Raw genomic sequence first — 144,179 nt, 5'->3', positions numbered from 1 at the left:
AGACCAAGTCTCAAAAATTCAGTTGCAAACCTTCCTTTCAGTCCCTGAAAGAGCCAAGATGGTTCTCATCCCAAGGTGTTTGCATGCAGTTCCCTCCTCCTGGAACATCCGTCACTGCAAAGCCATCCTTCCTGCACCAAATTCTCTGCTCTTAGGGTGGCTGGCAGCTTCTCATCCAAATTCAATGTCATTCCTCAGAAAGAACTTCTCTATCACCCCGAGCAACCAATCTCTCATTATTTTCTATCAGAACAATCTGGATTTTTTTTCCTTTTCATGTAACATTATATTAGTTTCAGGTGCACAACATAATGATTGGATATATGCACATACTGTGAAAGGATCACCACAATAAGTCTAGTTAACACTCATCATAGTTACAATTTTTTCTAACAAAAGGGACACACTTTCAGTTATAAATACATCCTGGGGATGTGATGTACAGCATGGTGACTATAGTCAATAATATTGTATTGTATATTTGAAAGTTGCTAAGAGTGCAGATCTTAAAAGTTCTCATTGCAAGAAAAAACTGGATTTCTTTTGTTTGTTTTTCTTTCTCAGTTCAGTTATTTATTTGTTTCTTATTTATCTCCCCCACTAGATTCTAAGTTTCATTAGGGCAAAGACTGTAAATATTCTATTTTGTATCACATGCTTAGGATATGGCACAATGCCTAGAACAGAGTGGGTTCTAAATGAATTATTAGATGATGGATGGATGGATGGATGGATGGATGGATGGATGGATGGATGGATGGATGGATGGGCGAATCAACGGTCTAAGTCAATCTGTCCACATTTGGATTAGGAGGCAAATCTTACTTCCAAGTTTATTAGTAGCTATAACTCATCTCTTTTAATTTCTAGATAGACTATCCCTCTGCTCAAGGACAAGTTAAAATTCTCCTTTGTCCATGAGGCTTCTCTAAACACTCCAGCCACAGTCACCATTGTCATGGTCAGGCTCATTCATTTAACTCACAAACTGGTGCCAAGTGCTGTGAGGGATAGAAAGACACATCTGATAGAGTAACTGACCTGGAAGAGGTCTGAGTGTTTATCACATACTTCTGGACTGGAGTGTAATGTACGTGTGTCAAGTGAACCAATGAGTGAGCTTAATCAGAGCTTTGTGACCTCTCAACTCCTCATTTTTCATGATATCAACCGTAACACGTAGCTTCTTCCCATAACCTTCCTGGGAAGGCTCAAGAAAGATCATTTTTCCAGAAGAATCCAGAGAGTGATCCCTTCCCAGAACAGAATCAATGCTGGGAAGTGAAGTAGCTGGATTTGCCCTCTGTTAATTCATTATACTTAAATAAATTTCCCTTTCATGGAAACATAAACACATTTCCTAAGACAAAGGTAGAGGTTTTTAATTGGCCACCATGTGCGATGACATCCTTTCCCTGGCTCAAGTAACTATGTTAGTCTGTTTCCTTTTTCTCTCCTGGTTAGGGTCTCCGGGTCATACGTGGCCACATTGCATTGGTGTCCCCAGTAATTTGAAACCAACTTTGAAATCATATCCAGATTCTTCCCCCCTTGCTTCAGCCATTGCATCCAATCCTTGAAAAATACTTTTGTGTCTGTTGTATAAAAACAAAGAGCTAAAATGTGGGAAATGCAGCTGACGTGTTGGTGCTTTTATCTCTGTGACGCTCCAGCCAGGTTTGCACCACTTTTCTCTGCGTTAGAGACAGGCAGCAGCTGTTTTGGGCTGGGTTTTGGCACAACTGGTACTCTACCAACTTTCTGTAACGCCTCCCAGCGGTTTTCTTTCCAGCGCTATTTTTATCACCTGTTTTAGGCTCCTGGGTCCAGCTTCTCCTGCTCCTCTCTGCCCTGCCCACCCGGACACAACGACCAAGTCCCAGCGCCGTCTTCTGTGGAGGTTCCCCATGGGTCCACGTCACCAGCTCAGCAAGTCACACCTGCAAAGAGCAGGCCTTCGGGAGGTCCCCATCGGTCCGCATCTCTTGTGAGGCGCTGCTAGATTTCCCAGTGAACTGAAACCAGCCTGTTTGTCACCCCCGGCTGCCCACCCTCACTCTGGCGTTGGGTCTCCCCCTGAATCCTCGTCGAGGCCTATGAGTCCCACCTCCTTCACCTGTCCCAGCCCCTTCCTGCGACAGCCAGTCAAGCTGCACTTACTTGCATGAAGACAGCACCCCGCTTCCTAGACAGGCAAAAGCAGGCGTCTTTCTGATTCAGTGCTTCTGGCGCATTTCAATACAGGAGCAATCAAAGGCTTCGAGCCCTGTTTTATTTTTAAAGAACTGGTTCCCGGGTTGCATCTTTGATACGGCTAAGGAAACGATAATAAAGGAAATCATGAAATCTGACTCTATATTCATAGGAGGGATATTAAAGGAAAGTTAAGTTTTTCTCAAAGAATCTGAATGTCCAAAAGACACGTCAGGGGGGCCCGCACTTCAGTCCGTTTCACTGCAAAGCTGCGTCGTGTAGCCCCTGAAAGAGAGGAAAGACAGACGGCCCATTTCTCTAGTAAAAGAACAGAACGACTATAGTTACGGGATGGGGAGGAGGAGGGATGGTTTGGTTGCACGTCAGACCGGATTTCAAAGCACATGTGGTTTCCTGCTAGAAACTTAATTTCTAGCCTCGTCTCAGAACAGCTTAGGTTGGGCTGCCCTAGGTTTCCTGTGTCCCTCTCTATCGCATGCATGTGAAAACAGAAAGCAGGACACGCCTCTCAGCTGAAATACATTTTGTTGTGTTTCAAGCGTCCAGTAAGAGAAAAAGAGCAGGCACCTTTAGTGAGATTCCTACGACACATTCAGTTGTTGTGCTTCGCAGAGTGGCTCCCTAACAGCTACTGGTGGGGGTGCCGGAGATGCGTTGAATTGAGCACCCATTTGGCAAGTGTGGTCCCAGCGTCAGGAGAAGGCCCGTGTCTTACAAATGGCCAGGAAAGCAATCAACAATCTGTATGGAAAGTGGGGCGGGATCCTTTGTGCTTTGGGCAGTTTCAGGTCTACCATTCTCTAGTCCTGGAAGAGGGGATCTTCCACACCAGCCTGCCCCTGGTGCGGGAACCATGGGTGGGTCCAATGAATCATGTTCTCTCTGGCTCAGAGACAGGCTCCTTCAGAATGCTCAGCAAACAGAGCTCCCGTTATCCATCCATCCTGGACCAGCCATTGTACACCGTCCACACCTGTGTGCTCTGCTTATGAAAAGGAGTCCTTAAGGCTGGACACGATTGTCAAGAATTTTCCGTTGGCTTGGAGTTTTAGTTATTGCAGGTGTTTGGAGAAAGGGCTCAGAGGTGGTCAATTATTTCTTCTATTCTGTAGGTTACAAAGAGGTGCACATGTGTTGAATAAAATTTCTCCAATTTGAATGGCAATGTTCTGACAGCAAGACACAGCCACAGGTCATGCTGGTATTACAAAGGAGAGCACAGCAAGCGATTTACGACGGCAGAGGAGACACGACCTTGAATTACAGTGAATAGAGCTGGTTGGCTATTAACAGTGTAGAGCGGTTAATAAAACTGCATTTGATTAGACGAAGTTTTGGGGGATCATTTCTTTTTTTTCTTTTTTTTCTTTTTTTTAAAAATATATCTTTATTGATTTCAGAGAGAGGAAGGGAGAGGCAGAGAGAGAGATAGAAACATCAATGATGAGAGAGTCATTGATCAAATCCGCAACCCGGGCATGTGCCCTGACTGGGAGTCGAACCCTGGTCGCCTGGATCCTAGGTCAACGCTCAACCGCTGAGCCGCGCCCGGCCTGGCGGGATCATTTCTAATGGATCATGGATAATGATTCTAATCCCACCAAGTGTGTTTTTAAAATTTGATTTATAATATCTACTTTTTGACGGACCCACCGGGCATCTGGAAAGTAGCCCAACAGACTTGAAATAGGCCAGATTGTCAAGGGAACCCGTGTCGATGTTTATCGGGAAAACCCTAATTTAATGGAAGGGCTTTGTGTCATGTCCCAAAGGACAACAGGTTTAGATTTTTCTGAATCAAGAGGGAGCAAAATTCCAGGGCCTTACATTTCTTTATAAGCCTCTTCTACTCTCGGTCCTTAGCTAGCAGACAGCTCAGCTAAGTCTCAGCCTTGACTTTAGAGTAAGACATCCTTCCGTAAGCCTGAGAGACAATGAACGGCAATCCAAGGGAACGGAAAAGATGTTATTGTCTCTATTTAAAAAAGTGTTTTGATAAGAAGGATAGGGAAGGAGTGTGTGGGTGGATTTGAAATGGGTTACATCAGATCTGAGAGATGTCATGGATAAAACAAAAGAAAATAAAAGTAATTATGCTGAGGAGTAATGATCTTTTCAAAGTGTCTTCACATCTTTTTTTTAATGTTCAAGATATTCTTTTAAAAGAAAAGGAAATTTTATCCCCATTTTAAACATTAGAAATCAGATATGTAGATGTGGGAAAAAGCTTCATAATAAGAGAGTATAAATGAGCAGAGGTTAAACATGGGGCTTTGAAACAGTCTTCTGTTACCATTTCAACATTAGCACTTCTTTCCAATGGCCTTGATCATGAATTATTTAAGGGACAGCTCTATAAAATAGTCAAATACAGTCCCTATGTCCCCGTCTCATGACACCAACACCTACCCCCACTATGTTCATTCTTTCCCCAACACTGTCCACCCCTGCTTCCCTCATTACATATTAGACACATGTCTCAACTACAGGTACACAGAAAGCACCACAGTGGTTAAGAGAAAAAAATATATTTATGCTGACATATTTAAGAAACATTTATGCTAAGGCCATTAAATATGCAAGAAATGCTTGTCAATAATAACCAAAAAATGCAAACAAATGAGATAGCTCCCCACTATCAGAATCACAAAATGGTTTAAAATTAATAACTAGTTTTCGCAAAAAGTTGTGAGTAAATGGGAGATCTTATATCATACACTGGTAAAAATATAAATAGGTACAACTCCCTATTGGCAGTATGTATTTAAAAATGTAAATATGCTGTGTGTATGTGTGTCCATATATATGCATATATCATATATACACATTTATACATATACATGTATTTACACAAAATACATACATGTTTTGTAGCACTGTTTTCCTCAGGGGGAAAAGATGCGCAAATATGGGAAGGTATTGCTTTCTTAAAGGATTTGCTGTAATATATTTTTAATAGAAAAAGTTGCAGAACACTATTTATAAGATGATCTACATTAAGAAAAGAGATGTGTAGGCTAAACTAAGAACTGCACATATACAGGCCCTGTACAAACTACAGTGCTAACAGCAGTTACCTTTAGAAACGGCAGTTATCTGAAGGATTATGTCACGTTACTTTACATGGTAAAATTAAGGTTAATTTTAACTTCTTTCTATGTGCTTCTATGTTTCTCAAATTGAATACATATCACAAACCATATTGTGGCTTTGAGAAATACGTATATAATGAGTGTTGGAGTCAAGCAGGGGTGTTTGGGTCCTGGACCCATCGCTTGACCATCTTTAGATTTCCTAAACCTTTGTTTTTGCAGCTGTAAGATAATAAGCTTGGTTCTTATGTCGTGAAGGTGTAAGGATTAATGAGATAATGCCAAATAACTCATGAAAATGCTTAGCATAGTAACCGTTGCATAGGAAGCTCATGAGAGATTAGCTGTGATTATTATGTTGCCTTCAACATCTAGGTTTAGCTGGCCTATCGGATACATTTTAAGCGCTGTCTGTTCTTAAACCAGGTATCAGCCTGGCTCCCTTGTTCTCATAGAAGTTTGCATTTGTTCCTTTGTCTTTCTCTTTCACTGAAAAACTCTTGTCTGGGTCCCTATTCAGATGGAGCCACCCTCCACCCCAGACAAACATGCTTGCTTTTTTTTTTTTTTTTTTTTAAATTTATCTTTATTTTTGAGAGTATTACAGGTGACCCATTTTTCCCAATTGACCGCTTCCACTTCTCTCCCACCCCCTCCCCAGGCCTTCACCCTGTTATTGACTGTGTCCATGGGTTATGCATACATGCACATAACTTCTTTGGTTAATCTCTTCCCACCCTCCACTCTCCTTCCCTCTTTCCTCTGAAATATGATTGTCTGTTGCATGCGTCAAAGTCTCTGGATCTATTTAGATACTCAGATTCTTTTGTTCATTAGGTTCTTCTTAAAGAAGACCCTTCATTCAACTTTTCCTGTAGTGCTGGTCTGGTGGTGATGAACTCCTTTAGCTTTTTCTTATCTGTGAAGCTCCTTATCTGACCTTCAGTTCTAAATTATAGCTTTGCTGGGTAGAGCAATCTTGGTTGTAGCTCCATGTTTTTCATCACTTTGAATATTTCTTGCCACTCCCTTCTGGCCTGCAAAGTTTCTGTTGAGAAATCAGCTGACAGTCGTATGGGTGCGTCCTTGTAGGTAACTAACTGCTTTCCTCTTGGTGCTTTTAAGATTCTTTCTTTGTCTTTAACCTTTGGCATTTTAATTATGATGTGTCTTGCTGTGGGCCTCTTTGGATTCCTCTTGTTTGGGACCCTCTGTGCTTCCTGGACTTGTAAGTCTATTTCTTTCCCCAGGTAGGGGAAGTTTTCTGTAATTATTTTTTCAAATAGGTTTTCAATTTCTAGGTCTCTTTCTTGCCCTTCTGGCACCCCAATAATATGAATGTTGGGCCTCTTGAAGATGTCCCAGAGACTTCTTATACTATCTTCATATTTCTGAATTCTTTTTTCTTTTTGCTCTTCTGGTTGGGTGTTTTTTGTTTCCTCATGTTCCAAATTGCTGATTTGATTCTCAGTGTCCTCTACTCTACTGTTGATTCCCTGTAAATTATTCTTCATTTCAGTTCGTGTAGCCTTCATTTCAAATTGGTACTTTATTATGTTATCGATTTTCTCAGTTATTTCCCTAATAGTCTGTTTAAACATCCTTATAAACAAAATTCTGAACTCTGTATCTGTTAGCTTGCTTGGATCTATTTCATTTAGTTCCTCTTCTAGAGATTTCTTTTGTTCTTTCTTTTGTGACACGTTTCTTTGCCTCCACATTTTGGCTGCTTCCAGGGGTTTGTTTCTATTAAGTAGAGCTGCTATGTCTCCTGGAATTTGTAGAGTGGCTTTGTGTAGTAGGTGTCCTGTAGGATCCAGTGGCTCAGCCTCCGCAGTCACCTGAGCTGGGCCACATGCTTGCTTCTTGACTGTAGCAGGAAATAATCTCTGGTATAATAAAGTAGTGCATCTTATTGCAATAAAAAGCAAGCAAACCTGGGCTGTGGGGCCGGGTGCTTCCAGCAGCTCAAGTCCCTTAAGAGCTTTAGAGGTAATCATCATTCCACCCTCCGTTTCGGGGGCACTTGATGGTTTGCAAAGTACTTTCCTGTATATTATTTCATTCAAGGAAAAGAAATGCATAGTCCATGAGGGCCTTTCCTGAGAGAAATAAAATGTCCCATAAATGAAAAATGATTCCTAGATGAAATCACTTAGGGAGGTGCTCTATCAAAACAGTGAACCACTCATGAGAAACAGGAGCCCAAAATAAAATAAAATCGCCATTGCCAGTGTAAATATGAACTCTGCGGGGCTCACTAAATTTTTTTCATTATGTGCATGATTCAGAGACTGTAATTCTTTCCCCATTTGTTGAAATTGAAATAAGATGATAAATAGGCATCCTGGCTCTCAGGTGCCCTGTGCAATTTCATTTCTTTGCCACCTGAGGCAAAATGCTTATTACTATTTGGTCGTGTAATGACTTTCTTTACCTCCAATTCCATTCATTCCACTGCCAGACATAGTACCTGCCCCATCTTCACTTCTGTCCCTTCTGCGCCAGCCAGGACAGGGTCCTGCCTGGGACACATTCCTGCCCCTAAGCCCACTCCCCACTCTTTTCTTCACCGCTAAACAATTGTCTTCCTCTAAGAACTTAACCCAACTACTCTGAGCTACAGTCTTCTTTGTTTATTTTCCAGTAGCTCAGTTTTCATTCATTCATTCATTCATTCAACAACTATTTAATGAGCATTGACTACACACAGGCATTGTGCTGGGCACTGGAAGTAGAGTCATGAGAAAATGAGCACAATCTCTGCTCTCAAGGAGCTTCCATATTCTAGGGGAAGGGCAGACAATAAACTCCTGCACAGTGAAGTATTATTTTAGATGCTGCTAAGTGCTATGAAGATCTATAAAGGGGTCACATGAGAAAGTGGGTGGGCCAAGGAGGGATTGACAGCTTTGATTGCAGGTCTGAGGGGTTCCAGTGAAGGGATAACATCTGAGCTGAGGCCTGAATGAAGAGAAGGAGCCATCCATGCAAACACAGGCTGCAAAGTGTTCCAGGCGGAAGGGACATCTGTAAAGGTCTAAGGAGGGAGCACACAGGGCAGTTTCCAGGGACAGAAAGGTGTGTGGTGTGGCCGAAGGGTGGTGGGCAGGGGGCACTTGGGAGAGAAGGAGCTGAGAGGTGGGCTGGTGCTCCATCACGGGTGGACTTCAGTTCCTACCCCAGGTGCCTACAGAAGCCGTGGAGGGTTTTAGGCAAGAGGAGACCAGATATAATTTGTGTTTTTTTGGACCATGAACCATGAGGGTACCAAATGAGAGTGAGAAGGACCAGTTAGGAGGTTGCAATAGGTTCAGGGAGGAGAAGTGAGGTTTGGGCTAAGATTGTGCAGTAAAGATGGGGAGAAGTTGACAGATTTGGAGTATATTTTGCTAGTTAAGCCATCAGGAGCCATAGGAAAATTCAATGCAAAGTGAAAGGAAACTCCAATGTATATTCAGTTTACCATGTAATCATTAAGCTATTTAATGTGTGTTTGCACATGCACCCTCAAGTAGATTATGATTACTTTTATTTTTAAATATATTTTTATTGATTTCAGAGAGAGGAAAGGAGAGAGAGAGAGAAAGAGAGAGAGAGAGAAACATGGATGATGAATCATGGATCGTCTGCCTCCTGCACGCCCCTAACTGGGGATCCAGGCTGCAACCCGGGCACGTGCCCTGACCGGGAATCGAACCGCGATCTCCTGGATCCTAGGTCGATGCTCAACCTCTGAGCCACTCCAGCCAGGCAGATTATGATTACTCTGCAGCCAGAAATTAGTTATATCCTTTATTTTGTCTCAGCTACAGAAATGGGCATTGCCCTTTGAAAAATGAGCGAGCAAGAAAGACTTGTTAACTTGAATCCAGTTAGGATTTTTACTTTTATTGTTGGGCCGCCAAGAGTTCAACCCAACTGACTGTTGCAAAGCCAGGAGTCTCTCTCTGGTTGTTTTCCTGCAGGCTGCCGTCTGTCCCTTCAGCTCCTACTCGGTTTCTGGTCTCTGTAATCCTCTCTGGGGCTTCTTGGCAAAGACCCTCTGCTGTCGAGGCCTCTGCTTCTGTGAGAGTGCCCGCTTCCTTGCCCTCTGTGCCCGTCCTCTCTCTCTCCCCGGCCCTCTGCTGGGTGACGGGGCCCAAAGATAAACAGGGGGAGGCAGGAGAAGCCTTGGCATCTAGTCCTCACCTAGGAAGAGGGTGGGAGCATCTTGGACACACTTAAGAGAGGGAAGAATTAATCACGCAGGGAAACCTGATTTTGCCCACTCTTTGAGCTGAGCTCTCTAAGGAATGTGTAAACAGGAAGCTGCAGCTGCTTCTTCTCATATTATTACCTCGCAACTTTCGTAGACACAACATGCTTCAGGTCCCAGCCAAAGGGGTCGTTAACCTCTCCAGGACAGGCACAGAGGACTCCGTGGACATGCGTGCAGACCTGTGTTTGAGGCTGTTTAGACGATTCCACCTTTGTCCCCCAGGTCACTCCCCTGACAGACAATGTCTTTGCCTGCATTTGGGATTGTTTCTTTTCAATTAAATGTTTATCCAAAGATGACAACTAGGCACAAGAGCCTGGAAAGATCCTAGAGATAGAGCTCCTGTCCTCTAGATCTTGGAAGGAAAGACACAAAACAAAGTCAAGTGAAATCCAGGCCAGATGGCCGAGTGCACCACGTCAGGTTTGAGCTCGCAGGGAAGGCCACGGCGTGCTGAACAGATGTCCTGAGAAAGGTGATTTGAGGAGTCTGCCCGGAGGCGGGAAGGTGAGCAGCATCTGGAGAGGCAGCGAGGGAGAGGATGGTGGTGCGGGCCCGGCGGGGGCAGACCCTCGGGGGCACACCTGCCCCGAACTCCGGGGACAGTGTGAGTTCTCTGGCTGGACGGCAGGAACCAGGGGGAGGTCCATAAAAGCAGACGGTGTAAGTAAATCCATGTCAAGGTTCCAGAAGCCCAGAGCATGCTGCGAATTATTCTGTAGCCAACAAGGAGCGGTGGCCGACTTGGAGATGCGGGAGCGACATGTGGGGACAGAATAAGGCAGGCCGTGCTGGAGTGGTGGCCACAGGACGGGTCTCCTAGGGAGCAGAGACTATCGACAGCCTCCAGCAGTCACGCCTTGGGGTTCGCCCCGATGGTGAGCACCCCCAGGCTGTTCTTCCTGCCCATCAGGGAAGCTCTTCAATGGGGAACCTTGTCCTGGGTGTTTCCCACCAGCCTGGCTGGGACTGTCTCTTCCTTCCGCTCTCCTTCCCGGGGTCAGGCCTGCCAGCAGCGTGAAGGCTCCCCCGGCCCCCCTGCTCCCTCCTGTGTTCTCCATAGACAAGGCCCCAAGTCAGCCATGTGCACGCCTCTGCTTCCCGGGGACTGGAAGGATGAGCAGCCTGACCCATTTTAGGGGCAATGTCCAGGTTGACAGACTGGGACCTACCGTCCAGGCAGAAGGGGAAGGGAAAGGGGAGGGAAGACTTTTTAAGATAAAAAAAGGAATAGAATGTGCTTCACCTCCTTGCAGGAGAAAGAGTTGTGCTTAGGATTTGAAATCACTCATGAGTGTATTTTCCTCTATGGCAGGGGGATAAATATCGGTGTTGTCACTGTGTAGCTTTGCCTGTGGTTTTTTTTCCCTTTGTGTCCCTGTGGTCACGTTTACAGTAATTTAGTGTGGGATTGACCTAGTAACTCAGGTCGAGTATATCTTTGTTATTGAAAGTTGGAAACATCTATGCCCTTTTATTGATATCAGTAGCAACAGGAAATAACATTTCATGTGATGAGCATTTTCTAATTGAAGAATTCTAAAACCATTCACTCATATGCTATGGGGCATAACCCTGAAGAGTGTCTACAGAGAATGCACTTAGACTTGCAATCATTCTGCTAATATTCACGTAAGAAATTATAGCTTAAAAAAAAAATCACCGCCCTGGCCAGTGTGGCTAAGCGGTTAGAGCGTTGGCCCAGGCACCAAAGGGTTGCACGTTCAATTCCCAGTCAAGGGCACATACCAGGGTTGCAGGTTCGATCCCCTGCCTGGTCGGTGCATGTTTGGGAGGCAACCAGTTGACGATATATCTCTCTCATATGGATGTTTCTCTCTCTCTCTTTCTCCCTCCCTTCGCCCCTCCCTTCCACTCTCTCTAAAAAATCAATGGAAAAAATATCCTTGGGTGAGGATTTTAAAATAATAATAATAATAATAGTTTTATAATAGTGTTTAGTTAAAAAAGCAATAGTTTATTTAAGAAATAATCCTTGTCTCTTATCCTAGAGTACTGTTGATGTTTAACAAGAGAATTGTAATTATAATACATAAGGCCAGTTCAGTAATTTCCAAACATTCTCTTTAAGTTTTTAACAGGTTGTTTAAAATCTGACTAATGTAGGGTTTAGTGGGCTTCCTCTTCTGATTGTCTATGTTCCCATTTGCTTCCCTACTAAATACAAACATATCAACAATCAGAGTGAAATAATACGAATTTATAGACAAACAGCATGGAGTGTTGAGCAAATCTCAGCTGCTCTGATTTGATAACAAAAATAATTTCATTTTTAAGGAAACCTATGGCACATTTGAGCTGACTATATGACAGCCTAACAAATGTTCTGAAATCCATAATAACTTGATAGTAATCACACATTTCTGCATAAATAAGGCTTTTTTAAAACTAAAGAAGGGGAATTTTTGTTTATCCCTGAAGATTCTTCTTAAACTGTGGCGTACAGATTGGTTTCCTAGTATGTTTTCATCTCCACATCCTGTGAAGTGCTTTTGTTTATAATCTTCCTTTTGAAGTGAGGGGCGGCTTTGCAGATGAAAGAGATGGCGTGATCTTGTCCTTTCCTACTGTAACATAAATAAGGGGAGATGCTCATCCGATCAGCAGCTGTCACTGAAATAATTTCCCACTAAGTCCGGAATCTCGGGATTCTCTGGGAAAGAACAGTCGCTCCCAGCAGCCTTTATAAACAATACGGAAAGTTGAATGGTCGGCTATCAACAGGTCCCCACTCCAGCAGAGTGCGAGGCCCTTCACAGCCTAACCACGAGGGTCGATTTTGTTATCTCCTGATGTCTATTCCCTCTGCTTGGTTGTGAGAGGTCTGGTTTTTTGGGGGGTCTGTTTGCCCATTTCCCAGCAGTGTTCATCCTCACTGGGCCGAGCCAATGAAGACATTCTGTCCTGCACGCTTTCAGCTTCTCTGGCAGCAAGAGACAGATTTTGTTTTCCTGAAGCAGGGGGCAGATGTGCTGATGTGCCCCCCCCCCCCCGGTGGCTTGAACGCAGATGTGGGATCAGAGTCGGAGACAGCTGTTTTGCCACCATGAGACAAAGGCTGGGAGAATTACAAAGCCACTGGCCATGACACCATTTAGCCTCTGAACTCATTCTTCAGCCTCCTGCGTTTAGTGAGAAAAAAATGAATTTCTATTTTTTCAAGCCATTGCTACCTTTTCCTGTCACTCTCAGTAAAAAGCATTCCTCCCTGGAGCAGACTGAGGGCACTTGCTTCCCCAGCCTCATTTCCTGTACCTTATACCTCAAGTTACAAAATCCACTTACGGACCATCTGCAAACCCACTGCACTGCGCTGTTTCATGATGGATTCAAAACCCCTCCCTCCCAAATCCTGCTCATCAGAATGACTCAGCTTATATGAGAAACTTTCCCCAAACTTACCCCTCTACTCCCAAGTTCCCTTAATGCTTTGCACCAGCTCATCTTTCCAACTGGGCCAAGAGATTCTTGAGAAATTGGCTCAGTTCCTATTCTCTGAATTGCCCCATGACTGTGACACTGCTCCAGAGCCTAGCGGGATCCAGAAGCATGGGGCACAGGCTTCATTTTCCAGGCCTCTCTAAGGGACAGCCTTGGTCTCTTTTTATCCAGAGGGTTTCCTCTGGTTGTCAGTGAAGCCATACCCTCCTTCTACCTGGCAATCCCTGGTCAGGTCAGAGACACACTGCAATAGTGATTCTGAAGGAGAGTTTTATAATAACAATCACAATTTTGAATGTATGTAATTTTTGACCTGGCAATTCCACTTGTGGAAAGTTGTCCCAGAGACAGCATTCAAGTGGATTAGAGCAGTGCTTGTAACAGCAAAAACTAAAAACAGCTATATAACCACTAATAAGGGGTTAAATTAATCATGGCACACCAATTTAAAAAGAGAATATTGTGCCACTGTTAAAAGAACCCAAAAAAATCTATGTATGGTGACATGTAAAAAAAAATAAAAATAAACTCTTAACTTATGAACATTGATCAGTTCTGAAGTTGGGACTATTACTCTCAGGTTTAGGTAACAGTATTGTATGGATTTCTATAATCCATACATATGAAATATTTATGATCAGAAACAAAGTGCTGAAGAAACAGATCTTCGCATTTCCAGTAATGGTGGGAAGCCAGGCTCCTCTGCAGGGGGACAGCCTCCCTGCAGAAACCGAGAGGCAGGGTCAGTGGGAAATGCAGGACAGAGGCTGGAAATGGGGCCACAAGACTGGAGGTTCAGGGAAAAAGACATGATGAGAACTGTCCAAAAATGGAACAAGCTGCCTTGTGAGATAGCGAGCTCCCCATTCCTCCAACTGTGCAAGCAAGAGACCTCAGAGCATCCTTTGATACGTTTCTCTCCCTCATTCCCCAAGATTCCTTATCGCATGACATTTTCTCCGTGTCTTCCAACACCACTCTGGCCCAGGCAACCAACCTGTCCTGCTTGAACTAGTAGAATGGCTTTCTAATTGGCATCTGTCACCTGGCAGGCAGAATTTTGACCCCCTTGACCTTTGCCCCGATAGCACACTTGTGAATAACTTATGTTACACAGCCAAAGATTACTGAAGGTTATTTAATGAGTTTGGCTTTAAAACAGGGAGATTATCCTGGGCCATCCAGGGAAGCCTGTGGTCATCACATGAACCCTCTGAAGCAGAGCTGTCTGCTCCCTGAAGGCAGAAGAGGGGTAAGTGAAAGGCGACAGAGATTAGAAGTCCGAGAGGACTTGACCCGGTGGCATTGAAGATGGGAAAGGCCACTGCAAAGCAAAACCTCAGCACCACTGATGCCATGAGTTCTGCCTTGTGAGATCCAAACAGAGAGCCCAGGGGGCCACGCTGGGCTGGACCTCTCAGCTATGGGAACTGTGATATCGTTTTAACTGCTAAGTTTATGGTCATTTGTTTCAGCAACAATAGAAAACTAGTACATCAACCCTGGCCCACCTCTGGTCTCTTCTTCCAAACACAATGAACATTATTATCTTTTTTCCCGTAATACAGATCTGCTCAAGATATACCCATTAATTAGTGTCCTACTGCTCGCTGGAAACACTGCACACTCCTCACCGTAGCCTTCAAATCTCCCATGGTTTTCAGCTCCCATGAACCTTTCCAGCCTCAGCCCCTAACCCTGCGATTCAGCCACATGGCCTTCTGTCATTTACTCCTACTGCCAAGCTCCCTCTTGCCTCAGGGCCTTTGCACAAGCTGTCCCCTCTGCCTAGAATGTTTTCTGTCTCCTCTTCATGTTCTGGCCACTAGCAGAAGTCTTTCCTGACTTCTCCAAATCAAACATAGAAATTATAGCTTCCTGTGGAATTACATGTCTCTCTTTCTAAGCAATTGTCATGGTTACAATGCTTTGTGTGATTGCCCGGCCATTGTCTGTCTCCTACACTATGCTGTAACCTCCCTAACGTCAGCAGGTGCGTATGTATTTCTCACTATGGTATCAGCGGCTCTTACAGTGTGTCTGAAACAGAAATCAGTTCTCAATCATTGTTCTCATAATCAGTTCTGAATGACTGAACCAGTGAGTCACACTAATGGATGAATTGGTGCTCCAGGAAAGAACAGGTGAGAAAACACCAGCCACCAGTAGAAAGTTCAGTTGTGTGACCACACGGCATTCTGTGAGCTACAGGACTGCGTGATGTTAAATAGTCTGTGCCTATGCAGAGTGTGAAAACTGTCTTTTAATTTTATATTACCCAGGGGACCTTGGTGTTTCCAATGAAAATAACTGCCAAAACTAATACATCACTTCATCATAAATATACGTCCGGTCTCCCAAATAAATTTAATAAATATTTAAGGGGTGATAACCAAGTGGAAGTCACTGCCGTATGTGTCCCAAAGGATGTAAACATGTCCTTGATTATTAATATATCCAATCTATGCATCAAGCCTCACACTTTATAAAATATACTTTCGCATACATTACCTCCTCTAATCCTCACAATAACTTTGTAAAGCACTTGCGTATTTTTTTATAGCGTTTTTCAGTTCAGCACAAATCAAATCAGAGATTCATGCTCAGAGGCTAACTGCCATGTTCAAGTCTGAGAAAGTGAAAGGGCCATCCCTCCATCTCAGGTCCTCTGCTGCACGTCGGGTGTCTAACCGCCCAGATTTCCCAGGCAGAACCAAGGCCTGCACCGGCCTGCGCATGGCCCCCGTCCACCCCTGTCCCTGGGCGCCCTGTGCCTCGGGGGGCCCCGCAGCCACCCACCCGCCGGGTGTAGTTTCTGTTTATGTCCCCCACTGCCCATCCCAGAGATGGGACCACCAACCACGGCGGGCAATCAGCAGCGTTTGTCACATAGATTGTCTACGTTACTCTCACCCCCTGTAAGCAATTATTTAAGCTCCTCAGGCTCAAGATTATAAATTTCTACATAAGAAGTCTTCTATTTATTATTTTTGGATTGGCTTTAGAGTATGTCTCTTTTTAAATAGTTAATAGGTAGAGGGGAGGGTCTTGAGAAATTCTGAGCGATTTTATTTTTTTTCTACGAATTCCACATCATGATACCACAGATGAGCACGGGGTGGGTTTTACGCAGAAGGACTAGGATGCGGTTAGCACACCACGATGAGCCGAAAGAGAAACTTTGTTTAATTGGAGGGGGTATAATATTCTAAGGATTCTGAATGCACTGGAAAATCCCATAGACGTTCCAAAAGCTGTTTTAAATAATTGTTTCTAGAATAAGAACATAGCCCTGCCTTATAATTACTTCAAAATAATTTCATTTGGATTCTTCTGGTATGCTCTACTTTTAAAAAGAAACTTAAGAGTGGAATTAATAAGTCAAAGGGCACAAACCTCTTCTTTATAGGTTTCATTTTTTTCCTGATTGTAAATTGATGCATATTTCTGTAGAAACAGAAAGTACATAACAGTGTCCAGAGGGAGAGAAAAAAAATCACTTATAATGATCATTACTCTACCCGGAGGCAACTATTGTTAACATCCTGACACGTTCACCTCCATAATACTCTTCTTTATTTTTCTTAGTTAAGATGAAGCTTAGATTTTTCTACTTAACAGTGTGCATTTTTTCACCAGCCTTTGTTGCAATGTTTTTAATCAAAGGTACTACTTCTCTGCATTACAACTGAAAAGCTTGCCCAACGGTTGTAGCCTCTGTTCAAAATTTGTATGACCTTCTTTACTTGGCCCTTTGATAAACCAACAGATACAAAATACACAGAAATACCGTTGCTACTATTGTTGTTTTTACAAAAACAGAATCCTACACATAACTATTTTTTAAAACAATATATCATTACATTTTCCCAATTCCGTTCATATAGATCTACCTCATGCTATCAAATAACTGCATGATATTTCATAGAATGGAAGTAATCACTTATGAAACCATCTCCTATTGATGGATATTCAGGATTTTTTTCCTGTTATAAGAAACAAAACAATAAAAATAAGAATATATATATGTATTTAAATAATGGGACATTTATTTTTAGAAATACTTATTTGCTAACAATTACAAATATAATTGGGTCCTTCCCACTGTTCTACACAAGAGCAGGTCCATAATTTCCAGTTTTTTACCCTTTTTCCCAAACAGAACACAGAATATGGCCAATAGAAAGTTTGAGTCAAATAAACACATGCTGAGTGGATCTGAGCAGAGGTCGTCACTGTGGGAGCCCTGACTTGAAAAGTGGTCCATGCGTAAGCTGTGACCTGTGATGTTCAGGTAGGACACCAGAGTCCGGGCGTAACTAGGACATTCAGGAACCTGCCACCTGCACGAGACGTGACCAGCAATGGGCAGTGTGTGTGTGTGGATTCAATCCCCTTTGGCTTCATTTTTTCTTTATTTATAAATGGATTAAATGGCACACTTCTCATGTTGCCTAGACGTGTGTTTTCTTTTAATATGCATTTTATTCTTATCAGATGTCTGATAGAAATGTAATATAGTAAGTGCCTTTAGCATCAAAGCAATTTATTAAAATTACATGTTTGTAATTATGAGTGTTCATTGACATCTCTTTACAGCTCATTTCACATGCAGAGGATGGAAAAATTACTAAATTAAATTCTTCCCACTCCTTGACTGAGCTCTAGAGTATTCACAGTCCGTGTGAAAATCAGTTGAGTTAGTTCACGGTCACCCTGAAAAACGCAGGCACCGCCAGAGGGGTAATGAACGAAGGCGACCCCAGTGAGTCAGCAGAAAGCAATCCATGAGCAGAAGGCCCGAGGCCCCTGGGGTAGGGTCGACAGCTTCTCAAAAGTCGGAGATCAAGGGTACCCTGTAACTCACGCCTCTTTTCCCTCACTTGAATTCCAAATAAATTAAGGCACAGAGAATTAGGTAGACGGAGGCCACAGGAGATCAGTCCTTACCCATAAAGATGTTACTGTAGGACGTGACTTAACACACCCATGGGCAAGTAGGCATCTCAGAACAGCAGCCCCCCTGGAATTAGGGTCCCTCTCTCTGCTGCCGTGGGTGCTGGGCCCCCGAGCAACCCCCTCTTTGGGAGCAGATCAGTCTCTGTAACCCAAACACCAGAGGACAAGCCCTCCCTGCTACCGTCAGCGCCCCTGAAGAGAAGAGCAGGGTGGCCTGTCCCCCCGTTTCTGCTCCCAACCTCGCCAGGCGGGGAGGGCGCCCTCCCTCCCTGGAGGGAACCAGCCAGGGGCAGAAGGGACCCAGACCGGCCGTGCTGGGGGAGCCCCGTCTACCTGGAGGAAAATGTCAGGAATGGGACAGGTTCCCACCCCCACCCCCAGCCTGCTCGTTACAGAAACACGTGTTTTTTGCTCACCCACATGTTGCCGCTTTTTACAGGGATTTGGGTCTGGAGAGAGCAGACAACCCACGTGCCCACCAGCCACTCCACAAGGGACACGCACCCACCCACGGGAGCGCAAACACCCTCCAAAGAGCAGGCTGAGGGCCTCCCCGGACATAGGACGTAGACCCCGCACTGTAAAACTGGGTTTGGGTCTAGACTTTAAATTCTTAACCAGTTTGCAGTGCATTTTGGAATATAACCTCTTGGATGGTTGATTTTGAAGACAGAGCATGGACATTAAATTAGTCCATGGTTTCACATACGGTTTTTAAGTTTTCATCGTATATTTTTCCTGCTGGCATCCCTGTGTTCTTCCTTTTTAGTAATGTATTTATTCAAAGCACTTGTTGAAGACTTTTAATGACTTTTATGAGTATCAGCAATGATCCAAATCTCATAAGGAAAGTGTTCTCAAGCCCATTTGACAAACGAGGAAATTAAAGTTCTTGTAGATAATTTGTTTAAGGGTCTACGCAGATAGGGAAGGAAAATTGTACTTAAACCCAGGTCTTCCCAGCTCACACAGGCTCTTCTCCATCCTGGTTCCTTACGCAGGTGTCAGTCACACTAGATGAAAGTTACTCGTGGCTGGAATCATAGCTTCTGTATAGTCGATTCTTTTCTTAACCACAGCAAAGAACACATAGTAGGTATTCAGTAAATATTTAAGTTGGGGTAAATAGGCTGCTGCAAAATTCTAGATAGGGAAATGCATAGAAACATTCCAGCTTGAATGTGTCATTTTACAATTAAGGAAATGATGGCCCCAAGAAGATCTTCAAGGTTATAAGCAAGGAGAGTGCCGGAATCCAAACAAAAATATAACCCCTTGGACTCGGCCTTTCAGCTCTTCCTGCCGCCGTTTCCTATCACCGAGGGAACCCCGAGTGACAAGTGGCTGGTCACGGATGACAGCGCTTAGCAGGAGGAGCCAGCTGCCACTTTTCTTGGGACACACAACCTGAGGGAACAGAGGTCATGTCTGTGTCATGGAGTCGGAAAGACTTACAGGAAAGAGAGCAACAATAATAAGACCTCTCGTTGATTTATGAGGCAGCAGCAGCAAACAGTAGCTAAATGCGTGCCCTCGCTCCGGAGCCACGCGGCCTGGGATACGGCGTGCGGGGGCAATCTGCTACTTACTAGCTCTGTGATCTTAGACAGCTCGGCCTGTATGTGCCTCGGTTTTTTCATCTGTAAAATAGATCTCACACTGTGTTTGTGAAAACTAAAGGAGTTACCGACATAAAACACATAGAGCAACACTATTTATATCGGCTGTTATTTCAACACTAAATTCCCAAGACTGTGCCAAATGTTAAAAACCATGAGCTTTATTCACCTTATTGTTAGATATTAACTAAGGTAAGCTGTTGCTACATTTTACAAACGAGACAGAGAGAAAACACCTAACTTGACCAATTCCTAGCACCTGGCAGGGGAGGAACGGGAATTTAAAGCTCTCAGTGGGCATCACTGCATGTTGGCAAATAGGATGTTTCAGCGATGACTGTTCCCTGACTCCCTTTGCTGTCGTTTCCACATATTCTGTTAGTGATCACGTAAAAGTTTGGTGTGTTAGAAAAGCAAGTGGTTACTTCTGCAGAGTAACATTAAATCAGATCAAATGAAACGAAATTTCTCTCTCTGATCTCCTGTCTGAAAGAAGTTATAGGCTGGTATCCCCCATCGTCCTTAGAAAGTCCTCGTCTGCGAAGTTACTGTTGCAATTCTGATTTATAGCATGAAGACTCCAAGAGTGAGTCCAGCTACAACCCAAGAAGGATGATTACATTTTGACCTGCTGCAATATAGTTATTTTCATACTCTTGAGATTTATTTTTTTAATGTTTCTTGTTTCCATTTTTGCCGATACTTGAAGTCCATTTCTTATCCTTTTTAGGAGCATGTATCATAAGTTGTTAAATTCCTAACCTTCCCTATCAGTATAAATAATTGACTGACTTCATTCGTCAAGAAGACACTGGGTTTAATTGTTAGTATAAACATAAAGCTAAAGGAACACTTCTAGGATGTTGACAAACAGGCCATGCACGGTAGAACCTGACTCTGAACCCCAGTGACAACAGCACTATCGTCGTCCATATAATGGTTGGAACTGGAAAGGACCAGCAGCTCGTAATACTTCAGGAGGGTGTGACAAGTTAAGTGACAGGCTTGGAAACCCAGGGGAGGTGGACTCCTAATTTGGTCTGATCTTCACTTGCTCAGAGGCCCTAGGAAAGATACTTACCCATGACTTAGCTTTTCCTATCTATGAAATAAGGAGACAACAAGGAGTATTAAAGGAATGTTCAGGGAGATGAGGCTGTTAAGTAGGCATGAAATGCAAAGCGAGCGTTATCATCAATAAGTAGTTATTTGTACATTAGCAAATTAACCGTAAAGCAGGCCATTAGTACTTAAGATTTTTAAGGCCATTCACTAGGCATGGTTTGAAATGAAATGTGGACTTGACACCGGAGGGCTTACAGTCCACCTGGACAGATGGGATGCACACCCTAAAACCTGTGGATTACTTCACTGACTGTCAATCAACACTGCAGGCTGACTGATACGCATGTGATCACCTGATACAATTGCTCTCTTCTTCATCTTGAGATGGTGATGTCATTTCTGCTCTATGTTAACAACACAATAAATAAGACAAAAAGGTGTGTGCTCCTAAATTCACTACTCTATTGTGTTCTTGACACCAATTTGCTGAGATCAACTGGGTATCCTACAATTCGATTCAATTCTGATACTAACTGGAGTTAGGGTCAGGTCCCACAAGTTAAAGGGTGAGGTCCCCAAAGACTGCCCTGACCTCAGATGCCAGGTGCAATGGGTCCTCAGGCTTCCCGCATTTCTGTCTGACTTGGCTACAAATTCAGAGGTTCCCAGCACTGTCCTTCAGATACAATAAATTGCTGGAATGACTCCCAGAACTCAAGAAAGCATTGTATTTATGGTTACTGTTTTTGATGCAAAGGATACAAAGGAGCCACATGAGGATGTCCCCAGGGTGAGGTCTGGAAGAGTGCTGAGTGCAGGAGCTTCTGTGCCTGTGGATCAGGTGCACACCTGTCCCGTACACTGACATGTTCACCAACCAGGGAGCTCCCCAAGCCTCGGTGTCCTGGGTTGCTGGGTTTCATTACATAGGCACGATTGATTGAATCACTGTCCCCATGATTGAACTCAATCTTCAGCCCCACTTCCCCACCCTAGAGGTTGGGGTGGGGGTTGAAAGCTCCAACCTTCTCCTCACATGGCTGGTTCCTCTCCACATCTCATCAGCATGAACTCGCATGTGATCCAAAGCCATTTGTTATGAATATCTTAAGACACTGCTATCACTTGAGAAATCCCAAGGGTGTTGAAAGGTCTGTGCCAGGACCAGGGACAGTTTAGAAGCAGTGTCATGGGGATGATATAAACTGTAGGCGTCACGGAAGCTCACAGAGGAGAGACACCTCCAGCAGGGGAGCTGGGACCATCCAGGTCAGCTTCGTGAATGTGGTGAGGTGTGAATTAGGCGTTAGAGTATGGCTGGTATTTGTAGGGCAGCGATGAGAGAGGAGAACTTGAGTAAAAAAACAAAGACAGTGAAATGCAAAATTAAGACAGTATAGAGGGAAGTGGAGCAATGAAGGGCAAACCATTCTGACCAAAGTAGGAGATTCAGGGTGGGGCATAGTGAGAGACCCAGCAGAAATAATCACTCCTGGTCACCCAAGTTTCCTTTAATCAAAAGTCCCATCATGCATTGTCAGAAAAAAATTTGAATTAATATAGACAAAGAAAACTACTATCAAATTAACCACAAGTGGTTTTGCAATGTTACAGTCTAGTATTTTGTTAAATAAAAACACACACACAAAAAACCCCTTTAGAATGGTACTGGGTAGTTGGTTGGATACCAAACATTCTTTGAATATGTGATTTGGACAAAGTATGTCAAAGGAATATAAATAATATTTTAAATTGTTGTTACTGTCTCTACAAACCAAAATAATGTCCCTCGGGCTCAGCTGTCCCCTCACATATATAAACAACACAGCCTCTACACTTTCTTTCTTTTCTAGCCAAGAGAAATTAGGCTCCCACGGCTTCAGACAGCTGTCCCACATGTCCCCGACCGCCGCCACAGGAGCTCGAGGCTCTGGGGGTCATTACCAGAGCCAACATCTGGCTCTGCTTGCTTTCTTTCAAACAGAGCTTAATTTCCCTCCGACTTTCCAGAAACAGGAAATACCATGTGCGCTTGGGTGGAATTCGGGATTAAATATTTCTAAAACCAACTGCTGTTTTTACAAGGCATCTTGGAGTGATGGTTTATTCTATGGCTTTTGCCTCTGGGAATTCTTCTCTTACGTGAGCTGGGTTGCTGTGAAATCACCAAGGTCCCTGTTTTTCCAAGATTGTGCTTTTATCCCTCCTCTGAAGACTGAGACCCACAGAGGGCCTGGCCACCAACCGCACCAGTAGCCTCTCAAATGGCAGGAGTCTGCGTTGCCTGCTCTGAACAGGAGGTCTGGCCGCCGCCAAGTGTGTGCAAACTTTCGCTGGTGTTGGCCACTGTCCCTCTCTAAAGAGTGCCCTCGTTTTGGGGAGTAGGGACGGGAAGAGAGTAGAGCAGAAGGCAGATGCTGCTCCTTGGCGGGGAAGCAGGGACACTTAATGGCTGACTCTCTGAGAATATAACAGTTCCTAGCGTGACCCTGTCCCCCAGGTGAGGGAGCTTCTGCAGACTGCCGAGGGCGGCCCTGAGAACAGGGCCTGTCATCTTTTCTTCCTCTACAGCAAGAGAGGGCTTCCCCTCCAGGGAGGGGACAGGACTGACAGCAGGAAAGTCTCATTTGCCTAAAAAGTGCTGAGAGGGTGGGGATGGAGGAAGAAGATGAACATGCCAAGGGCAAAAATAAAAGGCAGAAATGCTTTAGCCACTGGAACCGTTCAGCCCTTTCTGACTCCGGAGGCCGGGCGATCGGCTTCTCTGGGAAGTGAAACGCTCGTTAACACGACACAGCTTCCTTTCTCCATCCTGAATTCTGGCTTGTGAGCTGGTAAATGATTTATGACGGATGAAACACACAGTTTCCTCAGATGCTTACTTAAAATTTAAGTTTGTAAGAATCGTCTCACATGGAAATGATAAAGGCAGAAGAATTAAAAAGTGGACCCGCGGAGTCTCCATCCACAGTGCGAGCGTCCACAGGCCGTGAGCGGTGACGTCTGGTGCAAGTGTAAGGAATGTGACGGTCAGGGTGACAAAGGATGGGCAGACCTGTTCTTTAGCCTGCACTGTAAGGACATTTCCCGAAGGCACTCTCTGTTTTCACTTTTGTAAGCCCAGTCTTTTCTCTCTTCCCACCAGAATCTCTGTCTCCCAGGAGAAAGATCTGGAAGTGTCGTGTCATAAGCCCTGACTTTTCCACATAGTACGTGTGAGGCCAAGGGGTGACATTAGCAGGCTTTGTCTTGATCTCCCCTGAAAGCTTCTTCTATGAGATGCCCATTCCCAGAGGAGCCCCAGAAGTCATCCTTAAGTCTTCTGTCGGGAAAGGGAAACACTTTCTTAAAAACTACAATGAATCACTGCTTCCATGACAATGATCGAATGAAGGTCAGGAGCCATCTAGCTGCAGATTTTAACTCTAGGAGAGAAAAAGAAAGCTGCCCCAACAACTAGCATTTATTAGGAAACTACTATGTGCTCGAAGCTACTGTCACTCCATGTTAGGTCGTCAAAACGGCAGCCCTGTGATTCCAGCGGCAGATGGAGATGCTGGGAGCCGAGCCAGACGATGCTGCGTGGTTCCCACTTTGCACGTGGCCTCTCCACCAGCCGCCGCCTTCTGCCAGTGGGCAACTTGGTTGCGGGGGGAGGGTGTAGGTCATCAGTAGAGATTAACAGTGAATGCACAGTTTCTGTAGCAGTTTTTTAAAGCATGCATCTATTTATAAGGGATTTATAATCTAGTCTCTATCATTTTTTCCCCTATATATTAAGTCAGACATGGGACCCTCAACACTTTAAATATAGACAAGTGCTAAACCACAGACACAGTTTCAACTGCTATTTCTCGTCTGGGTCACAGGTCCCTATTTCTCCCACCTTTGTCTCAGAGGCTACTGAGACCCAGTCTCCCAGCCTCTGCTCCTTAACCAGCAAAGGCCCTGGCCTGCCTGCCTCTTCAGTTCTTAAATTCCGTCTTTTCCAGGCCCAACCTACTCTTGCCATTAGGTCAGAATCCTCCTCAGCACCTCTTTGCTTTCAGGCTTGGAGTGACAATGAAGGCTAGATTAATTTACCTGTGGGTTTCTAAACATATTTCAGAGCTAGCCTGAAAATCCAGGTCATTTATGATATTGACGGCTCTAAGTTCTAAACAAATTATTTAGAACAAATAATTTAGAAGCAAACACTTGAAATTCAGGCACTTTGTAAGTGTCCTGTGTTAGGACAAGAGGAACTGGGCTTTCTAATAGTGTTCAAAAGTTTCCCAGGAGAAAAAGACAAAATGTCAGTCTTCTTATTCCCCCTCCCAGCCCCACTCCACATCTCACTATGGATTTGGTTATGGGTCCAGTGAAGTTACTGGCAGCTGCAAGTGTTTAAACAGGGCAATCTTTGTAATGAGCCGTGTCCAAAACCAAGCACAACTTGTATTAATTTTTATAGCAACCTTATTTTTCCCTAGTGAAACTGAATTCTACGTTCCCACTTTTGTCTAGGGTTTGCCAGTCACCTTGGACTCCCCACAGCTCTCTTGTCTGGTTTATAACCATAAAACAGGCAGAGGGTAGAGGATTTTCATGTCAAAGAACCACTTTGAGTGAAATGGATGAAAAAATGTAATTAACAAGAGGTAGAATTTTGGGGCCAAAACTTCTCTGCTCATTGATAAGCCTGTGACTTTTAGCAGAAAGCGTTTAATAAAAATCTCTTCTAGGTACAGCTTCCTGAATGAGCAGATAATGGGTTCAATGGAGTTGCCAGCATCTGTATTATTGAAATTATATAAAGAAATTATCAGTCAAAGAGCAGGCTTTGCTGACCCATAAGCAATACAGGCCTCAGAGGGGAAAATGTATCTGTTGTTCCTGCCAGACAGTATAGTGGCTAATGAGAAACAAATTCAAAATCAGACACAGTCAATATTGACACAGTCAACATGAACCCAACAGTACACATTTCATGTGCTTAATGCAAATAAATGTGGCTCAAAATATAATGGCAGTGGGACATAATAATCCACTTTTTATGTAATTCAATCCTGGACCTCTTAAAGTCAATATGCAAATGAATTCATATCCTGCGCAGATAAATATTCTCGTTGGAGTTTTTAACACCTAAGCCAACAGGCTTAATTCTTATCCCAAAGTCCTGGCAGGTCTATTACACTACCTTTGTTTTTTTCAATGTTTTTCTTATTAATAACTAACGAAATTCCACAACCAGCTTCCTCGTCTACAGAGATTCTTCTTAAGTAGGCATTTGTTCATTTGTTTTTAATTTCATAATCACATGGAAGAGCAGCTATAATGGAAGAGTTACACTGGACATAGAGATAAAAGTGGGTAGGGCGTAGTTCACAGCACAGCATTCCCGGGCGAACCTCTGGTCGGGAGACTGCATGAAAGCAGCACACGCTTTCTTCTGAAACTTTACTCGGATGGGGGACAGAGTCCAGAGCATTTACCACAAGCACAAGAATTGTTCCTGCATCAGGAATCTGCTTCTGCATCAAGGGAGGCTTTGAAGTGCATTTGTTTCTCATTTACTAATGGCAACTCTTGTTATGAAAAACTCAGAAATGTGAAACAGTCTCCAGTAGGTCACTTGGGGAAAGGAGAACAGAGGAAAAGAACAGAGGCCTGCGATTTTTGTCTGGGTTTTTGTCCCAGATTTTTGTCTAAACCACTTGGCTTCTCTGGGCAGGGATCAAAGGAGGGTGGCAATTACACCTGACACCAGGAATTGCGAGTGCCACCCTCGGAACTTCTCGGAGAAGCCTGCACGACAAGGAAGCTGCGGTGTCCTAGGACTGGGATGCTCTTAGAATGACATTTTGCCTCCCAATTTGTGCAGCTGCAAAACTGGAGAGAAGGCACAAATGCATCTCATACCTCCAAAAAGGAAAGCCTTTCTCACTTAAAATATAGGCACAGCCTTGAAGGATGTGAACAGTAAACACAGAAAGCATTTTCTTTGTAAGATCTGAGTCACCATTTTCCTTAGTTACAGAAGCCACGCCCAACACCCAGATGTGTACTCTTGCTCAAGTTCCACTGCCTGTGTGAGCCAACTAATGTGCAGAGCGATCTTTTTAAACCTGTAAAATGGGCATAATATATTTTTTATCCAATTTACAGGACCATTGTGAGATTTCAGTGAGATAATGTATGTGATGGGCCATACATTCATAAGCTCTTGCACACCCGAGTTTCACCCTGTGCTATAGGGAGAAGGCCCAGCCTGGTCCCTGGATCTTCTCTCAGGCACCTTTTTAGGCTCCAGGTTGAGTCCAAGCTTTGTTTCCTCCTACATTCCCTTCCCTCTGCAATGCACACTGTCCAACAGGCCATCAGACAGCTCTACTCCATCCCTCCCCTCCTAATCAGCTCCCTTCCCCAGCCAACTTGCAGTTTCCTTTAATGATATGTGTAACAAATAGAGGTGTGCTTAATATAACATATATTTTCCTGTAAGTAATGCATAATAATTGTAGACATTTTTGACTAGCTAGATAAAGCACCCATTGGACTTAGACCTGGTTAAATTTCTTGAGTTCTACACCTGGCTTGGCTCTTCTCACTGCAAAAGTCTATTCCCAAGTTCAGGTGTCTGGTCTCATATCCTGAAGTTTGGTTCAAACAACATCCATATCAGAGTCATCTACAATGGAATTCCAGAGTCCCACCTTTTTCCATAGTCTGAACCAAAACCGTTGTGGGTAGGGCCTGGGCACATGCTCCGCATTTTTGAAAAGCTACTCAGGTGATTTTCTGCAGACCAGTGTTTCCGAGGCTCTTCTTGGGATTCCAGACCACACTTCACAAGCAAGGATGTGACCTGCCTTGCTGACATCATCTGAGAGCGTGTTAGAGATGAAGATTCTCCCCTTACACCCAGACCTACTGGGAAGCTTTACAACCCACTGACACCTGGCCCCACCCAAAGATTCTAGGGGTGCAGCCAAGGCAAAGGGCTCTTACAAGCTTCCCAAGTTATTTTCATGTACAGCCAGAATAGAGGACCATTGTCCTCTAAATACCTGCTTTTTTTTTTTTTTCCGACTTTAAATAACTTTTATTTTTCAATTGGAGTTGACATACAAATTACTTTAGTTTTGGGTGTACAACCCAGTAATCAGACATTATATAACTTACTAAGTGATAACTCGGATAGATCCAGCACCCACCTGGCGCCGCACATAGCTATTACAATATTATTGACTATATTCCCTGTGCTGTACTTGACACCCCTGTGACAATTTTGTAACTACTTAATCCCCTCACCTTTTTCACCCATACCTAATCCCCTCACCTTTTTCACCCATACCTAAATTCCAGCTTCTTAAGGTTAATCTATAACCTGAGTTAAATTGACTTTTGTGGGCTTGCCCGGGCCCCAAGGACCACTTGGAGAAAACAGTGCTTCTCTGGAGACAAACAAGTTCAACCGCACAGTTCCAAGCTCACCAGGCCCGAGGCGGGAAACTTTCGGTGCCCAGTGGCAAGCAGGCAGCGCCCACACTTGGTGCGCCCCGGCCCCTACCCTCCCCCACCCCGGATCGCCCCTCCCCTCTCCTCCCGGCGGCCCCTCCCCCACCCCGGATCGCCCCTCCCCTCCCGGTGGCCCCTCCCCTCCCGGTGGCCCCGCCCCGTATCGCCCCGCCCCCCGGTGACGCGCCGCCTCGGTCCGGCTCATGCGCACTCGCCCCGCGCCTCCCGGCCGCTCCTCCTCGGCGCTGTCATTCTCCGCGGCGCCGCGGCCGGTGCGGACTGCGGTGCCATCCCGCCCCGTGCCCGCCCCCCGCCGGCCGGCGAGCCCGCGAGGTGACGGAGCCTGCGAGCGGGCTGGCGGCTCGGCGGACGGCAGCGCCTCGGTTCTGTCTGGCCGCGTTCCATGCGGAGCCCCGATTCCCTCGCATCGGGAGACGCGCGCCAGGGGCTCGGAGCGCGCCCCCCGGGCCCGGTGCAGCCGCCGCCGCCGCCGCCGCCGCCGCCGCCGCCGGGCACCACGGCTCCGAGGAGGCTGGTGCAGAGCGGGGCCCCCGGCCGCGTGCAGCCGAGCGCGGTCCCCAAGCAGGCGCCCTGCCTGCTGCGTCCCAGCGAGTTGACTGCAGTTTCCGAAGTTGGAGGGAGCCGTGCGGACGGGAGGTTGGTTTTTATCGTCTTCGTGTTCTGGGAACCTGGGGTGGCACCTCTTGCTGGCTGGACGCCTGCTCGGGGAGGTGAGGGTGCCGGACGCACGCGTGAGAGGCCGCGGTCCCGCGGGCTGGCTCAGCCCCGGCGGATGCCAGCTGGGAACGTGCAGAGCGAGACAGGTGTTCCCGGGGCACGGCGCCCGCCGCCGGGGCACATTCCGAGCTTCTGGGCTGTGTGTGCGGGGTTGGAGGAACGCAGGGTCCGGTCCCCTCTGTCCTAAGCATGGGGGAGGGCCCCCTGTAATATTCCTGGGCGCCATAGGTCCCTGGGGATGGGAGCTAAGCCTCCAGGCTTCCCGCGCGCCCCAGTTCACTCTTCCCCTGGTCCGAAGTTGCCAGCGTCTCCATAACTGAGCCCGGTTCTTTAGGGTTAAAAACCACTTCTATGCCAACCCAGCGTTTTGTGCTATAAGGCGAATAACGTGGGAAATCTGCTGTGCATGTGATTTCATGCACTTTAAGAATGTGGGCAAACCTCAGAGGACTGGGGTACAGATGACACTTGAGGTTCACCCTGACGTCCTGCGCCCCTTATGTAAGCCTCCTATGGGGTGCGGCGGCAGCAGCTGTGACTCTCAGTTCCATTTGTTTTAAGGTCCAGCTCGAATAGTATTTAATGAAAATGCTGACATGATCTAGCGGCCTGGAGTCGGAAACGCAGCGCACACTTTAGATTGGAGTGTCTTCTCCTAATAGGGAGCATGGGAGCAAAACCCCAGCATATTCTTCAAGGCAGCTCCAGGAATTAGATCCATAAGTCATGTTTTAAAACGGCATGCATTGTGCGGAGAGCTTGCCGAGGACCTCTTTGAACACATCCCCTTTGTTTCAGAAAAAGTGGAAATTGGTCATGCCAGACGAGTGTGGAGTCTGAAAGTTAAGTGCACGGATGGGCTTAACTATCCTAATAAACAAAGAGCATGATTTATAGGTAGCTCCCTTGTCTACTCTGACGGATAGCACTTTTTAACCTTCCTTTCTCATCTCTCCCCTAGAGATTCCTTCTAAGCAGATCAGTAGATCATCATCGTTGATATTTAATATTTGAGTTGATTAAATTTGTAAAAGTATACTTTGAAGTACCTTATAGTACTGTGGTGACTAAGACAATGAATATTAGAAATGAGATTATTCAGATTATTTAATATAGAAGTCATTAGTTTAACCAAAGAGGTAACATTAAGACTGTGTGTGTGTATGTATATATATATGTGTGTGTGTGTGTATATATATATCTATATATATAAATTTGGACTTGTAATAATTGTTGAAATCAAAACTCATGGGTACGTTTTAATGTAAGATTTATTTTGGTCATCTTTAGAAAAACATTTATTTATGCTATTCCAGCATAGAGAACAAAATGAACTAGTTATAGGTACCTCATTTAAAAACAAAGATTTTTTTAAGAGTTCTATGAAAATATACAAAATATTATTTCAAAGGTTGAAAAGTTGGTCTAGTCAACACATTGCGATTCATGAGAGTATCCATGACTTATCTCTGAAAGAGATTATATCCAGGCTTGGATCCCAAGCAGGTCAACCCCCCCAAGGCCCTGTTGCCTTGTTATTAGGAGAGCAGACTAGGGAGCCGGGCTGGTGGCCCTGGTACATGTGTTTGAATCTGGGCAAGTTACCTAAAATCTGTGCCTCAGTGTCATCATCTGTGAAATGGGGATGACAACATTTCCTCACTGACTTGGGTGAGGATTAGATGAGTTCATGGACGTGAAGCTGTTGAACCAGCTCCTGGCACGTGAAACTGGGTAAAATGATCCCCGTGAGGAGAGAAAATGGACACTACAGACGATATTGAATGACTGCTGATGCAGGAGAACAAAATCAGTTCACGCATATAATAGGGGAGAGGGTATAAGCATTTCCGAGGCACCTCCCAGGGATGCAGACCAGGCTGGTGTCTGACGTCCCGTCTCCCACATTTCCTCACTGAGGTAGGTGACTCCATGTCCACTTTGGAGATGGGGAAACTGAAGCTCAGTGAGATCAAAAAGTAGAAATCAGAGTTGGGATCTTAGCCCATGTCTGTTGTTTCAAACCCTGTTCTTTGAAACCCTGCTGCCTCAACTTGCCCAGTGCTGCCTCCGTCTCTCCTCCTCTCATCCTCATAAGAACATAATGAAATAAGTGCGATATTATCTTCAATTTACAGATGAGGACATTGAGGTTACACGTTAAAGTATGCAAAGTGCTAAACAGCACTCACCACCTCGATCTCCACCACGGGGAGCTGTGGCTATTATCATAATTAGTGTTGAATAACACGCCCACCTTCGTGGGTGGGTGAGGTGCCAGCAGGTGCGGGAGTGCTCGCCTTCAGTTTGAAGTGACCCTGTGGCTTTTTACTTCCTTATTGGTCTATTCAGCAAGTCAAGAAAATAAAATTGGTATGAGGTTGCAACTCACAGTGGAGGATGGGGCTCCCCGGTTGGTTTCCTGCCTGCAGATGGGGCTGCAGTGGTCCAGACAGCCTAAACCGCTATGACAGCAACGATGCACAACCATGTCATCTCCGAGCGAGACTTCAGTTCCAGCGGCAGGCAGAGCCCTGGCACTTTGCCGCACATTGTGCTGTCTGTTCAGACCTGGAGGTAGTTTGCACCTCACCTTAAATAAGCATGCTTCGTCTCGGCCTTTGCACCTGTCGTGGGGCGCAGTGTCCGGGGCCCGGTGAGCAGCACTGTGTCAAAGCTGGGTCCACAGCCTGTGGGCCGTCTCACCTGACTGCCAGAGGCTGGGAATGACTGACAGGCTGGTGCTTTTGTGGCTTTCTTCAGTTACCATCCAGATACTACTTGATGTTCTGGCTCTTGGTAAATAGTGACTCTTTTCTAGATACTAAAATCATATTGCTGTATAAGGCACAGAGACAACTGAGCGCTCACAGACTGATTTAATATTTAATTACACCTCTGAGTTAATGCATCCTGCCACTGGGAGTCCTTCAAGACAGATGTTCCAAGGGGACTTTCTTTGTCAAAAATCAAAACTCTCTGTATGGGGACTGTAAATGATATTCTGTGGCATATTGGAAAGTTGCTAAGAGAGTAGACCTGACAAGTTTTCATCATAGGAAAAAAGACTGTAAATGTGTGGATGTTAACTAGACTTATTGTGATGGTGATTTCTATATATATATATACAGATATTGATTCATTAGGTTTTATGTCTGAAATTAATATAATGTTATATGGCAAATTATATCTCCATTTAAAATAAAATAAAATCTCTCTGGGAGGGAGCTTCCAGGAGGATGCCTCGTGTGCTGGGCACACCACCCCAGGTAGTGTGCCAAAAAGAGCACTCGCCTGATCTTAATGGAGGCTCTCCACGTCTCTCTGAATTATCTCCCACTCCATGTGTGGTTCTCCTTTTCAGGGTTAAGAGATCCCCTTTTACTCAATCAACACCTAGGTTTCAAATGCTCCTCTGCTCTACGTTATTCTGTAGTAAAATCTGCCCCGATCCCCTTTGTGATTTTAGCTGGGTCGATAATATACTTTTAACTAACTCTTCAGAATGTACACATAGTTCTGTTTTATTTCTTGTCTGGGCCGTATGCTTATTGGCTTATCTGTGGTTCCCTCCAAATTTCCATCTCGCTTTCCTCTGACATCGGCTTTCTCTTGCCATCAACATGGACAAGAGCGCCAGCTACTTTTAATGTGGACATAAACGCATGACAAGAGTTGATTCTCCACAGTCACCTACGATTTTGAATTATTTCGGCTTTGGGTTTGAGGAGTCAGGAGCTGATTATGTTTCTGGAGCTCTTGCCTCATACATCGCCCAGCTATGTGTTGGGGTTGGGGAGAGGGTTATACAAGTTTCTGATTATACGGGCAAGCAGTTCAGAGGCAGCATGGCTGAGAGATTCCCTCAAGGCTGGGGCATTGCTGAGTTTGAGAGCACGGGGTGGGTGTGGGGGGCAGACAGCTCCGAGTGTGATTTATCTGCCACGTTTCCAGTCCTCACTGGCTGTGCCTTTGGATGAGAAGTGGAATGGCACAAGACTAGCACAGGACTTACCCCATGCTCGCTGCCATGCTAAGAACTCTACATACAGTATTTACTTTAATTCTCAGGGTGACCTTAGAGAGTAGTGACTTTATTATCCTCTGTTGCAAAAGTGGAAACTGAGACCCGGAAAGGTCAGCATGCGTGTCCAAGGTCACACTAGTGAGTTTTGGAGCCAAGAGTGGAGTCAGGGCTGTCTGATGAGACCCGGGCTCCTTACACAGCATCTACTGCCACCAACTTTGGAGCCTCCCTGGTAGTTAAGCTGTTGTATAGGTGTCCTAAATTGTGCTTCTCAAAATAATCCTCCACTGTGTCCTGCTCCGGACAGTGACCCTGGGATCGGGCTGTGTCCCCGGTCCTGCCCAAGGCCAGCAGCTGGCATTGACTATGATCTGCTTATCTCTGTGGAGGAAGAGCTTAAGCTTAGTCCCTTCAGTGAGCTCAGGAAGGAAACCCACATGCTCGCATGGTGAAATAGGAAGCCCAAAGCCCTCAACTGATAATGGGACCTACTAGAGCGGCCTGTTAACGTTATCTGTTTGGAGTCATACGTTTGCATGATTCTCAATAAAGAAGGAAGTGTAGAGACCTGAGATTTTCTCATTGATTTAAAAAAAGGTTATTTAAATGAAAAAAGAGATGAGTAATGAACATGCTACCCACAGTGTTAGGTGTCATTTACAATGAGGCTAAGGTTTTTAAAGTAAATGAATGCAAATGTCTAACAAGTAAGTTCCAGGCGTGCTGTCTCGGAAGGGAGGCATCAGACCTGTGCAGTGATATAACCGCTCTAACTGCAGCCCAAACACAGAACTTAGCACCAACGGTAATATTTTCAAAACCCTTGTCCTGATTTCCACCTCCCTAGTTTTTTCTTGATTTGACTCAGGAGCCAATATTCATTTGGTAAGTTCTTCACATCCCGGGGTTTGAGTTATTGCTATTTTATTGTTATAATATTTTAGCATGTCTTGTGGATGTCTCGTCCACTCCCCGTCCTTGATTTTTTTAGGACTGAACAGTTTTCAAACCTGTGAGTGACTAAAAATTTATGAAAAGTTCAGTTTCCTGAACGTAGACTTTATTCAGAGGACAGGGAAGTTTGGCTTGACTGGGAGCCTGTACATTAAATACAGAGCACTTGAAACCTTATGGAGCAGGCAAGTAAAAGCGAAATTGGTTTTTAATTGATCAGCAGCAGCTTTGGACCTTCCCCTCCAGTTTCAAAGGACCCAGTCCCTGTGTGCCATGTCATGCATTCATTTGCAACTGATCAACTTCAGTTGATTTTCTGAAAGTACCAGAAGGTGTGACTCAGTCAACGTGGCCCTCATCTGCCATTTTACTCTTTCCAGAGCCCCAGGGTTGCATATGGAAGCTTCCTGTGATTTTATTCTCTTATTTATTAATTTTAGAATTTATTCTCTAAGACTTGCCTGGTCAGATGAGTCCTAGGGCGTCTGGTCTTGCTGAATTGTGACGTGACCATTACTGTTCACATCTCTTCTGCTCCTTCCAGCCCTTCTCCCCCAGCTGTGCTCATCCCTGCACCACCCCCACTGTGGCTGACACTGTTGGGAGACGTTGATGTTGAGGCAGTTCATGTTATAAGCAGAAGCAATAAAGCCACACAAGACTGATTTTTTTTTAATTAACAAAAAATCCAGTCGTTAACGTCGCTACCCGTGGCACGCCTCCACCTCCGCATTCTGCACGTGGGGGTAGGAGCCAAGGGCCTTACTGTTCTCCCCGCCACCTTCCGACGAGGGCTGGGAGCCTCTGCTTCCCACCCTCGGCCACTAGCAGCCTCGCCGTGCCGGAGTCAAATGCAGTGGGAGTGATGTGTGTCATTTCTACCCTCACTAGGTACCTATGGATGTGACACCAGGCATGTTGTTGGCAAAGCAGCCTCAGACCTAAGAAGGTTCCCACCCTTGCCCTCGAGAGTCTCAGTCTCACGAGGGCAAAAGACCAGAGCAGCAGTCGGAGCCCGGGCATGAAAGTGCTGGCTCTGCAGGGGTCCCTGGCTCCAGGGGGCTCTCCCTGAGGAGGTGGGGCTGGGGCTGAGTCTGGAAAGCGAGTTGGGGGGACCGGGCAGCTGAGGATGGAGCAGGCTGGCAGAAACTGTTTGACAGAGGGAGCAGAGTTCCAGTGAAGGGACCGGAGAGGGCGGCCGACTGCAGAAGAGCCTGTCCCTGTGACTGGTGCACGTGGCAGGTGGTGGGCGACGCTGGAGGTGGAGAGCGAGGGGCAGCCGCTTTAGGAAGGGGCCACATTGGGTGCCGATGAATTTGATTGCTTTAGGTTGTTCTTTAAGAATGATCACTCTGGGTGTTTCTTAGAGAATGGATGGGGGTGGCGCAGAAAGAAAAGCCTGTGAAAAAGCTGTTGAATCCTAGTGCGGGTTTAAGGTCTGAACTCAGACTGAGAGGCATGGGGATGGGAGGAGGGAGGGTGACTTTAAGGGTGACTCCCAGGTCCCTGGCTTGAGTAGTCAGATGGACAGAGGGGCCATTGGTCATGACAGCTAATACAGAGGATGGCAGAAATGCAGGGGAAGGTGGTAAATTCATTTGTGAGCGTGTGTGACGCGAGGCCCCAGGGCTGAGACTCAGGCGATGGCACCGGCCTGCGGTTCTGGATTCAGGACGCAGGCTGAGCTGGGAACAGGGGCTCGCAGCTGGAAGTGGTGGTTGAGACTGTGCCCTGCCTGGGAGAATGCACGAACGAAAGGAGATGGAGCAGTAATAATAGAGAAGTTTCTGACAACTGCTGGGACACAAAGTGGCAGAAGGCAGAGGCAAAGCGGAATGAGCTGTTCGATGGGATGGAAGCCGCACGGAAGGAGGGAAACGGAAAGAACAGCAGGGAGCAAAGGACAGGTCTGACTGTTTGCTTGCTTTGTCCCCATATGAGGTGGCCGTTTCTCATGTGGCTTTTACTGCCTGACAATGAGCATGTAGACCTACTATGTGGACGGAGGATGGGGATGGGGTAAAGGAAAGAGCAGTAAAATCCTGACCAAAGTGTGAGCCTGGATATCAAGCTGCTTAGAGGACAGAGTTGTCATTTCTTATTTTCCTCTTTCACTCGTTTTCCTCTCTTGTGGAGAAACACAGGCCCTTGGGAAACTGGGAAGAAAGAAAGAGTCACCTCCTTGGTGCCCAAATGCTTGGTTCTGCAAAGCCAGCCCATCTCATTGTATGCATGAATGAGCACCCGGAAAGGGAACATGATAAATGACATTGTTTGACAGTTTACAGAAACTAAGCTTTTATCACGGTCATAGCTTCTTTAGAGGGTTTGGACCTTTGAACCAATCCTTTTATAGTTATTAATGAGCTTTTTGGCTCATTGGTTTATTTGAGATATATTGAGTGCCATTTCCTATAATTTTCACTTGTCTTCTAAAAAGAGGCCTTATTATGTTACAGACAGACCGGAGCGTTTGGAGATCATGGAAATAGTCGCTGTGTGTTTTAGTTACCGCCAGGCATTTCAGTCCCTGCCCTTTTAGTCCTTTAATTTCCACCCTCGGAAATTGAGATATAGGACTCAGATGACTGCGTAGAGATAACACAGCTAAGTGGTAGAGCTCCTAGGACCCAAAACAAGGTGTTCTGACCTCAAACCCTGGGTTCTTGCCACTCCATCATGATGATGCCTGTGTCTTTCTGAACAGCTACTCAAGAAAAATTGGGGGGCGGAATATTTAAGAGACTTTTTTATTAGTCTGCTCGAAGCACCAGCATCTACCTTTGATGGGCCACAGGTTATTTATGCAAATGTATGTGATTAAGTCGCACTGCCGGAACGTCTTCTTTCACAAATGAACATCTTACTTTTTTTCGTTATCTTAAAAGCTTTCAAAAAGCATCCGAGTTATGAGATAAAAGGATTCAGCGTTCTTAACAGCAGAATTATCATAGCTAAACTTTCTGTTTGTGCTACAAGGGAAATTGATTTTTTAGTTGCTGCGATGGGTGTTGTCCCGGAGAAGAGTGCTGTGTCCACATGTGTGTGTGGATATGAAATGAAAATCAGCCAAATCAAGTTTAATCTATCAGCTCTCCTTTTATGATATTATTCTCAAATTCTCCAAATACATTAAGTGAGGTAGCTTGCTTTATCTTGCCAAAGCAGCTATCGTGTTACCCACTTAATGCCAAGGAATTAAAGCATTGTAAAGCACTGCTTTTTCTTAAGCGGTGTAAAGTGATGCAGGGGAAATCTAAAGGGCTGATTTTAGTTTTACAGCTGATATTTGGCTCCTGATATTCTATAATTATGATTTAGGTAATAATGTTCCTTATGTTGAAGCTGCTCATACACAGTACTTTTAGAATCATGAAATATAACTAGAATTTTATGACTGAAAAGTTCATGATGCTACATTTTATTTACTTATTTTAAATTTATCTTCTGCTTCTTTATTTTTATATTTTATTTATTTTATACCAAAAATAAAAATCTGTAAGCCTTGCTAAATGGCAGTTTCTGGATGAAAGCAATTTCTAGCAAGTAGCAGCATGCTGGTACCAGCCCTTATCTTTAATTCTCAATTTCTATCTTTGTGGTACCAGTTTGGCATTTTAGCTTTAGGAGGAAAAATTGAATCCAAACGGGCTTATGCGTTTGTGACATTTGGTGGTCTGACCTTTTGTTAGTAGTGCTGACTTTTAAAAATTACCATACATTTGTAAATTTTTTAAAGTTTGATAAAAATGTTAGGCGACTATCAGAGTTCTAGTAATGATCATTACACATGGCGGATCATGGTAGCCTCTCCCAGGGTGGTTAAGAGATCACCATATAGGCATATGAACATTTAAATAACAATATAAAGTAATATGGTATTTTATCTTTGATTTTATATTTATAATAATATGTGAAGAAATGCAAATGAAGTAAAATGAAAATTAATTTGGTCACTTCATGCATCATGTGTCCCAATTTCACCCAAATGCAAATACGAGAATCCACGGCTCGGTTAGTGTCCTGTTGAGACAGTTTGACGTTACTGGACTTACATTACTCCCGAGATGAACACTTAAGCTGCATTTCCTACTAATCTTTCCATGAGTAAGAATTTTAATATTGTGTCGTAGGAGTTCTCATTTTCTAAAAAGAATAATTAAATTGCCATTTTTTCTTCCTTTTGAAGTTTATTCAGACATTTTTGTGTTGTGTATACTTGACGTGGTAGAACATGTCTAAATGAGTCATCTAATCTGAATACCGTAATTATGCTCGCAGCAAGGGCTTGATTGAATAGAGAGCTTTTGCATTTTAGCTTAGTGGATTTAGAAATTACATGCTTAATATTTCTGAGTCTTAAGCCTGCTTCTGTCTACCAATAGGCACACATTTTTACAAACAGAATTTAAAAAGATATGCTTCCTTTTCAAATGTTAGGAATTGGCAAGTACCTTTCTACTGTAGCTTTCTCTTATATGTAACAAATGATAAGAAACATAGAAATGGTTGGAAACTAGTATGGTATTGCTTGTAGTGCCCAAATGGTTGGTGCTGAGGTTAGAAATATACCCCTTTGTTTTCCTAAATAAAAAATAAAGATGCTTTGGAGTAAACTATTATGAATCTTGATAGATATTTAGACATATTGGGATAGTGCCAAGAATATCTTCTTTTTGCTTTGCTATATAACAGTTACTCTGCCCAAAATATACATCTTGAACTTTAATATCAGTGTGAAATGCTCAATGTGGCCAAAGCAAGATTGAAACTAAAAATGTGGAGTCTGGTGTAGAGCATACAATACTGACAACAGCTTTTCAGGCCCTGTGCTGGGATGCTTGGAACAGGATTGCTCAAGGCTACGGCTGCTGAGAAAAATAAAACACTGAAGTATTAAACCTACACTTAATTTAATGGTTTCTGCCACCACAGTTCTTAACCTTTCCAATGGGCTGAACAATTTGCTAATAGTAAATTCAAGTCAGGAACTGAATTATTGGAGAGCTTTTCTTTTAACAAATAGTCAATAGCATTTTCAGAGTTGTTCTAGATACAACTCTTAACAAACGGCCCAGTGTTTCTCTCTGCTGTTTGATAGCTACAGGCTGTTTGGCATGGGGCCCTTTCTTTTATGTATTTTCCCAGCTCCTCGTATCCTGAAAATTGTCAGCCGTGGATGGGAACGAGCCTTTTGCAGCTTCACAGTTACAAGGAGAGTAAAAACAATTTCTACCCTAAAGGGGGCATTTGTAATACTTTCAATAATAAAGATAAATTTTAAAAAACACAACAATTTCTCCCCTTTACCTCTCCCCGCAATGTGCCAAGGCCTGTGGTCACAGGATCGTCCATTGCTAGTCATGTGCTTTTTCTTTCTTGGTGTTCTTGCCCACTTCAGGAAGTGATAACAAGGCATTGCTGAAATATGAACATATCAGTTTGGTTAGATCTTACACTCTGTTTAGAAGTGTGGTTCTCACAGGGCGATTTTGCCCCCCAGGGACACTAGGCCCTGTCTGAAGACATTTTTGGTTGTCACAGCTGGGGAGGGAGTGCAACTGGCATCCGGTGGGTAGAGGCCAGCAGTGCTGCTGTTCATTCTTCAGGGCATGAAACAGCCCCCAGGGAAGAATCTGGCCCCATAGTGCTAAGGCTAAGAAGCTGTGACCTGGAAGGTAGGGAATGCAGGTTAAATTTGCTTTATGTTGTTTAAGCAAATGGAAATATAATAGATGGTTCTGATGCAGAAATCATTGCACTCGATACGATTATTTATTGAACACCTACTAGATCCTGAAAATAGTGAAGACTGTGACATAACCCCAGAGCCCAGGAGTTTATACTCTCTTTGCAAGATAACAGGTAAAGAAAATACTACTGTTTGATATGATAAACCCTGTAATTAGAGGTGTCCATGTGGCATGTTAAAATAGAAATAATTGAGATTTCATTTGCTAGATATAGGGGAATACCTGAAAGAAAATCATGTTCTCTGTCTAGACCTAATATTTGTCATTTGTGGGTGAAATTGCTCATTTGCTCTTAATAATCATTAATACGTCCCATTTCTTACCCACCTCCTCGTTTCCACTGGTGTTAATTTGAAATGTCAGGAAAACACCAGGAGGCGTTGACAAAAAGGTGTTTTGTTAGAAATTTAGGATATTCATGTATTTTCTTGACACCTTCATTGAGGTGTAATTTACATGCCATGAAGTCTCCTGTTTTAAGTGTATAATTCACTGATTTTTAATAAACTTACAGAATTATGGAACTGTCGTCACAATCTAGTCTCAGGGTCTTTTCATCATCCCCAAAAGGTCCCCTGTGCCCATGTGCGGTCACCCTGATTCCCACGGCCAGCCCCAGGCAATTGCTAACATTCCTCTGTTACGTCTCCCTTTCTAGGGCTATAGATTTGCCTTTTAGAAAACCTGTGGACATTTCACTTGGAATATTAATTTTTACAATAAAATTTAGTTGGATATCTTCTTTTTGAAGATCAGCACCATGTTTATATTTTTCACGTTACCTGTGCCGTAGGCGAGCTACAGTGAGGCGTGGGCACACTTGGTTTTGGGAACTGTAGGACGAAGCAACTGAAAATGTGGGAAGGAGAAGAAAGGCAGGTGTTTACTGCAGCATCGGGGCTACATTACATGTACGTGGCATAAAAAAGCCCGTTCTTCATCTTTGTCCTGTTTTGTACCTGGCGAATCTGTCTGCTAAGATAAAGTTACAGAAATCGCTGAAAAGCTGAGGTCAGGCGAATACCTGCAGGATGTGGGGAAAGTATAGAAGGATTAAATCCAGGGAACTGACCTGTCTGGGGAGTTGTGTTCGAGTCAACAATCTCTTAGCCAAAAGCAAACCCTTTGGGGCCAGATGTCTGAGAATTCAGCTTTTAGAAAGGTCGTTTACTGGGCATCGGGTAATACTCCCATGGCATTCAGGAAACTAATTTCTGTAGCAAAGTGAACAAATGCATTTTGTTGGACAGAAAAAGACCAGATAACTTTATGTCCAGGTGAGTTTTGGGGAACAAATTTATTTGGTAGCAGAGGAACAAAGAAACTCTGTTTTCAGAAAATCTTGCCTTTCAAAATTGCGGATAAAGGTTTGTGAACCTGTCCCAATTTATCCCAAGATATTTAATTTCCAATAATTGTCCCATCTTCTTCCCAACTCCTCTGCCCCCCACATATTTCATACAACTTAGCCATGGGTGGACTTGTCTTTCTTTCACATCATTAAGACTTCACAAAATACCAAGTTAGCTGTTCAGTTTCAGTGGATGAAGTCCAGGCGTGGATGTGATGGCCGCCAGACCTACATGCCCTTGTGGTTTGTGGTTTCACCTCCCTGCTGTAGGTCCAGTCTATAGCCATGTTCATCTACTCCAGCTCCCCAGGCACAGGGCCCCAGAAGATGAAGATAATTTTGTTGGGTCAAGAAGATGCCCTTGAAGAAAATTCCTAAGGTAACAATGGCAGCTGTCATTCCAGGTAGCCCCAGACTCATGCTTGGTAACCTTCACACCCATCACAAAACTTTGGGCAGTGAGACTAAACAGCTATAGGAAGAGATAAAAACCAAAGTAGAGAATCCATGAGAGTAAATTCTCTTGAGATGAAGATATTTAGAATTCAGAAAAGATAAAGGCATGTAGAAAATGGCATGGGCTCACAAATTAGAACCAGGACACCATCCCAAACAAGACATTTCAGACTTGTTCCAAATTGTTAAAAAATCGGCATGGTCCCATTCTATATCTTTCCTGATGGTAATCACTAAGCCTTGCTAGTATTCGCCATAAATTTCACATCTCTGTTAATGTTCACGTTCCTTTGGAGGTACTCAGCAAACTGTGACTGTGGCCGTGGGTTTTGACTGGTTTCCGTGCATCCTCAGTAGCTACACACCCATCAAGAATGGGAATAAGTATGTCAACCAATGTGTGCAATTTGCTTTTGTTTGTATGTAGCATTCGCGCTCTTAGGCAGTGTTCCTTAGGCAGAACATATTACAGGTTGTGGGACCCATTTACAAGCAAGGAGACGCAATTTCTGCACATTGGGGGAAATTGCAGAGCATGGTGTTGCGCCAGGGTCAGAGAAAAATGGTGCCTTTACAGGGACACCCAAGAATTTGGCCTTCAGAGGCCTAGAGCGCCGTCAAGGCTGTCAGAAGATCTTAAAGGGCCTGTGAACTGAAATCAACCAAGTGCAGGGGAAGGCGGTTCAGGTGCTTTAACGGACACTCAGGGGCAGGTTCTAGGGACGACACTGAATGGTCTTAATTGCTTCAAGAGTGACACCAACATGTCTATCTAAGGATGCTGACTTGTTGCCATGGCCGTGGAAGTCCGTGCCCGCCTCTCCTACCACAGACTTCATCCTGAGTGTCTCAGTTGACAGTCATCCCCTACTCCAGCTGCGTCCGACACTGTCCTCTGGGCTCTCACAGCCTCTTCGCAAGCATCGTTTTCTCTCCCGTCTCCCGTCCTGAAGGAGCGACCCTTGCCCTGCCTTGGCTTTGCACCTGTCTTCCCTTGTGCAGTGTCTTCCTGAGTTTGCAGACATTTCTTCTTGTTACCACATTTCCTGTTGTTAAAGGGCTGACAGCCCCAGGGGCCTCCTGCGGTCATGGTGGCCCTTTCCTTCTCTTCACAGAGCCCCCTACCCTTTCTGTGCCCCGCCGGTGCTTTCCCTCTGTTGGGGTTGGGGGTCCCCTCATCGCTGTCCCCTCTGTCTCTCCCCTTCTTTCTGTACAGCTGCCCTTCAGCCCTGGTTCTCCACCCTGGCCCATGAGCCCGTAGCCAGGCAGTGTTGATCCATAGAGATGCCCGGGACTCACCCCCTGTCATTGTGATCAGTGTGCCCCAGGGCCTCCACCTTGGTGGATTTTGAAAACTTCCCGGGGGATGCAGAACCAGCAGTTTAGAGAATGTGACTCCTGTCCACCGTCTGTTGTGTAGACAGTCACTGGGGAAGGAGACACGGGGAAGTCAGAAAAGGGAAGGGAAGAGACCGAACAAAGACGCTACCTCATTGCTCTCCTTACTTCTGTAAGTGACACCCACACCCCCCCTTTGGTGTGGCACCGTCTCCCCCTCAGACTGTGTTCCCAGCAGTAAATCCCTGTGCCCCCAGCAGGCAGCACTCATGTCGGGAGGCCGGCCACCAGGGGCCGGCCCTTCCCTTTCACAACCTCAACTTCGGCCTCTTGACTTGCGACCAGCTATTCCTGCCTTTCCTTCTTTGTAACTCTCTGTACACCGAAGCCACACGGCCTCCTCCCTCACAGGCTCCTAGTTCACCTGACACGCACTGACCGCCACACGCAGGAGCCACGGCCCCAGGTGCAGGTGTTCACGTGGCTTTTCCCAGAGGAAAGGGAACCTATTGTGTAGAAGAGAATTTTTCTGAATGAGTGGGACCAGGGAGGCCACTACTGAGACGGAACTGTCATCTCTTCTAGCTTCCTTCATTCTCAGCACACCTCTGGGTCTCTGACATCCTTCCTTACACCTGAGTCCAGGAGCTGGAGGCCAGCGCGATTGAGTGGCCCCTTTATCAACCTTTTCTCTCGACTTTCTGAGGGCAGAACACATGTCCCTTTTCCAGATCCACCCAGGAGCCTGGGGGGGCGGTGCCCGCTATCCCACAGTTTCTAACCAGACCCAGAAGGCCAGGACATGAAAGACTTCCCAGTTCTCTCTGGCCTCTACTGTTGCACTATCAAGGGAAGTTTTGTTCCAGAGACAACACCTGTATTTTATCAGTGGGCAGGAAGGTTTAATTGAGGGGGTTTTGGTATTGATAACAAGCATGCACAGCTGATTGTTTGCACAACATCTCGTGTGAACTTTATGGAAAATACAGTTGTGCAAAAAAAGCAATAATAAAATGAAGCTTCACTTTTCAAACTACCGTGAAGATATAGGAGTGATTGAAATGCTGCTCCTTTATTGGGGTCCGTTCATAGTAATTGGATTTCTGTAACACTTTCCCCTGAGCACACACGCTGCCCAAAGCAAATTCTGTCCCCAGTCGTCCTGTTCCACGTAAGAAATGCACCTTTTCTACCTGTTGGCCTGGTGTGCAGGCCAGTAACGCATCAGTGTGTTCACCCATCAGCATGCTTTCATTGAGTCCCTACAGTGTGCCAGGCACCCAGTGGGAGGGGACAACCATGCGAACAGGGAATGCCGGCAGGTGTTAGGTTCTAGGCAGAGAAGTGAGCCACGTTTACGTTATTGGGAGTGACCAGGCGGTTAGGAGAGTTCCTCTGAGGAGGTGACATTTAAGGTGACATGTGAATGAAACAACCAGGGCTGGCTAGAATCGAGAGACCAGCCTGGACACCAGGAGAGCAGAGTTGTGGTTGGGGACTCAGGAACAGAGGGTGGTATTTTAGGACAGTCGTTTTGGACCAGGACACAAGGTGAACTGGAGCCAGGGACGGGGACCCTGGGGCCTCGAGCTGGACTCAGGTCCTAGAACCAGGGAGCCTCTGGAGGGCAGGAGAGGCAGCACCAGCTGGATGCGGACGTGCTGACCTCAGGCTTGGCATCTGTCCTCCGTCTAGACCCAGATTAGGCCTCACGGCCTGTTGAGGGAGCCAGCCTTAATTTACTTTTGAGACAATACTTATTAAAGGCCATTTTCTGGACCCCATCCTGACCCAAGGACGTGGAGTGGGACCCCAGGTTCTGGAAGCCTCCAGTGTCTGAGCACAGAGTCCATGGGCCAGTTTTGGAGAAGCATCATGTCTAAGGATGGGGCTGTGACTTTAGTATCCAGTTTCACTCTCACAGCCTCCCAGGGAGAGAAGTGTGTTCTCCGAAGATCTCAGACTGGGAAATGGGACAAGTGTGATGGGCACCTGGCCAGGGTCACACCGCTGGCGCATGTTACTGCTGGCGAAGCCACTTCCCTTTTTGTGGGTCACCCAGCCTGTGTGGAAATGGGAAGATCACCTGCAAATCCAGGAAACCTCTGTGGGTCCACGTGCCTTATGAGTGGACATGGCCCTTCTCTCAAACCCAGGGTCAGGGCACCCCACCTTAGGATTGCACCACAGATGCTTTTCAGTTCCAAACAAAGTTTAATTTTGTTCCTTAAAGGTGGAGTTTAAGTTCGGGGCAATGGGGGGAATTTATAGGCAAAGGACAGGTTTGATCTTAGAGGTCTTCCTGAGTCTCTTTTTGCCTTTTTTCCATAAAGAAGTTGAGTGTTACAGGGTAGCTTTTTTTTTTTTTTTCAGTCACCCATAGACCTAGAAACTGAAGCACTGGGCCTCTCAGAAAATTAGGATGCTTTCCATTGCCACGAATCATTTATTTCTTGTGAGCCTCTTGAACCAAAAATTGGGAAATGATGTCGAGAAGGTGGCAAGGGTTGCAGAGTGAAACGCACATGGATAAATCGGAATTTTACTTAAAAGCAGCTTGCGGACACATTTGCTTCAATCGGTCACCTGCTGGCCCTCGTCCGAAAGTGCGCGGAAGGCTTGGCTTTATTTTCTTCTGTTGACAGGGTCTTGGATGGGTTTATCTGGAAGATTTAACTCCATCGTAAAGGTGGCATTGGCCTTACTTCTAGGAAGCATTCTGTGTTTGTTTGTTAGGGCTCTGGTTACAAAATACGGCAACTTGTGTGGCTTTAATGGCAGACAGTGATTTCCCACGGTTCTGGAGGCGGGAAGGCCACGGCCAGCGTGGCCGCAGACGGGGTCCTCTGGGGCCTCTGTCCTTGGTACCAGGATGGCTGTCCTGCTCTTCGCATCGCAGGCCCCTGGTGTCTCTGTATCCTAGTCTCCTTCTCATATAAGGACACCTGTCACATTGAATTAGGGTCCTCCCTAATGACCTCATTCTATCCTAATTACCTCTTTAAAGAGCCGGTCTCCAAATACAGTCCCATTCTGAAATGCTGGGGGTTAGGACTTTAATATTTGCATTTTGGCAAAACACGATTCAGCTCATAACACCCCGCTTCCCTCCCCTCCGCATCCCCTAGGGAATATGTAGATGGGAAGAGCATGAAAAAAGGGCAAGGAAAAATCCTCCCAGAGCGGGGTGTTCCCTGTCCTGCACCGGCACACCTCCTCTGTTGGTCCCTGCAGCAGGCCACGGGGAGGCCGGTGGGAGCCACAGGGTGGCATTGCCTAGACCTCAGCCCAACCCACACTGGACTCCAGTTATGACTTAACTGACTCAGACATGAGCCCAGTTTGGATGAGTTTCCTGGGAAGGCAAAGTGGCTCTGTCCCCTCTGACCGCGATGTGCGGAAGTGGTGGGCGTTTCTGTCTGCAGACCCCACCGTGACGGTCACAGCACAGGTCGCTGCCATGGTGACCTCAGAGCATTGGATGAACACCCCCTCCTGAGGTTATTTTCCCGAGTAGCTTCCATTGCCGCTGCGAGGGCCGACCGAGTGTCCAGAGAGCCTAGTTTCTGTGTACGGTTTTCCCAGGCTGATGTTTTAGGACCTGGGGTTGGCAGTCAGTTTCATTTCCACCGTTAAGGGAGTGAGCAGGGCTCAGGGCCACCTGTAGGGTACAGTGTACCAGACAAAGGCTACGTATTGTGAAAGCAAAACGGCCCCCCTGCCCCGTCCGTGCCTGAATTTGCACGTAAGTGAAAGAAGAACTTCAGGGACAATCTTGAAAGGAAAAGAAAACTGAAGGTTTAACTATAGTTTTGAGAGCACTGGATCTGTGGTTGTAGTGATAGCATTCACTTGATGATTCTGTTCATTGTAAAGTCTGGGACACAGACATATATGTCCCAGAACATACTGTAAGTTAATATCCATATACCATTTGTTATGTATAGTCACTGATTTCTAGACTTTGTGATCACCCTCGGGTCTTTTATAAATGAATTGTACCAGGTTATCTCCCCAAGCTTTATCTGCCTCCTTGGTTCCTGGCTCAGCACTGAAGTCAGGATAAAAAGAGAAGTGACAGAAACCCCCAGTGAATAATGGTTATGGAATGTTTATTTTAGTAGCAGGAGCCGTTCTTTGGGAGAGAAATGGACTTTGGGGAATTCAAGATCATTAACATTGATATCTAGTTGCGATTTTAATAAACTACTATAACAACAGCGTTCCACTGTGTTTGCTACATTTTTTTCCTTAAGCATATAAATCACTCGGGCTGTTTGGGACCCTTTTAGGAAGGAGCCGGTACATGACTAGTACAGAATCACGGAAGCATACCTGAATTCAAAGCCCTCCGGCCATGATAGATATTGAGGGGTTGTTTTAAAAAATGTTTTTAATCCTCACTTGAGGATATGTTTTTATTGATTTTAGAGAGGAAGGGAAAGAGGGGGGAATGGAAGGAGGGAGAGGAAGGGGGGGGGAGAGAGAAAGAGAGAGGGGGAGAGAGAGAAACACATGGATGTGAGAGAGAAACACCAATTGGTTTCTGTATGAGCCCTGACCGGGGTCAAACCTGCAAGCCAGGTATGTGCCCCGACCTGGAATCGAACCCGCAGTCTTTCGGTGCATGGGACAATGCTCCAACCAACTGAGCCACCCAGCCAGGGCTATTTTATTATTTTTTGGCAACTCTTTACAAAAGTAAAAAACTATCCTTAGTTTGTGGACCATAGTCTGCAGACCCTTGCTCTGAGATCCGTATCTAGGAGTGGACTTTCTTACCATCACTTACGCCACGTTCGTTTTAACGGGTGGTGAGACGCTTGAACGTGGTTCTGTCAGTTTCTTCTTTGACAAGCAGTACGTTGGAGTGTCCGACGGGCCTCATCCACACCGTCACCTAACGTTGTTTTGTTGGGTAACTCGTTGGTCTGGTGGGTGGGAAGCAGGACCTCACGGCGGCTCTCAGCCTGCACGTCCTGGTTACCTGAAGTGGAGCGCCTCTCCCTGCACTCGCGAGCTGGTGGTTGCTGCCTGGCCTAGAAAGACTCTATCTTTTGCCTATTTTTTGTTTGGACTGTTTGCGTTTTTCTTGTTGATATGTAGGAGTTTTTATATATTTCAGATCTTATACTCATGGCTATTATGCGGTTCAAATATTTTCCCTTAGTTTTGTTACCTGCTTTTGCATTCTTTTATGGGATGTCTTTAAAAAACATAGCTTTATTGAGATATAATTCACATATTATGAAGTTTTCCCTTTTAAAGTGTATAATTCAGTGATTGTCAGTATATTCTCAAAGAGCAGCTTACCTTTAATGTAGTTCAATTTAATAGCCTCTTATTATAAAAGAACAATATATATTTTTAAATATATATTTTATAAATAAAATATATACATGTAGAGGTTATATTTTTTATGTGTCCTCAGAAAATCCTTCTGACCCCGAGGTTGTAAGAATTCTTGCATATTGTCTTAAGGTTTTATGATTTTGCTTTTTATATTTAAGTCTTTAACTTACCTGAAATTGATGTTTGTGTGTGGTGTGAGGTAGGATCTAATAATTACATGACTTCCCCTAGTATTTTTAATAATATTCAAGCATTTTAAGGGAAGATATTGATGATTTATTCTTAAACTAGGAGACACTTGGAAATAAGCATAGTAAACGCACACATGCACATACACCCCCACACACACCCGTGCACACACATGCATGTACACGCACACACAGGCACACACACATGTGCACTCACACATATTTCTTCTTCTCCTTCCCTCTCAGCAAGAGTAAGAAGCACTCATTTGGGCCTGAGCTACTTCAATGTAGTCCTGCCTAAAGATAGGAAAATGAACCAGATGACTTTTCACAACACTCTCAGCTCTAAATTCTGATTTAGAATACGTAATAGTTATTAAATAGGGCGGAATCTTGTTATTCAATAGCCTATATAAACCAGCGAGATTAAAAAATATGACTTTGGAAAGGAATTAGAACTGTATATTAAAAAAATCATAAAACAAAGAAACATAATTGACCAAAATGCATGCTTTTGTTTTAAGCATTCAAAGACTTCACACATTGTGTACTTAAGTGTACCTGACTGCATTAACAATTCAGTTTTGTATATGAAAGACTCACTCGGGCTAAACAGACTCCAAACATATTCAGTCTTCTAAGCCTCAGGCAGCAGGAGACGGCTCTGCCACCCCCAGCTCTGTGAAGATGCTCACGTGTACTTTTCACATCAAGGGAAAATAAATCTCAGCACCACTGCGTTTCTGGCCATTGATGAGCTCTCCTCTGTGGGACAGGTAGGGCCACGCGCTCTTTGTTTCCTGAGCAGACTTTGCAGGGGCCAGCGGGCCCCTTTGGTCTTGCATACTGAGTACAGAAAGGGCTGTTGTTATTCGAGCACTGGACTTGGTTGCTCACAGAACACAATGCACCTTTTCACGATTTTAATGCTTCTCTGAGTTAATTTTTGGCGGGCGCTGCTTGTCATTTCACTGTTAGTTTTCTTTCTAGGATGCTTTCTGCCGGGTTGGCTGTGGGTCAATCTGGCCGATGAAGCTTAATTTTGCTAAATCTGCAGAATGGCTTGTTAATCCTTCTTTTACATTTCATGGAGTACTGTACCGTGCAGTTCCCTTCTGTTCACCCAACGCGGAGAAAATGCCTGGGAAGCAATAACAGGGCGAGTTGAGAGTCTACTCTGAGGAATCGCCGTGGGCTCCTAGCTGGCCAGTGGAGTACATAGAGAACCCCGATTTCCACAAAACACTCCCACGTGAATGCCCAAGCATCCCAGCGCAGAGCCGCCTTGGATTGTGTCAAAGCGCCTTTATCAATGTGAAGGTTATTGCCATCTACATATTTCTTAAGATTTGCTGTATCTTATTTGATTCTAACATTTTTCTTAACTAAATTTCTTCTCAAGGGTAACCTTTCATACTGAACCCACCAAAAAGGATTTCTGTTGAAAACAGACTTCATCTCTGCTTTTGCCACTCCGTTCATTTCATCTGAATTAAGGGCTGATTAAAGGAACACAGATGTGAAACTGGATCCCGTCCTCCCTGTAATGATGACTGCCACTCCTCCTGTGCATTTAGTTCCCTTAATTCCCAGAAAGGGGTCATTTGGGAGAAAAACTTTCTGATAATGTCAGTATAATAACACATAAGACCTGTGAAGCTACTTGTTACAGATGCCTTTAAATAATTACAGAAGTAGGAAAAAAACTAAAAACCTCACTATTCCACGTAATTTATTGCAAAACGTCACCCACACAGAAAAAGTCCCTTCCCTTCTTTTTCTTGGATTATCTCATCATAAAAAATTAAAATCATTTGGGTATTTTTGAGAACATTTAAAACATATTTTTTATAACTTGGTTTTCTTTGGGGGTTAAATGCATAGCACATTTTAAAGTGTTCCTTCAGACGACTTGATAAGGATTTGAAATCCATTTAATGTAAAGCTTTGTTGCTACTTGGTGGAGCTTTTTCAACATAGTTAATGCAGTCTCCTTGCTCAATAAGGTTTCAGATTTTAACCTCAAAATGAAAGACCTTCCTGTTTCTGGGCAAAGGGAGTACACATACCTGTCCCTGTCATTTTCACAAAGTACACCCAAAGACCCCGGGCCCTCGATGTGAACCAAGCATGAGAAAACTGACTGGTGCAGAGAGGGCAGAGCATGTGTGGACCACAGGGAACAGCACAGTGATGAGTAACCCGGCTTTTCTCTTTGTCTCATGTGTCCCAGATTTGAAGCAGGGACAGTCAGGAAACACCAACAGAAACACATAAACGGTGACAACAGCAGCCTGTCCTCCCTGGCCTTCATTTGCACCCCAGCTTTCCTAAGGGTTAGAGCAGAAAAACCTGCCTGTTACAACGAAGTGGGTTGACCCCAATTCTTTTTAAGATATTTGTGTTTAAAGGGTCCTTAGTAATAGATTCAAATAGTCTTGCAGTTGATTTTATTAAAACAGCTTAAAAGGCACCTTTCACAAGTGACAAGAACATGAGCCATAACGGGCAATAGTTATCTGAACTCAGAAACCCTGGCACTGAAGGAAAGAAACTAGGAGAGGCAGTCAGTATTTTTCCTACTTCTACATGTCAGGAGGCTTGCTGAGGACGTTTATAACACTGACCCTGTAAGGAGAAGCGTCCTCCTGTTCCAGGGTTGTCACCGGTCCAGTTCCGTTCGCGCGGGCTTGATCCGCGTGGCCAGGCCGCGGGGGCCCGGTCGCCCAGCGGCTGCACGGACCGAGCCGTCCCCGGGAGCCGCCCTCCAGCCCCGCGGCGGCTCCTTTGCTGGGACTCAGGGATCGGGAGGGCGCAGAGCGCACTTTGGGGGCGGCTGCGTCTCTCCAAGAAGCTGGGGATCAGAAGCAAGCGGAGTAGCGCAGGACGGGTGAAGACTCAGCCGCTGGAGGGTGGCGGGAGGAGCGCCACTGCCCTGACTCTCCAGCACGGTCCCTCTCTCCTGTCCCTGGCATGACAGACGTTACTTCTGACCTGGGGGGCTGTGGGCAGTGGGCTGGGAAGTCACGAGGGGCACGCGTGGGGACGTTTCTCCTGTCTCTTCCCTCTTCCTCCTCACTCTTGACCGTTGTCACAGAGACCTGACTTGCCCACTGGGCTGCAGGGTGCAAGCTGGCCAGGGGTTCCAGAAATACTGCAACTTTTCCGGTCTTTTCTGGTCGCCTTACCTCTTCCTCTGTTTCTTTACAGGGTGTGTGGGGGTGGGAAGGAGATCCAACTGAGGCCTAACGACACCTCCTTGGTCCTTTCTACCTCCCCCGCCCTCTTCTCCTCCCTCCCACCCAGCAGGAACCCCCCCCCACACACACACACTGTAGGTCCCTGCTGAGGGTGTGTGTGTGTGTGTGTGTGTGTGTAGGACGGTGGTGATTAGGGCTCCAATAGAAAGGAGGTGGAGAAGTGGTGCCTATATGATGGAAAGCCTGGAGATTATGAGGAGGAAGATCAGAAGATGCAGCCATTGGCCTACAGTGGTCTGTAGTTCAGAGAACTTGTTCTAAAATTTCAGTACGCAGTAGATTCTCACGGATGAGGTCAGAAAGACCGCACGAGCCTTGAAAAATGAATTCTAATTAGGCAGGCGGGAAAGGACATAGTCCCAGCAGAGGTAACAGCTGGCGTAGCATTATCCAGGGCAAGAGCCACAAGCTCAGGTCGACACCCTGAATTAGCAAAAGTGAGCCACAGGATTCCTAAGCCCTCTCAGGAGAGGCGGGGAAACAACAGCGCCCCGATATGATCAAAAGCAGCTGGCACTCTGCTGCAGCATCTGGGAGACAACAGGGAGGGGTAAGGACTGTGGCAAACAGGAAGCACAGGGCCCATCCACAGGGCAACCGTTAAATGGGTACATCTAGTTGCTGCTTTTTGAGAATTTGGAATCGTGAAGGTGGTGCTGATAGAGTTTACATGCCACTTACGACACACTCAGCCCAGGGCTTAATATGCTGATTTAACACAACCCCAAAGATTCGGTGAAGGTTTCCTCAAACCCAATACTTCAAGCAATTCATGACAGGCTTCTTGGCAGATGCAGGTCAGCGGTATCTTTTTGTACTTTTTTCCTTCATCTTTTCTGGGGTCCCTTGTACCTCAAGGGACATATGATGGTCTCTTCTAAAAGACGTTGCCTTGAGAGAGAGGAGAAGCCTTCTAAAGCAAGCCTCCACCCTCTGGCTCTGTCTGGCTTGGTGATCTCTCTCTCTAGGTTTATTTAAAGTGGTACCCAGAACATTGGTCAGTCTGTCTCTGTCTCCTACTAATCCAGATGTCTTGCTTTCAGCAAAATTTTCACATTCTTTCAAACCTTTACTCCAAACCTTGAATTATTGAATTACTGATTCAATTAATCTTGTGTGTTTTAAAACATGCCTTCTTTACATACTGCTTTTTAAACAAGGAGCCAATACATTCCTTTCTGACTTCTAAGTATGCAGAAAAAAATCTTAAACAGTTGTGGGAAAATATCTAGCCCAGCTTTTCATACCTGGAGAAATTAATATTTTTTTTCCAGAAAAGTCACCATATGTTGGCAGGATGCCAGTTGGCATTCAGATATGAGTCAAAACAGATGTCTGCCCATACAGATCTGACTAAAGTGCACGGCAGTCCTTTCCAGCCTTTTGGAAAATATTAGTGGTGCAAAGTGATAGAATTTGAGTGTTATCAAATGTTCTTCACTAACCACTTTTTGTGGTTTTCTAAGGGGAAAACCCACAATAAAATTCCCCTCGGTAGAAAGTCAAGGCTCTGAGCCCGTCGTAGGAAGTGTGTAACATGGCAGCAAGGACAGTGTGGAGGGAGCTGGTGTCAGAGGTGCAAGGCCGAGAGCCAGCATAGCAACGGCAGCTCAAAGAGTGTCTGAAAGTTTTCAAATAGTGTTTTTTCTTCTGCTTGGAGTACGTGTCCTCCGGGGTTTGAGCATGTGTGGGCCAGCACTTAGGAGCGTTCAGAGAAGGAGGCACTAGAGATGGGCAGTGTGCAGCAGCTGAGGCTGCACCGCTGAGCTTGAGGTGCGCACACATGTGGAATCCAGGTCTCCACGTGGTCGTGTGCGCGCACTGACGTGTGTCTCTCCCCTCTGGCGGAGCGCAGTGCGCAGCCCGCTGCGCGAGATGGTTTCTAGATCCGTCTCCCGCAGCTTGTATTCAGAATGCCTAAAGAATAATGCCTCCGTGGCAAACAAGACAACCAGCATTCTTGGTGAGCTGTAGATTTTTTATCTGGAGACCCACAGAAGAGTGCTCCAAGGAGAACACTCCTGAAGGAGCACAAGGAGGTGGAGCCCTGGGGGGGAAGACAGGAGGCCCACGCGACCTGTAACCATTCACAGGTCACTCAGCCTGTCTGGGTCTCGTCTGCAAACAAAGTCGTGGAACTAGATGGCTCTCCAGTCTGTGCTGTGCACACAAATTCCCTGGACATCCTGTTAAACTGCAGCTTTTGATTTAGCGCATCTGGGATGGGGCCTGAGGTTTGCTTTCCAGCAGTGGCCAGGAGCTGCTGCTGGTGCCAGGCCCAGAGCACATGTTCACCTCGCTCTGTGAGCTCTGAGCCTGACCCACAGTAGCTCCACGAGCTATGAGAAAGTGATCATCTGGCATTTCATAAGGATGGGGAGGTTTCAGGAAACATGCCGGCCATGGTACCAACTCTCCTCATTTTTCAAAGTCATCAAAAACCCTGTTAAGTACCCAGTTATGCATAACGGTCTGACATGCTTTACAAAAAGAACTACCTGGATGTGGGCTGGCCTTACTACGCTTGACAACCTGAGAGAGAGAGAGAGACAAACACGCAGAAGTAGTAGTAAGTATTCACCCAGGCGTAGAACATACCAACCTAGAAAGGTTATGTGTTAAGCATGGGCCTGAGAATATTTATTTTCTTACAGCTTCTGTTCCTTTTAAAGTCTGGGAAACTTAAAAACAAGAGGTTTCTGTTTCTATTTTACAGATGGGAGTTGGGGAACTGGAGGATCCATTCCTGAGGCTTCTTTATTTGTCATTGTTGATGTTTTGTTTATTTTGGCCTCACTAACTTCAAAAGAAAGATGATCGGCCCCACAGGCCTAACCCCGAGGATCACGCGCTGGTGTCCTGGCCTGGTTTTGTGTTGCTCGATGCTGAGTGTGTGGACACAGGCTTATTAACTTCAGCTCTTCCTGTCCAGGGGCCTTGGGCCCATCGAGTCCTTGGGGAGCAGAGGAGGCAGGACCATGGTTCTCTCTGACTTGTGGGTGATTAAGTGATACAGAGAGGGAAGCTGGTGTGTTCAAATCTCATGGTAATGAACTCGCACAGGAAGGGTTGGATTCAGGTCTCTCTCTCCCCAGCACTTGCTAAGCTGACCAAGAGCTCTCAGCCTTGGAGGAAGGGACCAGGTGAGTGGTCACTGCCAGCATCTTCTCCTGACTGGAGGCCCGGTCACTCACCCATCAGAGATTGCGTTCAGGTACCTGGGCGATGAGCATGTTTGTTGTAACCATATCACAGTTTAGCAGAGCAATGCCAGATTGGCTCTACTCACTAGATTTCTTCTAGCTGAGAAACAGCTAAAAGACTGATCACAGATATTGAAAATGATCACATCTAACCGAGGGTGTCTGTCTGAAATATTTGCCGATAATGGAATTGGAAACCATTGGTTTATACACTCTTGATTCAAGTAGGCACATAGAATATTTAGCAGTGACTGTACGTGCACTGAGGGGTGCAGAGACGCAGAGGGAACTTGTCCATGGCCACAACTAAGTGATAGCTGTGTGTTATGCTCAATGGTGTGTGTGAGTGAGGCAGGGTAAGAGTCAGGAATGCTTGGGTTCACCACTCACAGGCTGTGTTAACTTAACCTTTCCAAGCCTCAGTTTCCCCATCTGTGGAACCAGCACTGGGTAGCCCAGATGCCACGGAATTCTCATGAGCCTCTATGACATGAGGACTGCAAACAGGTGGCTCTTAGTAATCCCAATAAAATGATGACAGGTAACAGCATCTGCAATCACTTGGGTCTTGAAAAAGAAGAGCGAGAGATCCCAAACTTGGCAATTTTTTATATTATTTCATGGGTGACTGTTTGTACAGGAGTTTGTATCTGGGTTAATGAAAATGTCACACTCTGTTTATTAGGAATAAAGTTATTATTGAAGCAAAACCTGCATTAATTAGGCTCAACCTCAACCTTCATCCTGTAGTGTCGAATACAGTGGTGGTTTTCCTCATTTTACAAAATCAGCTATAAAGAGGAAAGGCATCTGCCCCTGTTAAAGAAGATCTAAAACCCTGAGTACGTGTTATAGCAGGAAGCTGAACCTTTTTAAAAGCTGCAAAGGCAGGACGCTCCATTCTGCATCGGTGCCTAGTCGTAGATCTGTGTAACACGTGGGATTATGCAGGCTGCATGGAAGGTGCTCGGTGCACCCCCCAAAGGCAAATGAGGGCAGAGGGGGGTCTCAGGAAGCAGGGCTGCCATTTGCCTGTAGACAGGGTGGGAATGGGAGCATGTGCTCGGAGGGGCAGTGTTCTTGGGTAAGTGGAGTCTGCAGCCTGCAGCCGCATTGTCAGGCTGCGAGTGGAACAGAGCCAAGGTGTGAGGCCACTGGATGGAAACCAAGAAGCCAAAATGAGCCGTTTCAAGTAGAGGGTGGGAGGCAGAGCCCCAGGGAAGTCCCTAATCTTGAAAAGCTATCCAGTAGCACCTTCCCATAGGATGCCTGTGGCTTCTGGTCACATGGGAGTTGAGCCAACTCGGTTCAAACAGGCCAGTCCTTCCTCAAATGTAGTGTGCGTGTGAATCACCTGTTAAAATGTAGATTTTGATTCAGTGGGTCCCAGGGGAGATCTGAGTGTTAAATAGGATGATTGACATCACACAGGGCGGAGAATACAGCAGATGCTCAATATAGGTCCCTTCCTCCCTCCCTTCTCCCCTCTGCCCTTTCTGACAGTCCCCATCCAAATTGCTCTCTTTTTCCATAATATGAAAGTTTAGATATAAATATTATTATGTTTTAACAAGTCATCATTGTAGACCAGTGATTCTCAACTGGGGAGCAATTTTACCCTTTAGGGGATATTTGTCAAAGTCTGGAGACATTTTTGGTTGTCCCAGCTGGGGGCTTCAGGGAATCCTAGCCCCTCAAATAAAGAATTGTCCAGCCCGGCCGGGCGTGGCTCAGTGGTCAAGGCACATGCCCAGGTTGCGGGCTCGATCCCCAGTCGGGGGCGTGCAGGAGGCAGCCGATCAATGACTCTCTCATCATTGATGTTTCTGTCTCTCTCTCCCCTTCTCCTTTCGTCTCTCTGAAATCAATAAAGATATATTTAAAAAAAAAAAAAGAATTCTCCAGCCCCAAATGCCGGTGCTCTGTACTTTACACTGGTATTTACAGTTTATTTCTTCACTGGGTTCTACGTGGAAGAGCAGATTGAGAAGGCTGAGTACCGAGGCTGGGACAAGTTGAAGGACCCAGCTCCCAGCTCCCAGCTCCCAGTTCCCAGTTCCCCAGCTCCCACCTCCCACCTCCCACCTCCCAGTTCCCAGGGTCTACTTCCCCTTAATAAGCACAGTGCACACCGTGTCCGGTTTAAAATCAAGTGCTTTGTTAGATACTCATTTCCATATTAGTTGTTTAGCCCATTTAACAAAAACAAGCAAGCAGACACTGTGGCAGGGTGTGGAGAACTCAGGGTGGCAGTGAGGGCGATGAGCTAGGTGAGGGCGGGCGAGGCGGGCAGGTGGCGGGGCCGGGGCGGGGCGCTGTGCGTGGGGGCCCTCTGCACCCCCTGTGCTGCACTCGCTGCCTGTTACATGTGTGTTCATTGCTGCTCATGTCTCTCTGGATAGTCTACTGGAAACGATCTTCTGAACTGGTCATCAGCTTCTTTAAGTTTGTATAGCACAGAGGGTTATCGGTGTTTATGAGACAGATTTAGCAGCATCTCAACCTAGTCACTTCTCCCCTTTCAGACAGATGCTACTCCCAAACACTTGTTTCTGATGAACTTGTTTAGAGCTTGAGATGCGTCTTCCTGGCTTTGTAAATGCTGGGTTTTCGGGGTGGGTGGAGACCTTTCAGAGCCCTTGATCTTGCTAGGCTGCGATGCTTCGTAGTTCAGCATTTGGGTGGGGAGGGCTGTCCTGAAAAAGGCAAAGAGGAGAGAATTTCCATCGCCTTTCTTTGTAGAAAGTGAGCTCTTGCAAGTGTGATCTTTACCCCTTCCTTCCTCCCCTGACCTGAAACTCTCCCTCGCCTTCCACCACACGTCTCTTGGAGCTCGCAGCGGGGGGCTCTGACCGCCTGGGCAGGGGCTGCATTAGGTGGGATGAGGTGGGAGCTCTTGTCCTGCTGGCTGCTGGAGACTGTGACGTGGCAGGTCAAGGGGGGGTCACCACCTTGCTTGTGACAAGCTTACCATTTCCCTTTGGTCTTTCTACCTAGCATCACTTTACTTTTTCTCTCTTCCTAAGATATAGGTCTTTTGGTTGTTTCTGTCCCCTTTTGACTTTACCCTAAAAAGGAACAAATGCATTGTTTACCCCAGCGGATGTTTTTTCTGAGACTGTTCAGCCTGGTTACTCCCAGTGCTTTGTACTCCACTGAGCATATTGGAAGGTGCCTCCTCAGGTCCACAGACTACAAAATCAGGCTTCTAGATCTGAGATTAGGCTTCTCGAACTTAACTCGCGTTCGCTCGGAGGAAGTGACCTGTCAGCGACAAGGTTTTATCTTGAGCATAGGAAACCACGCTAACAGGAGCATAGCGTGTTTCAAGATGAAGAACAACCGGGCTCCGGCTATTACAACAGTTACCGCACAGCTCTCGACAGTTTGGTTGGAGTCGTCCTTGTTCTGACAAGGCTGTTGTCTCCTTAAGGCTGCGACTGCTTTTGTTTTCACCCATGTACCTTGTACAACTCGAAGGGTCCATATTAGGGTCTGGGAGAGAGAAGTGGAATGAAGCAGCGAGTAAAAACAAGGCTTGGGCATAATTATTAACCACTGAGAGCACGTGTGAGTCATGCCATCCTCTCTGCTTTCCTACGTACATGGAATTTGGGATGATATATAGTCTGTGGCTATTTTAAGAGTAGGTTTTAACTTTGGTTTTCCAACATTCTTCTTTTATAGTATTGAAGGACTAAAGATTAATTAAATAATTGTTTGTTAGCCGTTTTCTGTATTGCTCAGAGCTTTAATAAGTAAATGAAAAGATAATCATTGCACCCCCAGTGATGGCCATTTTAATCCCGTTCAGTTTTGAAATTGTTTCCTATTGCACCCCCTTCCAGAAAACGTGAGGCTGTCTTTTTTCAACACCTGAACGCACATCAGAGCTGGGAAAGGTGATTTCAGGGTGTTTCTTTATCTGGTTTATTCTACATTCTCGCGTGTGAAAGCTTGCTTTAAGCTTACCTTTGTAGACATCGGTAGTTTACTTGGGAACTTGGAGTTGTGGGACTGCAGACACACAGCTTCAAAAGTGAAAAATCTCATGAGTATTATCAACTAGTCCAATGATGAGTTTCGTACTGTGTGTCTCCTGCTACAGAGGCTGAGGTACCAACGGGCCTGCTTCCTGCATTCCTGCACCACTGTGTTCCCTTTGCTCAGTGCCGGGCACAGTCTGCCTTGGAACACCCGTGTGAAATCGGGCAAAGTGCCTCCCCTCTCATTCTCCTTCCTCGTCCTTGAGGTGGAGATGATAACTGGATAGCCTCACGGATTTCCAATTCCAAACAGTGCTCACCAAAATATGCAAGGCTGAGTTTCACCGTTATTATCAATGATATTAGTGATCTCACTTAGTGCTGATAATAAAGTGATATCAAAATTCCTTAACCATCTTGGGTCCTCTTTGAACAGAACCAAAGCCAGAAAAAAACTACCCAACCTAAAGCAACCAGTTACGCAATGATATTCTACGTTTGATTTTAGCAGTCAGTTTACTATACAACTATCGAGCTTGAGAATGAATGAATCCTAGACTTTGAAGTGCTGTGCCCACCCGTTTAAAGGACTTGCAGACCTCAGGCACCGTGACCTGCTTGTCCCTGTCCATTGTCCATCCTCGCCCCATTCCTCTCCAGGCTGGGCAGGAAGGCACATCTGGCCTGAATCCTCCTATCTTCCCACAAGGAATCTCGTCAAGTAGCCCACTGTCTTTTAGTTAAGTCTTTCCTTCAACTGGAGAAGTTCCTTCTCTCAGCAGAGCAGCACTTTCCCTCTTAGGAGAGCAGGGAGCGACTGCAGGGTCATTTTGGATTCTGTCTAAGGTCTTTCTAAACAGAATCAACAATCCTACAAAACAGCTCAGCTTTGTTAGTTAATTTTGGTTAAGGGGTCAGAGAGTGAAGAGCTCTACTGGTCCACACTCCAGAAATGCCTTTCTCCGACCTCCCAACATTGGACAAGAATCTCAACACAGGGATTAAATGCTGTTTTTTCAAACATGCTTCCATTTCCTCTAGAGCTGCTCACCTTCCACGTTTCATTTGTGGGCTGAAGTATAGAGCACTTCACAGTTTTGGGCGCTGAGAGTGAACTGGGGAGTCCATGTGTGTTAGAACAGGTCTCGGATGTTTCTGTCATGAAATCACAGAGCTCTGACATTTCTGGAAAGCCTTGTATTCTGTGCTACTCTTTTGTATGTGGCTGATTGCTTAAATTTTACAGAGAATATTTTTCTACCTTTAAAAAAAAAATTTAACCTGTAATTTTCAATTTGCTCTCTCTCAAATTTTTGAGCCCAATGTTTTGATGATCTTCACTCGTGTATCCCAAGCCGCTCTCCAAATTAGTATGTATACAGTGAGACTGTCTTCTCCCAACCCCCTCACTCGTCCTCTACTTACACCTGATTCCCTCTGCTGGAATCAATACTCCAATTAAGGGCATCACTGCCGACCCCATAACTCAGGCAGAAGCCTCCATCCTGACCTCGCTCCCCCCTCCGTTCCGTCCACAGCAGATGCTGGATTTACGATAAAATATGAATATTCCAAGAGCAGCGCCTGGCGCTTGGCGAGGCCGTGCATTCACCGCAGCTCGGGAGCGGTGACCGTAAATATCTTCCCACCTTCCTCCCCGCAGCCTCCGGCGTTGCTGCGTGGTTTCTGGCCCTCACCAGCTCCGCGCAGGCTGTTGCAGGAGTGAACGCATCCAGATAGCTCTTTTCCAGAGGACAGGCCCGCTCTAGGTGCAGACTCACAGCGTGATTTCCCTCAGTGACTCCCGTGGGCGCCTATAACCCTGAGACTGGGCCCACCCAGCTGGGTGTGAGTCTCCACGCCCCCCCCCCCCCAGTGCCCTGCCTGCCCGTGTCCCTCCTTTGCAGTCTGTGTCTCCCTAGCACCAAATTTGGCGGGGTTTCCAACACATCCCGTCTTTCGCACGTGCTGTTCTCACCTCTGAGAATGCACTCGCCCCTTTTTTCTTATAAATTCCAGTACATCCTTCAAGATCCGCCCATTCCCATCTGCTCTGAGCAGCCCTCCCTGACTCTCCTCCGTCTGGCTGGACACCCACAATTCTTCAGTTGTGTCCCCAGTTACACCACATTTAGTTATCCACTTGGATGTCTGACCCCCCACCCCCCCACCCAAGCTAGAGGGTGAGGTTTGGATCTTCACTGTCTTTGCATCTACAGCATCCAATACACGCCTTGTACGCAGTGACACACAGTGGGTGCTCTAATTTCCTTTAAGGAGTGTATCTCTGAAACTGATGGAGAGCGGGACAGTGTTTGTGAAAAGCAATCTCGAGCTGTGCTCATGTGTATAAGCATTTTTCTCAATGTAATGTTTTGCTTTCTCTTTTGGTTTAGTGTCCGTGCATTAAAGCAGAGCCGCAAAACCCAGTGATGGTCCTTCCCCTTTTCTGCTGATGTCAGTGTTGGCATGGTGGCTATAGGCTTTGGGAACTTTTCATTGTGACTTATTTCCACTTTGGAAGTAGATTCAGCCAATATCCTCACCAACTTTGGTAGTGACAGTAGTTTTTTTTAATGGTGTTTTCATTTGAGGATTCAAAAAAAAATTTTCAGCATCTATACTATTTACATTTAAGGTTATTATTGATAAATATTTATTGCCATTTTTATTCTTTATGCCCGTGTTTCTCTCTCTCGAAATCGCCTCCACCCATTTGTAGGCTCCTCACGTGCCTGTGTCTTGGAAGTGTGTTTCAAAGTTCCAGGGTTGTTCTTTGCAATTTTCAGAAAGACAAACAACAAATGAGGACAGACAGTATATCAGGAATGACCTGGCCAGACACGAGCCCCTCATCCGCATCAACAAATGAGTGTCTCCTGAGAGACCACAGTTGACACAATTAGTGATGAACCACCTCTTTGAGGAGCTAGAGAAAATAATGGGATTAATTTTTAATTCCAACCAATTCTGAGCAAGAAAGCAAGAAGAGCCTTGGCTTTCCACAGTGGCTTCGTCATCAGAGGTTAGCCCGAGCCTGTCAGGACTTTGAACAACCGTCGCACCTGAAAATAGGCTCAGGTTATAAGGTGATGCTGAGCTACGGTGACGTTAGCCAGCCTTTGTTCATTCCAGCATAAGCTGTTAGGTTTCTCTCTTTTTTTTAATCAGCAAATTTTAATAACAACCTGCTTGTGCCCTGAAAAAATGTCCAAGAGTATCAAGAAAGAGTTGAGTATCGATGAGCGTTACGACATAAATCCTAACCATCTCTAGGCCAGCAGTCAACAAAATACATTGCAGTGTCTTTTGAATCTGATGAAACTTTATCTTTTTTTTTGCTATCCTTCCCTCATTTATTGTATGTGTGTTTTCTGGATTATAAAAGCAATATACATATTCCCTACAGAAAGCTGAAAATTACAAAACTCCTAAGCAAGACAAAAAGCTTCCCCGTGAGGCCGCTACCAAGAGAGCCCCATTGTCAACATCTTGGTTGATATTGGCTATATAAGGCTTTCCACAAACATACATACCTGTAAACTTTTTGTTATGAACAGTTCTTCACACAGAGAATAAAGTACGCAGCGCGTTCTCATATACTCACACTATATTCACAGATTATCGAGCTTTTGCCACCACTGGCCCATCCATCCCATGTTCCTCTTTTCGTCTTTCTCCCCTTTGGAAGTATCCGCTAACTACTTTAAGGGGGATGGGAGACCCCGATAAACTGAAGATAAGGACTTGCCTGCCAATTTCACAGACCCTCACTTAGCTTTTATTAGGAAGCACAAAGTATGGGCTTACACCTGGTATTACATTGTACTTTGGGGATAAATAGCCTTAAAGCCCAAGTCTATCGCATGCTAGATGGATATCGATTTTTCCTCTTCGATCAATGTTTCCCTGGAGCACAGTTTTATTAATTCATAAAGCTAAGCCCGTGTCTGACAGGAGTTAGAGCAGTGTAAGTCTGTGGTGCGGGCACAATGGGAAAAGCTTTGGTGAGACCGAGAAATCAATGTTCTGAAGCCAGAGGGGAACCTCATAAGCTGAGGCCATTTGGTCATCACTGCCTGGATTCCGGCATTACTGCCCCCTCCTCTTGCCCAGCCCTTGCCAAGGAGCCCGTGGGACTTTTCGCTCTGCATTTGTCCTGACCCAGTGGTTACTTCCCTGTGTGGCATCCAATGGGCGTGGTGATAACACATCTCTCTGTGTGTTAACATGATGGGCATTTCAGGCAAGAGAGTCCTGTCAAATTTTCCAACCATAGATCACTTATGAAAGACTTTGAGAGAGAAATACAAAGGCATTTAAGAATTACCCACAAGGTGTTAACACGAGGGCCAATTGAATAGAAAGTTCTGCTGGGATGGTAGACTAGCTAGTCCTGGCTTCCTCTTGAGTACTGTTGTTTAAGGTAAACCCGAATACCTTTCAGAAGGAAATCTCTCTTCTTTCCGGAACACTCCAGCTCTCATCTCTCCACTCCAGCCCAGAAGCCCAAGTTTGATCTTGGTCTGTCTGGGAATATAGTTACTAGAAGTTCTGCTAAAGCCTGTATTTTCCATGATAACGAATCCAGTCTTTTCTTCAAGTCTGCTGCCTGTATGCAAATCAGATAAAAATTGGACTGTGTGTGACTCAGGCTGTTCTTTCAGAGAGCAGAGAAGCTGCGTGGAGCCTGAGTCCGATGCTATGCTCCCTCCTGTCAGATTAACACAAGGAAATGTTGCTTCTGTGGCCCTCAGAGGTCGTGTGTACTGGACTGTTTCAGGAAAACGGAAAACAGCCTCTGAATCTCAGGGTCTTTGCCACTTACTTCCTAATTTTGGAAGGTCAGCTCGTTTTTTATTATCTTTTATTTACACTTTGAAGCAGTAACCTCTTGCATGTCCGTGGCCTGAAAGCATTCATGACCTCCTGTTCACTGATTTCCAATAAGATGGAAAAGCTGTTCCGAGTTGGTCCTGGCTATTAGCAGAGAAAAGGCAGAATATGAAATGAGCAGGGGGATACATCGCAAGCCTTTTGTAAGGGCTGTAACGTCTCTCAACACCTAATCCTTGAGAGAAAGTTATTTTGTTCTGGAAAGAATAGGTTTCTCCCCCAAGAAATGCCAAAGTGTCTTTTATTTATGAGACGGATTGTAGCCTGTGAATGGAATAGAGGGAATTCTCAATTCTTTAATTTTACCATCAACTCGCTGTGATTTACTTCAAAAAATAATGAACCAGTGAGGAAACCATTCTTGTGCTGCTCCATTTCTTGACCTATTAAACAGAGTTAACGTTACCTACTACAGATGCTCCTTCATCGTCAGCGCTTCAGAAGTGCTGAGCTCTCCGAGCCCTGGAAACACTGCCCTGTTCAGAAAGTCGGAGTTACGGACACAGCTTCCCGGGTGAATAGCGGCGGAGGAACGCGGCTGCTCACTGATGGACAGGATTTCGAGCTTGGACCGAATGCCAAACTCAGATATTTGCTTGTTTTATTTAGACGAATGATCTAGTCCTTTATTCTTTTCAAATATAGGAGTTTGGGAAAATACTTAGGCTTTTTAAGGAAGGTAAATGTGCTGTGGTGGGCCCTGTTTGCAGCCCGACAGCGTTGGGGGGCCACAGCCTCCTTCAGGAAGGGAAGGACGGTTCTAGATGTCCTCCGAAGAAGAACACGTGCATAGAAAGCTTTGCCTATAATTGCAGGTAGCTTACGGACCCTCGCAGGTGGGCCAGGGGCCCTTTGGGGGGGGTCCCCGGGGAAGGAGACCCTGACTTACACCTTCCACGTAGGGGCTGAGGGCTGGCTGCCCTCGGTTATAAAAGGAGCTATAATAGCACCTAGGTATACATATGAATATGTTCTTTAGCACCCCGTCTAGTGTTAGCTGCGATTCTCATTATTGTCATTTTGCAGCCAAGGGCACTGAGACTCAGAGGTTAACCCACTTGCCCAGTTGCACACACGGTGAGAACTACAGCCAGGGTTTTGAAGCATCTATGTGACCGCAAGCCTTGTATATAGTCTATATCCTTAGCTGAATGGAACAGAAATTCAGAATTCCGTGTTTTCAAACTTCCAGTCATACTAATTTGCCTTCCAGACATCCTTCCCAGAGATCTTATGCTTTCCCAGGACTTCATTTGTCATCTTCTGCAGGGGTGGTGAACAAATTGTTACCTGCAAGCAAATGCACTTGGACGCCTGTTCTTATAAATCAAGTTTTATTGGGACACAGGCTCGCTCCTTCTTTAGCTGTTGTGGATGGCCGCCATCTGCTGCAGTGGTGGAAATGACTGGTTGTGATGGATCATATGGCCCTCGGAGCCTAGAATATTTACTCTCTCGTTTATTACAGAAGATATTTGGGTACTCTGGCCTTACTGATTACTTTCAGCCTTTCTGCTGAGATCTTGATTCCTAAATTTGGCCACCCACCGGAAGTCTTTACCTCCATGCCCCACATCCACCTTAAAAATAGACATTTACCAAACTAAGTTTTTCCTATGTTTATTTCCCGCTCTACTCAATTTCTCCTTCAGGTTTCCAGCCCAATTAATGGCACTACCTGCCATGTGCCCAAGGTGCTCCTCTCGTTTATATTACTCACATCTGACCTGTCACCAGGGTAGTGCACTGACCACCCAAAGTACACGAACACCTTGAAGACAGCAACCTAGGCTTTTAAATAACCAGTGCCCTCCACTCTCATAGCCTCTGCAGTCGGGCCAGAAGCTACTTTTACAGTCCCTTAGAAGTTGCCATAAAGTACATTCAGTGAGAAATAAGTGCTGCTATGTCTCCACCAAGGGAGCCGTGGAGAGATGGGTCCATTTCTCGCCTTTTGATTCTGCCTCACGAGTAGGAATGTAAGAATGCTAGAGAGCCAGAGTATTCTCATAGCCGTACTTCCACTTTTTGAGTCCAGTGAAGGCAGCATGGCTGTTTGGTTTATTGAGTTGCCACTGTAAAACTATTCATCACTGATGTTTTAAAATTAAATCTCTGTTCTTCTGCAGGGCCTCATTGGCAGGGGAATGGAGAGTTAAAACTGTAACAGTGGATTTCCATTTTTTCTGGTTCATCCAAAGAACATATTCCGATAACAAATGTATTTTCACCCTCATCAGTATGACTTGAATATTACTTTAAAGCTCATGATATGATTAGCTCTGAATTCTCTCTTATGAATTTAAAATTAAGTTATAATAACTGATAACGATCCCAGAAGAGCACATTAAAAATAAATAAACTTTGAAATACGAAAGGATTAGTGAGGATAACAAGACACTCAATGTCTCAGAGTATTTTAGTTCTTGGCATTTGTTTTATCCAGTAAATATTTGCATAGTACTTTAATTTCAGTTTCTCTATCTGAAAAGTTATTCAGGAGCAGCCCTTGTTTTCAAGAATAACAGAGGTGTTTATAGTATTTAAATCCAAAGCAGAGGCCATAAATTAATTCTAATTTTCTGAGCAAAGACATTGGCCTTCGTGCCACATAAGGATTTGAGCTTGTTCATACAAAGTAATCCCAAGAATAATAGTTCCTGGTGCTCAGCGATGATCTTAAAGATTAGTGTTTCCCTTTGGTTAATGATTATGTAATACACTAATAAGCTTCTCCAAATACTCCCTGAGCTTTTGATTATCCGTAGACTTTCAAAGCTATATTTTGATCAGACATGTAAAGATGTGTTGTAGCTCAATTCATGTCAGCTCATGATGGTTTTACTTTCTGACATAGAGAAAAACGCCACCCACCATCAGAGTTAGAATAGCTGGGATACTTGGGGGCAGGGGGAGTCCGTGGGTGAGGACAGTAAGCTGAATTATCAGCTCAGTGTCCTGTTGGTCGCTCGCCTCCTGCAGTAGAGACGGCTGCTGCTGTTAGCGTTGCTTTCCCTGTTCCAGCTGCTGGGGCTGGGGGCAGTGCCTCAGCAGGCCTCCCGCCTGAGCTGGGGGTGGCACGCGAAGCCCCACTGCACGGTCTCACATAGAAATTACTCTCAAGTTTCAGTAAATAGGTTCCTGCAGGTGGAGAGCCCCAGCCAGTGACCTTTATCCAAGAATTCGGCAGTTTGTGTGAGAAGCGTGGCTCTGATGTAGACCATGTAGCCCGACACGAACCCCCAACCCTCTTCCTGTTTAACATGGGAACAATAATCCCTCATTTATACAAGCTGTAAGAATGGAAATAATATTTGCAAAGCACCTGGCAGGTGGTAGATGCTTATGAAATTGTGGTGGTAGTGGTCACTGATGGAATCATCATCGTCATCATCATCATCGCTGCCATATTCGGGGCATTATGCTTGTTAATTATTCAACATATCTGTTTGGTTTTCTGAGGTTGCCTGTCACTCGCAGGTGCTCCATTAACCAGGTATGGGAGGAGTGGTCTCCGTCTCGATAAATAAAGGGCCCTTCTCCAGAATGCCGTGTTTTCTATCACATGAGGTCATGACTTGGTGACGTTGAGAAGAATGGGCAGCAGTCATCATGCAAACATTCGTGCCAGCAGCTCTTTAAAAAATGAAAATTTGGTAACAATTTGCCTCAACAATGAGAAAGAGACTAAGGATATAAAAATTTGTGATATTTTGTTGTATTTTAAATGACATATTTTGCAGCCTGTTTTGAAACATGGAAATGCATATTTGACATGATAACTGAAAATAGTACAAAACAGTATTTCTTCGCTGATGGCAACTTTGTAAATGTTTCTATGAAATTGAAGATCAAAGGAAACTTCACAATGCGGTAAATAGGGTTTTAATATTCATCGGTTTCTCTGTTTTGCACAAAGCTGTTCAGCTTGATAGGGATTGTTATGACCTGTTTGTCTTAAGAACGGAATCACCCTCATTCTCCCTCTAAGAAAGCGCACTCAGCGGTCCTAATGACAGCCTTGACGATGAACATTTGGAATGAAATTCTTTTGTAAATTAGCCCTCTTCTAGGTTTTTTTGTGGGGGTTTTTTCTTGGGTTGCCAAAATCTTGTGTAATTACAATTAACCAAAGAAGGTAGAGGGTTGAGGAGAAGATTGAGACTTTTAAGTAACCCAACACAGAGAGAGAAATACATAAGTAGATGGATCAGTGCAGTAATTTGCGTGGCAATTGGGGGCCTGATGGTTTCTAAAAGTTTGCGTAGTTTTTAAAGGGGACCCGACAATGATTTACATAAACTAGGACTTCTCTGTACTCTCATTTTTCTGTGTCCTCTTATCGCATCTCTCAGGGATCTAACTCCGCAGCGCTCGCTCTGCGTGGAGAGAAATGCCTCCGAGCTGAGGAGGCTGCTTCACTGGGGCCTGGGACAAACCCAGCGTTCAGACAGGACCAGGCCCAGCCTGAGGGTGGCCCAGTGACATTCGCTACATAAGAAATAATGCCACGTTCATGTCAAGGTTTTTAAATAAATACATAGACCCAATCTCCAGAAGAGTCCAGGGTGAGATGAATGTGAAATTAGTGCTAGAAAGAGAGCCTGGTGGAAGGCAGTGGACGACTGACTTGCCCTGTCGCTCTCCTCTCCTTGCCTGCCCCAGGAGGTTGAGGGCCCTTGGAGGTGTGAGGTGCGAGGTTTGTTTCCCTGGTAATGAGCACGTGTCCTGTTGTGTCCCAGAGTGTGAGGCCGCGACTAGGGCACCAACTCCACACCTGCTTTGCTCGTGGGTTTCTCTGCGTCACAGGCGCTGGGCTGTCTTGCTGTTTCCCTCCCTGGAAGGAAACCTGCCTTAAATCCAAATGGGGGAAGGAAAAACCTGCCTTAAATCCAAATGGAGGAAGGAAACCTGCCTTAAATCCAAATGGGGGAAGGAAACCTGCCTTAAACCCAAGTGGGTGACCACTCAGGAGTCTGCATGTGGACGAAGCTAGATGAAAGCAATGTGTGTGCCGTTCTTCTCACTTCGGGACCGGGCTCGGGTCATCTCTCTCCCATGTTTCATGACACTTTATGACAACTGCACTTACCAAGGGGCAGCCTCATATTAACATCGTGCCCTGAGAACTGTGGAGCGGTGCTGGGACCTCGGGTCCCTGTGACTACAGATGCATGAAGCTCAAAACTGAATTTCCAAAAGGTTCTCCTCCACAGCATTCTCATCACTGTTGCTGTGCGCATGTAAGTCTACGCTTGTTTCATGAGATAAATTCTGACGTCTTGGTGCTAGAATGAGGAAGACTCATTTATGTGATTAAATTCTCATTTATTTGATAGAAGATTAAAGGCTTCATTGAAAAATGCCAGAGGCTATTTTTAATTTGGAGGCTCAATTTTAATTGAAATACCATCATTCCAATTTGAGCATTGAAGAGTAACAATGAAACTGCATTAATTTAAGGCAGTCTTTCCTAGTTTTGCTTTTATAAGAAAAATATTTGTAAACTTATCTTTGTTTTTATTTGTCTATAAAATAAAAACAGTATATTGAGCATGCCATACACATGTTCATGACTGGTTCTTTGTCAAATAGGACGACCAAAGGGAAGGATCAGGAGGGCTCACACACCTCTGCCCCCAGCCAACTTATCACATTACGGGTGCTCAGTAACTACTCATTGAATCCCAAGTGAATGATTAGCTGCTGGGAGTCAGCCATCTGTCCCGAGTACCAGCATTGCCGGTCCTCAGGAATATCACCAAACCTCTGTGAGCCTCAGTTTCTCCATGTATAAAGTGGGTATGACAATGTTTGCTTGGGCATTTTAGTGGGAGACTGAGAGTCCAAGGAAAATGTGTGACGCATTTTTGGAAGCTGGAAAGGACTTTACCTGAGCAATCATTACCAGCATCACTGCTGTGCAGTTATGTGCTGCTCATCTGTACCCCTTTTCCTGGTATTATTATTCAGTTAACATTGAATAAATCGATATTTTAAGTAAAAAAAAAAGTGAACTAAAAATAAAATTGAAGAAAAATTAGTTTATCATATTAATTGACCTCTACATTTTCTTGAAACCCTGTGCTTATTTTGACATAGTTGTAACCCTTTCTGTATTTAACTTACTTTTCTTTTTCATGGGGGACACTCAAATGTATACTTACACAACTGAATCATTGTTTTTCAGCAACATTTCTCATGCATAGCTTTTTATGCACATGCCAAGCTTTTCATGTAAATGTGAACAAAGGCTAACATGGCATCTTATGAAGGTAAATGTAGGTAAATAAAAACTTGGTTGTGATGGATTATCATTGTGGCGTTGGCAGTTAGATTTGAATATATTCCACATAAAATTCGCTCTTCGATACGCTGTGAATGTAATGACTGGGGTTTGTTGAAATGAGATCTCGTGGATTCTGATGAGGAAAATCCACCAGCCGTGCCTTACCTTTTGTTCTCCCTTTTTGCTCAGCGTGCAGTTAAATTCACGCTGCAGGACCACCTGCCTATGCTAACTTCATGCCAACACTGCTGCTAAATGATATAAAAAATGAATTGATATTCCTGACTGGGTGCTCAGTTGGTTGGAGCATTGTCCTGTACACTAAAGGGTTGTAGTTCGATTTCCCGTCAGGACATATACCAGGGTTACGGGTTTGATTCCCAACCAGGGAGCGTACAGAAAGCAACTGATTGATGTTTCCCTCTCATTGATGTTTCTCTTTCTCTGTCTCCTCCTTCCCCTCTCTCTAAAAAATCAATAAAAAACATATCCTCAGGTGAGGAAATATATATATATATAGCAAAAATGCACTGATAAAGTCATAACCAGTGGCTGGAATCACAACTGCTATAGCCCTAAGTTTTGTTACGGTTTTCATTTTATATATATCATTAGGTGATGTATTCATGATTGAAACTATTGAGTTTATTTTTATTATACGTTGGGCAATGAGGTGAAGACCTGGGTGACAAAGGCTTTCGAGACATGACCCAACACTCTGTCCTGGCAGAGAGAGGAGACACAATCTCACATCAGCATATGACACTTACATATATGAATGATGCTGGAGTCTTGGGTGAAACCACAATAATGACACCTGCATGGCCTTCCCAAGTTCTGAAAACAAATTAAGAGAGAAGATAAAAGAATTGGCTGCCAAGGCTCAAATATCACCTGATTGCTAGTGAAGGCCAGGCTGGAGGGTTGATTTGTTGTTCTGCTATGGAAGGAGCCCCAGAATGAAGCACAGGTCTCACTGGCTGGGACAGACCTCTCTGTGGGCCCAGAAGGTCAACTCAAATTATGGAGGGTCAGAGATGAACTCTCATGTCCCAGAGGGAAAAGGGGAGCAGCTGCACCCAAGATGCTAGTTCATGTACCCCCACATCACCCATGTGGTCAGTCACCCCACCTCCCCTTGAATGGAATAAATGAAGAGGTGAAAGGAGCCAGAGTGTTATCTGGTTGAACTGTGCCAGATAAAAAAAGGATCCACCCCTCAGTATAGGACAGATTAGGTAATATTTGATGTCAGGTGAACTGGGCAGAAAGCAAAGGACCATCAGGACTTAGCTGAGTGCTCAGGGGAGACGGGGTAGGATGTTCCACAGACAGGGAAGGTGAGCGTGTGTTGGAAAGGGTCTGGAGCTGGCAGCCCAGGTCACAAGGCTGGGAAGACCCTGCCACAGGAGCTAGGGAGCTCTGTCCGGGCCCCAGGTGCTTTCAGAAGCGGTGCCCTTGAGTATTTCATTGTGAATGTGCATAAGAGAGGTGGTTTTTTCTTCATCGCATCCTTGCATATTGACCTCCGGGAGTATTTTTTTCATATATTTGCATGGTTCCCTCTATAATTTCTCTTGGCTAATTACATTTAATTACAGTCTTTCCAACTGTGTATTGAACTCAGTGACTAATCATCAGATTTCAATGGCGAGGAGTCTGTCAGTTTTGGTCTGTGTGACCTACGGGAGAATAGGCTGCAGAGAGAAATGAGTCCTCCCCTTCCATGATAAAAATTTTGTTTGCGGTTACAGTGAAAGCTGCCTCTAAAAAAATTTAGTTGTGAGATGGTTTTCAGAACTGAAGTTTACCGCATGTGTCAGACCGGGAGGACCCAGTGGACCCCAGCTCACTGGCTCCTGCTCGGATAGATTCACAAGCCAACAGCCTATTGATTTGAGCAGCTTCTTCTGCTGTTTAAGGGATTATAGCACAGGGTTCTCCAGAACTAAATCCTGAGAAATGGGGCCTCAAAAAACAGTAACAATCAATTATGGGACGACGTGCTACATAGATTTTGTTATTCAGGCGTTAAATCATGTTTGTTCCAAAACAATGTTACTAAAAAGGGAACAAATCTCTTTTGTACAATGAGACTAAAGTGGGGTGTATCCTGCACTGCGTAAAGCTGTTGTTGACTCTTTACTGAATGCTGTGGGTGTGGAAATGTGGGAGAGAGGAAACCCTTCAGCAGCCTCCTGTCTTCACAGAGTTTGAAGTTTCACTGGGAGATGTGACAAACATCCACATGATAGGTGCTCAATAAGAACAGTCCGTGAATAAGCCACAGGATGTCTGCTTCCAGCATTGACCCCTCGGGCACTGAACACTTTGGCAAGTGTTCACAGCATAGTGCCCGTTGCCTGACACCCTGACTCGTGCTCCTGCCTTGAACCACAGAGCTCGTTGATTTGCCCTGTACCTGACATCCCCTTCACCATCTGAAACCTCGTAGATTTTAAGAATTCCCTTCTTGGCTGTCATTTGTCATTTTATCTCAGTTCCCTCTTAGCTCTCCCATTTTCTGAACTAAGTGTATCTCGAATGTGACACACAGAGAAAGAAGAGAGAATCGGGTTCTTTAAGACAAAAGGGAAAGTTCTGGAGTCCATTTATAACGGGCTGACGTGAAACGTCCTGGGGTCAGTCATTTTCTGAAGGATGCTGTAACATTACAGGATATGGTTATGTTTTTGTTTGTTTGTTTTTTCTTAGTGCACAAGGTTCATTTTATTTTATCTTTGTGGATGTTTGGCTACTGAAAAGTTGACTTGTTTTTACAGCGATTCTTGTGGACTGGATTGGATTAAATAACTATGTTGTTTTTCTTAAACAGCTTTATTGAGTTATAATTCACATACCACACAATTCATTCATTTGAAGTGTACAGTTCAGTGGCTTCCAGTTTTCAGAGTTTTGCAACCATCATCACGGTCTATTTTAGAATATTCTTCTAACTCCAAAAGGAAACCCTCCCTTCCTTAGCTGTCACTACTTCCCCCCTGCCAATTTCCCCCAACACTGGGCAACCACTCTAATGAAGGGAGCAGTCAGTAGACAGTAGGGATCAAGTGGACACTGACCCCTTAACTTTGATGATTGGAGCGGATAGTTTACAGTATCTGTTGGGAAAGTCTAATGTTTCTAAGTGTGATGATTAGAACAATGAATCTCATAAAAATAAGACAAGCTGCAAATAGCCACAGGTCAGTGTGGCCAGTGCTGCTAGGCCACTGTCAGGTGTGAGCACCAGCCACGTGCAGACAGCCGTGGCCGACAGTACTTCACCTCTCTGCACGAGGGATGCTTAGTAAAGTCTACGGTCATAGTTCCAGGCCCTGCACCGTTCACCCGGCACGACCCCATCTCGGACATTCTTCGTGCAGGGACTTTGCTAGGATACCTTGAATGGCTCTACCTCAGCCAGCTCACAGCACAGCTGGGGGGATGGATGTGAATAAACAATAGATACAGAATGGTGTCAAAATGCTCTAGGTTTGCCACAGAAGGGACTCATGAAGATAGTTATGCCTGGGGACACAGGTGGGGAAGGGGAGTGTCAGCAGGAGATTAGCTACAGTGCAGTGATAAAGCTTGGGGGCCGGTAGAAGGGAATTTAGGTAGAGCGACCAGTGCAGTGCGTTCGAAAGCAAGGAGGCGGGAAGCAGCCGAGAGCCTGTGGACGTGAGCGGATACGCAGCTGAGGGCAGCGAGCCTGTGAGGTACCACATGAGATGCCTCGGGGGTGGGGCCCCGCCCACTGTGTGAGTTCCTTGTGGCTGCTGTAACAAAGGACCAAAGCTGGTGGCTGAGAACCACAGAAATTGATTGTCTCTCAGTTCTGGGGGCTGGAACTCCAAATCGAGGTGTCAGCAGGGCCATGCACCCTCCGAGACCTGTCGGAAGGATCCTTCCTTGCCGCTCTAGTTCTGGTGGCTCCAGATGGTTCTTGGGGAGCAGAGACAGACATGCAAGAGTAACCACTGTAACATTGTTTCTAATTGAGGAAAACTAAAAACCTTCTAAATATTCATTCATTGGCATGGAAATGCCCACATATATAGTATATCCATACCATTGAATGCTCTGTGGCTATTTAAAGGAATGAGATGGCTCTCTACATATGTACTAACATGCGAAGTTCTCTAAGATACAATAAACGAGTACAATGAGTGTTGAAAAATGCCTACTGTAACGCACCCTATATGTAACAAAGAAAGAAAAAATTACCTGTCGATTTTTATATCTTTCCAGACCTTTTTAAAAAGTGTCTACTCACCTCTAACCGTGTTTACCTGTAGGGGAAGGAAGGGGTTGGGCAATAAAGTAAAAAATAACCTTTAGTTTCTATAACATATCTTTCTATATTCTGTGAACTTTTCAGTAAGCACGCGTAATAATAAAACTGGGGATCTACTGTGACGGAGATCTCAGGAAGCAGCCCCGGGAGGCTTGGCCACCGGGTGAATGTGCGGAGCGGCAGGGCGCCAAGGAAGGGGCCAGGGGCTCAAATGACAGGGGTGAAATGGGGACGCATGAGTTCAGAACTCTCACAAGTGAAGGGCAGTGTTTTAAAGAGGGAGCTATTTTTGAATAAAAGGAGCCAATCAAGAAGACAGGAGCTATATGTTTACCGGCAAAGAGATCCATGGGTTTTGTTTGAGAAACAGAAGGATTTATGTGTCTTTAGCTACAACTGGCAAACTCTTGGGCAAGGAGCACCGGGAGGAGAGAGCTGGTGGCGGAAATTACTATCATCCCCAGAACTGCTTTAGCTGAGGAGTGTACGAAGCCACCAGTAACCTATCACTGTGATCTACATACGGCGCACAAAGTAAGAAACCTTCTCAGGGACACGGACATCTCTGTACAAGGAGGCGGAAAATTCTTTCCACTTGTTAAACCATTTCTTCCTCTCATTTTCCCTTCTTGCAGCCTTCTTTGTCTTTTCCTCCCTGAGCCCTCTCCCCGTTGAGCCCTCTCCCCCCTCCCCCCTCCCCCCACCCATCTCCCCTCCCCCTCCCTCCCCACATCTCCCCCTCCCCGCCCTCCCTCACCCATCTCCCCTCTCCCCCTCCCCCTCTCCCCCATCCCCCTTCCCCTCTCCCCCTCTTTCTCTCCCCCTCCCTCCCCTCCCCCACCCATCTCCCCCTCCCCCTCCCCTCTCCCCCCTCCCCCTATCCCCCCTCCCTCCCCCTCCCCTCTCCCCCTCTCCCCCATCCCCCTTCCCCTCTCCCCCTCCCCTCTCCCTCTCTCCCCATCTCCCTTCCCCTCTCCCCCTCTTTCTCTCCCCCCTCCCTCCCCCTCCCCCACCCATCTCCCCCTCCCCCCTCCCCTATCCCCCCTCCCCCTATCCCCCTCCCTCTCCCCTCTCCCCTCTCCCCCATCCCCCTTCCCCTCTCCCCCTCCCCTCTCCCTCTCTCCCCATCTCCCTTCCCCTCTCCCCCTCTTTCTCTCCCCCCTCCCTCCCCCTCCCCCCACCCATCTCCCCCTCCCCCATCTCCCCCTCCCCTATCCCCCCTCCCCCTATCCCCCCTCCCCCTATCCCCCCTCCCTCTCCCCTCTCCCCATCCCCCTTCCCCCCTCCCCCTCTCTCTCTCCCCCTCCCTCCCTCTCCCCTCTCCCCCCTCCCCCCTCCCCCTATCCCCCTCCCTCCCTCTCCCCTCTCCCCTCTCCCCCATCCCCCTTCCCCTCTCCCCCTCTCTCTCTCCCCCCTCCCCCTATCCCCCTCCCTCCCTCTCCCCTCTCCCCTCTCCCCTCTCCCCTCTCCCCTCTCCCCCATCCCCCTTCCCCTCTCCCCCTCCCTCTCTCTCCCCCTCCCTCCCTCTCCCCTCTCCCCCCTCCCTCCCTCTCCCCTCTCCCCCCTATCCCCCTTACCCTCTCCCCCTCTCTCGCTCTCCCCCTCCCTCCCTCTCCCCTCTCCCCCCTCCCTCCCTCTCCCCTCTCCCCCCATCCCCCTTCCCCTCTCCCCCTCTCTCTCTCCCCCTCCCTCCCTCTCCCCTCTCCCCCCTCCCCCCTCCCCCTATCCCCCTCCCTCCCTCTCCCCTCTCCCCTCTCCCCCTATCCCCCTTCCCCTCTCCCCCTCTCTCTCTCTCCCCCCTCCCCCTATCCCCCTTCCCTCCCTCTCCCCTCTCCCCTCTCCCCCCATCCCCCTTCCCCTCTCCCCCTCTCTCGCTCTCCCCCTCCCTCCCTCTCCCCTCTCCCCCCTCCCTCCCACTTGCACACACACGCCCCCCCCCCACACACACACTCCTGTGATACAAACTTGCCAACCTGAAAACAACAGGTGTCAAGAAAAGGAACTGACAAAGACAACGACATCCAAATCAGATAAGCACCTTCAAATGACAGCGGGACAGAGCCAATGACAACATGTGACAGTTTTGTGGCCTCCTTGTCATAAAAAATGTGAATCTGGTAACATTAACATAGCAGAAGCTCACAAGTCAAGTGACAGCAGTGTTTCCAACATCAGCTTTTACTTGCCCTGGCGTTTTACTGTTTGTGAACAAAGCGCAGTCGCTCCCGTTGTCTCGTTTGAGCCTCACGTCAACCCTTTGAAGGAGCCAGTGGCTCCAGATCTTTGCAGAACAGGCTGCTGAGGCGGGAGATGGGCACAGGACGGGGAGCCAGGCCTCAGGGCCCTGTCCACTGACCCGTCACTTGCACAACACTCCCACGTCTGCCTGGCCTTGGCGCATACCTGGGAACGGCACTGATGTGTCTCTCGGGCTGAACCTTGCAGACTTGATCCTTCGAGAACTTGTTTTGTCAGCTGTCCCGACTTCGAAGAATCACAGAAGTTAGCAGAATATATTAATCCGTGTTATTTACTGAGCGGAGTGGTCCTTTGAACAACGAAAAGCTTGGTAACTAAGGGACGGAGTGTGCTCCCTGGTGGGGAGTGGGGGCACCAATAAACAGCTTACGATCTAAAAATGCAGACTTTCATTTCAGAAGCCGTCGTTACCATGTTTCGCTCATGGTGCTACCGTATTCGGGATGGTAGTTTATGGGATACTACGAAACGCTGTGAGCCGTGGAGGGAGGACCAGAGGAATGGGGTTCTGTCCTAACCAGGCTCGAAGTTCTCCCTGGTACCAGGGCTGCAGATTTCGGCTGTATTTGTACATAGGAAGAAGGAGCTGTTAATTAACTATTTCACTAATTTACGGCATGCGAAGCCTAGCTTCTCCATCTGAAGGAAGAAAGCAGAGAAATTGTCACTAGACGTTCTACCTGCTGGAGGTACAAGTGCAATAAGGAAGTCATTCACTAATGTACCCTCCCTTTCTAGAAGTTTCCGGACGTAAGAGTGTGCAACGTCACACTCCTGGCAAAGTCATCAAAAAGCTAAACTACACACCTACCTGGGAGTGGAGATATAAGTTAGCACCTCCGATAAAGTGAGGCCCCCACTGGGTGTTCCCTGCTCCTTGGGGACCACTGTCCCGTCCCTGCAGCATCATTGTCAGACACCAGCACCTGACGAATGGCTAGCAGGTCTCAGGTTGCCCTTCCTGCAGGTTTTCTCACCTCCGGCCGCTTCCCAGCTGCAGGACAGTTACCATGGCAACACCTGTTGAGGGCAGACAGAAAAAACTAGCTCTGCAGCCAGGGAGCTGCTCCTGCTCTCAATAAAAATACGTTCTTCTTGGAAAGGGGATTCTTTTCACTCGACTGCACCACCGAAAAGGACTTTCAGAGCAATTATTTTTCCCAGGGTCGGAATCTTTTTGATGCTTAATTTTTTCCCCCCTTCATTTTATCTTCATAATGGCCTCTCCTTGGCACCCCTTGGAACGGTCCTTTCTTGCCTCTTCCATGTTTCTGTTCCTATTAAAGAAAAAACAAAACCCCAGAAAACACTCCTTTCTTAACGGACTGTTGCTTTCTGTACACCAGGGTTGTAGCTGTGGGAGCTGCGAGAGATGAAGCAGGAGGCACGGTGTCAGGAAGGTCTGTTAACACAGGAAACACAGGGAAGGCCGGGTGTGAGCAACAGCAGCTGGGGATGGGGGACACGAGGGAACTACAAGGGAGCTAAGCAGGGAGAGATGTGCAGCCCAAGCGGCACAAGAACGCCAGGACAAGGGGAGGAAGCGTCCTGAGTTACGCTTTTCCATGTTACCTGGCCCATGCGCATTGTCTCACTGAGGTACCACTGAGTATATTTCGCACCATTTTCTTGTATGATTACTTTAAACGGCTGAATATTGAAATTTTAATGGAAGGAAATGTCTCGTCTTTGAGGTTAATCTCTGTTGTATTGACAATTTATTTAACCCATTCTAGAATTCAGATGGATTAACAAGAAACCATATGCGTTAGTTTATAGCTATGTTTGATTTTTGTTACCATAAGGGTATTGAATTGCTAACATTTATCATTTGGACAAATAGGGGTTGTGTGTAACGAGCTGGATTAATAACTGGGTTGGTAAGCGTATCCAGAGGGAACTGATTAATAAGAAGTTTTCCAGCAGGTGAGCCTAATCCTGTCCTGGTCAACATTAGACCTCATTTGGGGAAAATACATTGCGGCCCAAGACTGGGAGAGGTGGCTGATGTACTAACACAGGAGAGAAACAAAGTTCAAGAACATCTTGACATTTAATGCAGTGACCCAGCTCTAAGAGGCACAGGGCTGATGTGAGCACCACCACCACCAATTAAATCGCCAAAAAGCAGTGAGGAGAGAGGCGGCCAAGCTTCATCACTTACGGGAGACATTTAGGTTTGTGTTAGTCGAGTATAAGATTCGTGGGTGGCAACAGTGTGATGTAGCTGGTGGGAAACGCTTCTGTGATCTCAGGCTTTCGAAACAAAAGTAATATCTGGACTGAAGAGAGCGTCCTGCTCTGCTCTCCGCCGAGGAAAGAGCTGCTGCATTTGGAGAAATGCCTTTGAGCTTGGTCCTGGGAAGAGAACCACCCCCCGGCGGGCGTGCCAGCCCCATCGTGCCTCTCCCGGCCCCCCATGTGTTCCTCTCACACCATCATCCTGCCCTCCCTGAGTCGGAATTCATTCTCACTGAAGCAGGAAATATTTGAGGGGCTGAAGCTTCCCCCAGTCCAGTGGGACGGGCCCCTGACGTTCTCTGTGCATTGCCTACAGCAGGGTCTTGCTCACTGCTGGCTGGACTCATTCGCCAAGTTTTCATCTCCCTGCTGAGAGGGGTCTTGCTCAGTGCTGTCCACTGGGGTGGCCTCCACTGCATCCCAGTGGCCTCTGTCGCCATACAGGTGCAGAATCTAATATCTCAGGGATGACTTCCAGGGATACTTACTCTTTGACCTTCCATATTTCAGCTCTTTCTCTTCCTGTGTGTCTAACTGTCTGGGCTGAGTATCTCCTTTGGTACCATGATCTGTGTTGGCCTTGCCAGGAGGTCTTCTCGAGAACTGTGGCTCTTACCCTGAGCCACTGGCCGGTGGCCAGATTCCACTGCTCTGACTAGACCTCCGGGATGGTGGTGGACCACTGTTCTGACCTCACCAGCTCATTGCTCCCGGCTGACAGCTTTGCCTTCCTATGATAGCTGTTGCCCTGAGAATTCCTGGCCACCATCACCAAAACCCAGGTGAAGACTGTTTCCTACATCAAGTCGAGGTGACCTTTGTCCAGTGGGTGCTGTGCTTGGTCCCTACGTTGAGCTTTGTAGCTGGAACACACTCTCTACCTGCTGTGCTCTTGTGAGTGGGCCTGGCCAGACCCAGCTCCGTTCTTACAGTCTTTGTGCTCCTTTGAGTTACGGTAGGTGATAGCCAAGACCATATCCTTTGAAACAAAAAAGTGACTTCTTTAAATAGGTGTCTTCAAGTATTTGAAAGGTTGCCATGTAAGGAAACTATCAGTCTTGTTCTGTATGGCTCTAGAAGTTAGAACCAGGACTTGAACTAGGTTGATGCCACCAAGCCCCTAGAGTACAGAAAAGCCTTCCTGACCCCGAACCCAGATCTAACAGCACTTCCTTCTGGGTGCCCTTCAAGGTCTCAGTTTTGTTTACTGGTTTGTTTCCACAGCAACATGGATAAAAGAAAGTGTTTATTGGGATAGCATTTGAATGTGTGTTGTATTGCCGTGGTAATATACCGACCGTGAGCAACCTGTAATTCTATTACTTTCTCTGTCTTCAGGGACTGCCAGTGAGAACAGCTTCATTATAACAATATCCTGGAGACTACTCTAATTTTTTAAAATTAATTCACTCCATCAGCAAATAAATATTGAGTTCCTATTACGTGTTAGGTCCTGTGATCCATTCAGTGCTCAGTACTGTTAGCTTATGTTGAACCAAGTCCTCTTGACATTGCCCTTGTAAACCGGATGTCACAGATGCTGTAGAGAGGGTTCAAGTATCAAATGGGGTTAATTTGTAGACCACCTGTAAATTTCTTTGAAATTTGGGAATCGTGAAGTGAGATTCATGATTCTAGTCTCGTATTAAGTGGATATCTTGCCCTCAAGTATGGTTTTTAAAAGTCAAACATGAATTTGGAGTCTGTGCTACCAAGTCCCTGTATTTATCTCCCCAGAGAGCAGGGATGTCAGGACTGCTTCCCCAGAAAGGACAGTAACACATGACTTTGAAACAGCACTCCTCTCCCGGGGCCTTTCCCCAGCCATTCCAGCTGGAGCTTGGGCCAGCCCATCTGTCAGGTGCATATCCCATTCCTCGGGGGCCCAGTGACCAAGAAATTGAACTCTATTTCAGTTCCTCTGAGTGACTTTCGCTAGAACAAGCCTTCAGGTTAGTTGGCAAAATGCAACATGAATTATCAGCGTTCACTTGTTTGAGCCTCTTTATGAATGTCATCTTCCTTGTTAAGAACCTGCTAACAGTCCTCATGAAAACTGTCAGTCAAAAAATGGGTGTAAAAAAAAGTAGTGCTGAGCTTGGCATCCCACTGGCTTAGTATACCCAGTGGGGGGCAGTCACACTTGACTAGATACCTGCTTTCAGAAGTCCCAACATTCCATTCAGTAGAGAAAGAAACCAACATCGAAAGCAGAAGATTTCTATTTGATTGGATCAATAATCTTTTGTGCTGATTAGCTGCTGTCCACACTTAAAGACAGTCATGGATGAAAGGGGACCTGAAGGAGCCCTTGGTCCATGCAGAATTAGATCCAGGTGACCTCCGTCAGAACGCGACCGTTTGCGGTGGCGCCTGGGGATCCTAAGTCGTTGCAACGACCCCAGCGATTCCAGCTAAGATTACACTTGGGTTTGCCATCTTTCTTTAAAAGTTTTATGCAAAATGACTGACATGAAAATGTTCTCATGCCATGGAGTTATTTTTTGTAACAGCTTTATTGCAATATAATTCACATACCGTACAATTCACCTATTTAAAGTGTACAGTGTAATGTTTTTTAGTACATTCACAGTTATGCAGCTATCTCCACAATCAGATTTAGAACATGTCCATTACCTCAAAAAGAAACCCTGTCTCCTTAGCGATCTTCTTCATTGTCCCCAAACCCAGGCAACCACTGGTTTACTTTCTGTCTCTCTGCCCATTTAGTTTGCATGGCTGACAGTGGAAAGACCTGGAGTTGTGTATCTTGTTCTGATATTTTTAGACTTATTAAAAACCAAAACAGAAAATAATAATGTAGCTGAACACATCAGCCAACAAGGGAGTCATTTCTCGCCTGGTAACCGTCAGGGAGGCAGTAGAGGAATTTCAAGATAATGAGAATAATCTGCTGACCCTGCAAGAAGGCAGAGCTTGGTCTGAGATGACCATCTGTGGTCCGAGGGAAAGAGCATCACAGGTGTGCATCTAGCAGGCCCATGTGCTCCTCGGTATTTTATATTGCAGACCTGGAGGTGTACCTCAGTCTGTTAAAATAATTGAGAAGTTCTGAATCTTAGTCAACAGCCAGGATGTTCTCCTTAGAATATAAAGCATTCATTCATTGATTCATTCATTCCACCTCCCCTTCCCCACTCTTCCCTCTCGCCTACCATGGTGTCTTACCTAAAGCAGAGGTTCAATGCAAGACATATTCATTAGAGGACAGGACGAGGACTGGAGAGGAAAGGCTGGGCACTGAAAACAGAGCAGAGCCACGGATGACAGGTGGGACCCAGGGTCACCATCGAGTCAGGAGGGAGATGAAGGGAAGACGTCCCTGCGTCTCCCCCATTTCTCACATTTTCCCCATTTCCTCAGTGGAATGGATGAAGGAACATCTCAGGACTCTAAGAGATCTGTGTGTCCTGCAGGTCACGCCTCTCATGCTGCGCCCGAGACTCTCCTTTTAATAAGACATTTCACAATGCGATCACAGCTTGCCTCCCCCCAAAGCATAAAGCATGCTCTTCAGATTCAGATAACAGTTCCTTGAATTTTGATATTACTACAAAAGCACATAGATTTCTTTGTCATAAAACTAGGAAACATATGGAGGGAGCAAGTAATTGATGTGTACTTGATGATACTGACTTGGCTATGATTTGGGGAAAAACTTTTGATTCACTGCTCTTAGTAGTTTAGCCTTGGCTCTGCAGCTCAGCATTTGGCATAAATTTGCTAAGGTTTTTACAATGAAAGGGACAAGTATCTTTCACATTCTTTACCCATCAGCAGCTTTTTTTTCTCTTTGGTTGTAGGCCAAGGAGGAAGAGAGAACCCTCGCCGCAGCGTTTCAGAGGGACAGCTTTGCCAGAGTTGTGAATAGTTACTTGGACAAAGTTTCCTCCAAGGTAAATATTACCCTTGTACCAGTAAGCGGGCTCGTCGTTAGAACTGGCCGGTTGCAGTGGGACCGCACAAAGGCTCTGTTGTTTAGTTCAATGGGAACCCCGAGTGGGAGGAGAGCGAGACGATGGAGGGGAGAAAGCGGAGCTGTTGGGGTGCCCTGCACTGTTACCAGGAGAACCCCATGAGAATCTGGGCATTCGCTGAGCTAGACTGGAACTGTGTGGGAAAAGGGAGCGAAGGGGATGCTTTCTCAGATATCCATGAAAACAAAGCCAGTGTGGTTTGATTATAAAAATAGCATTTTGTCTTTTATGAGCCAAGAGTGAGGTGATTCCCTTTAGAGGTTAAGATAAAATATATGCTGTAGTCACGTCGCAAGGGGGAAAACCGTGAATCATTAATATTTTACACCAACTAATACGTGCAAATATGAAAGATGTGAAAGAGATCCGTGTTTTTCTATAACAAAAACACCTTTCATTGGTCGGTAACAAATGCTCCATGAAGTTTATGGTTTGGAAGTGGGGAGAGGGGGAGAGGGGGAGAGGTGTGTGTGTGTGTGTATGTGTGTGTGTGGCAGACAGACAGGCAGACACACCAGAGAGAAGCCTGTGAGCGTCACACTGTACGCTTTGGAGGAGTAACTGCAGGCGCTTCCTCTATGAATCGTGAGCTCAGCGGGAATAAAGGCTGAACAGAAGCAGCTGAATTCAGAGTCAGCTCCAGTGTTCGTGAATTAGCTGCCAATATCCTCGCACAAATTGCTGTGTCATTTCTGTGACGTCCCCCTGGGGCTGCTCAGTCTGGAGCTAAAAGCTGCTCTTGCTCAGCCCTGAATTATATCTGATGAAACGCCTCCTTCCTCCTGATAAAGCTCTCTGAGCACACGCACACACACACACACACCCACACACACACGCACGCACAGAAATGCAAAAATATATGCTCCAATTTAAAGGAAAAGAAACTTGTCCACTTTCCCTGATTGGCAGTTGACACACAGTTGCCATGACGGGCCTCTGGCTTGAAGAAGGCGATTTCAGATGGGGGGGGCCTTCCTGCTCAGCCTGGCTGTCCTTTCTGGAGGGGGCTGGTGGGGCTGGAGGCTGGACATCAGAGCGGGTTTTGTGATACGGCTTGTTTCCGTTCTAACAGAGAAGACATTGTTCAGTGAGACGGCTGGCAGATCTGTGCACACAGACCAGGACAGAGCAGAGCAGGGAGGAGCTGCAAAATGCTCAACTGTACATCACCAGGGAGGGTTTTTAAAAAAATATATTAACGGCATATCATTACTGTGGACGCAAGTCTAATTTGGGGAAACAGTTTTCCCTAAGTGAGGTTTGCTTCGCCTTGCGCTGCGCCTGTGCGGCAGGAGAGAAGTCTGTAAGGTAGCCGAGTGCCTGCCCTGGCCCTGCAGTGACAAGGCTTAGACTCAGGACAGTGTAGAAACACTTTATAAACACCACATGGGCTTCTCGAGCACTGCTGTGCCGTCACATTCCCAGCGGTGTAAGTAAAAAATGCCTGATTCACGTCACTGGGTGGCCCGCAGAGGCGAGTGTGGGCGCCGAGGCTGGAGGAAAAGACACGCACAGGAAGTGCCTTCAGGTGAGGCCGTGCTGCAGGCCTGCGGGGGGAGGGGGGGGTGCGGGGGGGGGGGTGCGGGGGGTGTGCCCCGCCCAGGTGTTTAGCCCTGAAAGGCAGCAAGAGTAGAAGCGCAGGTTCAAAGCCCCGTACAAACCGGCCTTGGAAACTGCACCAGCAGGAGTGGGAACCAAGGCTGAGGCCAGGGTTTCTGCTGCTTAGGGCTCGGCCTTCACCCAGGCCCCCACCCTCCCCAGCACAGGAATCTCGAGACAGTGTGGTCCCTGATGGCCCCGGTGCCTGGGGACTTCCTGTGCATGTGTGTTCGTGTGTGTGAATCTCAGTGGAGCAGAAAAAGCTGTTGCCGGGCTGCAGGCTCGGCGTTCACAGCCAGAGCATGTGAACTGGAGGCCAGGGCTGCCGGTGAGCAGGTTCGCTGGACCATCCCCAGCCAAGTTCAAGGGCCTCTCCTCCTTATGCTCAGAGATTTATCATTGCCCCAATCTCGGCTGGCATTAAGAAGGACTCCCTGCATATTTTTACAAGAATTATTCCTATAAGTGACGACATTTCTGAAATTCCAGGTGTGATGATGTCAGGTACAGTGGGCCATGGGCCACTGCACACCCTTTCAGCTGTGTGTGGCCTGCGGAAGGATCGTCTTCCTGCCCGAAGCAGATCGTTACTGCGTCACCGTGACGTTCATGTGCAATCTGCTGCGCTGTTTGTCCATTTCTCAGTCTTTTATCATGCATTCGACAACATTTTTATAAAGGGATTTGTACAATCTTTTAAAAATGTTTAAAGTATATTTATATGATACTTTCAAGTAAACACACCAAAAAAAACAAGAAAAACTAACCAAGGTGCTGCCTTCCCTTTCCCTTTATTGTTTCAGTCTATTTGGTACATTTATCTGGTCTGGCTTTAAAGCAATTCTTATTTGATTTTTTTTAACAACCAAGTTAAGGGCTGGCAAAGGGGGTGAGGCAGAGGTGCGACCAGCCTTTAACTCCCCCACCAGGAGCTCCTTGGAGGCCCCAGTGACAGTTTGCAGAGTGACTGCTGGCCCATCTGTGACTCCAATAACCTTTCCCCCTTCCTGCCTTCTTGTTCCTGTTCTGCTGGAATCCACCGTGACCACTGTCCACGAGGCCTGATCATTAGCATGTTCTGGTGACAACCAGGCTCCCATGGCACATAACCACAACCTGCCAGGAAGGGAGGGCTCCCAGGCAGCTAAGCTAGCGTGCACCTCTGAACAGAGTGCCCCCAGTCTGGGCGTTTGTATCCTGTAACCCGCCAGGTCTGGCACCTGTGTCTGTTATGAAAGGAAATGTGTAGCAATAGCGGGAAACTAGAGTGAACACTCATGACACAGTTTCATTTAACAGACACTGAGGAGACTGTACTTTTGAGGCGAACACTGGCCTGAGCAGTGTTGCAGAGTGACTGCTGGCCCATCTGTGACTCCAAGGCAAATATTTGCAAATTTGCAAATATTCATTCACCCAACCTGACTACCCTACTGCTGCTATTACTATTATTATTCTCATTTTACTGAGGAGGAGCCGAGCTCAGAGAGGGGAGTAGCTGTTGTAACGCCCACAGGCAGTGTGGGTGGACCGCACTGGGACTGGGGGCGTCTACACCAGAGTCTAGGGTTTGGGCTCCATGCGCCCTACCACGGGCACCCCCTGTACCGCAGCAGAGCTTACCTGACTGTCACATCCGTTTGGGGTCTAGAAACACCCTGCCATCCCCACACAGGTACACACACTCTGTTACATTGTCGATTTGGGAACAGTGTACTCCTTGTCAGTGGAAGCAGACGTTGTCATTTCTGTCCTTCTAGAACTCAGTGTGGGTGCAGATTGCTGCTGCATGGCAAACACAGGGTCCCAGGCACCGCAGCCCACAACTGTAGGGTGAGCTCTGCTGTGTTGCATGCCTGCATGGGGTCACCCCAGCAGCTCTGCAGAAAGGCCAAAGGTGATTATTGGCCCTTTCCTCAACACCTTTTTCAGTGGGTGGGCCCTGTATTTCTTGACCTAAACTGTCCTGAGGCCGGTAGTGTTCCCCAACTTGCCAGCGTTGACAGAGGCCACTCATCAGCTGATGTGTCAATAAGATGGACATCTGATGGCTCTTCCCTCTCCCTGCTATGGGATAGAGACAGCTGCCTTCCAAGGTCTTGTCTTAGCCCAGTACTTCCCACAGTGTGCTCTGGGAGGTGTTAATGGGCACAGCTCCCCGCCATGGCCCTGAAAGAGAAAAAAGATTTTACTTATGGTCGGGTATGTTTGGGAGACATAGGTTAAACAAAATTAAATTGATTTGCTTATTGCAGGTTTCTCAGAATGTTCTCTTGACTCTCCCAACCTAGATGTAGAGTGTAGAATTTCCTCAATGGGTGGAGAGAAATGTCTCCCAACACCCCTCAGTAGAGCTGCCTCAAGAAAAGGAGAGACGCTAGAACCCGACGTCAGGGCAGGCCATCGTGTGTTGAGGAAAAATCAATAAGCTACCTGTGGCATCCTTCAGTTCCATCCAGCCTGTCTTCAATAAAACATCAGTGAAAGTCTAAGGAAGCATTTCAATGGATGTGATCTAAGGACAAAGCAATGTACATTAAGTGGAATATCTTTTCCATTTAGTTAATTGGTGTAGCTACAGCGTTGCTCTGAATTGTAGCTTTCACTTTCAAACTTTGGAAGACTGAGTCATTTGGACTAGGAAGTAGATGCCAAAGACTATGTTTGGCAACTTAGAGAACATTTTTAGCGTTTGAGTTTCCCTATTTATAGTACAGCGTCACGCAGTCAAACGTTTGGCATGTCTACAAGGGATGCAAACTCTTTAACATTCTCTGTTGTGATCTAACAATTCATTTCAGAGTAAGATGAATCAGTCTCATTTGGAAAATGTTTTATACAAATATTGGCAAGGAAACTCTAACTGCATGTCTGTGGATTGTAAAAATGCTGACTCCCCTAACGTAAATGATGACAAATTGCACAACATTGCTTCTTTCTTCTGCATTGCTGTAATGCTAGGGGATCCGCCTTCGGTTACCCTAAATTCTCTCACGGCTCCGCCCCACTCCTTGCTTGTTAGGTTTTGTTAATCCACAAATCAGTTTCTAGGTCCTTCCAAATGTCAAATTTTTGAAACCTGCCCTTCCTCTTATCCAGTGTTTGTCTCATAATTAAAACTCTGGGTTACTTCACTAGCATATGCCTTTTTCTTTTACATTAGAGAATATGAGAACAGTAATATGTAGGATTTTGCCCTTAATTGGCTGAAAAAAAGAGAGATCTCTCTCTCTCTCTCTCTCTCTCTCTCTCTCACGCACACACACACACACACACACAGTGTTGAACTAACGAAAATAGAGCAAACTACATGTACTGTGGTATCCTAGATGGCTTCCTGAAACAAAAAATGGACATTAAGCAAAAATTAAGGAAATCTGAATGAAGTATGGACTTTAGTTAATAATAATGTACCAATATTGGTTCATTAATTGTAACAAATGTATTGTGCTAATGTAAAGTGTTAATAATAGGCTAGAAAACAGTACAGTGACTAATGTATTAAATGGCTAGAATGGATTCCGGCCTGTTTTGTGATGAGAACTGGAGTGGAAAGGGATAGTGATTTCTTCTGTGGCCAAGGTGTTCTGTGAACACAGCCACCTGCAGCAGAGGTTGGCAGGATCCAGGCCAGGAGCACCAGCCAGTGTCGGCGTGGGGCTCGAGCTCGCGTCGCTGGCCTTCCCCTGTGCCCGTCTCCAGAGAGGCGGCTGCAGGCTCAGACGTCCGGGCTCCGTTCCCAGCCGTTGCCTGGCTGGAGCTTTGCTTGACTTGTTTAACCTTCCTGAGCATCACTTTCCATTTCTGTGAAATCCGAGAGTCAAACCACAGTTTTCCCCTTGGGGAATCTGTGGTTTGGAAGATTCTGACTCTCTGAATAAGTGTTGGAAGTCTGTTTGTGATTGCAGCTATGAAATTCATTGAAGACGAAATTTTGGCATGAAAGCATTTTGCGTGATTATATAGTTTATAGCATAAAATTATTCATTTTTCAGCACTTTTGAACTCTGCCAAAAAAGAAATAGTTCCTGAAAATGATATTGTTGCATGTGAGAATCACTTGTACATTAAGACAAGACCACAATTTTTTTTAGTTACCCACACTAAATCTGAACTCAAAGTCATATTAAAATACTAAATTATACCTTAATCTGTGATAAAGTGTTATGACTCATATAAGGCATATTTTCAAACAAAAATTTTAGGTTAATGTGCTTTTAGATTATACACATAATTGCAATTTAGTTTGAATTTTTTATTTAATATAATTTACAGTGTTATGTGGTATTTTAATTTAGGACAATAAAATTTTAAATACCTAATTATGCTTAAGGTCTTTGAGACTTTCAAGCCCCCACTACATATTCATATTATGTTTGCCGAGTTACTCAACTGATAATTATTTCTTAATTCCTTTTTTAAAATTTTTTATTGTAATATTTAATTACCAATGACATGCAATATTTTATGAGTTTCAGGTGTCCTTTTTAATTCCTTTTGACCCAGCCATTATGCGTCATAAGAAGTTATTTTCTGTGTTGTGTTTATATTTCTTGTATTTCCTAGCTGTAGTATGTGGGTGCTGGGTTTTGATTAGAGGCATAGAAAAAAGAAACTTTACTTAGATCTGCCTTAAAAGTTAATCCCAATAATAACCACTCGAGCAGTGGAAACGCTCTGGGGAGGGTTGAAGAGTGGTTCTCAAATTTGACTATGCCATAAAACCACTCCGAAGGATTTTAAAAGTCCCCATGTGCAAGCTGTACCCCAAACTCATTAAGCCCATCTCTGGAGGCATTTCTTAAAACTCCCCAAGTGCTTCTGATATGCAGCCAAAGTTGAGAACTAGCCTTGCAAAGAAGGGGAATGCCTCCCAGGGCAGTTCTTTCTATCACAGAATTCCCCTCCTCTCTGAAACTGGGTGACTTGTGTGGCTACGGTCCAATTAAAGAAGGTAGACTTTCAAAGAGAAAGAAGTTTGCCAATATTAAGAAAGAAAAAGTATGTCCCTTATCCTAAATCTCTACCTCACAAATACCAAGGGATTTTTGTCCTGGCTTTGAAAAGATTTAGGGAAAATCTTTTTCCCTAAGCCAGTGTTTGCTTTGGCTTCTGATCTAGGGGTTTGGGGGCTTGGGGGGCGTTTTCGTTCACGTACAGGATCGCTGAGAGCCAGCACTTGTGGAGCATGCCTGGTACGCATCAGGGCCCATGCTAGCATCACTGTCTCACAGCCAGGAAAGACAGAAGCTGTTCGCTTCAAAATAAGCAGCCAGAGTTCTGTTCTGTTAGGGAAACTCTCTCACTGTAATTGGATACTTAATCATTTATTCATTCATTCAATAAACATTTAGCAAATATACGTGCTATTTCAAAAATAGCTGTAAAATGCCAGAAGAGCACAAAGCATCTGTATCCATTATCTTTTTGCTGTTGCTGTTAACTCTCACCCGGGGCTATTTTTTCCATTGGTTTTTAGAGGGAGTGGAAGTGAGGCAGAGAGAGAATGAGAGCGAGAAAGAGGGAGATATCCACGTGGGAGAGACACATTGACCGGTTGCCTCCCGCCTACGCCCCGACCTGGGGCTGGGGATCCAACCTGCCACCCTTAGGTGCACAGGCTGACACTCTAACCATTGAGCCACACCGGCCAGGGCTGTATCCTGCTTTTTGCTTCATGACAAGCTTAGTGGCCTAACATGGCCCTTCATTTAGCTCGTGACTTTGTAATTGGTCATTTAGGCTGGACTCCACTGGGCCTTTCCTCTGGTGTCAGCCAAGCTTCCATGTGCCACAGAGCTCGGCGGTGGCCTGGCTTTGCTGATCTTGGCTGGGCTCTCACGTGGCTTGGGCTCCAGCTGGGACAGCCTGGCTGATGGAGCTGTCGTCCATGTGCCCTCCCGTCCTTCACAGGGCTGGCCTCCTCTGGCTCACATAACAGAGAAGGCAGGGAAGTGTGCAAGGCCCCTGCGTCCCTGTCTCAGAGCTGGTGCACCATCCCTTCTGCCACATTCCTTGGCCAAAGCAAGTCACACGTCCAGGCTAGATTCAAGGGCTAAGGAAATAGATTTCATCTATTGATACATGGCACAGAAAAGTTTCATTACAAAGGGCGAAGGTAAAGGAAGGAGTGAGTAATTGTGGTTATTTTTGCCATCAACCACACATGGGAAATCCTACTTCTGTCTTGGGACATCGAGGAAGGTTTCAAAGGTGAAAGTAAATAAAAACGTATTTTTTTTAACATTTTTAGGTAAGAGCAGTTGCATGAGCAAAACAGTCAAATTGCAGTTTCTTTAGTGAAAAACAAAATGGAGATTGTAAGTTCCCTGAACGTAGGAAATACGTCACACCCAGCACAGAGTATGTAGGAGGACCCAGCACGTCACATGTTCTTTTTCATTTCTGTCCAAAAGAGTCAGTGCCATGAAGCGACAGAGAGTGTGGGCCCACGAGGCAGCCGCCATAGCCTGGCAGCTTCGCCGCTTGCCGCCGGTGACCCGGCCAGGTTACGGCCTTTCTGTGCCTCTGTCTATATAGTGAAGAGAGCCACACCTTTAGCGTCAGGTAGCTTTGGCTGCCAGACAAACACCCCGCCGCTTCACAACTTAAAACAATAGCCATTGAGCTCGCCCGATTCTGTGGGTGTAGGGGTGGGCGGCTCAGCCCCGCGCCTCTCCTGGCCTCCGGCTGCCTCTCGTGTGTGTCGTGGTCAGCCGGCAGTCAGCAAGGGGTCTCTGCTCCGGCCACTGGCTGACTGTTGGGGGACAGTGAGGGCACCTGTGCCCCATGTCCCTCATCCAGCAGGTGAGCCTGGGTGCTGAGAGTGAGAGTGGAAGCTTGCAAAGCTTGTGGTCGAGGTTCAGGGTAGACACTCTGTTGCTTCCACTGTAGTCCACGGGACAAAGCGAGTGACAAGGCCAGCGGAGAATTCAGGGTAGAGAAATAGACATTTCCTGCCTGCAGGACCTGCAGAGTCACAGTGCAAGGAGTGAAGATACAAAGGGGGAGAACTGTGACCATTCACATCTACCTGTAGCTCACAATTTTATGAAGAGTAAGTGAAAGGTTAACTTGAATTTTCTAGGTGAAGCTCCAAGTTTAAAAACTACCTGCAAACAGTGGGTGTTCAGTAAATAAAAAACTATTGACCATATAGCTTAGGTTTTCCTTACATGTGTTAGAAATCAGATTTTCAGCCACATTTTTAATTGCTGACTGTTACGGAGTCTCAGATGACGCTCGGCGTGGTGCACACAAAGGTCAGATGCTGTTTTTTCTCTGCTGTGAAGGACCATGGATGTAGGGAAAGCTCGCCGCATGTGGACCCTGGCACAGAATTCAGGTGTCCTCACCTGATGAGGCTGGCAGAGCCTGGCAGTGGCAGCCCGCCGTCTCCACGGCTGTCCAGGAGAAAAACCCACCTAATTAATGTGAAAGGTCAACTCAAGAAAATGCCCAGAGACCAGAAAGCACAATGATTCGACTCTAAAAATATCAAAGGCCTTTTTAATGGGTCAGAACCCTTTTCTGAATCTACGCAAAGAATGAAAACCTTAATAAATCTTTATTGATTTCTCTCACTGTTGTGTTGTATGTATTTTCACCCAACCCGCCAAACCCCATAGAGTTCAAGATTAATCCACAAATTCCCCTTGGAGCCCATAAACTGGGTTCAGCGGAGATTTCTTTATCTGGCAGCTAGAATATCTCTAATCAGCTATGTGAAGTGGGTCAGAAAAAACTCTCTTCTTTGAAATGAAAAAACATCAAAGGCCATTCAAGGGTGTGTGGTGTAGAAATCTGGCAAACGTGTGCTAAGGATGGCGGCTGCTTCCTACAGCTGTGGAACTTTGAAGCTTCTCAGAGGCGCCTCAGATGGTCACTGGGCTCTGCCTGACCCCAGCCGGTGAGGCCCCTGAGAGATCGAAGCCGCTTTCAGGCCCTGACTTCCCGCTGTGCTGCAGTCCTGTGCGCAATCGCAGGACGTCCTTGCGGCAGGGTGATTAAGATCCGTGGCTCCTGTCCTCACCCCTGTGGCTCTCTCCCTCTCTGAGGGTTGGGGATGGGGCGGGCATTGGCGGCTGAAAGCCCGTAAGCCTCAGTTCCTGATTTCATCGATAACCGTACAGAGACACGTGTTTACGCGGCAGTCCCATCACACCTGTAGTCATCGCGTCATTAACAACCGCACGAATATCAAATCCCAGAAACGTAGGTTCCCAGAAATGTAGGTTATCAGAAAGAAAAGGGGACTGTAAGTTAAAATGTCCAAGGTTACCCAACACAAGCTGATGCCTTGCATCTGTTTTCAAGCCTGCGGCCACATCTGTAGTCTCCTCGGTATTTCACTCTAAAACACACATGCAGGCCACTCTTTCTGTAGACAGCGCCGTTCAGTGCCTCTACCACAAAGAGGAAATGGTTCATTTTGAACACTCAGTGTTTGTTTTTAAAGTAATGTTCTATGGGTCGGGTAATGAAGTACCTAACCCGGTACCTAGCATATGGGAATAAGTATTCGCAGACTTGGTGTGTCTGTCTCTGCGTGCCCGAGAGTGATTTCTGTGTATGAAACTCGTATTGGCAAGGGAAGTGGGTTTTGTTGATACTGATGGACCATCTGGGCCTTGCTTTCCGAAATTGGATGACTCTATTTATATATAACGTCTTTGGGGGGGAATTCCACATTTTTCAACATTTGTTTGCCAAACTAGAAGTTGTATACAGTTTTCTGGACCCGAGATAAGAGAATGTTCCCTTTGCAAAATATCTTATGTTACTGCAGTGATTTTTTTTTAATAAATAAAAATTAAAGGCAAGTATGTTGGACCAGATCTCAAAGATCCCTGGACATTCTAAAGTTTTTAATATTTGTTTCTGCAAAGGATGTACAGTATATTAAACATTTTATATTAAGCACATGTCTTGAATGCTATTGGAAACCCTATTCAAATGAAAGCCGTCCACAAATCCAGTAAGCATAACCGATTTCATCCCACAAACTTGAAGTGATTAATTAACCGTAAATGCTAGTTCTGTCTCATACAACTGTAGTATCTACACAAGTTCTCACAAGCTGACTCTGATTAATGGGTCCCTATTCTCTCACCTTTTAGAACTTTGTTTCTTGTAGAAGATGTCATGTCTTATAAAAGAATTGCAACCAACATCCAACTTGGTGGGTGTGGAATAGAAGTTTGCCTCAGTCTCCACCCTGCCCTATTACCCCACAACCATCAAGTTGAGTTTCAATCACCATTTCTCATTGCTTTTGTGTTATGGTTTTCTTCAGGTAGAGTTAAAAAGTTTCTTTGAGAAAGAGAAACGATTTCCATGTGGTTAATGCCCAGCTGTCCGCCTCGGTGTGTGCAGCACTCGCCTGGTCCCCGTGGTGCTGGAGCTTGTGACTGTGGTGACTGTGTGGTCTTCACCTTCCTGGCTTGCTGGTGAGACCTTCACTTTGTATGGAACCACATTTTTTCTAATATGCTGTGTAATGAGGACAGAATATAAGATTTAGCGTAGAAGTCAGGGCTCTGCTGTTTCCTGGGTTGGGCTGGGTCTCAGGCGGCCACTTCATCTCTCCCTCCTATTGTTTTCTCATTTGTAAAACGCCAGTAATGATTTAAAAAATAAAATAAAATATCCCTGCCTTAAATTTCTCATGAGATTGTTGAGCTACTCAAATAGTAAAATCCGTGAACATGTTTGATAAACTCAAAAGTATTACCCAAGAGTGAAGTAATAATAATAGCTGGTGTGAATTGTGGGGTAAGGGCGGATGGAGAAGGCCCTCAGGTGAGTGGGGACAAGCGATGACTCAGGCTGGAGGTGAGCCCGGGCCTGGGTGACGTAACCCAGAGGGTTCATCCCACCCCGGTCAGACTCTCACCCGGCACGTCCGCTGTGTTATTAATAATGCTTTGACCATTGTCTCTTTCTTTTGTCTGCTCTAAAAAGGGCTAAGTCAGGCTGATATAATATGTTTTTTAATGTCCATATTAGTTCATATTTTGTGCTATTTCAGTTTTGCATAACTTTGAACTTGAAAGTTCATAAAGTAATTAAATGCTATTACACTAGAAATTGGAACAATTATGTGATTTATAGTAACGGGCTTTTATAGAAACAAAGAGTGCAAATGGGCCCTCCTTTAAAGCAGACCTCATACCTCACACCTTAGTATGGCAACAAAAGCAAACACAGGCAAAGCAGGGTGTCTGGATCCCGCAAGATCACCACGCACCGCCGATGACAGAATAGAGTGTGCCGATGGCAGGGTTTCCGCACAGGCTCGTGGGTGGGACAGACGGTAGGCAAACCTTCACGTAAATGAGAGGACACAGGGAAATGGGGCGTGAAAGAGAGAAACGCGTAGCCCTGAGCGGTGACCTTGGGCATGTGAATGCCCCGCCCCTGGGGGCAGGTCTGAGGGAGGAGGTCCCGGGTAAGGAGGCGGGGAGCGGGATGGGACAGTGAGCGAGGAGAGCAGGGCGACCGAGGGAGGCAAAGCCGCCTGACTCCCCTGTCTATCTTTTGAACAGTGCGAAACCGTGAGAGGGTTTTCAGCAGAGAGCTTGGTGTGATCAGATTTTTTGATTTTTTTTGAGAAGACCCTTATGGCCGGGGTTGGAAGAAGGAACTGGAGGGCAGCCGTGTAAATTCGGTCGCCAAGACCAGAGATGCTGGTGATTTGGCCCAGGGGTGGACCCTGGAGTACAGAGGTAGGGACGCGCTGAGATGGATTCGACAGTCACCCAAGAGGTCGAGGGTGCTTGGCCTGCCGGGTTAGATGGGGGGCCGGCTGAGAGGGTGACAAATGGGAGGATCTGGGGTGTGACCTCGTGCAGTTAGTAAAGGGCACACCGTTCACAGAGAGGAAGCCTGGAGGAGGACTCTGTTCAGGGGAAGATGGGCTGTCCCGCCTGGTGCACACTGAGGCCGAGGCCTGGAGCCGTCCCAGGGGAGGGTCAGGTGGCAGCTGGACCTTCGGTCGAGACCTCAGTTTAGAGGTTTGGGCTGCAGATACACATGGGGGCCAAGACCACCCAAAGGGAACTAAAGCTATGGTGTAACTAAGAGCCAGCTAAATATGATGCAATGTAAGAAAAGGGCCTCAGACTGAACCTCAAAGAACAAAAATCCCAAAATCTCACCACCAGGAAGAGGGCAGAGCTCTGGGTGTGTCTTCTCACCCAAATGTGTGGTCACCACAGCTTGTTATTTCATTTCCTTACTCGGGACACAGTGATGTTTTCATTGACACATGGGTGGATGGTTATACATGTTGCACATAGAAAATGTGCTCTAAGGTTTCTTTTTTGCGTAGATAGACACATAGAAAAACTAACACAGACCTCACAGTCCTGTGAATGGCAGTTCAGTGACACAGGGAGACAAAATCCTTGATTGTTATTGGATCATGTAAGTGATAGAGGTTTAAAAAAATAAAGCCTGGTGGTTATATCTAGAGGCATAATCAGTTCAGGTTCACACTTTTTAAAAAATATATGTCTTAATTCATCTCAGGGAGAGGGAGAGGTAGAAACATCAATGACGAGAGTCATTGATCGGCCGCCTCCAGCGCGCCCCTGACCGGGGACCATGCCCGCAACCCGGGCATGTGCCCTGACCGGGAATCGAACCGCGATCTCCTGGATCCTGGGTCGATGCTCAACTGCTGAGCCACGCCCGGCTGGGCCAGGTTCACACTTTTGGCAACAAGATTTCACAGTTAGTGCCCCTCCTGCTTCACACACCCCCTTTCATGGCACTGAGATTTCTTCGTGGGCTCAGGTGGCCTCATCCTGACACACCCACCACACAGTTTCCCTTCAGCCCCAACCTGAGAGTCTGAACAGCCCTGGATGGTCATGGCTGAGAAATAATTGTTGGCTCTGAGTTGGTTTTGTGACTGTTTACAGCCTGCTGCCTGCATTACCTCGGATCCTGTAAACTTCACAGAGACTTTTATTTGAAATGGAATATATTTTAAACAAATTCGAATTGATCATCTTTTAAAATACTATTTTTTATAAAACATTTATATGATTTCACAATACCACTCTTATAAACACAAATATATACATATTGGATTTGGTTAAAGCAGGATCTGCTGTCTCTTAGAACTTCATATGCCGCGGCTTCCAGCATTTGAAGCAGCCGATCCTGACATCGCTGCTGATGGCGTTTCATCATTTGAATTAACTAACAAAGGGAAATAATCAGATATTAGCTGTGCATTTAAGTGTTTGAGCTACATTGAGCTTTTAAAGGGTACAGACTCTTCTTTAGATACATTTTTGAATAAAGATTTTGTTAAAATAACAAGGAAAGCAGAGAAGGAATATGTTAGGTGGCTTTTCCGGGCCAGGGCACTAAACTATGCGTGTTTCACAAGACACGAGGGTAACGGACATCGATGGCCATGTCAGATACCCTTTTCTGCACTGAATGGATCCCTGGGGTATGAAGACACTGATGGAGCCGACATGCAAACAGGCACACACTTGGAAGGCTGGCAGAATGTGCTCTCAATATGGCTTGAAGTGCTGGTCTAGACCAAACAGAAGTGCCTCAAAATAGAGGTCGTGTCCAACTGTCTATTCCGTCTGTCAGTAGGATTCATGCCGAAGACATTACAGCTGCCTTGGTAGCCAGTACTGTTAGTCTCATGTGGTAACAGTGCTAGGGTCAGATTACTGACCAAAGCTCCCAGGCTGTAATAAATCCACCAACGTTAAGTGGATGCTTTTTGAAATGTAGTTCCCATCCCGAGCCAGACATGCACGGGAATGAACAGTGCAAGAGACCCCCAAACTTTTCCATGGTGGAATGAAGACCCTATGCCAAGCAAACATGGTGCTATACAACACCAATAAAGTGATCTACAGAAACCTCAGCAGAAGGTTGGAAGTGCAATGTCAGACAGTAATGTCTCGCTGCTTCCTGCTGGGGGCCGAGAGGAGCAGCCAGGATTGCAAGATTTGCAGGTGGAGAAGCTTGCTCTGGCAGAAGCTGAGAGCCAGCCAGAGGTCATCGAGGTACACAGTGCAAATCACTTTCTCTGCAGAGTGGCTGGCTCTGTGGGTTTAATTAAAATCCTAACATGTGCATTTGTGTGGGGAACTATAGGTTAAAATGGCAACATACACACTCATTTATTTTCTATTAACATCGTAGTTTCAGCCTTAAAGAATACAAGACTGTATGCCCTGGCCAGCATGGCCCAGTTGGGCACTAAAAGGTTACCAGTTCGATTCCCAGTCCGGGCATATGCCTGGGTTGCAGGCTTGATCCCCAGTAAGAGGTGTGCAGGAGGTGGAGATTGATGTTTCGCTCTCACATTGATGTCCCTCTCTCCCTCTCTCTCTAGAAGTCAATTTTTAAAAAAGAATATAAGACTATATTTGGAACTATTCTTGGTAAGACTGCAAAGATATGCATTCATTCACTTCGTTATATTCTACAGGGTTATATCCTAGAGGGCATTGTGCAACCATAAACACAAAGACCAATAACTAGGATGCTTTTGTGCAAGGGTAACGGGAAAAGAAGAGGGGATCCTGGGATCAAGACTTGGTTGGGGGTGGACAAGAGGGCTTCAGACAAGATTGTGTGCTTTCAGGGTGGTACAGCCTTAGACCTGAGGGCTTTAGCATGGTTGGTCAGCGAAAGCTTCTTTGGGAACATGATGTTTGAAGAGAACAGAAAAAATGAAAGAGGAACCAGCTGTGTAATAAACTGAAAATAAACAGCATAAAAGATCCAAGGCTAGGACAAACTTGACATGTTCAAGAGCTGGAGAGAAAACACCCATGGGCTTGAAAGGTCATTGCCAAGGAGACTAAGGAACTAGCTGAGGCTGTAAGGGTTGGGCCTGCCTGGCCCACGGGAGTCCTTCAGTAAATGTTTGTCAAACGGAGCTGAACAAGGTGTATTGTGACCATTTATTTAAGCAACGGAGAGCGAGAGAGAAGCTTAAGAAGCCTAAAGCATTGAGAAAAGTATGGTGATAATAATGTACTGGTTTCTAGAACACTCTTTACCTCAAGAGTAATGGGTCATTTTGCAAGTGGAGGCACAATGAATGTATTTTAGATCAGCTTCGACATGCAACCTAAAAACAGTGAGAACCAATAACAGACCTGAGATTGTTTTGTATTTCTGGTTGAAATTTTTATATTTGAAAATGCTTTTTTAAAATGCTGTTTTATTTTATCCAATCAATTATGTCTAGCCAGTCAACTTTCACATTAGCATTTTGAGGGCTACAGAAAAAAATATGTGGACATAATATAGCGGACAATGAAAGAACCTGACTCACTGTCCATGGATTCTAACTTTTAGTCTTCCTGTTGCACGTCCAGATACCACCTTCTGAGGTACGCTCCATACATGCCCTGTTTTGACCAGGGTCCTGAGGATGTCCTGTGCACAGAGCTCGGTTTCTGTGGTTCCCAGCACCCACGTGTGTGGCGAGGGGAACAAGAGCTGTATCCATTTTATGTGGTCACATCCCGACCTTGCCATGTTCAAGTTACTCTAAGAAAGAAGCAGCACTGGCCAGGGAAGGGTTTAGAAGTGTGAATAAATATCGAGCCGAGGGATTCTCAGCCCGGTCTATTCAGATGCCCTAGGGACACATTTACAAATGTCAATGTCCAGACCCCCATCCTTGCCCAATTAAGCCAATTTCTGGGGTCAGGCCTGGGCATTGGTATATTGTCAAAAGTTTCCAAGTGATTCTAATGTACAGCCAGGGTTGAAAACCCTAGTCTGATGCAAAGGATCTAATAATTCTCAACAGCCTTCAAGATAAAGCTGGTTTGGTTTGAGTCATCTCGGCCTTTGCCTCTCATCTCACGTCACCTGGACACTTCTCTCACTGCTTCCTCCACGATCAGGACGGATGCCCCCAAAGGTTAATTCAGCGGGGAAGTCTTTTGCTCTTTCTTCCTTCCTTCTTTTTTCCTATTCTCATCTGTTGCTTTTTTAAAAACATATTTTCTCCTGAAGCCTAATCTGCACACTGAAAACTTTTTACATCTATGAGGGACTAGTCCATGGAAATGACATATAAAGCTTCCCGTAGGCCATGCTTAGAAATTAAAATTTGATTCTAAGAAATGTTGAAGTTGTTACAATAAAGGCACTTATGTAAGACTCTTCAAAATGTACAAAATCAAACACTTGTAATTGGGGCTGGTGCAGAGAGAGGAAGAAAGATGTACGCTACAGTAATTGCTGTAATTGAAGGATAATTATGGCTTTGAGCTTCCAGCCCGGCACATGCAGGAAAGAGAAAAGAAAATACAATTTGGGTATGGACAGTTTAGTTGTTATAAAAGAATACACAACTAACTTGTCAGGATTTTAAAAACCTCCTTCCAAGCACTAAAATCTCTGAGTTACCACTTGAACACCCAGCGTTAGGCACCACACAGTAGAACAATGTCACTAACAGTTTTACCAAAACATGCAGGTAAACAAATTGTGCCTGTTTCTTATATTAGTATTTCATAAAAGCCACTTTTTTATGACATTAATTAGTCAGTGGGTTCAGCTGCTATTTGATACAGCCCCTCACCCTGGCTGGGTAGCTCAGTTGGTTAGAGTGTCATCCCAACACACCAAGGTTGTGGATTCAATTCCTGGTCAAGGCACATGCCCAGGTTTCGGGCTTGGTCTCCAATAAGGGGCTTGCAGGAGGCAGTCAATTGATGATTCTCTCATCATTGATGTTTCTCTCTCTCTCTCCCTCTCCCTTCCTCTCTCTGAAATCAATTAAAAAAAACAAAACACTTTTTTTAAAGTTTTAATAAAATTATGTGGGTTTTTAAAGGGCAATGAGAATGTCTCTTAAAAAAAAAATCAACCAATGACTGCATAAGTGGGTGGGACAGCAAATCGATGTTTCTCTCTATATCTGTCTATCTTTCTATCTAAAATCAATAAATTTTAAAAGAAGAAATTTTAAAAAAGAAATTTAGACCCTGTTCATGACAGCAGGACAGTGTCAGCCACATACAAAGGGAACAGTATTCCAGCTGCCAGTGGGAGGAGGGTGTCCCTCAGTTCATCTGAAAGCCGCACCTAGTCATAAATCAGGGGCCAAGGCGTCAGGTCACAGCTCTGTTAAGGAAAATGAAAGATTGGACTTTGACCTTTCGTCCTATACCTACCCTTTTGAATTATCCCAGTGGTAGTATTGTTATGGCACAGTCTTTGGGGGAGTATTAAGCATTTGGGGACTATACTGAAATCTTCTACCCTGGTGTCTTAGGTGGACAAAGACAGAATAGCAAATGTTCCGGAATGTCTGAGATTGTTCTTCACCATGTTCTCCGTGCATCAGTGACTGCTAATGGACTGGCTGATCCTAAAATTGGCTTGTCCCTGATGTATTAGACTGTGGCAATGAGCTAAGAAGCAGAATGAAATCAGATGCCAAAGAGTTTGAAGAAAGGCTTAGAAAAGTAATATAAGACTGAATTATTTCTTGAACTAAGGTATAATAATGTATTTTTAAACAATTAATATTGAGAAATCACATAACCATTATAAGTAATGGCTTGCAAAAAAAAAAAACTGGAGTGAAGCCACTTTGGCTTAGATTATTTAATCCAGTGAATTTAAGCAAGACTTTTAATAAAATTATGTGGGGTTTTTTTGGTCCTGAAAACACACCTCCTTGTTCCATTTTTTAAATATATCTTTCTTGAAGTTTTTCTGTATTAGAGGCATAAGAAATAATTAAAGCGACCCTTTCAAGATCAAATCCACTGTTATGTTTCCCCAAGTGTGCATCTATTGCAGCTACGCATCATCGCACGCCCCTTCCTCTAGGGGGCACCACTCACAGGTCAGAGTCTGTGCTCTTAGAAAGAGAACTCCCCTTCCTGGCTCCATGTGCCGAATTTCTCTGAGTTCCCGTGTCCCATTTTTAAGCGCTTAATAGTTTTGCCTTGTACTGCGTAAATATCTGCTTCTTTTGTTAATAAATGAAAGTGAACATTGAGTAACTTGGACACCCCAGGAAGATGAGGCTGGCAAATTTTTTCCTGAGCTTAACACCACACAGGAGGGGTGGGGCACTCTCTCCACTGCCTTCCCAAGTCCTTGACATTAGATGGGTCCCTGCCTGGTGGCTGGCTGACCCTCACTGCGAGCAGCGTCCGTACACCAGGCAGTCCTTTCCTCTGTGAACACACAGGGCTGTCTTTGGAATCCACCAGACACATTGAGGCCAGTTCTCAGCTTGAAACATCAGTCCACGGGACCTGCAGCTGCCTCAGGGCCTTGTCAAGTGATCAGAATCGGGCTGCAGTTGTGACCAAATGTGGTTTGGTTTCACATGCTCAGAATTCGACAATCAGTGGTTCTTCATCTTTGATCAAAATATAAATCTCCATTAGGAAGTTAATTCTAAATATTTTTCACCTCTCGGGAAATGAATTTTGCAACTGAATTGCAGCAAGCCGGGTAATCTCATAGTCAAGGTGTGACTGGAAAGCGAAACAGTGCTTGACACATAGTAGGTATTTCTATTATCTGTTTAATGAATTACAGTGTCAAAGAGGAACACATACTTTGTGCCTTAGTGTCAAAGAGTTGCCAATGAAACTGACCCAAAGAGCTGACCATCTTTAATAACAGAGACAGAAAGTGTCCAGAATGTTCTATCACGTTAGGAACCTCCTCAGCCTTATCGAGCACTGAGACTGGAAATTAGATGGATCCTTTCCAGACTTGCTGTCTCTGTAAGATTTTCCTAAACTTGGGCATATGCCTCTAAATAGCCCCAGAAGCTCCCAGCAGCCTCAGCATTTTCTCTCTGTATTACCTGGGCGGGCCCATCTGTGTATTTTGGTTCGTCCTTGAATTGTGTTGCAAAGCTGTTATAAATATGATTTGTATACCAACTAGATGTTAATGAAAACACAGAGACGACTCTGTCAGCCCTGCAGCCAGCGTGCTGTAGTGGCTTTGCCAGAAGGGCAGGTGACATTCCGGGGGGTGGGGTAGCCGTCGGGACTGATTCCTGGCACTGGACACTGATCTCACCTCCTGGCATTCCTGTCACTGGTGTGGCCTCATCAGGTTTTCCCGGGGATTACTAAGACTGCTTTCCCGGGAGCTGAAGCTATTGATCACACAGAGAACTGCAGGTTCTTGCTGGGTCAACAGTCCCCTTGCGTGAAAGTCCTGAATTTGGCTACTTTGATAAATGAAAGAGTGATAAAATGATAGAATCTCAGAGCTGGAAAGAAACCTTATAAATGACCCTATTTCTCAGAAGGAGATGAATGACCTCATTTTTCAGGAGGAGAAACTGAGGCGTGGGAGGACAAGGGTGATGCAGAGCCCAGGCTGCGCCTGCACGCACCCGGGACGTGTCCACGCACTGCCCGGCCGTCCAACTCCGGGCTGGGGAAGGTTCGCCTTGCGTTCGCGCACTTCCATGGGAATCCAGGAGGCTCCCAGGAGGCGGGAGCTCTCCCCTCCTCTCCACACAGCCTCGAGTGAGATGGGGACCAGGCTGCAGCCCCACGCACCTACTTGGACAGCCCTTCAGCCCTACGTGGGAGGAAGATGAACATCCTCGCCAGTGCCACTCCAAGCGTGGTCCCCAGGCCAGCAGCCCGGGCTCACCTGGGAGCCGGTGAGACACGCAGAATTCAGAACCCGGACCTTAACAAGATACCGAGCCCTGTAGGCAGGTGAAGTGCTGTTCTGGAACAGTCTTTTCAAACCTCCCCCCTCCGCTCTGGCATCACTGGCTCCTGCAGGAGAGGCCTGGGCCCAGCCCAGACACCCGGGCCCCTCCCCCGCCAGGGCCAGTGCTCGGCTTCCTGTGTGGATCGATGGGTTGGGTCTGTGCGAAGAGTAATCAGGTTACCCTGACAGCGCCTGCAGGATTTATGTCCCGCTCTGTGGACAGACGCCAGACCCCTCTGCCTGCAGCCACCGCCTCCGCAGCAGGCTCAGCTTGGTGATGGTGAAGCCTCCCAGGGTCCTGCGTCTTGTTTTTCTCCGAAGCTGCTGCAGAAGGAAACCTCGAGACATTGCTCCCTGGTGATGTTATAAAGTGATGCGAGAAACCATGAATGAGAAATGCTTACCCTGGACTCCTTACTTCCCTCGGCCCCTGGGGTGTCTTCCCCCCCCCCCCCCCGACTCAGGGAAGGAGGGCGTGGGGCAGACTGTCGCAATGACCTTATTTGGCAGAAAACCTTCGTGCCTTAGCTGGGTGGACAGTAGACACTTGCTTGGGTGATTCCCGTGTTGACAGCAGCCCTGGTCACCAAGTTCAGTGTAGCAGGCTGGCCTTTAATCGGAAGAAAAATCTACCTGAATTTAAGTGCTTTAGCTTAAACCCCTTTGGGAGACCCTGGGGTTCTGCCAGTGTAGCCTTGGCCTGGGACTTGCCGAATGCCTCTCAGGACAGGGGCCCAGCAGAGCCTCGGACTCCTTGCCATGCTAAACGAGTTCGGTGACTCTGTGGCTCAGATGTCATTTCACTGGGTGGTTCCCACACCTGGTGAGGACCGGGAAGGAGGAGGAGTTCCTGTGGGGCTGGTTCCATCAGTGAGGTGACGCGAGGTGGTTTCTATCATGCTTAATTATGGGGTGACCAGGACAGCTGTGCAGTGGGAGTGAGTCATTACTGACCCAAACCTGCTTCAAAGGAACTAAGTGCCTGCTCAGGAGCCAGAGCTCGTCTCACCAACCATCCCACTCCGCCAAATTGTTATTTACAGAATTTCCCGTGATCGGAGCGCCCACCTGCTGAAGAGCGTTTGGCTAAAAAAAAACACCAAATAGCTGCAGTTGATCTGCACCTTTCATTAATTTCGTCTGGTATCTGTTTTCTTTCCTGTTGCAATGCATTTTGGAGGCTGATAGCCTAGGTCGATGGAGATAATTAAAATGACAAGCATACCCCAGAGGCAGCAAGAACAGCTGTCTCCTTGGACCGCCTGAGGGTTAGGGCTGAGGATGGTGTCCTGCTGCCACCTTGTGGTCCGGATGCACCGATCTGTAAAGTAAAAGGCCATCAGTTTCTCTACTGATTGAATCACATGTTGATTGAAGGCATGAAATGAATGGGTGTGAAAAAATAAGTTATGGAGCAAAACAATTTCATCCACAATATTCTAGTCCAAAATAATTATCCAGACCAGTTTTTGAAAGGATCCCCAACACAAGTCCTACAACCTAACGCACTAACCTTTCTCAGGGTCAAATACAAGTTCCCACCATAGGCAGAAATTATATAAGAGTGGGGTGGTGGGGTGTTGCCTCTTTTACAGAACTATCACATTATTGTTAAATTATAGTCTCGATCATGATTGTGCAGCAATGCAGCTGACAATGGAGCCTGTTCTGAAACAGAAAGAGCTGGTGTGCCACAAGTAAACCTAAGTGTGTTGTTTCACTAATGCTCCCACCTTCTGCAGCTCACCTTAGAGGGGCGTTGGTGCCACATAAACGTGAGTGCAGGGACAATGCCTGGGCGCCTCTGCCCTGTGTGGAATAACTCGTTGCTTATTTATGCTCGTGATCTGACAATGGAATATTTTTTTATACTTTGAAGAGATAATATTCTGTAATTGAATGCAGTTTGATTGAGGCAGATAAGAATAGGACTGAGAGAAACAGGCTGAAATATTGCCATGAACACATCAGGGGGGAGAGCCCCAAATTGTTCACACATTTCCGTTGGGGTGGATTCATTCTAGAGACTCAGAAAATATCTTACCTGGTATAGGAATGGGCAGAAAACAGGATGGTCCTCAGGGCAGTAACGGTATCACAGACTTAGAGCCTTGGATTATCTTTCCCACGGGGCGCCTGGTTGATAAGGGTGCAGTCTGTGGTCTGGAACACGCCCTCACCGTGGTGGCCCTTCCTATCAGGGTAATTCACTTCCCAGAGGCTGGGCCTCCTGTCTTCTTATTTGTTTCCCTCTATTGCTAATCCTGAGAGAAGCCTTCCAGCCATGGGAAAGGCATTGGTCCCAAAACTGCTCTCAATAAACCAAAAGGAGACAACCAAGTTCTATGTTTAGCTCAGTGAACCCACTGCACAGGGTCCAGCCTTGAGGAAAGGCCATTGCCCTTCTACGAAAGCCCCAGAGCATTCACAGGAGGCCTCCAGTGTCACTTCACCAAGAAGGAAAAACATGAAGTCACATATGTGCATCTACACACCTGGGGGTCAGCCCAGCTAGTCGCGTGAGGGAGGGGCTGTCCAGCTGCACACCTGGTGGGGGTGTCAGTCCATCTATACATGTGGCAGAGGGACAGTCCAGCTACATACCTGGGGATCAGTCCAGCTACACATCTGGGGGTCAGTCCAGCGACACACAGAAGGGAGACAGGTCTGTCTCAATTGTAGGTAAGCCACCAAAATTTAAGTAGGTGATGACCAGAGAAGGAACACATCGGAGAAGTATGGAAATAGAAGTCCCAAAAAACAGACCAGGAGAGAAGAGTAACAGGGCACAGACTTCCTCTGAAATAGGAATAATCCCCCTGGAGGTGTGGCGTGAGGTCCAAGTCCTGTGTGTGGCCCCTCCCAGGGCACCTGTCCCTGCCCCACCTCCGCCCCACTGGACTGTGTTGCTCCAGGTCTGTCCAGCTGCACTAGAGGCTTCTGGGAGGTGGAAGCGCCCTTGGCCTTGGCGACTACAATGTATCTGACTCAGAAACACGTTCCAGATGATGATCATTCTTTTCACTGTGAGATTTTTGTCCACGATGAGAACTTTTGGGAAAAAAGTATCTTTTTTAGCAACTTTTCAGCCAATTTTAGTTGAAGGGGAGTGAGCCTGGAGTTCGGACACATTTTTTCTGAGTTACAGCCTTTATCCAGAAGCTGGTACTAATCAGCTTTGATCGGCTTTCTCCCCACACTGTTCTGATGGGCCAGCACCTCTCATATTTCATCATATTCTATCGGCCTTCCCTGTGGAGAGAGAGCGAGAAAGAAGAGAAACATACAGAAACGAGAGGGTGCTGAGGACCCACCGTAGCTGCGGGACACGTATCTAGCTTTGGAATAACTCAGGCGGCAAACTACTTTCTCAGAACCCGCCACTTTGTGAGCTCTGCCGTGGGACGAGGGGAGGAAGGAGGGAGCCAGCACATGCTCGCAGGACAGATCCAAGCGCTGTGCTTCCGACGGTACATAAGGCTTCATCCCACGCGCATCCACAGGTCCCCATGGCATGTGCCTGCTGGACTGTATTTTAATTACTGTGGTGCCATCTGTAGTCTGAGTTTAGAGGGAACGATGCATCGTTTGCACAAGTCCTAAGAGAAGCGGTGCTGTCCCGTCACCCGGTTGGACGAGCCAGGGGCCCGCGAGCCAGCGCTCTGTGGCCGCCGGGGACTGTGCTGGAGTGTTTACAAACCACCCGGGAGGAAGGAAGCTCCCACTGCACAGGAAAGTGAATATTTATGTGTTTAGAGACCAGCGGAAGTGCTGCTGCTGATTCAAGGGCTCAGGGGAAACCGTCGCCTTGTCTTCTGGAATTCTCTGCACACGTTGCTGGTATATGAGGCCCATTTCTCTTTTTTCTCCAGCTTTTTTGCTATTGTTCCTCAACCGTAAATATCCAAATGTATGGGGAATAGTTCACCTGGAGAAAATTTGGTCCAGGTGAACCGCCTTTGTGGAAGTGGCTTTAATCCCCCCCTTTCTCTGCCGGATCCTGTTTGCCACGAGGCCACCACGGGCTGGCTGGGTGGGATCAGCCAGTGATGGTGAAACACAGCGACAGCTCTTTCAGCGAGGCAAACCAAAACGGAAACATGGACAATGTTTTTCAAGAAAATACTGTTTTTGAGTTGTGACTCATATTGGGAGACAGAAAGATTTATCTGCTTATTTTATTCATGACATTTGAGATGAAGTTAGAGGCTGTTCCTTGTAAGTTAGAATGTTCTAGAACTGAGCACAGCGAGTGTTCTTTAAACAAGACCTCTCTGACGAGAGATCATCATTCATTTGATTATACTACTCTGTTTTTCAAAGTCTAGAACTTAAAATAGTTCGGAAGACTAATTTGACATGCGCATTTAGAAGCATTTAGCTGGAAGGGAGCGGAGCGCCCTGCAGGGGCGAAGACCACAGGCCCTGGAGCCAGAGGCCTGGACTCCTGCTCTCCTGCCCCTCACCACCTGCGCCACCTGGGGGGTGGGGGGTGGAATAACCGGCATCTCTGCCATTCACCTACCTAGTCTGAAAAACGGGGGTTTCAGTGAGTGCCTCCTTCACAGGCTGGGGCAGCAATTAAATGAAGAAGGCATTTCGCAGAGGCCCGGGCACAAGCCAGGTGCTAGAACGTTCCCAGTGCAGGTCCTTCACTTCATTCGCCATTGTCATAAACTCCTGTTTACCGCTGGTGATGCTTCTTAGCACAGACTTTCGCCCATTCACCTGAAAGTGTGTTTATGGAGTGTTCGTAGAAGCGTAGAAAGCTGGCCCGGAAAATAGTCGCATATTCGGAATAGACAACTGTTTACGGGGTGAGTTTAAAGACATCCTGTTGCACTAATTGCCCTGACCTTAAACCTTCTGGAAGAACAGCAGGTTGGGGGAGCTAGGGAGACCGGTGGGGAAGGTGCAGACTTCATCTTGTGAACGCTATGTAATAAATGCTTTACACCGTCTGGGGGAAAAAGAATCCAAATGCATATTTGTGTGTTTGCTCTGGGGTCCTTGGAGTCCTTTATCTGAAGGCCTTAAGGAATCTGTCAGCAAAACGATCAGACACCCAGGCACTTGTATGTTCCCAATTTACGTTTTTAGGTGAGGAGACAAAGTCCTGGACAGTGAGGGGACAAAGATCCAGTTGAGTGCAGAGCACTCACCTCCCTGACTCTGCAAAGCCTTCCTCCCGACAGGACTAGTTTTGAGATGCTGGCTCCTTGTCACCTGAGACGTTGTTTCAGACAGGTTGGCCTCTCTGCAAGCGGACGTGGCCCTCACCCTGATGTCACCAGCTCTGCAGGACTGACTGACTGACCAGCCGCTGCCACCTCCTGCTCCCGCCATGGGACCCTCCGGGAGCCTGCTGGGCAGTGGACACATGCAGATTGTCCTGTGGGGAAGTCTGGCAGCTGCCGCCACGTTCTTCCTCATCACCTTCCTCGTCTTCCTGTGCTCCAGCTGTGACAGGTGAGAGCCCACGATGTGTCTGCTGGAATCTTAAAGCGACACGTTCCCGCCCCCAGCAGACTCTGCATAGAAAAAGCCTATTGTACGCGGTCACAGAAATGCGTGCGTTCAGATGAGCTGGTTTCTCTGCCGTGGAAGGTCCCGGCCCTGTTCTCTTGTGTGAAAGCCCGTATTCGATTTTGCCATGGAGCAATGGGAAGAGCCCTATGGACGAAACTTCCCAGAATGAAATTCCTGCTGCTCTTTTGAGCACTGGTCAAAGTTTCCATCGTCTTTTTCTGTGGACATTTGGAAATCCAAGTTGGATGGGCATTGAAGATACCCTTTTTGCTACCATTTGAGAGTTCCTGAGAACGTCTGTGTTACCTGACTTTGGAGGGAACTGTTCTATTACTGACTTGTAATCTAGAGCTGCACTTTCTTAAGAAACAGCTTGTTTTCCTATAAGAGAGACATGCTTCTTATGAAAAAATTATCTTGTCTTCTTTTAGAATTCTCTCTCTCCCCCTCTTCCTCTGTGTCTCACTCATATAAGATGTCTGTACCCCCCCCCCCCAAGAGATCTTTGCTCAGAGAGAAGCAGGGTCCTCCTAAGCAGGAGTAATTTTCAAGGTGTTCAGACATTGTCCCCATATGTGCAGCTCCTGGTGAGTTGGCTGCTGCTAGGAGCCTCTGCGTGCCCCCAGCCTCCTTCCAGTAACCTCAAAAGAGACTCAAGTGTCATTGAAGAGTCTTGATATGGCTTCCTACCCTAATGTCTCTGTCAAAAGTGGAGAAGCTGGATTCTCTGGACCCAAGAACCGCCCCTGCCTGCCCAGGGGGGCCCCGGGCCTGCAGGGCTGGGACAGTGTGACCAGGAAGAAATGAGCCTTTGCTCCCAGGTCCTGGGCCGACCTGCCCCTGTAGTTGGTGTGTCTCCCACTAGGTGGCGATGTTGCCTTGTGCATCCATGGGAGCACACTCGAGACTGATGGCTTTCTTTAAACTGTCCTGAGTAAAAATAAATTCTATTTTTAGTCTATGGACTTTTCCATAGACTGGAAGTACACATGACTCATCCTGAGAGCACGCACCCTTCCAGACGTGCCAAAATTTGTATTTTGTTTATTTTCTGTGTCCCACTGCGGTGTGTGACTTTGACTTTGCAAAGACTCCAAGTTGAGAAAACATGAGATGTCTAGATTCCCTCCCTCCCTCCCTCCCTCCCTCCCTCCCTCCCTCCCTCCCTCCCTCCCTCCCTCCCTCCCTCCCTCCCTCTCTCCTTTTTTAAAGGCATCATTCCCACAGTATGCTAGATGTGCTGTTTCCACTAAGCATCCTGCCTCAGTCCTTTTGTGAAGAATTTGTCATTTTTGCCCCGGGAGGAAGGGGGCAGCAGATTTTGGGCCCTTGCTGTGACTCAACCCTCCTCACACCCTCCCACCTGCCTAGGAGTGATGAGTGCCTGCCAGGCTTTGCTACCTTGGCAGATTAACTCGGTTCTTAAGAGAGATGTAAATGTTGATAAACAGTAGAATGGGAAAGAGGCGTGTATGTTTGATTTTAGATGGCACATTTGATATCACAGGGATGTCTTATTTTCCATTTCAGAGAAAAGAAGCCAAGACAGTACAGTGGAGACCATGAGAACCTGATGAACGTGGTGAGTCCGTGTGCACATGCGTGCATGTCTGTGCTTGCATGTGTCTACATGTGTGCACACATGTGTACATGTATCTCCATGTGTGTGCGCGTACCTGCATTCTTACATGTGTGTCTATGTGTGCATGTCTCTGTCAAAAGACATCTGCATTTGCACATGTGCTTGTGTGTGTGTTTGTGCTTCTCTTTGTGTGGACGTGTCTACATGTGTCTGTGTGTCTGTGTATATGTGCATCTGCATGCATGCATGTGTGTCTACATGTGTGTACATGAGCCTGTATATGCGTCTGCATGTGCATGTTTTCAAACACCAGCCACTTATCTAGGCATGTTCTTACAAGCTTATAATTTCCTTCCAGAAAGAACTCAGCCTGAGTTCACAGCTGCCTGGGCTGGTCCTTCCTCAGGTGCAGGCTCACGTGGCTGGCGGCCTGTGCAAGCAGCCAGGCTTCTGGGAGGGCTTCTAACATGGGTGCAATCGAGCAGGTGCCGGGAAGATCCTGAGAGAGCTCCAGCCTGCAGCAGGGATGTCTCTTTGCTGCGTCCACCCTGCTCCAGCTTGTGTATTCATTCACTAGGGCTATCCTAACAAAGGACCACAAACTGAGTGGCTTAAACATCAAGTTTCTTGTCTAACAGCTCTGGAGGCTGGAAATCCGAGATCAAGGTGTCAATGGGGTTGGTTCTGAGGGCAAATCTTTTCTGGCGTCATCATCACGTGGTGTCCTCCCTGCCATGTGTGCCGGTCTCTGTCCACGTTTCCCCTTTTTATAAGGGCTCCAGTGTGACCTCATCTTAACTGGTTTCATCTGCAATGACCCTGTTAAGGTCGCATCCTAAGGTATCTGTGGCTGGAACTTCAGCACAGGAATTTGGGGAGGGTACAGTTCACCCCATAACAGCTGGCCATCAAGCTAACCAGAGCCTGGGAGCCCCAACACTCTGGGTGTGGCCTGGCCTTGGTGCATTTTCCTGTCCAGCCCCAAGGGCGTTTCAGGTCCACCTGGTGAGGAGCCACCTGAGATGCCTGGTCCCTTGGAGTCCTGGCTCTGCCTTGTGCTCTCTGCTCAGGTTCATGCCCTTGACCAGCGGAATCATTCCAGCAACTGGGGGTGGGCCACCCTAGTGTTTGCAGGGCCGTCTTCGTCAGGGTCCTGCCTGAGCCCCAAGGGCTGCTGAAGCAGAGAGCACGCTCCCTGATGTGATCTCTCACGATCAGGCAACAAGTGCAGAGTCAGCCTGTTTGGGGAGAGGGAGTAAAGTGTGCAGGGAGCAGGTGGGCTCAGAGCTCACCCGGGAAGTGTCTCCAGGCTCGGTCACCCTGCTCCACAAATGTGCCCAAGCAGACAGGAAGCTGCCAGGACCCTCTCCTCCTGGGAGCCCCTGGGGTCCACTCCCCTTCCATTCTGGTGCACCCATTGCTATCCTGGGTTCTCATCCTCACCCTTTGTCTCACCCTCTCTCAGTCTCTGCTTGTCTGGTTCCTGTGGCCATTTTCTCCTAGAAGCTAAAAGTAGTGATGGTAGGCAAAGCCCGGGTTATGGTAATTCAGCCGGGATGGATTGTTACCTGGGAGGCTTCCTCCCACACACCTGACACCTGCCCCGGTAAAAATTCCCTCCTGTGATATTAGCCTCTGTTCCCCGAGTTCCTGGCCACCTCACACAGTGACCCGTCTCCTAAGCACCCTCCACTGAATGAAACAGCTGATTCCCATGAGCTTTCGGATCGTGACGCAGCCTGAGCTATTTGCTCTCTACTATTATGTGGCTCCCAATCTGGAGTCAGAATGGACAAGGCCACCCGGCTGAGCTTCTGGTGCTCTTTACATCAGCACTTTCCACGTGAAGTCCTGGAGCTGGTCCAGGGTGGCCTCCTGGGCCTGCAGGCCATGCATTCCATGAGATGGGTGGGGACAGACACATGAGCGGTGGCTCAGGCTGCCACACGGGACCAGCTGGGTATTTGAAGAAACACGTGAATGCCCGGCCGGCGTGGCTCATTGGTTGAAAATCAATCTATGATTCAGGAGATCACGGTTCGATTCCCAGTCAGGGCACATGCCTGGGTTGCGGGCTTTGTCCCCAGTGGGGGGGGGGGGGGGGCGCATGTGCAGGAGGCAGCCAATCAATGACTCTCTCATCATTGATGTTTCTATTTCTCTCTCTCCCTCTCCCTTCCTCTCTCTAAAATTAATAAAGACATATTTAAAAAAAAAAAGAAAAGAAACAAACAAACACGTGAACTACCAGCTTGCTGACCACCCAGAGCCATAGCTCGGCCCAGCATGTTAATCTATGCACCTACACATTCGAGCCCAGCAGAAACCCTTCAGTCTCCAAGGCCATTCTTCCCTCCCCGTGCCCTGAATTTGTGAGAGTCAGAAAGGTTTGCAAACCTGCTTTTATGCATCTGATTGTTTTGTGAACCTGGAAGTGGAGACTTGGCTGGTTATGAAGCCGTCTCAGAAGTTAGTGATGTTATCTGTCATTGACAGGTAGATTTAAGTCTTCCCATCAGGTGGCAATGGGTGATGCTTTCCCGTGTTTTGCATGGCATGGCTCACCTCCAAGAAGAATAGCATTCTGTAGCACCTGGGGGACAGGGGTGAGGCTGTGCTGGACTTGATTGTGATGAGCAGCTTGCAGCTTCTGGTCCCCTCCTCACCTTGGGGGAACTGATCCCTCACCACCTACCTGGAGCCCATCACAGATCTGCAGGTGGGAGGATCCCCAGAGCCCAGGTGATGCTGGGACAGCCCCCAGCAGAACTCACTAGAATGGACGTGTCCTGTATCTGATCTGTATGACACGAGAGCCACTAGTTACATGTGGCCACAGAGCACTTGAAATGTGCCCAGTACACTGAGCAACTGGAGCTTATTTAATTTCTCTTCATTTAAACCAAAGTGGTGGGTGTGGGTTTTTGTTGTTGCTGTTTCAATTTTTAGAAAAAGGCTCGGGTACCCCCCTCAGCAGCAATCTGACTGTGGTGTGCGTCTCTCTTGCAGCCGTCGGACAAGGAGGTGTTCAGCCGCTCGGTGACCAGCCTGGCCACGGACGCTCCGGTCAGCAGTGACCAGAACGGTGCACTCACCAACGGGGACAGTAAGTCCTGCAAAAACACCAGCTTTCCACGCAGAACTCATCCCCTAAGGAAGGTGTAGGTCTCCAAAAGTGTAGCTCAAAGACTAGGAAGTGTGAGCCTGCTCACTTTGTGTACCAGTTTTAGCAGAAGTCATCTCATGTGGATGAAAAGCTCAGGTGCGTCGATTGGCTTTGGTGTGGCATTGCTGACTCTCTTATCCTAACAGCCACCTGTAAGGTTGCTGTAACAGTGACCTCGCTGCCCCCTGTAAGATGAGTCTTAATATAAGTAGCATTACTGTCCACAGCAGGCAGCGAGGAGTGATGGCTTATGGCTGCTGCAACAGACTGCCAGGAACTTGGTTCCTTAGGACAACATACGTGAACTCAGAGTCTTGGCAGGGCTGTGCTCCTCCCGGAGGCTCTGAGGCCCCTGCCTTTCCCTCCACCCACGTCTCTCTCCCACTGACCCGCCTCCCTGCCTCACTTGGGGGCCTCATGATAACAGTGGCCCACCTGGTAGTGACACAGGCCCACCTGGGTACCGCAGGCTGCTCCGTCCCTCTCGGGTCAGCTGATACTTCCATCTGGGTCCCTAGTCCCTCCCCTGACCCATAACCTTCCACACTCACAGGATGCGGGGATTGGGACCGGGACCCTCTGGGCCGTGAATCTGCCTGCCACACAGAGGTCAGTCATTTACCTGAGATCAGTCAGGGCAGCCGAGACAACTTACTAAATATTGTGTTGGAAAGACGTGACCGAACTAGGAGTGCCGACTGACAGTCGGAACGTCGGAACCTGCAGCCTAGAGTCAAACACGAGTAAGCACGTTGACACTGCGCAGTGTCCGATTCCCCGTCGTAACGACCTCGGGCCGTCTTTCCCCCTTACCCCTCTGCTGCAGTTGTCTCGGAAGACAGTGCGGTGACCTGCATGCAGCATTACGAGGAGGTCCTGACCTCGGCCTCCGACCTGCTGGACTCCCAGGACAGCTCGGGGAAGCCAAGGTGTCACCAGAGCCGGGAGCTGCCCAGAATCCCCCCGGATAGCGCCGCAGACACGCTGGTCAGTGCCAGGAGCCTGGACGGGGACCCGGGGGTGGGGACGGAAGGGCCGTACGAAGTGCTCAAGGACAGCGCGTCCCAGGAGAACGTGGTGGAGGACTGCTTGTACGAAACGGTGAAGGAGATCAAGGAGGTGGCCGCAGGCGCGGCCCTGGGCAAAGGCGCCGGCAGCCGGGCCAAGGCGGCCTCCGCCCCGAAGGAGCTCCCAGGGCCCCGGGCCCCGGGCAGGGGGGACTTCGCTGAGTATGCCTCGGTGGACAGGAACAAAAAGTGCCGGCGGAGTGCGAACGCGGACAGCGTCCTGGGGCCGTCCCCCGACCCGGAGGAGGAGGCCCCGCCTCCCGTGCCCGTCAAGCTTCTGGATGAGAATGAGAACCTGCAGGAGGACCGGGGGGCAGGCGACGAGCAGGCCCCGGAGGCGGCCCGCGAGGCCAGCAAGGTGAGCGCGGACACCGCCCCACGAGCCCCCGTCCTCGGAGGAGCTGCGGGGTCCCTGGGCCCTTCCCGGCCCTGGCTCGGGAGGCACGTGCGAGCACGTTCAGGGGTGCTGGGTGAGGAAAGCCCTTCGGGGGAAGCTGGGCTGGACTTTCTCCCTTCCGAGGCGTAAAAGACTGAACTCTCGTGCTTATAAAATATTCCTCTCTTAGCACCTTTCCCGAATAGTTTCCAGTTTTTACATCACGTCAGATTAGGGCCAGGGGTTGTTTTCTTCCTTTTGAAGACCTAGAATTAAGTAGAGAGACTAGACTCTTGGCCATTCATTCAGTGTCCTCTGTTTGCTGTCACCTCCAGTGGTGAGGTGACCTCTGTCGTCTCCAGATCCCGACATCAAAGCAAGAGCATGCACGAGGAAACCAACTCACAGGTGCCACTGGTTGTGCCCGATTAACTTTACACTTTGATAAAAATCAAGTGAGAGATTTTACCTTGTGACAATGTCTGGCAATACCCTGTGCCTCCAGGTTAGATAAACAAAGCTCTAAAATGTACTATGACCCCCCCCCCCGACCCTTTGTGCATCTGACAACTTGATGTGTGAGCCACAGTAGCTTGAAATTCTCATCTCCAGCTGCCCCCATTTCCTGGGATTTCACTTGGCTCAGTCTTCTTTAGTTGACTAATCTAATTTTTATTTTCTACATTAAAAAAAGGTTTTGGTAGGAAGGCCATTTAGGGGTCAGTCAGTCAGTAACGGGCCTCTAAAGCCGTCCAGAGTTCATGGTCAGAGGTGAGCCCTGGCTGTGATTATATAGGTTACGTCAAGTAAGTCATTCTTTGCAGCGTTTCAGCTTTTCATATTGTCCACGAAATCAGCTGTGGGGAGCACCGACGAAAGTGAGCATAGTCATAAAATACAAAAGCGTAGTCTAATTTTTTGCCCTTCATCCAACCAAAGAGAATAATCGAATGTGGAGTTCGTGCTGCCTGACGCGGTTGGAGCTTTCATCCGTGAGGCTGTGTTCACCTGACCAGGGAGGGCGCTGAGCATTTGCAGTTTCACTGTGAGGCGGACTCTGGCGTCCAAGCTCCATATAGCAGGACAGAAAGACAGCCTGGAGAAGCAGGCATTGGAAAGGGGCTGTTGGAACTGGGTCCTGGGAGGAGTGAGCTTGAGCGCCGAGTGCTGGCCTGAAGGGGGTTGTGAGGAGCTGGGGTGGTGGGGCAGGGTGGGCTGTGGATTGGGGTACCCGAAGGCCCGGCCTGCGGCCAGGGGCTGAGCAGCGGGTCGGGTGGAGGAGAGCAGTGCGTGAGGGTCAGGGGACTAAAGTGCTGGGTTTGAAAGGACTCATCTTTGTTGAAATCAGGGAGAATTTGATTTATGCAGGAGCCGTGTTAGAGGGAGAATCGGTGAGCCAGGAGCCAGAACCCCTGGGAAACGAGGCAGGGAACGGGCCACAGAACACGAGCTGACTTCTCCATTAGCTGTGAGAAGTTTCCTGGTGCCCGGAGAACTTTTTGATCACTCTCGAAAACTGTAGAAACGCAAAATCCAAACATTCCATAAAGAAGCACAATGGGTTGTTTTTTTATTACCGATCCTTCAGTGACAATTAGGAACTGAAACAGTAGTCTGGCTTATTTGTACCGACAGCTTTAAATACAAAATTGGAAGAAAGGTACTACTGCTGGGCATCCAAACACATCGCACATGAGGCTTTTATGAGTTTATTCCTTTGGCGCTTTACATACGTTCATGGTAGAAAATCATGTATTTCCTAAAAGGCACCTGAAACATTCGTCTAGATAGATGCGTGAACACACGCACAGAAGGAAGTTGGGGTATTGGCTTCACACCGCCTTCCCTCGGTTTCTGTTTCCTAACAGAGATTTAGTTCCCTGTCGTACAAGTCCCGCGAGGAAGACCCGACTCTCACAGAAGAAGAGGTGAGTTCTGTAGCTTTTAAGAAATAGTTTATTGGTTTTTAGAGAGAGAGGGAGAGAGAGGGAGAGAGAAACATTGATGTGAAAGTGGAACATCGATCGGCTGCCTCCTGCACGCCCCCCACTGGGAATCGAGCCCACAACCCAGGCGTGTGCCCTGACCGGGAATCGAACCGGCGATCTCCTGGTGCCCGGGGGATGACGCCCAACCAATGGAGCCACAGGCCAGGGGGAGGTCTTATGGCTTTTTTTAATCACCAGAAAGCCCTGTAATCAGACCAGAGCGCCCCTCCTTGCATACACGCACCATCACTGACCCCTTGTCTGAGAAGCTGAGATGCCCTCTGGAGCCTGTCTGGAGCTCAGGGTTCGGATGCTGGCTCCGTAGTAGCTCAGATGGAGTGACTGGCAGACAGGATGGACAGACAGGTCGGCTAAGTAACGGAAAGCAAGTGGGAAAGAGGGATCAGGACAATCGAGAGAGGACGGGAGGGAAGGGCCGGGGAAGGGAGGGGAATTTAGATTATGAGAGTTTGGTCAAAGTCCCCGTGAGGAGGAAGGTCATTGTGGGCTGGAAAATACAGGAAATTGGAACGGGGTGGGGGTGCAGGGAATCTGACCTAGCTGGGGAGACTGAGGCAGCCCATCTCAGTGAGGGATGCTGGAGGCGAGAGCAGGGAGCTTCAGGGTGTGCAGGTCCAGGCTGGGCTGGGCCAGACGTACGGCCAACGAGAGCGGACTGCAGGCTCTCCCAGCACCGGGGCTGAGAAACCTCTGGTTAAACTTCAGGGGAGCATGAACATTGTCAAAGCCATCACGTGTGTTGTTATGTTGAGCGAGGCTCAGACAGAGAGCTCGGTGCCTTCACTGACCTGGCTGCAAGTCGCTGCTGTCTGGAACCCCCAGCACACACAGTAAGTCTGTCTGTGCAGAAGTGGTGACATATGCAGGCGCAGCACCTCCTGCATGGGGCTCTGAGTGAAGGACCGAAACGTGGAAGTACTTGCCAAGGGTGACGTCGCCCACCCTCCAGGGGTCCCCCCAGGAATGCACCTGCCATCTAGCCGCATGGTGGCACAAGCCACAACCTGGGGATCATCCTGACACCCCATTTCCCTCACCGTCCTCAGATGCAGCCAATAGCCAAGTCCCTCAATTCCACCCCCAAACAGTTTCTCTCGTGCGTCCCTGTCTCCATCCCACAGCGCCCTCCCGCCTGGCCCGAGGTGGCTCCCTGGCCTCCCTCCAGCGTTTTCCACACTGCCATAGCCACCCCCTTTGGGGACAAGAAAATAGAATGTATAAGAGACCTGGCAACAAATCTTATGTAAAATAAACCAAGACCATGTAAAATTTTAAATTATTTTTCTTCTTATCTTACATTTGTTTGTGGCTTTTGAAAATAGGACCTAGGTATACTAATGAATTTTTAACATTAAATAAAGAACTGTGACTCATATATATTCATTTGAGGAAGAAGATTTAAGAAAAATAAACGTGGAAATCATGTATTTCTGTATTTGTGTAATGTTAGTCCAGACAAACTGAGACCTGAGTCTGAAGTACCATTGCCCAGTTTAACAGAATGACGGGGAGAGAGCTGACTGTCAAAAGCAGAGAAATGGGAACTAGGAAGAGAGTAGTTTATGAGAGCATAACAATTTACAGACTGAGTAATAAAAATGAAAGGTGTTACAGAGAAAAATTGCAACACTAAAATTTTAAAGAGAAAGAACTCAAAGCTAAGGGCTTGAAGAGAAACCTGTGTACAAAACAGAAACAACAGTCACAGAAGGAATATTCAAAAGGAGCATTAGGAGAGGTGAGAAACATAAGAAAATTTATGACGACACCCTCTGCCCATTAGGCTCACGCCCAGAGATAATATTAAGTTGCAAGCTAATGGAAGAGCCTGTAATTCTTTTAGAAAGAGTATTTCTTCCATGGGGAAGGAACTTGAGGAGAGGAACAGAACCAGTGGCGAGGGGCCAGCTCTCACCTTTACTACCCAGGTACAGGTGTGTCTGTCCTCCCAGGTGACCCCGGGAGGTGAGCATGGCTGGCTCCCTCATCACTGGCATCCACGCTTTACCCCTTTATAATCTGTCCACATTCTGGCTTGCACTACTTTTGGGATAAAAAGTTCCGTATGTTTGTACTTCACCTTGAAAAGAAGACGATTTTTTTTATTCTTCCTAAATTCAAAGAAATTATGTCTTCCTTCTGAGAGTCATTTTTCCATTAAAACCTCTAAGGTGAGATTGTTAAATGAGCAGTCATCAGAACGGTCAGATCACCTCGGGCAGACTTTGCCCAAGATTATCCCTGTGCCTAAACCTTTGGGTTATCAAGGCCTGGCTGCAGTGAGCCACTGGCCTTGGCCAGCCGTCCTCGTGCAAATGACCAGCCAGCACACGGCAGGCAGGTCGCAGGAAGCCTGCGGGGCCAGCTGGAACGTCAGCCACAGCATGCGGGCGCTGCGGAGGCAGGGAAAGCTCCCCGCACGTGCAAAGCCGAGCATCTGTCAGGGAGTATGTTCATTTATTTCCTGGGTGTTTGGATAAATCAGCCACTGTGGCCAACACAAGTACACGTAATGAAGGAGATGTTTACTTATTTCCAACCATGATTTCTAACAATAAAATAATACCCCAGACAACCTCTTAATCTGCGCAACTACTCTCTCATCACCAATGAAAATTAAATCCCTTGAGATATTAGAGACTATATGGGGTATGTTAGTGACACTGAGTAGCTTGGAAAACAGCCTGCTCCTCACAGTACTATGCACACAGCCAAGACTTGGAAGCAACCTCAGTGTCTATCGATGGACAAATGTGATTTTATAGATATGTAAAATGTATGTGTAAAGTATTTAAATATACACACACAGTGGAATATTATTTACCCATAAAAAGAAGGAAGTCCTGCCCATTGTGACCTTGAGGGCATTAAGCCAAAACTAGCCAGAGCGGGAAAGACTTTATGTTCCCAAATATATGTGGAATCTTAAAAAAAGCTGAGTCCTGGCCAGGTGGCTCAGGTGGTTGAAGCATCACCCTGTTCATCAAAAGTTTTCAGGTTCGATTCCTGGTCGGGTCACATACCTAGGTTGTGGGTTTGATCCCCAGTCGGGGCACCTATGGGAGGCAACTGATTGATGTTTCTCTCTCACATCGATGTTTCTCTCTCTCCCCCTCCCTCTCTCTCTAAAATCAATAAAAATATGTCCTCAAGTGAGGATTAAAATAACTAATTAATTAATTTTACAAAGCTGATCACATAGAAATAGAGAGTAGACTGGTAGTGGCCAGGGGCTGATGGGGGGGAATTGGAGGGGGGATGGGGAATGCTGGTTAAGGGGTGCAAACTTCCAACTATAAGATGAACAAGTTCTGGGGAGCTTGTGTTCAGCATGGGGCTAGAGTTAACAATACTGCTCCGTATTATATACTCAAGATTGTTCAGAGAATAGAGCTTAAATGTTACCACCACACCCAAAAACTGGTACCACGGCAATGTAGGTATTCACTAGCCTCATTGTGGTAATCATTTCACAGCACAGATGTGAATCAGATCTTCATGTTGTGCACCTTAAACTCACATATGTGGTATGTCAATTGTATCCAGTGATTTGATTGTCCCTTTGTTTTCTAGATCTCGGCCATGTATTCATCTGTAAATAAACCTGTACAGTCTGCAAATAAATCAGGACAGTCGCTTAAAGTGCCAGAGTCCAGCGACACCTCCACCCCAGGAGCTGCCCGGAGGTCCCCGTCCTCCTGTAATGACCTCTATGCGACTGTTAAAGACTTCGAGAAGACTCCCAGCAGCTTCAGTGTGCTGGCACCGGCAGGGAGACCCCGGGAGGAGCCCGAGCCCGACTACGAGGCCATCCAGGCTCTGAGCAGAGAGGACGGAAAGGCCATCCCGGGGACCAACGGCTACCACGGCCCCTCCCCAAAGGAGAATGACTACGAGAGCATCGGGGACATGCAGCAATGCAGAGACATCACCAGGCTCTAGCAGCCCCGAGGACAGCCCACCCCCAGCCTAGGACCAGCTGTCTGGGGACAAGAAGACAAGGAGCGCTGTCCCTTCCACGTCACAGGCTGCCTCGGCGGCTGAGGGCAGTGAAGATGCTGGGACGGTTGCTCAGCTTTGGGAACAGGAAGGTGCACACCTGGCTGCACCCAGGGCGCCCCACCCAGTGGGCTCTGCCACACCCTAGCCCAGGCCCCCACGTCCCCGTGGCCTCTGGACAGGTCCCAGGCTGTCCCCGTCTAAAGACTGCATTCAGAAGAGCCAGGTTTCCTTCTTTCCTGCCTTGTGGCTGTCAGCTCTGTTCCCCTAGAAATCTCCCCATCTCTGCTGGTTCCTTCCAAGGAAATTCACCCCCAGGGCTTGGCCTTTGCCTTCAACGTAGGTGTTGTCGGATGGTAAGAAACCACCACGGTCGCTGCTACCGTCAGGTCGCCCATCGTCTCCTGGGGACGCCCGCCAGGGTCTTGGGCCTTCATGCCTTCGGATCCGGGCACTCCACGTCAGCAGCTTCTCCCAAAGGACTTGAAGTCATTTTTAGATGCTTTATTTTATTTTTCTAGCCAAAACGTTCCCCCTCCCCCCAGTATTTGAAACATCAGAGCCTTTGCAGTATTGGGGTGAACACTGTGGTACCCTCTACACTTGGAGCCCGGAGCCCATTCCCCCGAAACTCGGCTGGATGGCCCGTGACCGCGCCTGAAGGGCCTGGACTAGATACCAGCGTTCCTGGCGATCTGTGGGGCCGCACCAGCAGCAGGGGCCCTTAAATTAGCCGCTACCCTAAGGTAATCTAGCTGGGGTTAAAATGTAAACATTTATTTTTGTTATATAAATTTATAAGATGTTTTATGTTTAACGCCTAATTTCTAGAAAGTGCCAGAAAAAATGTATATTAACTATTTTGATTTTATGTACAATGATTTATACTCTCACTTTGAAAAGACACCATAAAGCACATAAGCTAGGTGGTTACTAGTCATTATCGTTTTTCTAACCAAGTGTTTAAAACATTGAAAGCTTTTAAAGACTCAGACTTTACAAATGGTACTTGGAGCTCCTGGTCAAAATCATCTAGCTCTTGCAGAAGTCAGTGGAATAACCAGAAATGGTCATTGCCAGTGGTCTGTGATGGGAAATATTGAAAATTTTGAAATGGTAAAAATGGAAAGAAGAACAGGATGTGACTAAGGGTGACTGAGTTATTACCTCCACGAAGGTGTAGCTCCTGAGGTTTGGTTCCATTTTGAAGAAGACGGTGAGCAACTCTGTAGTCCAGTACTTGCAAATCTAAATGGTCTATTGGTATCCCCCCCCCCTTTATTTGACAAAAATCAGTGTTTGTAGTAACTCAGATTGAGAGATCAGCCTGGTTTAGATTTAATCATCTCTTTAGATTTTAAGAGGCCAACTTTAGGGACGTGTTCACTTTTTAATCTAAAAGGAACCCTTTGAAGTGCTGTTGTGCAGCGCAGGCTACAGAGAGGGAGCATTCCTCCCTGTTCAGGGGGAAACAGAGAGACAGGTGATTATTCCACGCCACCGTGAGACCTCTGACTTTGCAGATCGCATCGGCTTGCTGCTGTCACTCGTTATGACAAAGAGTGCCATTGGGAGGGGGAAGCATTTGAAAATTGTGAGGACCAGCTGCTAGCTGCTGGCTGCTGGCTGGCCACTGCTCTGAAATACGTTTCTGAAATTGTAAAGTGAGCTCTGCCGGGGCGGACTGGTTGTTATTATTTTTCAAGCAGCCTGGTCTCTCGCATCAAGACTCCGCGTACGTGAGGACGCTCACCATTGATTAGAAGGTCACAGCAGAACGCCCTTAGATCAGGGAGTTTATCGGGGCGCTGCAAGACCCTCGCCTCTGAATTAACGTCCTGCATAGGCCCTGTTTTGCCTGGTGTTTTCGCTGCTTAATATTAATGAGTTTGACTCAACAGTGTCTGTGTCATGGGGTTCCTGTTGTGCATGGTGATAACCACGAGGCCCACCTGGCCCTGTGCGGGCAGAAGTCACATCCTTAATGAGCACTTGACCGCCCCAAAGTTTATTGTGTTTCTTATTTGTTGCCAGGGAAGTGGGTACCATCTCTAAGGTGTAAAACCATTTCGAGAGAGAGAGGCTCTTTAAAAATAGTCATATCCCCTTGAAATTTTATTAACAGAGTTTCCCCCAGAAATGTTGAAATATAGGCTGTGCAATGTAACCAGAAAAGATGCACTGGCATCTCCCTCCAGATTCGAGATCCAGTGCTAAGAATGGCTGGGATGGAAAGAGCTGTGATGTCCTGTAAAGGAGCTGCGAATCCTCCCGTACAGGCCGAAAGAGGGTGAGGGTCTGAGGCGGGCAGGGGCGCAGGTCAGGAGATGGCTGTTCTCTAGACCACCGGCACCCGATCGCAGGCTGTTTACTGATGCGTCATCACTGTTTTGACCTTATAGTTCAGGATTTCATAAATAAACTTACCTTGCCTAAAAACAGGATCTATGTCTTTGTTCAGATATTTTTAACATTTACAAGAATTTTTTCTGCTGCTTTTACTATTTCTCAAATACAGTCAGCAGGAACGTATGACCTGTTTCATGTGAAATGTTTGAGGAAATTTTAAATTTGAGAAAGTCATTTTTGTAGGTGTTTTCCTCGTGGATTTGTTTCCTGCCCTGCACTGAATTTCACCGTCAGTTTAGTAAAGCTTTTGAAGGTGCTGGTGTCCTTTGTGGGGAAAAGCAAACTACTGATTTATTTGCCCTCAAAATCCAAGAGTTCAAATTGAGAGCTAATTAGCAATAGGTAGTCAACACAAAGAAATAAACCTCAACATGTCACTATCTCTTTCTCACATTGGATTTTCATTTTTCTAATTAGAGCATTTACTAACTTTAACCAGTAACAAACTATGTGTGTGTACACACACACACACACACACACACACACACACACACACACATATATACGTATGTGTTCTGGTGCTTAATTAATTAGGACGCATCCTATTATGCTATGATGTATTTTGAATGTTTTTTTACCAGTGTGAAGACTATCATCAGAAAAGCAGAACAGAAACAACAATTCTCCAATAGTTTCCGTTTGGTGATTATCGGAAAGTCTTCCCAAGTTGCTCTCCTTTAATTTTTCTAATGAATAAATTCAGATTTCAAATTGTGTCCATAATTCTTTTAGCTGAACAGCAGTGGTGTTTTCAATAGTTTGATTATCCATGTGACTCAGACAGGTGATGGAGAAGATACTTGGCCAAGAGCTCCAGGAGCCGCGTGAGCCAGGATGTGGTCGCAGCCAGGTGGCCCCACCAGGTAGAAGCAGAGCCCGCTCTCCCGTGGGGCCGCTGTCTTGCACTGTCTTCAGAAACCACAGAATCCGCAGGCAGCGGCCGGGTCTGACGTGTAAAGTGATTGCTCTGAGCTGATGACCCGGCCCCTAATCTCAGAGCTTCAGTGCAAGACTGCACTAGACTTTGTAAATGAGTCAGCGACAGTTGTCAGTGCTCCTTGTTCTAAGGTGACTCCGTGGGATCTGGCGATGCCAGGCCCCTGCGAGCGCTGATTTCTGGTGCCCGGCCAGCTTTGCCTCGGCGGCCCGAAGCCCAGTAGGTACTGATAGTAGTTTCCTGGAAGTCTTGACAGGCTCATTGTGCTGTGTAACTGGGCAAAGTTAACGTGTAATGTGTACTGTTAATAAGTGACTGATGTGAAAATTGGAACGTGTGTCTGTGATGTTAAATGCGGCTTTGTTCTCAATGGAATCGAAATGCCTGGGCCTGTGGCAGTAGTTTCTTGCTCTGTGTTGTATCTTTTCTTCCATGCATTGTTTCTGACTGTGGCATAGACAAGGTGTACACACTTAGAAAGTGTTTCACTTAAAGAGATCAGCCCAGGAACCATGATAAATGAGAGTCATCATCCGAATTACCGAAGTAAATTAAACAAAATCATGGTCCAGGAGAGAAGGCTCTTAAGTGCTCATTTGAAGTTTGTTTACATCCAGTCTGTAATATTTATAAAGCATTTCATTGGTTTTCCAGTTCTTTCATTTAACTAAGAAACGGTAGTTCAGATTCCTCTTCATGCCAGATGAAATGAGAAATGCAATTTTTGTTAAAAAGGCAATTTTTTCTAAGCATTCAATTTGGTAATCATTTATCTTAATGCAGTTAGGTTAGATTTTTCTTTGCTCTCCGCTTGTATACTATGGGTATTTTTAAAAATGTATTGGGCTCTAGGTGACTCAGATCACCCGTGTAATGGATTTTAAAGGCTGTTAATTGTTATTCCTCAGACTTCTCTATATGTTAAAGTTACAACAGTAAATGTTGTAATGTTGTTACCTTTAAATAATTGTGTTGTATTGACATGCCTCATGTGTCCAGGGGAAATTTGAAATACAGCTAAACAAATAGGAATTTGCATTTCATTGTTCACGCATTTTTTTCCTCATAAAAATAGTTTCCCAAAAAGTGACTTATTGTCCGTTAGGCCGTCCTGATTGGCTTCAAAGTACTCCTCTTACTCAAAAATAATTCGTGACACTGGCTGCCATTTTGACTCAGTGTCTCACAAGGTGTCTGTCGTGGTCAAATCTAACTCACAAATGAGTAGGACAGTTGTTTTCAACATTGGGAATTTTAAAACCTTAGTTTTAGTCCAGAAACATCTGATTGGCTTCCTCAGCTTATAATTTTTCCCTCCCTGACTCCAGTTTAAAGATTGTGGGCAGGAAGGCACCCTTTCATCCAGCCTCCCTTGGGCTCCTCCTGCACAGGTCACCTCCTGTCACTCTGCGCAGCACGACCCTGGGCCTTTTCCCCACCCCAGCCCCTCTGCTGTTCCCAGGATGGTTTTCTGCCCGGCGGGCTGCCCAGGTAAAGCCACAGATCCTCCCGGGGGAGCAGATGCTCAGGGGTCGTGAGCTTTGCTGGACCAGGTACATGCTTGTCCGCATCTCTCATGAGAACTTTTAATAAACTGTGCTGCCTGCTCAAACAGCCCCGTGTCTCCCAGGGTCCCAGTGAAGGTAGATATTTGTGACAGCAGGCCAGTAGGTTCCCATAAAGTAGGATGCTGGTTATTTTAAGGGGAAAAACCCTTTCTGGTAAGAAGTAATCATTTATAAAACAAACTGAGTGTAAGATGTTTTAGCCAGGGAGCTATTCCCCCCCCTTCCCCTGGGACATACTTCGTATGAGTTATGTTAGCTGCACCCAGCTGGAGCTGCTCTCCCAGGTCCCGAGGAAACGAGTGTTCCAGCATCGAGCTGGAGTTACCTGGCCATTTCTAGGCAAATGCTGATGGAGTGAGAAACCAGCCCCTGTGAGGCCTAGGCCAGGTGGATAGTGACACTGTGCTGAGGGTCTGGACACTAAGGATCTGCCACCATTAGTTTTGATAGTTTAGTGTTGTCATTTGAAGTTCACTCTAAGTGAACTTAACTCCATACTTAATTATTTGAATGGATATCCTAGAGTGTAATTTTTTTCCAAATTAACAGAACAGATAACTGCTCATTCTCTTTATACATTTAATTTTTAAAAGTCCACCCAATATACCAATTTGTCACCCTTAATAGGACAATTAAGGTGAAAAGAGAGACCAGCCTGTTCCCCTGGGGCACTCCAGAACTGTCTGGTTGCAATGTCTGCTTTTGTTTGTTTGTTTTAACTCAACAAGTTGGAAACCATGAGTTTAAAACAAACTTCCCTTGTCCTTTCTTAAGCTCAAAGAGAATTTTTTTAACTTGAGGTCCCCATTGAGGTAGGAGAGGCTCCCCTGATAGCAGTGACCTTCCTTAACCCAGGAGACTGACACCAAAGGCCTGAGCCTATCTGTAAGAGATTTCAAACATTCCTTTGACAAGTTTTTAATGTATTTTTAATGTGAAACCCATAAATGAACCTGCACGATGTTCAGGACCCACCCCATGAGCTTGCTTACCTTTTTTCAATGTATATTTTCACACAGGCTTCTCTTGTGCTTCCAGGAGCTGTACCAGAAAGCAAATTCCTGGGGCTGCTCCACAGAGCTCTGAGTGTCCTGGGAGAGACAGCACAGTGCTGGTCGCTTAGGGAGAAGTGGAGAAAATGTCAGGGAAGCTGAATTTTATGTTCACATCAACAAGCATTTGAGAGAGTCTGTTTGACACTATTTTTCAATTTCTTTATTTTTTATTTTTTATTTTTCAGAGTACCAACCACATACTTGCTTCTGGGGTCAGGCAGGGATCAGAAGTAAAATCTGAACTAAGTGACGTGAGCAAGGCTTTCTGCCCTGTGTGTTTATGTGTCTGGAAAATGCATTATCACCACTCTGAGTCTCTTAAGGAGCAAGCTGTAAGTAGGTATAGATGAGAAAGGCTATCTCAAAGTCTGAAGTTATTGTTTCCATATTTTCTTCTTTATAAACTCAGGAATTAACCTGGTTTGTGGATAGCATAATATGGCTAATAAAACTATAATTTGTAGGTCACTAGACGCATCCTTTCAAATGTTTCATTTAAAGACTTCTAACTTTGTTTTAATTGGGAAAACATACTCCTCCTAACGGAAAAATAAACCCAACAAAAGACTTCCATCAACTCTTTCTAGAAGAGTGTAGCATCAGTCAACAACTACCCCAGAGTGTGTGTTTCTTGCCAATAGTATTTCAACAATTTTTATGGGAGAAAAAAATGCACGTGTTTTTATTTATTGGAAAAGTAAATTCTCAGAGGGGATAATTTAAAGAAAAGCATTGGTTTTGTAGACAAACTCATGGCTCTATAGTCCCTGTTCCAGCATTGACTTTACTGTGTGACCTTGAACAAATGAATTAACTTCTCTGTGCCTCAGTTTCTCCATCTACAAAGTGGAGATAATGATACCAACCAGTGCCTACCTCATAGGGATGTTATGGGGACAAATGAAATAATATAGAGAAATACCAATGCTTTGAACTCTGGGAGGATGGTGCTACATAAATTGATGCAGTATTGTTTTTAATGATCCCAGTATGATGTTTAGGGCTTAAACAATAGCAATACTGTCATGTTAAGAGTAAGTTTCAATTCGATGCATATTTACAACTCTCCTCTTGGCCAGGCCTTGATCATTCCACCAATAATGGTACCTACCGACTGAAATGGTTGTTTCCTGTGTTTCTGCCCATAGTATTTTTATTCTGAATGTTCCCCAAAGGCTGGAGTTTAACTTCTAATATCTTACCGTTTACATGTAATGGACCATATTCAAGCTATGTATAAAGTATAATTACATGTAAATAGCAGGTACGTTATAATTAAAGGCACTTATCAAATTGTCTTGTTCTTTTTTAATTGTAATAAAAGTCAGTTTTATATAAAAAGCTTGTTAAAATTCATTTGGTGTTTGGGGAGATGAAGAATGGCTCATTTACATGCTTTTAGTGTATAACCCGGGTTCAGGATTTTAGCCACCAGCTCACCACCATGACAGGTAGGAGGATGTGACCGATGGCCGGGCCGGGGGGTGTGGTGGCTGCACCCCCAAACTCTGCAGAAAAGTGCTGAGCTGGAGTCCCAGCTCCATGAGGACATGGAGGACCCCGCTGGGCTTCTCTGTGCCCTGTGTCCACACAGGAAGGGGGGGATAACAGTACAGAACCCGACCAGGTGGTTTCAGGACCTCCAGGCAAATGGCATCTTGGCTTCAAGCCCCTGCTTCCTTTGTCGCCATGTGGGCAGAGCTTCCTGTCCTGTCCGGAGCTGTCGGCCCCATGTCCATGCAGTGCGCAGAGGCCCTGAGCGAAGAGTCTGCCCTGAATCCCGGGTCGAGGACCAGCTTCCCCACCTGGCTACCCAGGGGGTTGAAGTTGTGTCGCCTGTGGGCTGGCGCAGCCTTCGCAATGCTGGGACTCGGTGGGTATTTAACACGCGCTCCTTACGGGGGCGGAGGACTCTGAGACCCCAGCTAAGGTGGGCCAGACATACTCGCCCTTCGTGTCACTGTTAGGGAAGAAAGCGGTTGGCTGGTGCACTGTCCTCCCTCCGTGAATACAATCTGCACTATGATTGCTTTTATTTTTTTAATGATTCACAATCTTTCCGCTCCTTTAACGTTGCCATTCTGAATTATTTGCTGTCACCCTCACAATTCCTAAAATCTCAAGCCTGAACCACAGGTGCTCCAAAGCCAACTGTCCAGCAGCGTCACATCTGTTTCCATGGTTCCTCCATCTGTATGACCCGATGTCCTTGCTCTGGAGTGGAACTCCAATTCCCTGGTGGCCCCATTCCCCCCGGGGGCATGATTTAGCTTTGAAGTGTCCCCCATGGCATAAACCAGTTTCCTGCCCCACAGCAAGCTCTAAATAGACGTCTGATCGGAACTGCATTCTCGCCCTCTGACCCGTTCATCATCCAGTCTTATGAGCCTGTCTTGGACTAGTGACTAGTGTAGATAAACCCGCAGGATTTTATGCCAAGCTCTTCCCCTACCCAGAGCCTCTCTGTGACTGAATTTCTGAATCGATGGCAGAGTCCCATGGCAGAGATGTCCTCCAAGTTAAACCAGCCCAAAAAGCAGGGGGAGGAGGAAAGGAAGTATCTGACGTGTAGATAAACAGCATCAGCACCTGGCAGCGTTGTCTGTTAAAACACAAGTCATTCAAAATAAACAGCTTTAAATGCTCACGTCCAAAAGAAAACAATATACAACTGCAACATCAAACTAGAAAAGCAAGTTAATGGGAAAACAAAAGAAACCGCAGGAAAACGATTTATTGATTCAGTCCATAAATATTTACTGAGCACTTACTATGTGCCAGGTGCTGAAAAGGCAGGCTCCTGCCTGGTTGGAGCTCACATCTTAATGGCCACAGTGCTGACCTTGAAATGCTCAGGGTGTTCAGCGTCAGCACCTCAGGACCCTGCTGGTTGTACTGTCTCTGGAGATCTGCTTTCCAGAAAGGCCCTGTGAACAGATGGCAGTTAAGGTGAGACCAAAAGGGTAAGCCAGAGAAAGAGCACTCAGGCGTGGGATGCAGCCAACACCAAGACTCCAAGCTGGGAAAACCCAGCTCTTCCTGCTCAAGGGGACGTGAATCAACACGGGGCAGCCTGCTGGGCCTCGGGGCTTCTCTGTCTCTGTCATTCTTGCCTTTGTCCAGCCCGTCCCCATCCTAACTCTCTCTCTGCTGCCTTTCATACTGTCACCAGAATTATCCTTCTCAGAAAGCAAGTCAGAGAAATGGACTGACTACCCAATGAAGTAATTATTATGTACCTACTATTTCCTAGTAACTAGTGTAGACTAAGGGGACATAGCAGCCCACCAAACAGGCAAGAATCCCTCACATTCGAGTAGGGAAAGAAAAGAAATGGTTACCCAAACAAGCCCCAGATCATGTGATGAGTAAATAAATGAGGTGGAATAAAGTAAATAAAATGGTGATGAAATAGAGAATGCCTTGGTTTGTTGAGGGGGAGGTAAGAGATGGCATCTTTTACGTTGGGGGTCAGGGAAGGCCTGAATGACCTGATGCAGCCTGTAAAACTTGGGTGGGGGGCGAGCTTCTTGGAGCAAGATATTAGGTAATATCGTGGCATGAGTGAGGAAGGGAGGGAGATGTAAACTCCAATGATAATAAATTGGAAAGCTATGGAGTTTCCACGGAAACATGATTAACCTGACATGAGCCAATCAGTGGCTCCTTGTGTGTAAAGGGTCGGCCAAAAGATCCAAGTTCTCACCCACTAACCTAGTTTGCATTAACCCCAGCCTGATGAATAAGGGGCACAGTATGTTATGACCCCAGAAAACACTGGGTGACAGATGCCACCGTCCAGGGAATGGGCGAGCGTAGTCAAGGCACTGTCGTGGGTGGACACGCAGGGACGTGGAGAGCAGCCAGCAGCTGGCAGTAAGAAAGAACGCACCAGAATTAAACTGGCCAGGCCAGCAGCACCCAATGCTCATTTTTGAAATTGAGGTAAAAATAATTTTTCCCACAAAAAACATTTTCCCTACTCTCTCCTCTACTCATTCTCATTAAGTACTGGGAAGCTTTTAAAAATGAAGTGTTTTCAGTTCAGAGATCTTTGAATCGTACTGTGATCCGGCACGATTATTGTTAGTGTCTTTTGAGAGTATTTTTCTAAATGGTCTTTAATCCTCGGATGCTTCTCACTTCTTTCTTTTTTGTATCTACTTGGATCCAGTGACTTTCAATTGTCCCCAGTGTCTTCCACTTGCTGACCATCTACGTCTTGTTACAAATACCCTCTCCCTTAGCACCTGTGGGTCCCCTGCACCCCGGAGCACAGCAGCCAGGTGTACCCCGGGCCCTGCCTTAACACGCTTCCTAAACCACACATCCCCTCACACTCGTGGGTCTCGGCTAAGGCCAGGCATCCTCTGAAATTCAAACCAAACCCTGCCACGTAGAGTGGAAAGTCCAAGGTTGCCCAGGATTTCCAAGGAGCGGGAGAGCATGGCTCCTGCCCCTTAAACCACCGTCTCGCTGTCTCTTAGCTCCTGCAACATTCTCATTCCTGTCCAACCATGGCCCACACCCCATCTTTCCAATTTCCCTCGCAACCACTCCCAAGGAACATTTGGGAAGGTGACAGATGCTGCTGATGGTGACAGTCAGAACTGGACACTACGCATCTTGGAGGAACTGCAGGCACCCACCCCCAGGACGTTCTCTTGACATTGTCACCTGCCAATGTCCCCACGTGGAGACACTGTGAAATCCCATTCTCCACTCCTGGAGCCAGGGTCCTTCCTGACACACCATAGGACAAATTAATGGGCTTCTAGGTACAAAGACCCGGTACTCTGGGTTGCCCTCTTTGCAGCAAAGAGAAACAGCGGCTTGGAACCTTCCCTCATTCCCTTCTCCACAATCACATGAGCTGTACATCTCCTTCGGTCTGCAAAGTACCAACCACATCAAAGTAAGTCACTCAGCCAACCCGCCGGAACTGGATCATGTCTCCTTTAAAAAAAAATCCAACCACCATGTGGCCCTGGCAGTAAATACCTGTTTAAACTGGGGTGGATACAGGTGTTTCTCTATCCCCTGCACATGGCACCTCCCAATCCCCCACTCACAACAGGGGGCCCAGGGAGCGCTGGGTGCCAGCTGATCTTTCATTCACTCATCAGGTCAGCACTGAGCCCTCACCGAGCCAGGTGCTCCTCCGCCCTCTAACAGTGGGGGTCAGTGCTCCAAGTCGGCTTTGGGGAAACTACATGCCGCTAGGTGTGCCTGGGGCTGATGAGGGAAGGTTTCCACCCAACCAGATTAGTCCAGAGTTAGTCCAGATTAGTCCAGGGTTACCCCACCCTGCCCCACACAATCTGTCGGGCTCCACAAACAGGATGGTGGACCTAGAAGGAATCTTCACTAATTCATCCTCCTCCTTGTGCAGTTGAGCGTATGGAGGCCTGGGAGGCAAAGCGTTTCCTCCGAGGTCGCCTTTAGTAAGTCACAGTGTTAGCTGGTGCCAGGAAGGGCCTGCAGGAAAGGACCCTGGGGAGGCAGCCTGGGGAACGGGTGTCTGCAGACTTGCTTTGGTGTCAAAGACCAGAAATCCGATTCTAATAATGTCACTTACCCACCACTCAGACTTTGTCAGGTCAAGAGAACTCTGTCTACCTCGGTCTACTCACCTGAAAAAATGGGACAAAGGATTGCATGGAATAATATACAGGAAAGTGCCAGACTATGTAGCCTCCCAACACCTTTAGCTCTCTTTGCTCCTTTCATCAGCAACCCTGTCCTTTCTCAATGGGGAACAGAAAAGATGCCCATTCGTCACCATCATGACTCTTTTAAAGTCTTTCTCCCCCTTCCCCTGCCCGGGTCCTACACAATGCTCACACACTCACATGCACACATGCATACACACATACACACTTGCATACATGCACACACATACATACACACTTGTACACAAGCGCACGCACACTCGACATTGACTCCCTCCCTATGAGCGTGGGCCACCCAGCCTGTTCACCAGCACTGACAGTGGTCCCCGCCCTGGACCTCACGAGGGGTTCTCTACTCACGTCGAGGTCTGGCTCAGGTTCCCAGCAACCACCTGCCACCCTCCCTGTGGTGCCTGGAGCCTGAGATGTGTACAATGCTAGACGTCACATCAGAGACTCTTCCTGTCTGGCTTTAATTAATTTCTTTGTTTCACTTGAAAAGACATCTTTAGTTGTCTCACCCACACTGTGCTTTGGCTGCACTACAAGGCTCTAAATTCAGCTGTAAAACATGGTTAACTTCCAATTTAGCGAAAGAGGGGTGAGAAGGGAGCCCCCTTCTCCCAGGGATCTGGGCAGGAACGTTCGGTGGGGATACCAACATACAATGGAATATTATTCATCCTTAAAAGGAAAGAAGATTCTTACACACGTTACAACATGAACAAACCTTGAAGACATTGTGCAGAGTGAAATGGGCAGACACCAAAGGACAAATCCTGTATGACCCCACTCATGTGAGGGCCCTAGAAGAGCCAAATTCCTGGAAACAGCAAGTAGGATGGTGCCCACCAGGGGCTAGGGGGGACTAGGGGGGAATTAGTGTTCCACGGGGACAAACTTTCTGTTCGGGAGAAAGAAAAAGTGCTGCAGATGGATGTCTGGGATGGTTGCACAATTTGCGAAGGTACTTAATGACCCTGAACTGTCCACTTAAACATGGTTGAAGTGGTAAATTTTAGGTTATGTATATTTTACCACCATAAAAACAATCTCAAAAAAAGTCCAGATGCCCAAGTCCCATCTCTGTAGGTTCTGATTGAGCTGGTTTGGGGTGTGGTCTGTACTCTGAGATTTTTTGAACTCCCCAGGTGATCTATCCTGCAGCCAAAGGTTGTTTTGTGGGAACCACAGAAACCAGGGATCTGCAGTCACCTTGGAATCCCAGCCAAGAAGAAGCCCCCTCACCTGGGGGCAATGGTGTGGGGTTTGATCAGCCCTACCCTTCTGCACCCCACCTCGATGACATCAGGAGGAACCACCCAATTCCCAGCTTCGTTCACTGGATGAAAGAAAAGGGAAAACTTGTTTGCACCCCTCAATTTTGTCGGGGTTTCTGACAGGGGCTGCTTCCTGGTTTTCCCAGCACTGACAGGAATGGTGACATGTTGGGGATATCAGGATGAGTGTTGATTTTGCTATTTTTAAAAAGTTGCATTTTTAAGACTCACACAAAGGTTTGTTTGTTTTTATAGAAAGAATCTCTACTCTCTGATTCTCAGAGTTTAACTCTCTTGATGCCCCAAGAACACTACAGTTAATATTGGTCATTCGAAATCTTCATGCATGTACATAGTTTTTCTCACGATTTTACTCTTTTTAAGGGGGGGAGTATATACAAAATAAATACAGAATAATAATCACAAATTCATCAATTATACTTGCTGGAGTTTACTAGTCTAGACTACACAGTCTGTTTCCTGGAAACCTGTCTAAGCCTTCTGTCTTTTCTTTTTTAACTGTTTGAGTAAAACACACACACACACGTGCACACACACGTACACCCGCTCACACAGTCACTGCTCCTGTGGGACACCGGAGGGGTGGGGAGGCAGGTTTTGAAGCCACCTTGGGTGGGCCAAGGTTCCCACGTGGAACATGCAGTTATCGTGGTCAGAAAGGAGGCTTCAGGATGGGCAGAAGATGCCTGGGTGACATGGTAGGCTCACCGGGCCCTTCACCCTCTGGCCAGACAAACAGCCTCTGTTTGCCGAGGTATCTGAACTCTGAGTAAACTGCTCAGGGTGCCCAGCCAAGAGCTCAGCCAAGTCCTGAGCAGACCTCCTTTCCTCCCAAGAGCAGGAGGACTCAATGGAGAGGAATCTGCCAATTTTCTGTCACTTGGCGTCTCTCCAAAAGCAGGCTCATACTCAGGGAACCCAAGTCCATGAGGCCCGTGGGTGGAAGCAAACGGGACTCTCTTTCCGCTTTCAAACTCCTGTGCAAGGATATACGCAGCGCTGGGAGGAAATAAGAGGTGGAACCCGCCAGGTCAGCAAAAACAGGCAGTTAGTGGGGAAAGTGATCCTGAGCTCTGAGCTCTGCTCCTTCCTGCTCCTCATGTTGGTTTGTTTGGGGTGAATCCTTTTCAACTATTTCCCCTGACCTGGAGCTTCTGAAACGGAGTGGAATTCACAGCACAGTGTTTGCTTTGGTTTGATAAAGTTCCTCAGAGCTCGTGGAGCGAGGAGAGGGTGGGAGGTCAAGCAATTTAAAGTCCCAGACTGATTTTATTTTATTTTTATTTTCAAGTGCACAATATGGTATTATTAACTAGAGCCCCCATGCTGTGCATGACATCCCCACGACTTATTTCTTTTATAACTGGAATATTGTAGCTTTGACCCCCCTCACCTGTTTCACCCATTTTAAAGGTTTTCAAGTCTGTACCTTTAAGGTATAACCCAAATATAAACTCATGTCCTGCAGCCTCGTCTTTATATTCAAAGAGGACCAGTCCAGCTGCTGATGCAACACAGAAGGACTCGAGTCTTCATTTTCCCGTTTCAAGGCTCCAGTTAAGAGGCCTCAACACACAGTCTTCCCCACCCGCAGAGCCTCTCCCAGGCCAAGTCCAAATCCCCTGCAGCTCAGCCCTTTAGGGCCCCTGTCCCCACCTGACTCTCCATCCACCCGCTCATCACTAACACTCTAGGCATCTATCTGTCCCATCCGTCTCCCCTCTCACCCGTTTCCATTTCCCCAGCCTTCCCTCTTCCCATCTCCCAGTTTTGCCTCAACCTTGCAGGAACCCAGCTGGATGGGTGAGGGCCTGGGAGGGAGAGAGCTGGAAACAGTCACCTACACACAACGGGGCCCATGGTACCTGCAAGACAGAAATCCCACACTCCTCCAGATCACAGAGCCCCCCTCCGGGCCTCTCGAGCCCCAGCCTCTGCGTCTGCATTTACCTTCCCTCTCAGGGACCGGCTGCCAGAAAGCCGTTTCTGAGCTCCAGGCCTAGGCAAGGGGCAGGAGGTGAAGTCGCTGTGAGTCCCAGGGTCTGGAGCAGCGCAGACCTCGCTCCAGCTCCCTTCCCCTTTCTCTGTTTGACCCTGAGAGTTACAGCCCTTTCCTGCATAGGATGCCTGTAACTCACTCCCAGCCAGGCACTGGGGGCGCAGGAGGGTGGAGGGCATGTGGAAGTAGGAGGTAGGAGCCTTCGGGTGGCAGTCCTTCCCTGCTAGAGTCGCACCTCAGAAGGTGCTTATAGAGAAGGTTCTAGAATCGGAGATGAACAGAGCTGGGGTCCATATCACAGCCTCGTGTCCTGAAATCTGTTCTTTCCTAACGAAAGTGTGTCCTCGCCACAGTCCCTGACTACTCTTCCTGACGGCACCCAGGAGTGAAAACACGAGGCCCCTGGATGTGAACATTCCCTCTGAAACTGAAATTTGGGCAACTTCACAAGCCGGGGCTCGCAAAGCTCTGTGCATGGCGTGAAATTCATTGATTTTCTTCGCACCACAAATACTAACCACACCACTGACTTTGGGACGGTTTGTAGAGGCCAGGCCATTGCTTAAAACCGCATGGAAAGGCTTCTCTCCCTTCCTCTCAATAAGCCTCCCTCCCCCCGCACCTTCAGCACCCTCCCCCCCCTCCCAGGTCCTCCTCAGCATCCCTACAATCCCTGCCTTGTGCCCTCACCGCCAGGCCTCAGCTTCCTTCCCCAGCCCACCTTGCCAGGCCTGATTCTCTGGCGCCCTGTCCAGCTCCTCCCATCTCTCACCCCTGGCGACACCGTCACTGACAACAGCGAGGTGACGCTCAAGACCTAGGACAAGCCTGTGAGGTATGTGGTACCACAATCTCATTTTTTTTTTTTATTGTGGTAAAATAAGCATAATATAAAGTTTGCCATTTTAATCACTGCTTTTTTTTATAGTTTACTTTCAGTTTTATTTTGAATCAGTTTCAGGAGTACAGCATAGTGGTTAGCCGATCATATACTTCACAGTGTCCCCCTGCTATTTCCAGTACCCACCTGGCCCGGTACATAGTTACTGCGATATTATTGACTATATTCCTTCTGCTGGACTTTACATCCCCAGGACTGTTCTGTGCCTGCCAATCTGTTCTTCTTAATCCTTTCACCTCTTTCGCCCATTTTAATCATTTTAAATTACATGGCTCAGGGGCACCTCGTACATTCACAACGCTTCGAGACCATCACCACTGTCTTCTTCCAGAAGGTTTTTATCACCCCAAAAAGAAACCCTGGACCCATTTAGCATTTGTAGGTGACAATTAATATCATCGAACTCCTGCTGTCACCTAGGAAGAGAAAGCTACGAGTGACAGTATCTTCAAGTATAATAGCAAGCCAGATTAGCACACACTGGGAAGGCATCCGCTGTTTAGGTTGTGGCTCTGATTGCTGAGAAAAAAAGCTTTAAAATGCTTTGAGGGGACTCTAATTGGAAAGAAACAAATGGATTAGATTTTCCTAATTTAGCAGTCAGTTAACTGTGACTCATCCGCCTCTCTCAGCTCACGTGACCAGGACAGTAAACACAATGTTGACAAGGAAATCTAGCCCTGAAATGGGCAGGTGCCAGCCCTCAGACAGAAACCGGAGCGGGAATGCGCTGGCTTCCTGTGCCCCTTCCATAGCCAGATCGCAGGGCCACACCAGGGTCCATGACACCGCCCTGGGTGACAAGGGCTGGTTTCTCCCTTCCAGCCTAGGAGCTTCAGATGTCACGGTGAACACCTCGCCTCCCACCGTCTGCTTTCAGGGCGGCCTGGCTCTGCATGAATGGCGAGGAATTGGGGATCCGCCCACGCCCTGGACAGTCACCCTCTCCCTCAAGGTCCCTTTCAGCAGGAAGGACTTTGGGGAGATGAGGCAGGGTCCTGTCCCAGCTCTGCCTCTCCCTGTCTGTGTGGCTTTGGGGAAGTTACTGACCTGGTTTCCCCATCTAGAATGAAGATAAAAATACATTTCTCTCCTACAATAGTTGAAACCAAACGGTCATACAGTTGTCCCCCCCTTACCTGTGGGGGACACTGTTGAAGGCCCCCAGTGGATGCTCGAAACCATGGATAGTACCGAACCCTACATGCACTATGTTTTTTCTTATACATCCACACCTATAATAAAGTTCAATTTATAAATTGGGCACAGTGAGAGGTTAACAACAATAGCTAATAAAATAGAACAATTATAACAATACACTGTATAGTTATGTGAGTGTGCTCTCTCGTTTTAGGGGGTTCCTGGCTGAAGTCTTCCCAGAAGCTCAACGCTTTCTGAGCAACACGTTGCCGTCAGTTGGGACACGTTTTCCATTCACATCGTCCAGCCCCCAGAGTTTTAAAGCCTTTTCTGTCTTGACTGACCACTTATCACACAGTGTGGCTATAACTTTTGAAGCTTGAGGTATGACCCCAAAACCAATACAAGTTTCTTTTGCCTTCACAGTTTCACGGATAGAAGATCTGTTCTTACTGTAGATCTTTGCTACCTCAGAGTAGGATTATTATTTTTTTTTCTTTCCTTATTAAGTGAAGAACTTTCACCCTGCTGCCCAAAGGAAGCACTTTAGGGCTCCTTTTAGGCATAATAGCCAGACTGCCAGTATCGCCACGCTGTGCTTTGGGGCTGCTGCTAGGTAAAGTGAGGGTGACTTGGACACCAGCCCCCCGGTGTTGAGACAGCCCTCTGACCACTGAGACGGCTACTCGGTGACTATCTGTTGGGCGAATATTGAAGACCTGGTAACTGCTTTGGCAAAGTCATTCATCGGGGTGAGTTGTAACTGAGGCTAACAACATGAATATGTCCCACCGGGCAAGGGACAGAAATACCGAAACCACCAGGCCCTAGGGAGGGTGACAGAAGAAGTTTTTGTTTCCTCCAGGAGAAAACGTGGGTGCAAGGACGCCAGGGGCAGTGGCTGTGGCCTCGCTGGAGCACTGGGTAGTAAGGCCGCACACGAACCAGGAAACCTTGGTCTTGTATTTGGGCCAAACACAGAAGCAGGCCGAGGGGCCCTTGGCCATGCTGGTGTGGGGCAGGCTCTCTGCACTCGTGGTCTAAGGAGAGGAGGGTGTGAGAAGAACTTTTGGGTTGATATCTGGTCACGGAAGATGGGTTCATGGTCACTTATTTGGATTCCAGCATTCTCCATCAAGCCTGTGGTCTGAACAAGCTCTCTTAACAAGCCTGATTTCTTCTAGATAGGACTGACCTTAGGAGGCGAGTATTTATTCAGTACTCTAAGGGTGTGGACTACTCCGTGAGTACTCTATTGGGTGGGCATCAGGTAAGGCTTAAGGAAGGGGAGCTTGACTTGGGGGAAAGTGATCCCAGTGCAATGATGAGTGAATGGATTAGAAATGCATAGTGCTCAACAGAAACTATATGTCTATCCAAAATGCCCTGAAGCGTCTGGTATCAAGATTGCCTACAAAATATCATAAATCCTTAAGAGATAGATATAAGCATGAGAGGAAAAGGAAAACTGAAATATTAAAACAGAAAGAAGCTTAAAAATAGCAAATTACCAAACCCAACTGGTTGCATATTTTCAGGCTTTTAAGTAATGAGTGGGGGGAGACATTTAGAACCAGACAATTGAAAGAAGAAAAAAAAATTCCAGACGATGGTAAAATTACTAAACATATAAGACATTCAAAAGAAGAGCACACACAAAAAACATGTCATTTAGGAATACTTGGGTGTCTGTTGTCTTGAACATCTTTGAGATCAGCGAAGCAGAGAGATTCAAAGAGACAGCAGGGCCCAAAATCAACTCATCTCCAGGAACAGACTGATAATCAAAGAGGAACGGAGCAGAAGGCTTTGTTAATCAGGATAAAGAATTTGCCGTATTCAAATGAAATAACAGCAAAGTGGAAGGGTGCCAGGGCAATACCAGTTTTCCAAGCAGGAATAAAGGGAAAGCTAGGAAATTACAGAGCCTTCATCTCAATGTCTGTAATTTGTAAAATAATAGAAACAATTTCAGGGTAAGTTTGCCAAATGCATTTACAAATGAGTATCACTCCCTTTAATCAGGCGGCAGATAACCAACAAGGCTGGTTAGAGGATTGAGATTTACAAATCTATCTCTCTCTCTCTCTCTCTGTCTTTTTGATGGGGCTATGACACAATTATTAATTACATATGACTTATTTTATTTTAATGTCCAGATTATTTTACACAGTGGCTAGTTCCAATGTGCCATGGTAGAAAAGAGTACAACAAAAAGTAAAGCAGAGAAAAACAAAGAATTGTGTGCTCCACTGTTCAGTACAGGAGCCATTCGCCACACATGGCTAGTAAAGGAAATACAATGAAAAATCCAGCTCTCAGTCACACTACCCACCTTTGAAGAGCTCCGCATTGGACAGTAAGGATGGAGGACATTTCCATCATGACAGAAACTTTTATTGAGCAGAATGGCAAAAACAAAACAAACAAACAAAACCCCTCTCTTTCAAAAGCTGGCTTTTCCCAAAATTGTGAGGCAACAAACATCTATTTTCGGACTCTCTTTTTCTGTATTCACTGTCACTCATATTGTTCCTCTGTCTCTTTTCAGGAATTCAATTGCAACTAGTCTTCCCTTCCTGAAAACCTGCTCTCAGGAACAAAGTGACTAAACTCATTCATACTCAAGTGCACATGACTATCTTTTGACCTCATCATTTCCTCAAAAGCATTTGCATTCCAACAAGCCCAAGCCTAAGGCTGAAGGAGTACATTTATAATTGTGGCCCTTTGGACATCTGCACCACAGGTTGAGGTGTGGGTTTTCTCCAGGCCAGGTGAGTATTTAAGTCTTCTAATGCTTTTGAACTGTGAATAGTCCTTTCTGAAATGAGACTACTCACCCCTATCTATCTGGCTTGTGATTCCAGTTTTCTCCTGTGCGTTTTCTCTGAGTAAGTAATGACCTGGAGTTGCATATGTTCTAACTTTGCGAAATCAAATAAATCATATAACAGAAGGTCCTATGTATTTATAACCAGACACCACAGATTGCAGGAGCTGCCTTGGACATTTAGCACCTAGCCTTCCTTCCTGGGATAAATGAATCCATCATAACTTGCTTCAGCCAGAAGGACAGCCTGTGGGTCTCAGAGGACAAACAGAAGTTCTTTGACAGAGAGGACAGAAAGCGCTGACAAGGACTCCCTTGGTTACCACTGAGGTGCGTCTCCACCTGAGCCAACAGGTCCCTGGTGCGTGTAATCACCTCCGTGGCCAGAGCAGGGTTGGGCTGTTCGAGACACATGATTTGCCGCATTGTCTCCCTGTGATCATTTGGAAGCAGAGGGAGCTGTCTCTCATGACAGGTCACAGACATGCACCAGGAGGACTCCTTGATGCCTGCCTGGTGGGGCTGGGCCCTGGAGGCCACCCAGGCGCCTGTTTTTGTTAAGAAACAAAAGCCTAGCTCCCAGCTGTGGCGCCCAAATCTGGCTCTCACTGTACAGGCACTGACAGCTCAGGCCTGGCCAGGGGGGACGCTGGGCTCTGCCAATCTCTTGCCCCCTGTCTGCAGCCACCTCGAAAACCAGGACATGGAGTGCTCAGGGTGGGCGGGTGCCCAGGGAGGAAAGGGAAAGTGTGCCAGCCAGGGGGAGCCACGCTGGACCTGAAGCCTTCGGCTTCATGTCGTGAATTTATCTGCTCAACTCCAGCAAGAAATGTCCCTGGCAAGTTCCTTCTGACTTTCTGTATACAGTCTCTGTGATTATAGGGCAATAAAGCAACAGAGAATGTGTCCCCATCACTCAAGGGGACTGATAGATAGCCCTTTAAGTCCAGGTGCTCTGAAGTGACAAAGCGGGGACAAGCTGAAGGAGTTGATGGTTTATATGTTAGAGATGTTGATTGCTTCCTGCAGACCTACAAGCAAAATGTTACTACCATCACCATTCAAGACGGAGCGTTAAACACGGTTGTGCGTGCTGGCTCTCCTGTACTGAGCCAGGAAGGAAAGAGAACTTGTGCCAGCCTTGAGAAGAAGATAGATTACCAGAGCAAAGGAAGTTCCCTGAGTGTGATCTGAAAAATGAATTTTCAAGATCTGGACAACAGAACAGATTCATGTGGGCTCCCAGCCTTTTGGTGCATGGGGGACCCTCCAACCAACTGAGCCACCAGGCCGGGGCCATCTTTCACCTATTTTAAAACTTGTTAACAGTACCTTTGTCATAAAGTTTAAACGTCTTTTGTGGTCCAATTTAGCAGCCACTTGCCGTGGCTCTGACTTCATATGCTGTTTAAATGTCTGTCCCCAGAGTTGATAAAAATATTCGCACACATTTGCTTGTAATATTTTCATGATTTATTCTTTTCTTACTAGCTCAAAATCCATCTACAAGTTATATTGCCCTATGTGAAAGAGAAGCTTACATTATAAAACCAGGTGAAAAAATAATATGTAACCAAAAAATGACGCATAGAAAAGAAATTAAAATAAATATACCGCCCTGGCTGGTGGGCTCAGTCGGATGGAGCGTCATCTGGTGCACCAAAAGGTTGCTGGTTCCATCGATTCCCAGTTGGGGCACATATCTAGGTTTCGGGTTCAATCCCAGTGCAGGGGGCATATGGGAGGCAACTGATTGACGTTTCTCTCTCTGTCTCTCCCTTGCTCTCTCAAATCAGTAAAAACATATCCTCCAATGAGAATAAAAAATAATAAAAAAATAAATATTCCAAAACAATAACTGGTTGTCTTTGGGTACAGAGATTAGGTGTGATTTTTCCCCTTCAAATTGTTTGTATGTTTCAGATTTTAGATAGTATTGGTTATATTTATAACACCTGTAATGTTCTTTTTCTTTGGCACTCCACCCTTGGCCACCGATGCGGGCTCCTGATGCAGGCTGGGCCTGTCCGAGTCCTTCACTGGGATTCCCTTAGCTGCTACAGGAGGCAAAGGACACCCCTGCCCCTGGTCACAAGGCTGACAGGTGTGTGGCCAGAGATGCTTATAGACCGGCTGTAGCTGACCAGATAATGAAATAAGCCACACACACACACAAACACTCAGAGACAGAGACCAAGGACACACTTCACGTAAGCCCTGGCTCTAATTTTCCAAATGCTTGGGCCCATCTGTGGTTGAGTTGCCCTAGCTGATAAATCCCTTCCCTTTTTTTTCTTTAGGGTAACTAGTATTTCAGTTACTTGTACTAGCAAGGCCCTAGATGAAAAGACTATAAGAAAAGGGAAATGAGGGAAAAGTTTTAGAGACATGAAAACATCATTAGTAGGAAGTAATCACATACATCCATCCAGTAATGAGGCAACCTTCACTTTGTGGAAGAGACATAAATACATATAATATAAAATAGCAGTGACTTGGGTTGTAGCCATTAGGGCACCTTATTACTTACTGAAAGAGATAACTAGCCAAATAAGATGGTAGCAAGCACATGCATAATTTCATAATATTTGTGTTCCCAGCAAGGCAGGGAGGGCCAATGAAATTAAGAGTAATGTGGATAGGAACAGACATGGCCGTCCTAAAATACAGCACCTCAGGTTGGCTTAGGAGAGATGTCCAAATAAAGAGACCTACATACATTTGCAGGCATACCTATTAGACTCCATTTGTGGATTTTAATAACGGGCATTGGCTTCATCTTAAAAATACTTACAGGCAGTATTTTATATCATGGGGCTCAAGAGTTGAAGAACCTTAAAGAGTGTGGCTCATTCATCTTAGAGTTGTAAACCCTGCAGAGATCAGGGCCCTTACCTAGTGTCACATGGCGAGTAATCCCAGAGCAGGATCCAGACCCATGTCTCTGGGACCCAGCTCAGCGGTCTATTGCCTTTCAAGTGCCAATATGAGATGACTAAAGTGACCAGGAAACAACAAAAGCAAAAATCTCTCTCTGTGTGTGCACACATTCCAAAATAGCAAATATGTGTTACCTTAAAAAAAAAAAAAAATCTAATCATTTTTATACACAGACACACACACACACACAAATCCAAATCTCTGGGAAGTATTTTAAAGATGTGTGTTGAAAGTACACTGTTGTTCAAGAGGATTGAAGTTAATTGCTCGTGGAAGAAACATTTTTCTGGGTGGAGGTTTGTGCTTGACTTACACAGGCCTTCAGCCTGACAGGAGATGAGTGATTCTCTTAACCTTAATCTATTCTTCACTCCTTGGGATGACAGTCATCATCTGAAGTCATTTGTAAGTTTTCCAGAAGTGTGGAAAAGCTAACCTAACCATACCTTTATATCCTGTTTAAAGGGCAAAATTTTACTTTTAGCTTGAAAAGAATTTTTAAAAGGACCTGCCACCCTCCAAGAATGCGACTAGTTAAGGCTCTCAAGGACATCAAAGAGCTATTGCTGGTGGGTGGGAATCTGTTGTAACTGGTTATGGTTACACCTCATGA

At 46.5% G+C, this 144,179-nt stretch overlaps 1 protein-coding gene across 4 annotated transcripts; it reads left to right on the top strand.

Annotated features, from left to right (window-relative positions):
- The first annotated feature begins 28,704 nt into the window (after positions 1-28,704).
- Positions 28,705-127,812, top strand: PAG1 (phosphoprotein membrane anchor with glycosphingolipid microdomains 1). 4 transcript variants are annotated; one of them, XR_015715794.1, is made up of 9 exons: positions 28,705-28,829; positions 82,588-82,680; positions 108,327-108,552; positions 110,143-110,194; positions 113,204-113,300; positions 114,187-114,785; positions 116,672-116,731; positions 120,386-121,557; positions 126,764-127,812. XR_015715794.1 is itself a non-coding variant. In XM_087825465.1 (8 exons), exons 3-8 carry the CDS (start codon positions 108,428-108,430, stop codon positions 120,752-120,754), a joined length of 1,302 nt encoding a protein of 433 aa, XP_087681591.1. In that variant the 5' UTR covers positions 28,705-28,829; positions 82,588-82,680; positions 108,331-108,427; the 3' UTR covers positions 120,755-124,469. The 4 variants fall into 4 exon arrangements, 3 of the variants coding, with proteins under 3 accessions (XP_087681591.1, XP_087681590.1, XP_087681592.1); XM_087825465.1 differs by lacking the exon at positions 126,764-127,812 and having other exon boundaries at positions 108,331-108,552; positions 120,386-124,469; XM_087825464.1 differs by lacking the exon at positions 126,764-127,812 and having other exon boundaries at positions 120,386-124,469.
- Positions 127,813-144,179: the final 16,367 nt, after the last annotated feature.

Source organism: Miniopterus natalensis, chromosome 16 (genome assembly GCF_054644295.1).
Source record: "Miniopterus natalensis isolate mMinNat1 chromosome 16, mMinNat1.hap1, whole genome shotgun sequence".
In the NCBI taxonomy this organism is placed as follows: Eukaryota; Metazoa; Chordata; class Mammalia; order Chiroptera; family Miniopteridae; genus Miniopterus; species Miniopterus natalensis.
Note: the sequence above shows the minus strand (reverse complement) of the source record. Positions and strands in the feature narration are given on the sequence as shown.

Excerpts from the sequence above, each read along its gene's own strand:
- PAG1 (XM_087825466.1), top strand. The coding sequence starts at position 108,428 with ATGGGACCCTCCGGGAGCCTGCTGGGCAGTGGACACATGCAGATTGTC. Across the intron at positions 108,553-110,142 it reads CTGTGCTCCAGCTGTGACAG|AGAAAAGAAGCCAAGACAGT; the intron begins GTGAGAGCCCAC and ends TTTCCATTTCAG. Across the intron at positions 114,786-116,671 it reads CGGCCCGCGAGGCCAGCAAG|AGATTTAGTTCCCTGTCGTA; the intron begins GTGAGCGCGGAC and ends GTTTCCTAACAG.